The following is a 144,179-nucleotide window of genomic DNA, read 5'->3' on the forward strand; positions in this document are numbered from 1 at the left end:
TAGTATCTAAGATTAAATTAAAAAAAAAACCATTTTCAATTTGTCAACTTGTTGTCAACAGACTTCAACCATAATTAAAAGAGTATAATTCGTATGCTTCGTTCGTATGTAAAGGCTTGTCACTCAAAAATCTGTCATTTTTCCTAGTCGTAGTGTCGTAGTGTGTGTAACGTTTTTTTTTTTTTTTTTTTTTTTAAGAGCCTATGCTGTCCCACTGCTGGGCAAAGGCCTCCCCCAAGTCCTTCCATTCATCCCGATCCATCGCCACCGTCGTAACGTTTTATTTGTTAAAAATATATATGATAAAAGCATAAGTTTAAAATAATATTAGCTCGTTGCACTCCTTCACCATATAAATTATAAACTATAACTGTGCGAAATTTCATGCACTTACCGTTTCTCCATTTTTCGTAAAAAGGGTTACAAGGTTTTTGTCTCACGTATTAATATATAGAGATAGATATTTTACGATTTTTCTTGGTAACCAAAGACAAAATGCCAATAAAAGTTTTCATGGAAAATACAAATATATAATCTAATACGCAAATATTCCTTTGCAAAGCGATCTCGCTTAAAGGCTTTTGGGTAGAGTCTAAAGGAAATTGTGTCAGTATAGTGTACAATGATCTACATAAACCACAATATCCAATTTTGTGTCTACCAAGGCTGAGTAGTACCTACACAGTATAAATTATACACAGTAGACCATCTTGATACGAGATCACTCGAATACACACACACATAAGAGTGATAATATTTTCGGTAGGGTGCTGGTGTCTAAGTGTGCGCGCATTATACAGGAGTACTCTCAATTCTTTCACTCTCACAACCTAGTGAGACGAATGACTGACACGACTGGCGATATCAGACGCAAGACCGACTTTTTATGCCCATTCGACACATGCATTATTTTTTTTGTCAGGCCATCAAGTGGACAGCCTTTATTGCCCTAACTAAAATTAAAAACAATATTTTGGCAACGCAGGAATCGTACCTACTACCCACGTCTTCCGAGTCAAGAACAATGCTCTATTTATGATTTTATTTTGGAATTATGCGAGAAACATGTCTCTGCGTTTTAAATTCGATTGCCAGGAGAAGATTATGCTACTGTATTTTTAATTGTGTTACACCTTTACACCGATATATAGCCACAATAGACATAACTACCAGTAGTTCGACTGCAAAGAGACGGACAGGTTTCAATATCTGTCAAATTCGTCGGGTTTCACTAGGACTTTGAACGGAATGTGCCTCGCGCTGGCTGATATTTTTAAATATTAAAAATAAAGATTTCAAAATTGGATTCTGACAATTTTAATCGCATGTGCCAAAACACAAACAACAATACGACCAAAGAGGAACACGTCCAGCGAATATGTCATAGTGTTAAATTCGTAGGTAACAAGTCAACAACTCTAGCGACGATTTTCGTCATAATACGTCAAATTTAAAAATTTCAACATCAGTTCTAAGACGGCATACTCTATAATTCTGTCTACTCTGATATAGCATTGTCATTTCGCATTACCCGCAAATGAGTTTTTTGGTTTATGTGGAAGTTATGTAATTGAACTCGGTTTAAGTGTGATTAAATGTAATGTACGTGTACGGTTTTATGGTGTGCACCAAATTGGAATCATGTCATTATTTTTTAATATATAGGATATTTTACATATTTTCTAGTGACCCCCAAGAATTATAGCTAGGAGTAATAAATACTATATAACTGATTCAAATAGGTAACTGAGTCAAATAAGTAACTGATTCAATATTATTTTTTGTGTTTTCAGTTATTAAAAAAATTTTTTATTTGACACAATAGGCATTCTGTTGTAAAATTAAAGTCAATATAATACAATTTACGTTACTAAAGCTAAGTTTTGGTCAATGATATTCTATGTTACTAACGTAACTAGATTGGAAGTTTACGGTAGCAACGCGTTGCCACTTCGAAGATGCCTGCAGGCATATCTCACATATATAATGACATAACGAATATATGACTTGACATTGTCTTTTGAACAAAAAAGTGGTTACGCATTTCTGAGAATCTTTTGTAAGACATTGCTACTCTAGTATTTTAGAAACTCATTGGTTTTGGTGATACGTACTGGAGCCATATTTGAGGGGTCAAATTAATTACTAACTCTAACTTGTTCTTTATTGTATGTTTCGATGCATTATAGTAACTTATGGTAATATTATTCATAAAATATTTAAAGAACATTATTGAAACCGTTCATTGAATATTACAATACTCATTACTGAATACAACAACGAAATAAGCCGAATTTTATTTTACATTTTTATATTTGTCAAATAAATTTTGTATTCATTAATAATTATTATATCATAACATTTTTTCATATAACGTTATTTAAAACTAAGTTTTTTTTTTAAAGTTTAGGCTACAACGAAACAAAACGCGACTTGGCGATCAGTAGTCCTAGCACGGCCACCAGTAGAAATGCGAAAGTATGGACAAACTGTGGAGATAAACTTAAGGTAGCGTTCCGATCTTTTTTCGTTCCCAAAAATTCAATTAAAATGTCACTTTATGACAGACTATAGTCCTAAAAATTCAAACAATATCCTACTCTATGACATATACTATAGTCTGTCATAAAGTGGCATTTTAATTGAATTTTTGTCGGTCGCGATTGGCCGCGGTAAAGATCGGAACGGCACTTTTAGTTTATGTCCACAGTTTGTCTATACTTTCGCATTTCTACTGGTGGCCGTGCTGGGACTACAGGGTAATTGAAAACAATATGCAGCGCAGCTTTTAACGTTTGTATCGCTATACGTCGCGTGGTTTCAGGGAAGGCGTTCATGTAGCCTTTATTTGTTTTCATCCACCTTCTTTATAATATAAAGATACGCGTTATAAGCATATCTATAAGGTAGTGTAGTTCCCAGCAGTTAGATTGAAATGTGCTCAAATGTACAGTTTTCAAAGTCCAGTAGTTTCAAATTCTCTTAAGTGTTACGCTGTGACCACATATACTTTAAAATACGGACAAAACTTTCATTTTGCTTTTTATCTATCAATGCGAAACGCTAAAGAGAATAATTCCCATGTTTGCTTACTGTCACCTCATACTTTGATATTGAATAATAAATATTGAATAACCAAAAAAAAAACAGTTATTCATTGAAAATTTAAATTATTTAGTTATATTGTATCGAATGGTTAATTGAGTTTTTTACATAAAGTGTGGCCACCATTTTAATTTTGGCCAGACACGCATGTTTTAATTAAAAATTTAGTTAATAAAGCACGCGTGGTTACATCTCGTCCGGGAATGTCCAGGAAAGAAATGTGCGTGTGGCCACCACTTCGTCGATTGTATTGCCTTACAGGCTGTGTTAAAGAGGTCTAACTAGACGGATATGATAGTTTTTTAGAAATGTATTTGAATTAGGATATTTTAATAAGTTTTTTTTATGATTATTTAAATTCTGAACACATTTTTTTTGTACCTAATTGTAAAAGTATAAAGTATAAATCATAAAGTTAATATACCTAGCGGAATAGAGCAACAATCTCGAGCTGTCAAACGAAACCAAAATTGGTTTTCATCTGTGTGAAAAATGTGTGTACGTATATACTTACACAAGCATGATTGAACATGAATTCTATGAGATTAAATTGTCAACGTGCGGTATGTGCCGACTGGACATAAAAAAAAGAGTGCTGCTGTCATGTACATCACACGTATCTTTTTACCACGCAGTGTTACTGATAGTGACATCTCTCTTGCTCAGGCCGTTGTTTCTCTATTCCGCTAGGTATATTAACTTTATGGTATAAATTACTGTATTATGTCACGCGCTGATTAATTTATTAATTTAATTTACAAACACATTTGTTAATTTTGAAAAAGAATCAGAAAAAAAACTTAAGTAAATTGTTATTATGTTTTGTAAATATAAATCGATTTATGTATAAATTGAGTAGAGATGTATTTCGTTTATTGTTTTAATAATAATAATTATTAAAAATATTCCTTCATTGTCATTTTGATGTTAGTTTTAACTTATAATTTCGTTGCTACATTATAGTACTCTTTAGGTGTGTTTAATTTTAAGCTGGCCTTACACCAGCCGTCCATGTGGAACAGCTGCTCTCCACGCACTCCAAATAAAAGATGTTCCAATTATGAATGGACGGATTTTTAACCATTCACGAAGCGATTTTGGACTATGGACGAGAAATTTGGATCGATGAAAGGCTAGTGTAAGCGCAGCTTTATTTATCAAGATTCTTGTTACTAATTTTAACGTATGAACAAATTATATATTATTAAATAGGTTAATATATACTAAAAATGGGTTAGTAAATTAATAAATATTACCAACATAATATTATTAGTATTACTTAAAACGAAAAATGTTTGGTAAATTTTATTATGTGTTCATATTGGGTGGATTAGGAATATAACTGCCAAACGAAGGTCTTATGTAATTAACAGCTGTTTATTTTCATACATTATGTACCTTCAGTAAAATTTATTCATAGATATACATACATTATTTGGTCCAGATTTTTTTTATCTAGAAAAAATGACCTTATCGTAGAACGATAATGCCGCCATTTTGGTCCAGTTCTGTCAAGTCAGTGTTGGTCTTAGGGCTGGAAGTAAACCGACCAAATTACTTAGATCCACCATCTGTCTAAGAATCAATTTCTCTGACAGTACATTTACCTTGAAACGCTTCATAATAATCTATAGGTTCTAAAATTTTATCAGTTAATAATTTTATTGATTTATCATTAGTATACTTACCAACATATTATTCTAATGTTCATGAATATAAATAATTCTATTTATTTTTTACAAATTTGGAAACCTTTTTAAATTTTGAAGTTTGTATTCATATAACGGACCAGTTTTTGTTTTTAACTCAGTTGAGGTATTTTACGGTTTACAATCAATACTTTTATAAACTGTACCAATTTGTGTGATTTACTTTTTACGACGTAACTTTTGATGAAAATATACCGAATGTTATCAGAATAATATACCGAAAATTACCAATCAAGTAACAGAAACATTAGAATATTTATATATTACGCATATCAGAACAGAAAAACAGTTGTGGAGTAAAAAATAAAAAAAATATTGATGATAAAATATGTGCTATGTAGTGCTATATGCTATTATTTTTATCACATATTGCTTTTGGTAGTGTTGCTAATCAAATTATCAAACGTATTTTACATACGTACAACGTGCTACGCGCCGTCGTAGAGGAGCTACGCCGTAGCAGCTAGTCAATCTAAAGGCAAAAAAACACACAAAGAAACTGATCTATCCGGTCAGACTACTCGCAGGCCGACTTCACCGGACTTTTTTTGTACATTTCCATGTGTGCACGAGACCGATCGGCTTGCGATCAGTCCGACCGGTCAATCGCTCTCCCCGTATATAGGGGCCTTGACGAAACGCCGTTTCGTTAAATAAAATCAAACATGCTCTCTATTGTTTAACAACAATATACCTACAATAATAATATTAATTTTTAAATGTATGGTACACATAAACTAGTCGATACAATTAGTTGAAAGTCATTTTACTTTTTTCCTTTTTTTTACTTTAAAATTCCTAAAATATTGCTATCGAATAAAAATAAATTCCATGTTTATTAAAAATCCGTAGATTCTAGTGTACTATGTCATTACTACGTGTGTTTATTTTTATGTGTTATGAGATAATAAAAATTAAATAAAGATAAAACTTACTTAAAATATAGCAATGTTCAGGTAGCCTCAATTAATATATGTAGTACAATAATTAACAAAGTAATAAAAAGCTATAAATTGTGTTGAGAAATATATTTTAAAATGAATTATTTACATATAGAAGCTATATCAAAATATATTTTATGTTACGTATAGTATAGTTTTTGTTACTGTAAAATATTATAAACAAATAATAAGTGTTCAATGTTTAAATAGACTTATAGAGGTATTGTATACGGGAAAGCCGATTGATTTGGTGGGCCTGCCATCAGTCCGATCGGGATGATCGATCGGCCTTCCCGTGTATAAGGGCCTTAATACTCATGCTCTAAATGTTCTCCATTTCGTTGTTCGTGAGTGTACCGTGTATATAGTTTTATCAAGATTCGTAGGAACTTAAGTTAACTAAATAATCCTAGTCCTAGAAATTATTTATTAGTACTAGAACCTTTGAGCTATAAGTGTTCGATCACATGGGTACGTGACACTGCGTTTTAAAGACAGCGATTCAAAATTAACTTTAATCACAAGATGATACGTTAGCTCTTGATGCAGCTCGAAATTCAAACTCTGGTAAAGAAAAACGTGTTCTAATAATGTAGTAAATAAAGTTCAATTTTAATTCGCTTTTTCAAAAAATTACGCGGCATATCACGTATCGGTGTGAACTGACTCTTAGTATAAATTTTTCCTATTAATCCTATAATACTTCTAGTCTTTCGAATATTCTAATCTAAAATTTCAAAATTGGTATTATAATTTGAATCCTCCGCTTGCTTTGTTTAGTAGCGAATATTCAAAACCACGAGATAGAATAAATTATGTTACAATACTATTTATTTTTCCAAAGTTGAAAAAATTAAGTTGAAAATTCAATTTCAACATTCGTGTCATTTGAAAGTAATAACTAATTAGTAACTTCGTTTTAAGACATGTATTCACTTTGATTAGTGCGTGTGCGGGTGATTAGTGCAGATTATTAGTGATTAGGAGAAAATAAAGAACTTGCACTAATCAGTCGCTGTCCACACATGCTCTCTCCTAATTCCTAATCACCTGTACCTATCACTAATCAAAGTGAATACAGGTCCATAGGGATGATCTACATAGATTCGGTAGGTATTGTTTGCTGAAGCAGGCTGCAGGACCGACTTTTACTTGCCTATGCGTGGATCTTTCTATTCTCACAATCAGATGTCATCAGCTTGTATTGTCCTAATCTAACTTGGAAACCAAATTCCAACGCGGGAATCAAAGAGACACGTTCTAAACCACTGGATCACGAGGATTCATCTGTCGAAGGTCAATCATTAAAACAACTATATCAATGTGAATTGTTCTAGCACTATTTTTAGTCTTTAAGTAAGTGATAACTTGATAATAATAATTTTTTAAAGATTAATAAGTCCTAAATGTCCGTTTACATGTTTTATTCTGTCTCGTGAGCTGACTATAGTCTTGTGGTTATGTAATAGATAAAGACAGCACGCCAATCGATCGTTGTGGTTATTTTGATAATTATTATTGTTATATAAATTAAAGTGTTTGTTAAGTACTTATATTGGTATTTTATTTTAGACCTAAGTCTTAGGTTTTTAACTTAACTGACTACAGCAAAGTTAATAGAAGAATTTACTGACAAACTATGGCCAGAATTATTAAGCAGCTCTTTCATTCTCATACTCAATACCAATCTTGGCTGTATACTTGAAGCGTCTTACAACTCTTTCATAATAAAGTTTGATAAAATTATGAATGTACTAGATGACACCCGCGACTCGTCTATCGCGCGGGAACCGTACATTTTTCCGGGATGCAAACTATCCTATGTCCTTTCCCGGGACTCAAAGTATCTCCATACCCAGTAAAATCGGTTCAGCGGTTTGAGCGTTTGAGCGCCAGCGTGTTACAACAGACAGAAAGACATACTTTCGCATTTATAATATTAGTATGGAAGTATGGATTGAAAGAAAGAAAGCAATTGTGCCTACATATTATACTTGTCTCTGTCTTGTAGTAACAAAAGACAAAGACAACTAACTGTATTAGCCGCATGCTCTCTTCTACACTTGGCCGTATTTCCTATTAATAAGGACTGCTCTATCCATTTCTATGTCTATGAGACAAACAAACATTTCTTGTTTATAATATAGAAGTGTAGACGAGATGTAATAAGTTTTATTTACACAATTAAGTTTTGAATTTAGTTTTATTTGTGTTAGAGGCAATTAGAGTGAGGAGTTGTGTTCAAATGTGAGAATAAACAAACACAACTTGGAAATGTCGCAGATGAATTTTGTAAGATAATGTAGAGTAGTGCCTAGGTCCCGGATGAGTTTAGTAAGAAAATTCTAGAGTAGGTGAGAATATCAGGGTATTTGGTCAAAATGTATTCGATAGTTTCGACAGTGGAAATATAAATCAGAAATGTATGGGATTTGACATGGGGGATCGCAAGCCCAACATGTTACTTAGCGATGTATAGACTTAAGGATAGGTTACACAGTGCGAGCATTTCCAAGAAATTTCTGTACCGTAAGTTTAATTGAACTTTATTTTCTAACACCTCTAGCGGCAAGTTTCTTCAATGAAAAAAAAATGTTTTTCCAGCGCTGCTACTTTTACAGTAAAGTAGCAGCGCTGTGTAAGAGTTCATTCACACCCTAAAGTGTTACCACTTAGTTTTCTTACACCTTTACTTGTTTACATATTGAATTGAAAAACTTGCTGGAGGTGTTAGGATGACAGTTCCAATTTTGAATGGCTTCTACAATCTAAAAAATTTAAAAGTACATCGTATAGTATGAAAGTCACGTACAGTAACTCGAGCTAGCCTAAGTCATAGAGATGTAGACATAACAATACACTCTACACCAGCTATACTCAAGATGCAGCCAGCCGGGACTTTAGTCCTTACCAGCTGCTGTGGCCCGCATGAAGTCAAGCCCAAGTTAAGCCAATTTGAAATTCACGACCACCGGCAAAGTAGTGATTTCACTACTTTGCCCGTTTGCCGGTGGTCGTTTCTTTCACGACTTTCAAGTCGTGAATTTTTTTCCACTTTTAAATCACAAATTTTAAAGAACGTTATTTTTTAAACCCTAAAGAAATTTTGGTTGTCAAGAGGAAAACATGTCCCAATAGAAAATAAGGTTGAGTACCTCTGCTCTACACTATCGCATTTATATGGATTACAATAATTATTAAAGGAAAAAGTTATATGTAGCCTTCAGTGTACCAATAGAAAATAAGGTTGAGTACCTCTGCTCTACACTATCGCATATATATGGATTACAATAATTATTAAAGGAAAAAGTTATATGTAGCCTTCAGTGTACCAACATCAGTAGTTTTAAACAATACATTGCGCAATGAAACTAATAGCGAGAGTATAAAAGTTGAACAGTACATTATGTTCTGTTGAGGCCATTTATTTAACTACAATACATTTCGCTGCAGACGCCGACCGCATCTCGCTGTGCGCTCATCAAACGCGCATTGTAAGGTAGAGATTACAAAAAAGACGGAAGCGTTTACCGATGCTCATTATTATAATTGATTCTAAAAGTGGTTCGCTAAGAATTTTCTTTTTTTAAATACTGCCTGATTTGGTATTTTTCCGTTAACATTCTGCAGAGCTCCAAAGGAAAATCTTTCGATGAGTACTCATCACTCATGTCATTTTTTTACGTTGTATATGTTACGCCTATCTCCGAAATTTCAATTTGGTGTTTGTGCATAGACCAACACAACAAGCTTATAAAATTTCAACAAAAACGATTCAATGGCTTCAGAGGAATTAAACAACAAACACCGCGATACGAGGACTTTAAATACATTTTTGGAAATAAATCTTTCCTCACAAATTCCATCAAATTATAGAGGCTTATTAGGAATTTTTAAAAATCGCTTATCGCTTAATCTAACAGCATGTCCTTAGAACATCGCGATGAGTATTTGCAGTACACATGGCGCAGTGCTGTGAGGATCTCATGACTTGAATGCTGATATTTTGTTTCATTTCAAATTCCCAACTATTTTCGATCGCATTTACTATATAAATTACAATCAGGTCAGGTTACGTTTATAGTATTTTGTAGCCAAAGTTAGCAAAATTGAATTAGATGACATCACAGTGCCGTAAACTTGTTTATGCTTTGTTCACTTTTTGGGATGACAATTTTAACCAACATCACTTCACGTGGCGGCCTGCCAGCCTGCAAGACTTTTCCGTTATCGCTTCGTTCTAGAATCGCCGATCAAAATGTATGGAATTGACATAAGCGTTCGTTAATATGACGTTGACGCTCGACTCGTCTTTAATGTCAATTCCAAACATTTTGATCGGCGATTCTATAGTGGGGGTGGTAGCTATAATTTCTTATGATCTTATCATCGTACTGCGCGTCGTTCGTTTTTACTTGCTGTTTTTTTCCCTATGTTCAAGGCAATATACAATAAAGTTGTTAAACTTCTTAACAACTTTATTGTATATTGTGTAATTTTAATAAAACGTGTATATTCAATCTGAGGGGATAAATAATTTACTGAGAATCCCAAACGAACTTTAAATTCTACGAAAATAAACGTAGCTTAGGCATTAGGTAGTTTAATTCAGCATGCTGTCCTGATCTTTTGCCAGTCGTGTCGGTCGTCCGTCCCACTGGGTTATGACTTATGAGAATAAAGGAAAAGAAAGTGCTCTTGTGTACTGTGCACACAACACAGCACACAGTGCTCAAGTAGCACTATAAAATTACTCCTGCGTAACTGGCCTGGGGGGTGAGCCAAAATCTTTTCGTTTTCGCTTCGTTATAGAATCGCCGATGAAAATGTATGGAATTGACATAAGCATTCGTTAAAATGACGTTGACGTTCAACTCGTCTAATCAATTTCATAAATTTTGATTGGCGATTCTATAACTAAGCGAAAACGAAAAAGTTTCGGCTAAATGGCCCGGTTTCAAAGAAACCGGCCACTGTCACCGAAACCGATGCGAGAGTTATTATGCTGATCAGTTCAGAATGTAATAACGTAAGCTATCCAAGCTTTTTATTATGTTTTTTTTTTACCTATTCTTGACAAATAATATATTATAAACGAAAAAATATCCAATATTTCGACGGGTGCAAAGTAAAAAGAGTCATCTACAAAACAGCAACTTTTCAGGAGAGCGCATAATAGGAAAAAATGCTCCCATTTTGTCAATTTCCGATCAAATTTATTGAAATTTTTATCATTGTTTCATTATTTATTAATGAATCCACATGTATATTTAATTTCTTCTAATTATGTTTAATTTACGAGATATTGTAGTTGTCTGCATCTACATTGCGCTTGAAAATATGACAACTGAGTTAACTACCACTTGGTCGTTTCTACGTGGGAATTAAAAATTATATTTATTAAAGTATTTTAACCGATTACCAGTACGATTATCAGTAACTACGTAAAGTGTAACACTTTATATTATTAAAATTATTATTAAAAGTAAGTTATATTATTAAAATATGTAGTTAAACGTTTTACATCTTAAACACCCCAAGTTCAGAACATAATTGCGTAGATATCTTTTTCTACGTTGTCGATTCGGTGCAAGGTACACGATTTAGAAGGGAGTTAAAATATGAAATACTAGCTTTTGCTCGCGGCTTCGCTCGCGTGGAATTTGAAAATCGCGTAAATTGCAAATGTTCCCGTAAGCTCCCTTAGAAACAAGATGTTTTTCCAAGACCAAAAGTAGCCTATGTTACTTTTCATCCTTTCAATTAAGTTTATGCCAAAAAACAATACGATTTGTTTCTTCGTTAGAGCGTGAAGGAAGGACAAACAAACAAATAAATAAATAAACATACTTTCCCATTTATAATATTAGTATGGATATACTTAGGAATCATTCATTTACTTTCGTAAAAATCGTATTTTCTCACAACAAAAATGAAATTCTGTGTCAATACTTTAATTATTTTAAACTAATTTAAAAATTATTCAGTATCATTATCAGTACAGGAACTATGTTGTAAATTATTATAATTTAGGTAGAGGCTTATTAAGTCTTTGTACTTGGCACTTGTAAGCATGATGGATTCATTATAACATCATAAGCATCGCCGGACGTTTTACACCATCGGAGGGGTGCATACGATTCTTCAGAACACAAAATGAAATTTTATTTCAACGATTTCTCAATTGCTTCTCGTGATCACAGAGATCCCAAAACCGGTCAAAGATAAGTTAATAGAAAAACTTCGCGAGAACTTGCAAATGCCGGGATATGATGTTACGCAGGTTGCAATTTACCATTTCTGGACTGATGTAATTGTTTACCTAAATTTGGTCGTAATTTACGTCTCGTATCAATACACGTGTCTTTATTTCTCAATCGTCTTTTCTTTAGATCAATATTTACCTGACGTCTTTTTCTACCGTTTAACGAGGAAGGCGTAGAACATTCACTTGATGAATGGTGTTGTCTATAGAAGATTTAAAGTTTGAGAGGGACAATATACTCGATGGCCTGTTTGAGTTAATAAACTCAAGCAGGTTATAGATTATATGAGATCAAAGTGTCTGTTTAATAAAAAAGAATATATAATATTTTGATCTAATACTGATAATGGACGCGGCGGACTTGAAGTGATGAATGAACTGTATTCTGAGGGTGTTGGCGTATTTGTTAATTTGCTGAGATCGACAAATTTTCAAAATCATTTTATATTTCAGACTGAGAGTGAACTGGTGTGACTGGCCTAGAGTATTTAGATCATGGGGACTTATCTTACAAAGTTAACTTATATTCATTTGTCTTCATCGGTGACACATCAAGGTTTTCTATAAGATGTTCAATAATTTCATCGGGCAACACAGTATTTTGCTCGATAAATCTATCACTTATGTTCTGGAAACTTCTTTAAAAAGTCGTTTTGGACTTTCTGAACATGAAAAAACAGTAAAAAATAACAGTAACAAATTAGAAGTCAATTAATATAGCTAACAATAAGAATTAACATAAATAGGTACTCATAAACATAATAAACAATACTAATTTGCAAAAGTAAATTGAGACATCTAAATCACAATCGCAACGTAGAAAAAGCTATATGGCAGATAGCCGCTTATGCCGCATAACATGACCCCCGCGCGTCCCGCGTATAGACGACCAGCGGTAGTTATCCGCATCTACATCGTGCAATTTCACAAAACAAGAGTAGATGTCTTCTTTTACGTGACAAAAGTACCAAAAATAAGGTGATATTTGAATTTTTGTTTTTGGTATGTTGTAGAACATGATATTTTAAGCTAGTTTCTACAAAAAAACGAAAAACTCAAAATTGCAGATGACTTTTTTTACTTTGCACCCGTCGATTTGATGGCAGTTTCCACTTTTCCGTATCTATTGGGCTCTGGCTCTGACAGGGCGATATATTATTTTTCCAAAGCATTCGTCGAAATTGTCATACCCTTGTTTTTCTGCTAAACGTTAATCGATGGCGGGATTTTTCTGCAGTGTGGTAGAAATTTAGTGACGCATTTAACTTTGTCTAGCTCAGTGGGCCGAACAAATTCAGTGATATAAAGCGTCCTTCGGTCACCAGGCTTATCTTCTAAGCTTTAGTTGGATAACATGGTTTTTAAAGTCAAGGTATATAATAACAAAGAAGCGATTTTGTGCGTTTCGCAAATAAATAAACTGCACCTAATCGTATCTTATTTTTTCATGGTCGCAGCATGGTGACCACTGAGCACCTTATGTGCGATTTCATTGTAGACATAAAAGATTTAAACTGATAAACTAACTGACACTCTTTTGCGTTTGTAATATATCTTACTGCTAACCTTTGAATGAAATAAAAATGAAAAAAATATATATTTCTAAATCGGTTACAAATTAACACTTTGAACGTTTACATGAGGCCAACTACTGGTTCGGGAACTAACCCGGTGAGAAGAACCGGCGTAAGAAACTCGCACGGTGTCCACGGTACCCATCTTTTACCAAAAAGATGGGTAAATTATTCTTTTTTTTAAATCTATAGTGCGTTCTCGGTTTTATCTAGGAGTGCCTTCAGCTACGTATTTCTCTAATAAGTTTGGAAGTAAAATAACTCTGAACGGGAGCAATAAAACACTTGACCCGGACTGCAATATCACAAAGACCAAATAAAGGAAATTTATTTACAGGAGACCAGCAGTCTGCTGTCTCGATGATGGATGGGGTCTGTTTGTTGTTTCACGCCTGTGATGGATGGGGAGTGGGAATGTTTTGTTTCTATATTTTTATGATATAGCCAATATTACCTGTTGATTGAGGCACCTAATTAATCTTTCGCCAAGCATTTGATAGATTTGACAACAATAAGTGCCTAAAAATGTCTTTCTTAGGCCATTTTTCCAAAGCAACGGCGAAATTACGTAACTAGCGAAGAGTGAAACTATCTTACAATTATATTCTAAGGGTAAACTAAGTATGTCTTGATAAGTATTCTATTTCATACCTTTTCTTTTTTTGGACCTAGCATAGTATCAAATTATAAGTAGATAGTATAATATACAGGATATACATCTACGTTATAAAGTGCCGTCGCCGTTCTATCTCCGTAAATCTCAGCCATTACAAGGTTTCATGTAGCCACATTGTATGTTACTGCCAGTCTACCGACAGCGCCGTATTATTATATTTATTTGAACCCCGCTGATGCTTGACAGATTATTAGGAACACCTTATGTCTTATAATAATAATAATAATAATAATATCTATGGACGCTTCACACCACGTCAGCCTGGCCCCGCGCTAAGTACCTGAAGGACTTGTGTTACGGGTACCAGACAACGGAAATATATTTAATACTTTTATACTATACATATATTTAAGATTTTTACTATAATCATACACATATTTAATACACATTCATGACCCAGGAACAGTATTCAAGGTTTGTTGTTATTCTATTTTATTTGTTCCCTCGGCGGGATTCGAACCCGCGACCCCCGGCTTGAGCTACCAACTGAGCCACAGAGGTCGTCAAATGTCTTAAGATGTCTTAGGAGAATATGTTATATAGGGATAATAATAATACCCCCCACACCGGTTTCGGTGACGGTGGCTGGTTTCATTGAAACCTGCAGGCCAGGTATACGCAGATTTTTAGAGCTTAAATAATTGTAATTGCCCATGGGCGACGGTAGTTGCTTACCATCAGGTGACCCGTTTGATCGTTTGCCCCCTTATTTAATAAAAAAAATTGTACATCCTGTTCATTGAGATTGAAAAAATGAAATTATTACAAAATTAAAATAATATTAGACAACCTCCTATTGCAGCGCAGCTCTCGAAGTTCGATAGTGGACCGGAAATGAGTCGCAGACGTCCACTCTCCCTGAGATTGTGCTCTACAGACATTAAACGGGGTTTATGTACGACTAGCGACCCGCCCCGGCTTCGCACGGGTAAAAATATATAGCCTATGTCACTCACTGAAAAAATGATTAAAATCGATTCAGTAGTTTTGATTTATATTCATTACTATCCGTGGCCGTGGCCTGCATTAATGGCCGGTACCGCCGCAAAAGCTACGTCCCGCAATTTTTTAATCTGTAATATCTTCGAAAATAACTCGTAACTTTATTGGTTAGAGTCTAACCAATATGTAAAGTCTAACGGCCATTCCCAATATTTGATCTATCTCTGGTTTTGCCCTACTAGAGATAGGAATAGCTCACAATTATATGACATAAAATATATGTCTCTAATGTCTAATGTGAGCTATTCCTATCTCTAGTAGGGCAAAACCAGAGATAGATCAAATATTGGGAATGGCCGTAAGCGTTAGACTCATTAGAGGCTTTATAATTCGTCGCCTGTTTTTGTACATACGTCGATAATATTAAATTATACTTACCAAACTTCCTGCTATAAATTGGGAATATTTCAGGCGTAGCTCTCTATAAGAAGGAACATGAGCGAGAAGTAATAAATATCGTGTATTGTACGCTAGGGTTGTCAGACACGGGAAATTATATTAGAATTAAAGGGCCTGTTTCACCACTTCCTGATAAGTGCTGGATAGGCTATCCACCACTTAACGTGACTGATTATATGGAGAATCTGTAAAAAAGTAGTGGATAGCCTATCCGGTATTCTATCAGGAAGTGGTGAAACAGGCCTTAAAGTATAAGTATATTATACTATTGACTTGAAATCTAGAGGGCTTTTCTTATCACCCCAAGATAGCCCTTTAGGTTTTCTATAAACCTACTAGTTACTACAGGAAATATATTTTTTATTTTTTCAAGCACTGGATATTCTAATACTAGAAAAGTAGGTATATTTTGTAAGCTATATTATTCGCATTTAATTCGAGAGTCCTGGTTTTTTATTTCACTAGGTGTGTCACCTATAAGTAAAGATTTTTTATTTTGAAAAATCTAGTTATTATTTATCCAATTTTCTATGTAATTTATGTATGAATTATAACATTATAATAAATCAAGTACACATAATATTTTAAATACCTTTAAAAATTAAAACAAACTTACAACTTACCTGATTCCTGCACTGCGATGATAATATACTATACAAGTAGTATATCCCGTTGTACCATAAGTCATTAGTCATTACCATATTATATTATTACTGTTTATGTATCGCGTAAGTATGTATATCGCTCATTGCTACGGTGGTGTATAGCGGTGGCCGATATTCCTGCGCGCGCGGCGTTCCTACCTCATGGGACAGCCGTTTGCGTTATGGTGAGAGCACGGGTTTTACGAAGGGCGCGGGCGCCGCACTATGGAAAATGGTAGAACTAGAGCATATCATAAATGGTTTTTAAAAATATCACAATTTGAATGAAATATTTATTGAATTCGATACTCTAATAATCCTAATCAGACATTTTTTTCTACTAAAACTGCATAAATATTTTTTTATCATAGGTTTAAGTAAGTTGAAGTAGCGGATGGCTCATTCAAATGTTTGCATACACATCATACACGTTTTATACATTTTTAAAAAGGATATTTTATGTTCTTAATAATGAGCTATTAACTTTTTTTAATAATCTTTTTATTTTGAGTAAGTACTTAAAAATTGACATGCCCTATTTTTCACTTCTTTTTTTTTCGTCGAAGGTTTTCACATTTACCCACGTCTCCCCACGCGCAACTTTATGTGTTATTTGATAGCCTAACTATTCATAAATGAAAAATTAAAAAAATCAACTGCGGAAGTTTGCGGTCCTGGAAGTTATGGGTAAAAATGTGATAGAGGTCGGAGTAGATATTTCGGTATCTTTTGCGGTTACTGCTGACATATGTAGTATACAAAAACAATATTAACCACAATATTTTGATAGCAATAGCTTATCACCTTTTTTGCACTCGTCCTGCGTGAGTAAATATACCATAACATTGATATTAGTACGTATTTCATATCTAAAAAACCAGTATATAAGGGGAAGCAAACATCTTGAAATTGCACACTTCAGCGTGTATTTCATATTAAGTGACACTTATTTAAATTGGTTATTTCCATTAAAATGTCAACTTTCAACTGTACTAAGGGCGATTTCATCATTCCCTATATCGAGCGTGGCAGAACCTTGGAATCGTTGTCCATAGTTCTACAGCAAACATTAAATGTTTCTGAAAACAACTTATTTTTTTTTAATTGGTGACATTCAAAGACATATTCTGCCTTCTTTAAATAGCACTGGGCTCAAGCATCACGGAAAAAGGACAAACAAGCTGGCTGGAGTCAGGATTGAATGACCTATTAAAAGTGACCTGAAAATGAAAGTGCTTACCAATATGGATTATCCACATTGCATGCTTGGATTTGTAACATGGAAATGGTATTAAACATTTGCTAAAATCTTGACTTTAAGACTTGGTCTGCTACAACAGAAGAAAAAAAGAAATTGAAGAAAGAAAAGAAGGAATTTGTTCAAAAACGTTTCAGGAAAGAGCTAGGATTAATTATCGACAAACCTCGTCAAGTAAGTGGAAACTCAAGTGATGGAAATACAGCACGAAGGTTCTTTTACAATTACACTTGAACTTGAATTGAAGACGTATTTAAAACGCTTCTATATACTTCAGATCCATACATTTCAAGTTTAAGAAAACCTTATGTGAGAAATGTGAAGGATCTTGATGAAGAGGCACTAAGTCTTTTGAAGGTGGTACCTGAAGGTGATCCTACATTTACATCGGAAGTAATTTTAGTTAGGAATAGCGAGGGTAGTAACAATTAGATATAACAATAAGTAACTAAAACCTAGTTATATAAAACCAATAATATTATAAGATTTGTCTAATCTTAGATCAATAAGTTTGGTGTGAGGTATAGATAGGTACTATACGATTTTATAATTTTATGTATTTTATTGTGCTTGTGTGATAATTAGTAATTGTTTAAGTTTTCTTAATTTTACTCATATTAGTACTTATTTATAAAAAATAAACATATACTCGTAAATACTACTCGTATTACTTTTTTCTCTTTTCTTTTTTTTTAACCTAAAATAAATATGTATACATTGAAAAAAAAATACAAAATTGATTATTTTTAAAATCTTTGTATATCACTGTATACATGTGCCAAATCTCAATACAATACGATGAAAAACCTTGAAGTTACAGATTTTTGATCCGATACGGACCCAAATTTTCCACTGTGCGCCGGGTGGACGGGTCCGCCGCATAACCATTAACCATGCCATAGCACTGAGTCACACGCACAACTCATAATATTATAGTACTTATTTTATATTATATTTTGATATAGTAATTATCGTTCTAATGTTGTAAAATGTTTGTAACGTGGTTCACCTATAAATCTGCACTCATGTCTTTAATAATAATTGTGCCAGCCCTACAGCGGGGCGTGCATAATTTCCTACGTACGCCATTTATCAATTGTTCCTTTGTATTATAACAATTTACCTGCTTTTGGGATTCAATACAATGATTCATATTCCCTTTACTGCCATTTTATATATAATGAAAATAAAGTATTTTATAATTCATAATATTATGCAAAACTCAATGCTTATCGCATGTTGAGTTCTTAAGTTGAGTTGAGTTCTGGACGCGACTGAAGATAAAATTTATTTACATAATTTAAGACATCAATATTATTATTAGTAGGTACTAGACACTAGTAGATGAGGGAACACTTTTCCGTAAGCAGTAATCTACGTCCTTTCTCGGGCTTCAAAGTAGGTACCATACCAAAATATTTCACCGGTTCAGCGTTTAAGCGTGAAGAGGTAACAAACATACTGATAGACAGACACACTTTCGCATGTCTAATATTAGTATGGATAATACGTAAATATGGATTTAAGGCAAGCATAATATGATAAATATCTCTGTGGTGTTTGACTTCTAATGACCTCTTAATTCGTGGTAGTACTAATGACAGTAATAATAATTAAGTCAGTCTTAATGATGGTTTAACCATTAATCAATAATTAACCTAGTATTATTATAGCCTATTATTATCGGCTATACACATATTATTTAACTAGCTGACCCGGCAAACGTTGTTTTGTAAATAAATTATTTCTAGTATCAATATAAAAAGTAGATAGAAAACTATTCTCAGGCCTAACGAATATACCATCGAGGAAATTGATTCCTATCCTAGGCAGTTGACGCACCAACATAATTTGGTCGGATCATGTCAATTCAATATAAAATTTCATTAAAATCGGTTGAGCCCTTTTGGAGGAGTTCGCGCACTTAAACACTGACACGAGAATTTTATAATAATATTAAATAGAGAATTTTATAATTTTATAAATTACTTATATAGAATTTTATAATATTATTATTAATAGGTTGTATGGCAGAAACTGCTGTTAGCAGTAAGACCGCCTATTTGTATATATTTTTCCTTTATTGTGTTTTTTAAGTTTAAGTTTAGTTTTAAGTTGTACAAATAATGTATTTTCTATTCTATTCTAATATATTAGAGTAGACGACGCTCGCAACTCCGTTGCGCCAAAATCCGTTTATCGCGTGGGAACCGTACATTTTTCTGGGATAACAATATTCTATGTCCTTTCCTGGGACTCAAAGTATCTCCATACCACATTTCAGCAAAATTGGTTCAGCGGTTTGGTCGTGAAGATGTAACAGACAGACAGACAGCGTACAGACGGACAGACGGACAGACAGACAGACAGACACACTTTCGCATTTATAATATTAGTATGGAAGTATGGATATGGATATCATTGATTATACATCACGAAATCGAATTAACACTCAATTGTCCATAGTTGGAAGACTAACACAGTTTAATCTGTGAAATGGACAACGCAGATCGCTCGACTGGCAAATCGATCCAAAGACTGACTTTGATGGATTAGGAGGGTTGGTTGTTTGATGATTGTAATGATTTTAAGCTGTATCTATATTCTATAGTCTCAAAAATAACATAATATGTTTAAATAAATTGCCTGTAATTTTTACTTGTCTCGAACAAAATATTCAAAATTATAGGTAATTTACACGTCACTTGTATTATAAGATATTTTTATCTGGATGACATATCCTAAGATCCGACCGTAAAATTCTGCATGAATCGTTTTTTTCGATCAAATATATTTTAAAATAATCTTTAGAACGTATAGAATGGATTAATGTAGGGTTGCCTTGTTAAAAGTAGCCGCAAGTACCTCTAATTGAGCAAAATGAAAGCCCGTAATACAAACTTGCGTGTATTCAATAGATAAGTAAGAGAATTAAGAAGGAATGACATTGAGGAATGACAGGACAATACACATAAAAATAAAAACGCCTGTTACATAAAAATAGCAATCTTGCGAGTTCTCGACTTCCTCAAATAAAGCCAGGCATAATAATTGTAGGCCTGAACATTTGTCATATACAAAAGTGATGGCAACCCCAGTTTGCGGCTATCGTGCAACTGGCAACCTGACGCCATGAATTACAAGATGCATGAAAGTTTTATGCATCTTGTAATTCATGTACTTACAAGATGCATAAAACTTTAATTTGATATCAAAATTATTAAAAAAATCGATGCTTCAATTTTGATGAAGAACTATGTCTGTTTACGGGCTGGCAACCCTAGGTTGCGGCCGACTTAGAGCTGGCAACCATTTATACCTTATTTTCTCACGTCATTTTCTTTCAAATGATGTAAAATTTACTGAAAAAAAATATACATGCAAATTATACATTTATCTCATGAACATTCAACTTAATTAGAGGTACTTGCGGCTACTTTTGACAAGGCAACCCAACATTAATCCATTCTATACATTCTAAAGATTATTTTAAAATATATTTGATCGAAAAAAACGATTCCTGCAGGATTTTTACGGTCGGATCCAATACTAACATTGTTTTAATTGCGTACCTACTTGATTGAACTTGATTTTTTAAAGTAAAATATAATAATAATAAGAAGAATAAAAATACTTTTTTGATGTGTAAGTTTTATGTGTGGACTGTGGAGCGACGCTAGGCGACCGCCCAGGGCGCCGGATTAAAAAGGGGCGCCACAGGGTCCCCTTCTTCTAGCACTACCAGCATCCTGGAAGCCGAAGAAAACTAGACGTCCAGAAATGAAAGCTTTGTATTCGGGGCTATTTTAAGCTGGGTAGGTACTATGAGTAGTATATAAAACCTTATAATGAATTGTAATGAATCGTAATGTGTAAGACTCTGGAGTCTAGGCAGTACTTACTCTTTAATCTGACTAATTCGCTAATCCGACACGGCCCTGCAAATCGTTTGTCAGATTAAGAGGAGTCCACACCGCCCTTTTTTCCATACAAACGTCGTCCCCAGTTTCCTCCCTGGATAATGCTAGTAGAGTTATAATTTTTTTCCTGAATATCTACGGCCACTAATACGATGTCCCTATGTTTTCTTTTTTTTTATAATTTAATTATTAAATAAGATATGAACGTTCTAAAACCCAAAAAAATGGCCAGATTTTCCGCTGTGTTCAAACGTCCAGAAAACAGATTTGGCTAGATTATACAAAAAAAGCAAAACATAGGAACACAGCTCAAGCCTTTTTTTAATCTTTAATGAAAAAAGTACTTAAATCGGTTAAGTTTTGGAGAAGGAATCAGGGGACAACGAATCGTTGATTTTCTGGATTTTCTGCAGTTGTCTCTATCGCGTTCTGCGGTATAGGCTTGAGGTAAGGGAGACAGCTATAGATATTACACGTGCTTTTTTTTCATTTCTCTAGCCCCTGGTATATCCTCTTAAGAGGATATTGGAATCCAATCGGAAACATTAATTCACCAATTGGGAGCAGGTAGGAGATTGAATACATTCGTTAGAAGTAAACATATTTCCCTAATTTGGATAATACCTACTTTAGAGGGTAACGTGGATACGGGAGGACCTACCCCATACGACTGATGTTTTTTTTTAACAGGCTTAAATTTAAATTAGCTTACCTACACACATTTACATCACAGCTTCTCCTGTAAGTCCCGGATCTAAACACTCGAAAATGCATAGAAAGTGTTCGATCCAGCGCTACACTTTATTGGCTTATATAATATAGTTTACTTAGGGCCTGTTTCACCACTTCCTGATAAGGCTATTCACCAATTAACTTGACAGATCAAGTATGGGGAATCTGTCAAAAAAGTTGTGAATAGCCTATTAGGCACCTCATCAGAAAGTGGTGAAACAGGCCCTTAGTATAATATTATGTGCTACTTTACTTTTTATTGTTGTTATGTGTTTAATTGGTGTTTGTTTTCCACTATATAAACATATAAAATTTCAATAAAATCGTTTAGCCGTTCTTGAGGAGTATAGGTAGGTAAGGGTTAACAAACACAGCCACATGATAATAATATTATGTACATAAATAATAATATAAGATTATTATCTACATAAAATTTTGTGAGGGGAGGGATCTGTAGGACAACGCAAAAGGCGTCAAGGAGTATAATATTATGTCGTAAAAAGATATTAAGTACATTATTATCTCATATGTCATCGCTTCCGATAATTCGAATTTTAAGACGACAATCATAAAATAGAGCCATAAAAGCATCATAAAACGTTGTAATATGATTTATTCGATACTAAAAAGACGAAAGTTTGAAGCTGGCGTGTTCTCGGGGGAGTCGCAGTTTAATAAAACAGAGTTGACCAAAAGTATGAGATTGGATATAGGTAGGTTTGTGTAAAGGCTTTTGTATACGGAAAATCTGTTGGATTTGGTCGCAGTGATAACATGCTGGCCTGCGTTCATAATAAAAAAGTTGCTTGTATCTATGTTGAACTCAAAGCAAATCGGCAACGCGACGCGTAGATTCATTTCTAATTTTGTACTGAATGCATCTACGCGCCGCGTTGCGGTCTGAATTGACCATTATGTCAGCTCCATACATTTTGATCGACGATTCCATAACGAAGCGAGCAAAAATACACAGAAAAAGCGTACAGATTAATTGTAAATGATCCCTGCGAATATTGTTTACCACCGGGTTAGAAGCCCACTCCGTGCAAAGTATTCATTACAAACAACATTTGTTCCTGATACACGAAGGGGCTTTCTTTTATATAAGAATTTTAAAATAAATAAAATAAATAAATAAAATAAAAATTGTTTTATTTCTGAGTAGATTTTAAGAAAATACTTTCAGAACGTTGATATAAGCTACTATGTATGAAACTAAGGAAAATTTGTATGAAAATCTATACAGGGTGTAACATAACTAATTGATAATACTTCAGGGTATGTACATAGGTCCCCTGTACCTATAGAGTTGGCTGTTATAGTAGCAGCACTAAAAGAGTAACGTTTTTTAAACTATTGCAAAAATTCATGACGCTTGCCCATACAAATCACAAAAAACTTGCTCTTTCAGCGCTGCTACTTTCACATCGAACTTTATGCAGGGGACTTATACACACCCTAAATTATTATCACTTTGTTTTCTGTAAATAGTCTTGTGGCTTGGACTATAGCCTCTGCAACTGATAGTGTTTACTCGTCGCTGTATCGTCGCCACGGTCACTCGCGTGGGTTATCAGAGGTGGACTATTTATAAATAATTATTTGTTAAATATAATTAAGTACATTGTGGCGCGATGGACCCAGAGAAGCAGCCGCTATTAAGTCCACTCTCCCCCACGGTGACCGATGAAAGGTGTTACAGGAGTTTTAGGTATGTAGAGTTTTTTGATTGTTTTTTCAAATTAGTTTTGGATAAATAATGGTTCAAGCTTTTTTAGGGCTTAGGTAGATATTTATTATTTATTCTTTTGGTAACGAGTGCTGATTTTGTGGTTCAAAATGTGATAAAAGTTTCTTCTTAATGTCAATCTTAGTGTATTGTATTCAAGGTGTAATAAATACATTATATTCAGGATGTAATAAAACTAAGTGATAATTGTGTACTTATGTGTTCCTTGTAGAGTGTTCACTGTGAAAGTAGCAGCACTGACAGAGCAAATTTATTTTTCACTTTTGTATGGGAAAACTCGCGACGCCTGCCCATACAAAAGTCAAATCACAAAAAAAAATTGGCCTTTCAGCGCTGCTACTTTCACTATTGCTAAAGGCACCTACTGATACCGTGTGAAATTCATGTAATTAGCTAGTATACCTATACAGTGTGTTAGTGTAAAAACCGTTATCCTTGAAACTATCAAATGAGCCCGTCAAAATGAACAACTTTTTCTATGAGAACAATGCTGGGAACTCAAAAAAATGCCAACTTCATCAATATTCTATACGGATGCCCGGATCGGCAATTTGTATGAGTAATGGGTATGAAGATTGAAGACAGATTTTGTTGAGTTCCCACTTCCCAGCATTGTTCTCATAGAAAAAGTTGTTCATTTTGACGGGCTCATTTGATGGTTTCAAGGATAACGGTGTTTACACTAACATCTTGTATAATATTGTTTATCTCATTAGAAATCTTATGCTATTATAGACAAAGAAAAAATTTAAAAAAATATTGCTTCCGGACTTAATTAAAAAATAATACATACTATTTACTAATGTTAATAACTTGTGGACTGTATTTGACGTTAAGATGTAAAAATAGAAGATAATATAAAAAAGGTTATTACGTTGAAGAAAAGAAACTTGGCACCCCAGCCGGGGTGGTTTCATTGAAGGAAGTGTCAACTGTCAAGTTGAAGCACAGATTTCTAAGTTGACGGAAGTCCTGTGTTGCCAGCCCTTCTGTGTTACTAGATGACACGTCTTGACAGATGCTGGATTGCTTGTGTGTTTTGCCCGTTAAAAAAGGGAATAACCGTGTATGGTTATTCTAATAGCGGAATCGCGTACAACTAATTTAAAAATGCTAAACAGTCTGCCTGTGTGTTAACATTAAACCGATTTGTAAAATTTTGTATAAGGGCGTTTGTGCACTACACGGAATTTTATTGTCCGGCGTTCATAACTTTCATGTTTGCCATATCAAAACGTAAGAAATCGTTAAGCCGTACCGCGCCGGATGGTAAAATTACGTGTAGTGCACTAACGCCCTTAGTCGCGGAAGAAGGTAGGGTTCCCACGCAATATTCGAACTAAAGTCGCGGTCAACATCTAGTTGGTTACTGTACGGTGTACCTAAGTGCTCACTCCTTTTCCCAACAAATAGACCGAATAGTGCGTCTTCTGTTGCTATTACTGAGCGATTGTAGTTGTACGGGACCTTTACTTTATTAATTTTGACTTGATGCGTTGTCGCTTATGTTATCTAGATATTACATTCGTCTATTAACTACTTACTATACAAAGTGTAATAATAATAATTAGTGATAACACTTTAGGTTGTGTATGGCGGAAGCCATATTATAGAATATAGGGGAGATGGAGTCTGCTGTAAAAGTAGCAGCGCTGAAATAGTAACGTTTTTATTACTTTTTTTACTCACAAACACTAGATTATTATAATTTGTTTTATAACACCTTGTATTTAGATATTTATCAATATATTCTATATCTATTTCCAGACCACTAACAAACGACGAGGTGCTAGTAGCTCACCACGCGGCACCATGGCGTCGCGCGCGGCTCGGTCTGCTGATGGTGCTGTGGCTGGCGGTGGCAGCGCTGCTGTCGCTGGCGGTGTCCATCCTGATGCGGTCCACGTGCCCCAGCGGCCAGCCTATTGTTCCACCCGTGCATATGTCCTTCGCGACCCTTGTGTCTAGCGTGCAGGCCGTATAGTGTCTAGCGTAAAGACTAGTGTCCAGCGTGCAGGCTATATAATGATTAGCGTGCAGGCTGTATAATGACACTGTATGTGTACAGCTCTCACGCAGCGCTGCACGCCGTCTGTCTGCAACTGGTGGTGGGGCTGGCGGTGGCGGCGCAGCCTTCGATGGCGGTGCTCCAGCGGCCAGCCTATTGTTCCACCAGTACTTATTATGTCCTTCGCGAACCTCGTGCCTAGCGTGCAGGCCGTATAGTGTCTAGAGTGCGGACTATAGTCATAGCGTGCAGGCTATATAATAACTAGCGTGCAGGCTGTATAATGTCACTGTAGGTATGTGTACAGCTCTCAAGCAGCGCTGCGCGCCGTCTGTCTGCTACTGGTGGTGTGGCTGGCGGTGGCGGCGCTGCTGTCGATGGCGGTGCTTCAGCTGTCAGCCTATTGTTCCACCAGTACTTATTATGTCCGTCGTGAACCTCGTGTCTAGCGTGCAGGCCGTATAGTGTCTAGCGTGAAGACTAGTGTCCAGCGTGCAGGCTATATAATGACTAGCGTGCCGGCTGTATAATGACACTGTATGTACAGCTCTCACGCAGCGCTGCGGGCCGTCTGCCTGCTACTGGAGGTGGCGACGCTGCTGTCGATGGCGGTGCTTCAGCGGTCAGCCTATTGTTCCACCCGTGCATATGTCCTTCGCGAACCTCGTATCTAGCGTATACACAATATTACATATCTATGCTGATTGCACATTTGTCAGCACCGTACGCGTCGAACCGCGAACGCACCGCATAATTGATAATACACAAAATGCAGCGCTAACGGTACGGACGACGTGAATGTGCGATCATACCTAATATGTCGAATTTCTACGCAATGCAGCAGCATTTGCCGGGACAGCTAGTTATATTATATATTTTTTGCCTAGGCTCATATCTTTTAGTATAGAATAATAATTTTAATTATTAAGTATGTAAAACTTTCGTAAAACGAAACAAAGTCTGTAAGGATAAATACTAGGAATACTTACATTAAAATCGCATTTGATTGTTTTATAAGCGGTTTCTAAATTAGTTAAGTTTATATTATGTATTTTAAATTTTACTTATTTTTAACCGACTTAAAAAAGAAGGTTTTGTATTTGGCTGTGGTTATTTTACCTAGTAACTAAGTTGTCTCATGTTAAATATATTATTATGTAATTGATTGTACTGTCGGTTCTTGGTGGTAATTCATTTTAAACACAAATAAAACACAATATTATGTGCATTTTTTCCACTATAGGTGTTCATTTATTATTATTCTCACTAATTCATTAATTATTTAAAATAATAATTAATGAATATAGTGGAAAAAGTGCACACAATATTGTGTTTTATTTGTGTTCATGTTATGCTGGCACTTCACATGGCTATTTGTTGTATTTGGCAACATTATTGACGAATACGCAAACAAGCAATATGATAAAGGCAAATACGACCTTTTCATTTTCATCTGTGTGAAAAATATGTGTACGTATACAAGTTTACACAAGCATGATTGAACATGAATTCTATGAGATTAAATTGTCAACGTGCGGCACGTGCCGACTGGACGTCAAAAAAGAGTGCTGCTGTCATGTATCACACGCCTCTTTTTACCACACAGTGTTGCTGATAGTGACATCTCGCTTGCTCAGGCCTTTGTTTCTCTATTCCGCTAGGTATATTAACTTTATGGTACGGATACGTGTATTTGGTATTGGTCATATTTGAATCAATGATTTCTAAAACAACATAAGTAACTAAAAGTAAAATTTTCAGGAGACACAAAAACCTGGATAATTTTTGATAATGCAAGTAATATATAATTATGTATATTATATTTTATATTTCTGTATATATAGCTCCTAATAATGTTTTTTTATACGTTTTTATTTTATTTTAGTACTTATAAATAAATGGATAATAAAGTTTTTCACTTATGTGCTTTTGACATTAAATCTGTTACTTGTGTTGTTTTGATACCCAAGAAACTACTGTAACATAAAATAATAGCTCAAATACTCATATTTATTCAACTTTATTAATCTTAAAATCATAACATAATGTTATGATTTTATAGTTATGCATCATCTCCCACTTCATCTACAGTTTCTACTGTTGTGGTTGGCCACTCCAAAATTTCAGGTATAAAAAAGGTATCAGGTCATAGGAAATTAACTTTTTGATATCTTAATTTTTTTTTATATTTATCGGTAAGTATCAAAAGTTCGAAACGTAATGTTGGTCGAATTTATTGCTAATTTACGCCATTGAAGGTCAAACAAAGGTTAAACGTATTTGTTCAAAAATATAAGTAACTAATGGGTATTTTTTTCGTTTAAATACAGAAAAACGATCACTGACCTTATTCCTCGAAATGTTTTTGTAATGAGCAAAATTAAAAAAAAATGGACAATCCCCATTGTATGCACTTGTGTTGTTCTAACAATCACCGAAGAGAAATGTCAGTCAGTTATGTTGTTCTAACACTAAGCGGTATTTTCAGTAGTTCAATTTACATAGAAAACGCAAAGCAATTATGTTGTTTTAATGCACAATTTATTAATGGCCATAGACTAAATCCAAAATCGCTATAAACTCGATTTCGGCAAAAATGTTAGTTATGTTGTTTTAGAAATCATCGATTCATTTGTCAAACTGGCAAATAAGGCCAATACTTTGTCAAACATACCGTCAATACATGGTGATTGTTTAGCGAATACATCAAATATGCAAATACAAATAGCCACGTGAAGTGAGGCATTAGGTATATTTTGTAAATAAAACAGTTTATAAAACATCACAATAAAGTTTTATTACAAATGCATTTTAAAAACGGTATTTTAAATATTTATGTACAAAGTATAAAACATTGAATTATACTTAATTAAGTAGATTAATTAGTGATCTAAAAACAATACTTCATGTTTAGCTGACCCGAAGAGAATTTCTTAAAAAGTAATCGCATATGTTTCGAGATGGAGAGAAGAGAAAGAAAGAGAAAGCAAAGGAGGTAACAGAGAGAAAAAACAATGGCAATTGGGGTCAGATGTAATCACTCACTTAAGATATTTTTTATATTATTTTCTCAAAACATCACATTTAAACAATACAAAATTATGCTTAAATAAAAATATAATAGGACAATGGGCAAGATGTAGTAAAGGCCGCAAATGACTTTAAGATTGCTTGGCAAAACTAGAGAAGGCAGTTGGCGCGAAGGAACTATCGGAAGGTTACATAATTTGGTCGGATTATGTCAAACCCAGCATACGAATCGCGACTGAAATTGTTTTGACAGAAGCCGACCAAATAATATGGGTCCGCTAACAACCTTTGAACCAGTTTTTCTGTTGGTACAATATTTACCAGTATCTAGGATACAATATTTACCCGCGCACGCGCACTCGTCCCGCTCTTGCCTTGCTCCACCAAAAATATCCAAAAATTTAAAACTACACCTTTCCATCAATATTTTTTAAAGAGCGATCTTAAATTTGTGCGGAGCCCTATGCATAAATCTTGCCCACTGTCGTATACATATTGCAGGTTGTAAATTAACAAGGCTGCTAAAGGTTGGTATTATGGACGTCTAGTTCGTTCTATAAGAAAAAATTTAGATCCTATTGAAAGGTGCTCACTATATCTTATTATTACCTAAGAGCCAGTCCACACGCGCGTTGCGACGACGCAGCGCTGCCGTTGCGTTGTTTTACATACAAAATAACCATGGTGTTCACACGGCGCGCTGCGTCGTCACAACGCACACATGAAGCGGGAGGTGGTGTTGACGTTAAGACTGCTTCATAATAACGCTGCAATGACGCAGCGTCCGTGTGGCCTGCTATGCGTCAAACGGCAGTGCTGCGTCGACACAACGCGCTGTGTGGACTGGCTTTAACTCTCGTTTGCAAGTCGCTGCATGACGCTATAACCTATATAATGACGATTATGCTATCGTAGAAAACCAGGATACTAAGTAAATTGTAGTTGATATTTTTGAATGCAACTTGACTAACCTGATCTTGTTAGTTGAGGTTATAAAAATAGTTTTTCTAAACTTATTTAACCATTCTTAAAATAATTATTATGGCACTTTATAATACAGATTTATTTTTAGTTTTTGTAGAACAATTTTGTAAAACAATTCTGTATGTTGTTAATAAAGAAATGCAAAGTAGTAATTATTGTTCCTATAGTAAATATGTTATATTTTATTGATACAGATCTATTGAAGGCATTATTGGTTTACTTTTTGTTTTCATTTTAAATACTTATAGGCTATAGCTAACTCAATACTATGGTAATTCTATAGCTACTATAGTATATTTTGTTTTATTTCGAATCATTTTTATAATTTGTTTCGAATTATTTTAACGCGGTACTCTATCGCACTGCCCACTGGTTACAAAATTTTACCGTCTTATCTAAAAAGATAATACTATATTCTACATTATTAAAAATAATTAACTGGCTTATAAATAATAGTTTAAAATTGAATATAACAAAACTCAACTTATCCAATTTCAAAATTACAATAGTAAAAAAACAAATTTGAATATACAATCTGATAATAAAAACATTTTAGAAGTCAACTCTGTAAAATTTCTGGGTTTCATGCTCGACAAGAACTGTAACTGGAAGGTCCACATCGAACATGTGTGTAATAGACTTGATCGATTTGTTTATGCCTTGCGTAGATTGCGACAAACAGCAGGTATTGAGGCAGCCCTAACCGCTTACCATGGCTACGTATCCTCGGTCCTTTCGTATAGCTTGTTATTGTGGGAAAATTCAGTGGATATCGAAAAAGCATTCCGTGTTCAAAAAAAATGTGTCCGAGCTATTTGTGGCTCCTGGTATTTAGAAAGTTGCAGACCACTTTTTAAGAAGCTGCGCTTATTACCGCTAGCCTGTATGTATATTCGAGAGCTTTGTATGTTCGTTAGGTTGCATCCAGAATACTTTAAACTCAGTTCAGATGAAGGTCGGAAAAATGAGAGATATAAGTTCAAACTTTATCGTCCTCGGTGTAATTTGAATGTATACAGAGATAACGCATACATACAGGCTATACACATATTTAATAATATACCCAAACAATTTAAGGAACTACCCTCGAACAATAAATTTAAAAAGGAATTGACATCTTGGCTTATGGAAAATTGTTTTTATGACTTAAAAGAATTCATGCTACATAGTAAAAAATGGTACTAAACTTGTTTATATATAATTTATTACCATACAATAATTATATTAGGCTTATTTTTTTTTTGACACAATAATATGTTTTGACGTAATTTTAATTTTAAACTATTGACTATTTATTATGTTTGACATTAGTTATTATTTATGATGTGCATTTTGACTTGAGACATTTTATATAGGTAATTAGTAATTACCTATAAATTATTATTATGATGTGTTAAAATGATTTACTTTAAATTATATATACCATTATTGTCTCGCTATTTAAAGAATGTATTGATTGTTAATTTCATTTTGATAGATATTATTAATTAGAGGACTTAATTTTGCATTGCACACCATTTTAATATGGTAGAATGAAAGATTCAATTGTATAATATATAGAATTAAGACCAACCTGCTTCATTCTGGCAATAAATGAATTATGAATTATGATAATATATTAACAGCGGGAAACTTATCATTTCACGGAAAGTTCTCACGAATCCTCGGAGCTAGCGTACGGACTACGGAGTTACGGACGCAATAATAATAAAATAATTAACACAGCAAAATATAAGTATACTTGTCTGGCATTTTAAAAACGTCACAGCAAAGTCCCCGCGACTTTGCTGTGACGTTTATAATATGCCATATTGAATTGTTATTTTCTGCGTAAATAATTCCATTAGAGAGCTTAATAGAAGGTATCAAATGAAACTTAGGCCAGCATTGCCTAAAATAACATTGATTACCTATATAATATTATGTATCATACAATAATCTTACAAACAGAATCGGGTATGGAGTATAGTGCGTATAACTGGACTTCTTCAGATCTGTTCTGGTTGCTTTGTTTCACTAAATTCATCAGTTCGTGTAACGCCTCGTCTAGAATATTATGCAGTTTCGGGAACCTGAAAAATGATGATTTGTTTTACATACAATGCGTAGTTTTTTAAGAACCTATACTATCCCACTGCTGGGCAAAGGCCTACCCGAAGGTCTTCCATCTGTCTCGCTCCAACGCCACCGCAGGCCAGCCTGGTTTGTAGGCATCCAGTACAGTACAATGCGTATAATTATTTTTCAATTTTAACGACATCGAGACTTGAACGAAAAAGAGATAACCCTATTCATACAACCAAAAGTATTGTTTGAGATGTGAGACAGTAAATATGTAAGCCAATTTTTTATTACAAAAGTTCTTACGCATCGCTTGCCGGCCTGAAAGCTGACGCCAGCTGGTCAGCTATAAGCGGCAAACCGAGATGCGACGCCAGCAACCGCACGCACGCACCCTCGCACGCCAGCGCTAGCACACTCACGCGTATACGGCCGCACGCCACGCCCATGCCCAGTTGAGAGATTAGCGACGCAATTTGATTGTTTATCTGGAAAATGTTGAATAAATAATTTAGAAACCAGAATGAAACATGTAATATTTCGAAAGGTGGTATACAAGATACACAACGACTACGGAGTTTTGCTGGCTGTAAGTCATCGTCTAACTTAAAGCGCTGCCATAATTTTTCCCATAGAATAATAATACGTAAACAGAGTTATTTTTTTATCCGAACAGTGTACTCTTTAGTTAACTTTTAAAAGGAATATAACGTTAACTCACCTGAACTTCACAATGCCTCTTCGAGTTCTTAGTGATTCTTTCTCTGGCAGTGATGAATGTGATAGACATGGTCGGACTGTTCGATTTATCACTTTCATTCCAGCTTATAGAACGGTTACCTGTAAATATTATTATTTATTCTTTTATTTTACTGCACATTATGTTATGATTATATGGAACGGTTACCTGTAAATATTATTATTTAAACTTTTATTTTACTGCACATTTTGAAAATTAGTCATACAAAATTATATGGTAGATACTATAAAAAATAGATGATGTAAAATGAAAAACGGTGAATTAACGTACCATATTCTGGACTCCTGACGGTTTCCGACCTGAGCTTTTGCTTTACAAAGTCTAATATTTCTGAAAACAGCACTTTGTGTTCTCGCACTCTGTAAAATGATAAGGTAAAAGAAGATTTAGAATAGAGCAATACCGGTTGTATGAAGGCAAATTACTTCAAAACCTGCGCCACTTAAAGCTTGGTGCAGTACTGTTTTAGGACAAACGTAATTTCAAATTTGTTATTTAATCTAGTGACAAATTACTTTTTTATAGATCTACAATTACTTACGATTTTTTTTTAATGAAATAAGAGGGCAAACGAGCAAACGGGTCACCTGATGGAAAGCAACATCTGTCGCCCATGGACACTCGCAGCATCAGAAGAGCTGCAAGTGCGTTGCCGGCCTTTTATGAGGGAAATGGGGTAATAGGGGAGGGAAGGGAAGGGAATAGGGGAAGGTAGGGAGGGGAAGGGAATAGGTTAGGGGATTGGGCCTCCGGTAAACTCACTCACTCGGCGAAACACAGCGCAAGCGCTGTTTCACGCCGGTTTTCTGTGAGAACGTGGTATTTCTCCGGTCGAGCCGGCCCATTCGTGCCGAAGCATGGTTCTTCCACGTATGGATACTCAATGGTTACGGATCTACAATCTATACTTAGTTTCAATACATTTCGATCTAATTTTTATCGACCTAATTATTAGACGACAATCTTAAAAACTAGTAGCATTACGAGTAAAGCCGATTATAATTTTGTTTAAATCAGAAGTCAGAACTATACACATCAGCTTACCTCGTGCCTTCCCAACACGACACCAGCACGTACGCCCCCTCGTGCTCAAGCACTAGCGACGCGCGCGTGACGTCACGTGCGTCGCGCGCCGGCCCCGCCCACAGCTGCGCGCGCACGCCACCGCCCCACAGTAGACGCGGCAGTCGGGACTGTTCCTCCGCCGCCGTGGTCACTGCGCTTACGACTACGCACGATACGTTGCTCTGTAGATGTAATAAATTGGTCAAAACAAAGAACAAGAACAACGTCACTAAAGACACATAAGACTCAAGCTTGGGCCAAACCTACGCGAGCAAAGCGCGCGTAGGTTTGGCCCAAGCTTCGCGTCGGCAGAGCCGGTATAATCTACGGTGCGAACCGTAGATTATACCGGCTAACTGCAGTTTCGCGTTGCAGACGCTCCCGTCCCGCGTCCCGCCCGCGTCCCACGTTACTGACGCGCAGGGTGGCCGAAGCCTTAAGCCTTCATAATTTAATCGATCTTGTAGAAGTCATGAAACTTTTGATTTCTTGTTACCGATATCTCCACGTTTAGTATGACTGCTGGGAAAGGGTACCATTTTGTGATAGAAATGAGAATAAAGATTGGCAACATCTAATACACTTTTTTGTTTTGTTTTACTAGATAAATATAGTAAAATCACCTATCGGCGTATATTTAATAAACATATTTTCAACATACGACTATATTACCTGTGAATCCTGTTCAGCGCTCGGCACCTCAACTTCCATACTCTTGATGATGGCGGCCATCCGCTCCAGAGACAGGGAGAACCCCACGGACGTACACCGCAACTCGGTGTTGTCGTTCTCAGCGCGAGCTACCCTCCAGAACTCTTGGACTAGATTATCGTATCTGTAAAATTAAGTAATATTTTACATATAAGAACGTGTTTTAAATCTACTTTAAGAGGATACACCAGGGGCTAGAGAAATGAAAAAAAAAGTGCGTGTAATATCTATAGCTGTCTCCCTTACCTCAAGCCTATACCGCAGAATGCGATAGAGACAACTGCAGAAAATCAACGATTTGTTGTCCCCTTATTCCTTCTCCAAAACTTAACCGATTTAAGTACTTTTTTCATTAAAGATTAAAGAAAGGCTTGAGCTGTGTTCCTGTGTTTTTTTTGTATAATCTAGCCAAATCTCTTTTCTGGATGTTTGAACACAGTGGAAAATATGGAATTTTTTTTGGGTTTTTGAACGTTCATATATTCTTATTTAATAATAAATTATAAAAAAAAAGAAAACATAGGGACACTAGATGTCCCGCGCGGCTTCGCCGGCTTGAATTCGAAATTTTACAGAAACCGTACATTTTTTTCCATAAAAAATAGCTATGTATACTCCCTTCACGTGGTCTACTCTATATCTGTGCCAAATATTGCTATAAATATTGCGCCAGTCGTTCGTGAGATAAACCCTTTCTAATATTTCCCCCCATTTTCCCACATTTTCCTGAGTTTCTTCGGACGTTTTAGTCTAAGCGTGATAATATATTATAGCCTATAAGCCTTAATCGTCTCGATAAATGAGCTATCTAACACTGAAATAAGTTTTTAAATCGGACCTTTAGTTCCTGAGATTAGCGCGTTCAAGCAAACATACTCTTCAGGTTTATAAAATTAAAACTCGAGTCTCGATCTAAAATACTATGAAAAGTACCAATAACAGGTTCATAAAAGGCTCATAATCATGGGACGATGCATATTGCATGGTATAATATGGTAATGATGATGATGATGAATGTAATTTGCATAGTAGCATATCCTTTCCGTTCTTAAAACAACGCCGAAACTCCCAAACTTGTATTTATAAAGAACCAGCGGGGCTAAAATGATCGCTTTGGAGAATCATATAAACTTTGCGTGCAATTCATATAGTGATTCGCTAACATCAATGATTGGTCTCTCGCGCGGCGCTCGAGTGCGGCGACCAATCATTAATCGAAGCGAATCACTATATGAATTGCACGCAAAGTGGAGTTTAAAAATAAATCATATTATGATTCAATATATGATTCTCCAAAGCAACCATTTTAGCCCCGCAGGAGTTCTCTCAGCACCTATACCAGGTATACATCGGTGCAAAATCTTACTTATTGGTAGCATATGCTTAGAATACTTCTCACGAAACTGAAGTCACCACATGTTTCCCTATAAATTTTGAGGAGTTCCATCGATTACTTATGGATCATTCATCAGATCACCACTTTTGTGAATATAATACCAAATTGGGATGATACCCTATATACCAAAAGAAAAATTTTGGAAATCGGTTAACAAACGGCGGAGTAATAAAAACTCATTAAAAACGAACATAACACCTCCCTCATTTTGAAAGTCGGTTAAAATTGTAGCCTATGTGTTATTCTGATGTATAAGCTATACTATCATAAAGTTTCATTAAATTCAGTTCAGTAGTTTTTGCGTGAAAGAGTAACAAACATCCATACATCTATACATCCCTATATCCATACATCCAAACAAACTTTCGCTTTTATAATATTAGTAGGAAGTAGGATAGGATATTGGTAGGAAGTAGGATTGTATTAGTGGCCGTAGATATTCAGGAAAAAAAATATAACTCTACTAGCATTATCCAGGGAGGAAACAGGGGACAACGTTTGTATAGAAAAAAGGGCGGTGTGGACTCCTCTTAAGGGCCAACCCACACGTACCACAACCACATCACGTGGTCGGGCGTATATTTCGTATTGTTTTTTTTTTTTATGAAATAAGGGGGCAAACGAGCAAACGGGTCACCTGATGGAAAGCAACTTCCGTCGCCCATGGACACTCGCAGCATCAGAAGAGCTGCAGGTGCGTTGCCGGCCTTTTAAGAGGGAATAGGGTAATAGGGGAAGGTAGGGATGGAAAGGGAACGGAATAAGGGAGGGTAGGGAAGGGAATAGGGTAGGGGATTGGGCCTCCGGTAAACTCACTCACTCGGCGAAACACAGCGCAAGCGCTGTTTCACGCCGGTTTTCTGTGAGGACGTGGTATTTCTCCGGCCAAGCCGGCCCATTCGTTCCGAAGCATGGCTCTCCCACGTCTAAATAAATGAACTGGACCGCTCACTGCACGTACCACACATTTCGCAGTCGTTGTCGACCGCTTGTGTGATACCGGCCACATCGCAACCACATCATTGCGTCGATGCAATGACACTGCGCGTTTCATTGACTTTCGTACGTAACCACATCGCAACTACTGGCGACCACGCAACCACGTCGACATTTTGTCGTTATTTATTAATTCAGTCCATGAAGATCCAGAAGCATGGTACAATCTAAATTAAATTGACCAAAATAGTATATATTTTTTTGTTTCAATCAGAAAAATAAATGCGTGATATATCTCCTCTCACTCCAACGTAAAATTAGATGAGATTTGACTCGACCCCCTCCCCCCTTAAACATCTCTGGTAATTTATTGCCCCCTTACCTTCCACCAACAGCGATGAGATCCTTCGACCTGTGTTTGGGTGTGGGCCGCGTGTCGTTCCGCACCACCAACATCTGCCAGAACACGCCGCTGTGCTGCGTCGCGTTGTACGCCAGCAGCGGCGCTATCGTTATTGGACACTGGGACATTCAACAGACAAACTTTAGTGTTAGTATGTCACTTAAAATTGTTCCGCTTTCAATCAGGTCATTTTAAAAGAGCGTACATACGATTTGGGTCATAAACGCACAATTTGCGTACACTTACATCTGGGGGCACGGTAGTGCCGAGACGAACCAAGCGAAATAAAATACACCGATTTCGTCACAGACACACTGCCCCACTGATGATCATCAAAATGTTTGGCTACTTCCTGAAGTGCTAGAAAGCTGAAGTTTAGTATGTAATCTAACTTTAGAATACAACCAACAAAAAATTTATAAACTTATAACATTCGCCCCCTTTCCCTAAAATGGAGGAGGAGGTTTATGTGTGACTTTCACCAATTTTATTAATTAGGACATAAGAGTTTATGCCTCCTCTACATATCGGCGGATGCGTTGGGAGATGCATCCGCAACCATATCTGCGGATAAATTGCGATCCGTCCACACATCTGTGAGTTAATCAGTCTGTGCTCAATCGTGAAAGACGTAACTCGTGCCGCAAAAAATGGATATAGAGACAATAGCGGCTGCTTCTATATACTTAATTAGCACCTATAATTATTACCTAAGAGTGCACTGCAGTAGAGTAATAAAAAAAATTAGCAAAAGAAGGTGGTGGATGCTGTCTATACACAAAAACAGAACAATCAACAAAGTAATCTATACTAATATTATAATTGTGCAGAGTTTGTTTGTTTGTTTGTTTGAACGCGCTAATCTCAGGAAGTACTGGTTCGATTTGAAAAATTCTTTAACTGTTGGATAGCCCATTTATCGAGGAAGGCTTTAGGCTATATTTTATCACGCTAAGAGTAATAGAAGCGAAGAAATAGAGGAAAATGTGGAAAAAACGGGGGAAATTATATGAAAGGGCTTATTTGAACGCGCTAATCTCAGGAACTACTGATCCGATTTAAAAAAATCTTTCAGTGTTAGATAGCCCATTTATCGAGGAAGGCTATAGGTTAAATTTTATCATGCTAAAACTAATAAGAGGGAAGAAATAGAGGAGTATGTGTAAAAAACGGGGGAAATTATATGAAAGGGCTTATTTGAACGCACTAATCTCAAGAACTACTCGTCCGATTTGAAAAATTATTTCAGTGTTAGATAGCCCATTTATTGAGGAAGACTATAGGGTATATTTTATCACGCTAAGACTAAAAGAAGCGAAGAAATAGAGGAAAATGTGGAAAATATGGGGGAAATTATATGAAATTGCTTATTATCTTTAGAACTACTGGAGAATTTTTTATCATATTTGGCAAACATGAAGAATAGACCACGTGAAGGGACGAAAGCTATTTTTGGCGGAAAAATGTACGGTTGCGTGAAATTCCTAAATTACGCAAGCGAAGCCGCGCGGAACATCTTTATTCTTTATATAATAAAATCGTATATAGGAAAGTCAATTCTGTTAAGTACAGAATTGACTTTCCTATATACGATTTTAATTTTTTTGTACAATAAAATAATAATAATTGGGATGTGGTCTACTATGCTAACGCGGACGAAGTCGCGGGCAACAGCTAGTTAAAAATATATTTGAAATAAATATTTTGGCAATATTAACTTATATACATAATAATAATATTTATTTAATTTTGATTAGGGCGAACTGAAATGTTTCCTCATTGGTCATGTTAGCCATTTCGACGACAAACACACACGTCCACTCCCACTAAATTTCCGTCGAATACTGATACATCGGCAGACGTGTGGACAGGCGCCTTGCATTCGCGCTCGATCCCTTTGATCCGTGTCGAAAAAACGACACCAAACGGATGTGTGGCAGATGCATCGGCCGACGTCAAATACCTTCCACAGACAAGCAAAAACCGCCGTCTACACATCGGCGGACGCATCCGCAGATACAATCTGCCGACGCGTCCGCCGATATGTAGAGGAGACTTTACACGGGACTGTAAACAGTAACTAAAAATCTATTCTTAAGTACTTACTAAAAGTACTGAGATCCCATCAAAAACATTTCATGTAAAATTTTGCCGAGACTACAACATAAGATTTACTCTGTGAAAAAGGTACGACAGCGTACGAACGTCGCACAACGGTAGCGAAACGGCAAAGCCATACAATATAATTATTAGTTAGGCCGTGTAGATTCAGAAGCTAGGCTCTACAATCTACCTGGTAGTCTCGGCATCATTTTACATGAAATGTTTTTGATGGGATAGCATGTATTTTAGTAACTACTAACCGTACACCCTAGCGCTCTAGCCGCAGTCGCGACATTTTGCAGCTGTCTCAAAGCCCGCTCCTGTGCGGCGGCGCGGCGCGTACGCAGCGGGTGTAGTAACGCACGCGCCGCCTCGGGCGCGACGTCCGCTTCCATTAGTCGTAACAGGTTAGCGGCATCGCGGTCGGGCAGGCAGAGAGTCGCTAAATGCGTTTGCAGTTGCAGCTGGGTTATGCGTCCTGAATAAACAGTCATAGCTCAGTAAGACGAAGATAATGACAGGCGGAACGAGTATGAAAGAAAACCATTAAAATAGATTGACTTGACAACATATTATAAGTAGGTATACTATTTGCGTAGTCAAGTAATATATTGACACCTCATTCAGAAACAATTCAGTCAATAGGTTATAGGCACAACGTTGATCAAGTAATAGTTGGCCCCTAGACGATCAATTGTATATTATGTAAAAATTACGCTTCAATCTTATTGAACAGTTTATTTGACAATTAGATTGAGGCGCGCGATGTTCAATATCAACCATAGACTATCAATAATATTACGCAATTATTGCGCTATAAAATTGCTCGTCAAGGGGCCCGCACACATATTGTAAGATTACGTCATTATGGTAATTGGCAATGCCAAATGAGTATAATTTATCAATACGACCGTCTTATTGATAATATTCTCTTACCCAAGCTCACGTCGACTAATACAGGATATAACCCAGCGTGCTTATCCTGAGGCACACCACACGCGATCAACAAAGTCTTGAGGAGATCCGTGTGGTTCATTTGTATGGTCACTTTCAGCGAATTCGCCATAGCCACTCGACTCGCTACTACTAGTAACTCTGCGTCCGACCAGAAGGAATCTATAAATAAGAATATCTTGGGTTTGGAGAACCACCCATTTCTTTGCAGATTTACCTACTCAATATAATTATGTTCAAAAGCTGAATATGTCATACATTAATATGCCGGTTAAAAGTGACGTCAACAGAGAAAATATATGTATGTAGAATACGCTATACGGTAGATCGCCTAAAAAACGTAAGCCAATGCTTACGTTTGCATTGGTGGTGACTAACCACTCTAAGGAAGCGAATAGACTACTAATGTCGTAGCTCTTTATGGCTGGGGTTACCGCTTACAGTCAGCGCGAGCGCCTTGATTTACGTTCTACTTGGATTTGAAAACTTAGAGCGCGCTCATTAGCTTTGTCCACACTGTGCCTTTTTCTGTTCGTCAAGGGCATGCGTTATAGCGCAGTCAACAGCGAACGTGAAGCATGCCCGCAACGCATGTCCTCTGACCGTATCCAAAAAACAAAAATGACAATGTTGGCGTTGAGTTCGTTGACGCATTCAATTATTAAATGCCCCAAAACGAAAGTTGAATGAAAGAAGATGACGAAAATTGAAGACGAAAGCGCATAGTGTGGACATAGCTATTGATCTACGCTAGAGGCGTCACGCATTTGGTGGTTGCTCGTGTCAAACTACGCACTGTGATTTGTGAATCAAGCCCTCAATCCGTCTATTCATTAGCTGCTGACTTACCAGTTCTCGGCGCGACGATATCGAAGGCGCACTCGATGATCTCTCGCGGGTGGAAGCCGCTCGCCGACCGCTCTGTCTCGCGGTACACGCGCTCCACTACGTAGCGACGCATGTATTTTGTCGCTGTATACGCTATATACCTGAAATAAGTATTTAAGCTTGAAGTCAAACGGAACTAGTTACATTAAAATTACAGGCTTTAATTTATTATAATAGCCTACGAATAATAAAAACAAAGGAAACATAACTTCCATACTTCAACCGTTTTAAATTTGGCTCCTTTTCGAACACTAAAATATGACAATTTAGATTTTCGCCAAGGTCGTATCCCAGGTAGCGTATCATAATATTGCGCGCCGGACAGCCTGCGCGGTTATTGTCATTGTCACAGTTATGAAACAAATAATTGTCAAAAGCGGATAGTATTATGCAGTATACACCAAGCACATCTACTATCACGAAGAAACGAGCACATAATTATTATTTTAAAATCAAACATTTTCTTCTGATCCTTAAGACATCGATAATAATTATAATATACATCTACACTACTATTATAAAGAGGAAAGATTTGATTTTTTGTTTGTTTGTTTGTTTGAGTCGAATAGGCTCCGAAACTACTGGACCGATTTGAAAAATTCTTTTACCATTGGAATCCTGCATTATTTCTGCTGAACATAGGCTAATTTTTATTTTGGAAAAATATAAGGTTCCGTAAGATATTTGGGATTTTCGGACGCAAGGTTTAAAAAATCAACCATAAAAGTTACTTATTTTGCGTACGCTGCCTAAACTATAAAAGATAGAGGCATAAAATGTTCAAAGTAATTATAGATCTTTTAAATATCTACAAAAAAGTCCGCGACACACTATACCTATCTATGTTGAGTGAGGCACAATAACCATTTTTTTATTAAAAAATCTAGATTTTTTTTTGGACTATATTTAAATGCGTTTATTTAAATCATGCTATTGACCCTTATCAAAATAAATTATTTCATCACTAAGTACAGTTAATGTAGATAATATTTGGTCTTTGAATGATTAAAATTGGACGTTTGGTTTTAATGTTATGGCGAAATTAAAATATTACGATTTCTGCTGCACGTTGCGAATTGGGCGTCAAGGCGCGATGCGCGGGTGTGCGTGCGGTAGGGGAGAGATTTAATTATCAGTGCCACAGACTCGCCCGGAGAGTCCACGTAAATATTACCTCGATCGTGGGAATCGCAGACACAATAGATTTTCAATAGTTATGCGACAGCCGGGTGCTGCTTTATTGATTTGATATAGACTATCGTGCTTCATTATTATAATCCTAATTTCAAAAAAGCTTTAAAAGTTATGACTACGAAAGTAATATTTTTAGAACTTTTTAAAATAAGTTTTGAATGACTATTATTTTTGATTGCTATTATAATTAATTAATTTCTTTAACTATAAATCTCCAATAGCGGCAGCCGGCTGCCAGCATAACAATTGAAGATCTATTGTGTCTGCGATACCCACGATGCCGATGCACGATGGAAGTATTAATGCATATTTTTTAATCCACACTATTTCTGCTGAATATAGGCTATATTTAATGAGAGAAAAAAGGGAACCGTATTAAGTGTTAATAATTGTGTGAAAAATCTACCAAAATATTCCTTCTTGCTTATGCTTTATAAATTATAGACTATACTTACTTATCGCAAAGTGATGTACTATAGTCTTATAGAGGACATTAATATCAACGTAAAAGTCCGCGATATCGTATGTCTGACTACTACAATTATTATTATCTTACAATAACTACTTTTTAATCTAAAAATATGCAATAGTAACGTTGCGCTGGTACAAACCATGCCAAACTACTTATCAGCAGGTATTAGTACTTACCAGATTTAATAATCCATACTAATATTATAAATGCGAAAGTATCTCTGTCTGTCTGTCTGTCTGTCTGTCTGTCTCGCTTTCACGCCAAAACTACCGAACCGATTGTAATGAAATTTTGTATACAGATAGTCTAAAGCCTGAGAAAGGACATAGGCTACTTTTTTACTGGAAAAAAAGGTTGTAAGGGGGTGAAAATACGAAAATTTGTTCAAATTAAGTTAGTTCCAAAAATTCATACTAGATGGCGCCGTGCGTCTTTTACATCGCGCTAACGCTTGACTAACATCTTTCTATAAGAGGTGGTATCATCATACCTTGGAGTCCCGATTTTTTTTCGATTGTTATTTCTTTTCTACGTTATTTAATAAGTCAGTACTTAATATTATAATATACATTATACAGTGACGTAACCTTAAACCTATCAATGATAAATAGTTTATGGGTAAAGTTAAGGGGGCTAAATAAGCTTTAAAATTTGGCATAATATATAAAGTTTAATTTAAAAAAAATGAAATATTATGTGCACACTGCACAGCTGTTTTGATTTAAGGGGTACCAGGGTTTTTTTTTATAAAAGCTTTTGACACAAATTTTGTTGACATCGCGCGCTATAAACTGAAGTCCACGCGGACGAAGTCGCGGGCAACAGCTAGTAATATAATAATCATGAACAAACCTTGTACGACTCGGGCGAATCTAATACTGTCCGAGCACCTAGAGAAGACGTTTCCAGATTACAAAAATCTATGTGCTAAATTATTACAGAATTGAAATTAAAAACTTACGTAAATTTTTTACAGTTTATAACTCACAATTAACATAATATTTTAATAACAGTTAGCAGTTTTTTATTTTTGTTCATTTACAATATTAAAGGAAATACTTATTGTTTTTGTCGATCGAACGTAACTTTTCGATTTAAGATTTTGATACGTGGGAGAGCCATGCTTCGGCACGAATGGGCCGGCTCGACCGGAGAAATACCACGTTCGCACAGAAAACCGGCGTGAAACAGCGCTTGCGCTGTGTTTCGCCGAGTGAGTGAGTTTACAGGAGGACCAATCCCCAACCCTAATCCCTTCCCTACCCTCCCCTATTCCCTTCCCTTCCCATCCCTACCTTCCCCTATTACCCTATTCCCTCTTAAAAGGCCGGCAACGTATCTGCAGCTCTTCTGATGCTGCGAGTGTCCATGGACGACGGAAGTTGCTTTCCATCAGGTGACCCGTTTGCTCGTTTGCCCCTTATTTCATAAAAAAATTTATATTACATTAAGTATGTTTTTTTTTTGTTTTGTTGTAAAAAAAATCCGTAGCAAGAAATATGAGAATAGGTACCCATATCATCTTATAGCGCATTTAGTTTAATGTCAGCCAGACCCTAAAATTTCATTTATGATTAAATTGTTACATCTTGCATAACACTGTCCATAGCGACTTTGTAAAAAAATTGTAATTATATTATTATTTTTTGATTATTGCACTTTTAGAATAACATGTAAATTTAATAAGACAAACACAAAGAGACCAGCTTAATTTTATGCAAATACCCTAGCATCCAACATAAATAAACCATCTTTTTTGGGTATAAAACAACAACAAAAATACAAGAAATTTAAACATAATTTTAAACAATTCACTTACAGTTGAAAGGTTATTCCTGTATTAAAAGTCGTATCTGTATGACTTCTACACCATTTCACAGGGCATTTAGGCATTTTAACAACAAAAATATTGTAAAAAGCTACGTAAAAAGTAAGTAAACAAACCTATGTAAACAAATTGTAAAGTGAGTTTGACAAAATTGTCATGTCAACCTGGTTGAATGTCACTCGAGTATATATACACGAAAAATGTGTACCGAACACATGCATAAATATATGCATGTATTCAGGTCACATTTTGTAGCCTTTTGGTGCACTTTTTTTGACGGAGTTACTCTTCCTTAGTGTTTATTATTCGTAGATAATAGCCCATAAAAAACTTTCAAGGTGCTTTTTCAAAACCTACCGTTGCTTAAAGTAAGCACACGCACTGCGAATACGCATTACGTACACAAGTGCGTATATAACTGCGTAACTTTGAATTTTGAATAAAACTTTAGCTTTGCTAATGCTGCTAAATAAAATGAATTAATTATGGTATACCTTGCGAAAGGCAATCTCAAGTCGTGCGGCAGATGACAGACGTAGCCCGAAAACGTCATGAGTCGCACCGCATTCGGGTACTGGTCCCAGCGTTCCGCGCGGGGCATTAGTAGCGGCGGAGAAAACTCCTTGGCACCGTGACTTTTGAACACCTGAATGTAAAAAAAAACATAATCTCATTGTAAATAGTAGTATAATAACTATACAGTATAATAATATAGTACAGTGTTGTCATGTACTACATGTAGGTACGAGAGATTTGAAGATTCGGTAAAAAAATAAGTAATTTTTCAAAGTAGGGCATCGCTCAACTTTTAACCATATATTCTATTCTTGATTGTTTACATTGAATTGACATTTTAATTAAATTCTCACCTCAATAACAGCATCTTTGATAGCACCAATAGCATCCATAGGCTTCGATCTTGCTGCGCTGTGATACAAAAAGTCCTCAGCCGCAGACGGTTTTTGGTCTAAGCATGCAGCCACTAGCCTCTGATATGGCCTCGAACCCCGTTGACTCAGTGTATGCTGGAGTAGACCAGCCAACGCCCCCTCGGGTACCGCTCTAGGTACGTGCGAACTGCTCAGAAGTTCTGCACTTGTTGGCCGAGCGGATGGGTCGTGGTCTAGGAGCCATCTGAGAGAGATAGAGTTATGTTTGTATGTGGGAAAGGGATGGAATTGAAAAGAAAGTATGAAAGAGAAAGATAATTCTCAATAATCGAAAAATAACCAAATTTTTCCCTCGTAAGAATTTCCCTTACAATATTTCATTTGCCGCTGAGTACGAGCTACGTAGCAATAGGGTATTTCGTGTCAAACAGCTGTTAGGTGTCCTTAAGTTACGAACATAAAATATGTAATCCCGTTTAGAAGTTCTTCAACTTTGTTATATTGAGTACTATAAAATATACTTTATTTGAGAGTCTTATAATATTTATTACCTTAGCACATGTATCTGTTTCGAATTCTCATCTTTGACGAAGTCTTCGGGCATTATGATCTTTTTCTTTCGCAAATTCATGAGCACCGTGCATCTTTCCGTGCCCGTATCGAACGGCTGATGGAACATCTCGAACAGTATGATGCCGAGTGAGTAGATGTCGACTTTCTGGTTGTACATCACTTTTGTCGTGGATTGTTGTAGTTCCGGTGCCACGTATAGTGTTGTGCCGACCTGAAAATATATCTCTAGTTAATAATGCCATTAATTTTTTTAATTAAGAATAGTTGACAACCGTTAATATTATATTAAAGTAAACTATCCATTTATCACGTAGGTTGAAAATAATTGAAAGATGAATCTACCCCACACTTATTAGACCGTTCTGAATAAAATTAAGTAGAATTTATAACGGATTAAAAAAATTAAAAAAGATATGTGGCAATTTTATTTTATGTTTTCAATTATTGATGTTCTCATAATAATTTGTTAAAAATTAAAATATTTCCCCAAAGCCTGGCTGGGCCGAACGCAATGCGAACTTTCGCCTACCTTACCCGTGAGAAGACCGTCCACTTCGTCTTGAGATGGGTTCGAATCTGCAACACAAAACATAAACATGTATTTTCGTAAATTGACCCCTTACGAATAAAATGATGTGAATACGGACGCTATTTAAATGTTTTGTTCTTGTCTGATAGAGGACAGAACTTTATTCTTAATAGATATTTGTATACTAGAAAATAATGTATACTATACAGATAAAATTCTGTCTTTTTGTAAAGTGTTGGTTTTTTAATATAAAGGGGCAAAATGATACATACTTTGTACGGGCAGGCCAGTGAAGCATTTAGTAGCGAGGCCAAAGTCCCCAATCTTGACGTGGTCGTTGGAGTCCAGGAAAATGTTGACCGGCTTCAGGTCTCTGTGTATCATACCCTTCTGGTGGACGTGGGATAGACCTGAAAATAATAAGCGTATGTCACTCCTGAAATGCCAATGAATATAGCGCTCAGGCCAGATGCGAAACAAAATCCAACAATTTCCTACATTATGCCCGGTTTTTGTCATTTGGGCTTCTTTTGGACCCCCAATATGGCGGTGTCTATTCCACCGCTCATAAAAATATTGCTTTAAATTGATATCAAGTTTTATATGTACAGACTATAGACTGTACACTGTACAGTGTATATAGTCCGCGCAATACGAAGACGCGCCCCACTACTCCTCCTAATTGTTTATAGTATATGTGTGCAAGATTTCGCCAATGTTTGAGTGTTATCGGTACACACTATAGTTTGTGCGTTCTAAGATGATATGGGTAACAGTTTTCATGTTCCTTGCTACGGGTTTTTTTTACAAGAAAACAAAAAAAAAAAACAAAATGTAATAAATTATATTCCATCTACAAAAACAAATGTTTCCTATAATAATTGTAAATTAATAAAAATGAAAAGATGCTAAATGCTAACTTATTAATAAAAATTATAAATATTAACTGTGAAATAGGAGTATAAAATTATTGTTACGAAAACATTTGAAAAATGGCATATGCATGAAACAGAACTTATGTCAATAGAGCTTGACTCTGTTGAATCGAAATCAAATCGATAAAAAAGGGAGGCCATCTTAAATCGCCGGCACCACTGAAATTTCAGTACGAAATCGATAATTTCGATTGCAATTCCTTTACGAAGTGATTCGATATTTTTAAACTATCGATTAATTTTTGTTAGGTAACTTCCCTACTATTGTCAATTTGTCAATTATAATGTGTCACGCATATCATCATAAAACGCACAAACTATAATTACCTATGAGTGCACGCTCACACTACATTTTTTTTTATTAAATAAGGGGGCTAACGAGCAAACGGGTCACCTGATGGTAAGCAACTACCGTCGCCCATGGACACTCGCAACATCAGAAGAGCTGCAGGTGCGTTGCCGGCCTTTTAAGAGGGAATACGCTCTTTTCTTGATAAATATACCAATTAAGAAAAAGCGTCACGGTCAAAGGGAAGAATGCTCACCCAAAAAGTGGTGAGGCGCGTCTTCGTGGATTGCACGGACTATACTAAAGAACTTCCTTTTCATTGGTAATATTTACAATACTTTTTGTTATACCAGTAGTATTCTTTTTTTTCACCAGTAGTATTCTATTCAGTATCCATACACACCTTCCAATATCTCCCTAAACAGTCTCCAAGCTCGGAAATGCTCCTGATACAGCCCGTTATCTATCGCCTGCCGCAGAGTATTCTTCTCACAAAACTCCATCTGTATGTACAGCACCTGTTTCAACGCTGGTGAGGGAGATATCGTGTCTTCCGTGGTAATAGTCATGGACTTGTTGTCGGAGTCCTGTTCAAACTCTATGCCGGTACTGCTTTCGTCTTCGGGCCTAGAATAAGGAACATTATTGTAAGTACTGTATCGTATGTTTTTACTAAAGCCACCGAGCACTAAGAATTACGAAATCGTAAGCTTCTTGTCACTTATACGCGTACAAATATCGAGCTATGCCTTATTATAAAGAAAAAATTAACCTATATTCTTGTGCAAGTAAGAGAAACAAGTACCGATGAATTAAAGTAAGGATCATTACGTGATCCACGAACATTAGCGCGTTGGCGTTTTTCCTTTACATAAAGACTGTTTAAATATTTTATTAATTTATTTTGAATACATTTCATCGCGCTATAAAACAATATTAAAAAAAAAGTACCTCATAATGTTAAAGAAGAGGTCTGGCTCGTCGTCGGAGCTGTCGTCGCTGTCGGAGGACTCGTCGCGCACCTGCACCGGACCGTCGGACATCGACCAGTTCACCTGCACGACAAACACACTGTGATTAATATTATGAGTTTTTAACTTATAAAATAAATACATTTGATGAGTGAGAGTTCTTGTCAATGTAATTGTTACTATTAGTCGTAAATAAGTTTGCGACATTGCATCGTCACGTCACTTTCGAATACTTAGTCAATGATTTTCATAGCTAAAGGTGGGACCGCACTACGCTATAACACAAGATATACGCTAGATCCATCCTCGCTGCTGCATTTTGCGTTTTAATTCATACGACTTTATACAAAGAATATTCTGTCGTTAAGTGTCGTGTCGCTTCGCTGCAGTGTAGTAACGTCTAGTATAACGGTCTCTTTCTTCTCTAATTTTTGAAACGAAGTTGCTTATCGCGCGTTACGAAAGGGGGCTAGACGGAACGACACTTTTTGACCGACATTTAGTACCTGCAAAGTAGGGGCAGAGGGCGTTGATGTGGCGATGACGTCAACTGGCGGGAAATTTAAAACTTAGTTTTATTTTATTCGTAACATATCTTTACAATTGAAACCCACCTTTACGTCCTGCCCCAGCTTGGCAACGACCTCCAGCAAGCTGTCCTCCTTCTTGATGGGAGTTTTGACCACGTTACTTTCCTCGACGTCACTAGCAGTGCTCGTCTCAATCCACGCGTTGTAGTATCTGTAAGGAAATTATATCTTTTTATATTCAAAAATATGGTGTAGCATATAAAAAATTGTATTTACAGTGACTCCAGTAGGCCTAGTAGGCCTACTGGAGTCACTGTAAATACAATTTTTTTTGAGACTCAAACAATCGGACGAGAATGCCGCGTCCTGCTCTAACAACGTCATTTCTCGTTTGTTAGAGTAGGACGCAACATTCTCGTACGATTGTTTGAGTCTCAAAACCGTTTCGTGGTACGGGCCCTGGCTACTTATTTATTTATTCAGACACGATTATTACCAATGGCTTATTGCCTTTTAATTGTTACGCGAAGTGCGCTTTTATTTTTTTATTTGGAAAACAAAAAGTGATACAATACTAAGTTACATATTGAGTAGGTTTTAGTACACCATAATAATATTAATAATAATAATATCTATGGACGCTTCACACCACGTCAGTCTGGCTCCGTGCTAAGTACTTGAAGGACTTGTGTTACAGGTGCGAATTAGAATGATAATAATTATTAAGATGGTACTGGAGAAAAAGAAAGCGACCTATTATGCGAAGCGTAATAAGCATAATTTAAGCAGGTGAAATATTTTAGTAATGATGGGTCAGTGTACGAATTTTTACATGCTCTGCGACCAGACTATGGTAAATACTAATTACTATAACATGAATAATGAATTATTCATGATATCTGTAATCTATATATTTATATAAAACTCAAAGGTGACTGACTGACATGGTCATGACCTGGTGATCTATCAACGCACAGCCCAAACCACTGGACCGATCGGGCTGAAAGGCATGCAGGTAGATATTATGACGTAGGCATCCGCTAAGAAAGGATTTTGATCAATTCCACCTCCAAGGGGTTAAAATAGGGGATGAATGTTTGTATATATACTTCTTAACGCGTGCGAAGCCGCGGGCAAAAGGTCGTTGGTGTATAAACTCATAAGTGTTGCATTACAGTCTTGCATGGATTTAAAAATTATAGCATAATTATAACAGCTAGACTGATTTTAATTTTACAACTCCGATAAAATATAATCTTGTCAATAACAATCCTAGTAGTAGTTTACTTGTCTTATTTTATTTCGAAAGAATTGAATTTACCTGACAACGTTTTCGTGGTTCAGTCGAGAGAGCAGCTTCACTTCGCGCGTGATTTTTTTGTTCAGCTCCACGCTTTTCGGGTTCAGTTTGACGTGCTTTATCGCGTAGAAACCGCCGTCTAGTTTGTTCTTTACCTGAATCAATAAAAAAATGTCGACAATGCAAATGTATATCTGAACAGGAGATAGTTAAATATTTTATTATAGATAATTTAAATCAACTAAAGCATGATATGTAGTATTTACAATCAACTATAATTTAATGTAGGTAGGTAGGTTAATATTGCGATCGGATCCCGATCGCGTACGTGTAAAACCCGAACGAAAGAAACTTGCTATATTACACTACTTAGCATTGTACCACATAATACATATTAGTAAAAGATTATACAAATAATAATACAATGTGTCGCGACACCAGTAAGCCTTTAATGTTATCATGTATGGGCATATTTTATTGACAAATTGGCTCTCAAATTTTTTCTCTCTCACGGTTGTCTCACCTTTAACACATCACCAAAAGCGCCTTTCCCCAGCCACATGAGCACCTCGAACTCCGCGTTGAGTCGCGAGTGACCGTTGAGAAGAGAGTTGATACCCTGAATATTATGCGGTGCGCTCTCGTCCTGAAATATTATTATTTATTAAGAATACTTGAAACTTTCTGAAGACAACAGTAAGATGACTTATTGAACAGTGATAATATGCTAATAACAAGTTTTCACTAGTGTATAATATGTTGATGTTTAAGTTTAGTCTGGCACAATAGAAAATTATGTGTGACTCAGATGTGTGTGTGCGGAGTTAAAATAATATACTTGTGTTTCAATGTCAGTCGGACCAATATTATATATATAATATATCTTTTCATTTTTATACAATCTTTATGCAATTAAAATTTAGAGAAAACACTAGATTTCGCAAACAATTTTAAAATGATAACGTGCTTTTAATACTACATACCATTATTAAATTAGAGTAAGGGACCGTTTCACCACTTACTTATCTGTCAGATAATCTACAAATTATCTGACAGATACTTCATACTCCATCTGTCAGATAAGTTGTGGATATCTTATCCGGCACTTATCAGTAAGTGGTGAAACAGTAAGCTTGTTTGATATCACTTGATTTTTGTCATAACGCAAATACACTATAGTAAATACCTCAGATTCCCCATCAGCGACGTTATTCTCCTTAGTGCTGGGCGCGTTCTGCGGCGCGTCTATGAGGAACGCGTGTTTGGCGAGCTGCTCCGCCGACCACTGCGCATGCTCGTCCTCCGTGAGACACCTGTAATCTTATATCTTTAAACGAGCAATTCTTGACGTTTTGTGCGTTTCAGAAGAATGTAGACGTCGTGATGTCCTCTAACGTGCACGTTAAAAAGTTATCGTCGACGGAAATTTAAAAGCGCCTTAATAATATATTTCCATACATTTTACTTCCCTATGTTATCGTTTTACCGCGGACGTCCACGATATTACCGCCACGTCCAAAATTATATAAGCGCACATTAACTATAATTTAGGAATTAACGTAAACAAGTACCTCGAGAAGAAATCCTTGGCCGGAACAGGTAAATCTGAGGGTATTTCATGTACGGAGTCTTTGCTTATTATGGATAGCAGCATCTGAGCTGCCGCAAAAATGTCTTGAGCTTTGGTCTGTCTGGGAAATTGTATCAAGTTTATAGCATTAATTATGTTAAATATTATTTAGCTGATGGGTTACCGTTATTGAATATACAACTCTGCTCTCCACAGATTTTAGAAGTGTTCTGAGGTGCTCTCAGTGCAGGTTTTGTCAAACTCGGTGCGTGTTGACAAAAACTCATTTGTGAATTGTGTGGAACCAAACTAGTTATTGATTTCCGCCAGGGGCGTTGCATCGATACAATAATTCTAATTGTATTTAACTTTGTCACGGCGAGAAGCGTCAAATACTCGTATTCAGTACACAAATACCAAAAGAAAATCCATACTAATATTATAAATGCGAAAGTGTGTCTGTCTGTCTGTCTGTTACCTCTTCACGCCCAAACCACTGGAGCGATTTTGCTGAAATTTGGCATGGAGATACTTTGATTCCCGGGAAAGGACATAGGATACTTTTTGTCCCGGAAAAATGTACGGTTCCCGCGCGATAAACGAGTTTGAGCGCAACGGAGTTGCGGGCGTTATCTAGTATATTACTTTTGTTTTATATATAAATCAATATAAGATACTTTATTCAGTGAAGATTAATTTGAAATAATATGGCAATAATACATACATTAATTTCAAATAATTTGAATAACACTCACTTATCACAGACATTTTCCCCGTCTATCATCTCCACTAATCTGGCATCTAGGCTCGCACCCACCAACTTCACGGCACCACCATCCTCCAAAAACACGTTTTCATACCGCACGTCACGATGCAGTAGATTCAAATTGTGCAACTCCTTCAAAGCACTCATGACACCTAGACCAACATGCCTCAAAAGTCTTAACGCTTCAAACTTATCACCACAACTGGACTTATTCTGTAGGAACTTCAGAGATGTGCCGAGGACGAAATTCCGGAATATGTATATAAACTGTCTGGCTGTCCGTTTCGTCTCCATGGACATTTCCATCGCTATGTAGGGTACTAGTGAGTGATGTCGCACTCTACACATAGCTTTCAGTTCGTTCTGTAGTGTTGTTATTTGTCTATTTCTGGTCTGAAAGTCTGTGGCGGGTTGTAGAATCCATTTTTTCGCGATTATCCGTTCTCCGTCGTCATCGATTGCGAGGTAAGTTGTAGAGCCGTTTGACGAGTGACCTGTAAAACATTTTTTTTTCTATATAACATCTGAATAACAAGTGGTACATCTACTCGTTATTCTGATAATAACAGATAAGAAATTATATAGGTACGTAATTTACTATCACTGACTTATCTATCCCTATTAACTTTTTTCACAAATTTGAAGCTCATAGACACGATTTTAAAACTTTCTCCATTTTCCTTTCCTTTTACAACTTAAACCACTTGCTACCTCAGTAAAGTGCCTTTTCCAATGTATGAGGCAGGCCCTGCTTAACTTATCGCCTGCTGTGTAAATGTTTTGTTTCATTTCAGGTTCAGCCACAGATTTATAAATAGGCAGTTATAGGCCACCTATACGCAGCAGCGTCCATAGAGGCCCTACAGACTACGCGTACAGTCAGCGTTCAAAAGTCTAGTAGCACCGTAACGACCATATTCGTTTGCCGGTATAGTGCGTATTTATGTGTGCGTCGTGTTACCGTGCACACACTTAAATGTCGTACAGTATCAATACAACAAAGTTTAAGCGTGTAGTGGATGAGAGACAAAGATAACATATAATTTTGTCTTCTTCATTCATTCTTCTTCATTTATGCACTGCACTGTGTCAATAAATGCAAAAATGTCGTTAGACACGTAAGACAGTTCATAGCTCCATCAGTAAATAGTTGGCCTCGCAAGGTTAAAGTTTTCGTATTGTTTTTACAATCTCAGCATTCTTAAAATTTCAAATTAAGTATATTTTAATTAAACATAAATTAATTAAACATAATTGACGGACGACGGTAAAATCTTTGATCCGCAGATCTATAAATATAATAATACCTATTAAATTATCTATTGTGTTATCAATATTTCATGCTATTGAGGTTATAGTTTAATTATTCGTTTTCCGAGGAAAAGAGGATTAAAACTTAACCTCAACCTAAAAACCTACCAATTACTGGCCAGCACGTTCGTTTGTATAATGCCCAATTGAAACTTACAATATGTATATATATATATATATATATATATATATATATATATATATATATATATACATATTATAACAATTAACACTAATTATTGCGACATAGAAATACATTTTTAATTTAATAATATGTATTAATGATTATTAATATTTTGTGTAACCTCCATTATTTTCGATACAACTAAGAAGACGTCTGCGCGTGGAAGCCACAATATTCTTACAAATATCTGTTCCACGTAAGTCCTCCCACAACTGCATGCAATGGGATTTGAGCAGCTCCGGACATCTTTCATCGCGTGCTCGCCATCTTTGCACCATTAAATCCCATATATTTTCAATCGGGTTTAAATCTGGGGATCGTGCTGGCCACGGAATAATCTTAATATTAGAATGATCACTGAACCAATTGCGAACTACGGAGGCTCGGTGAATTGGACAATTATCATGCACAAAACTTATTTCGCTATCACCATACACATTTCGCACAGTAGGCAAAATAATGTCCTCTAACACTTCCACATAATTTGCACTGTTGGCTCGCGTAGGTATAAATTCAAGTTCACCCGGCCCTTGCGCACTAATCCATCCCCACATGTTCACACTTATTCTGCCAGATTCAGTGTTTGATACGACGTTATTTTCACACCAACGGGTGTTATCTTTACGCCATAAATGTAGTCTTCCTTTTTGAGAGGATTTAAAAGTCTTTTCATCGGAAAAAAATGTTGTTTCCTAATCAAAATCAAAATACTCTCGTGCAAAGCGTAACCGTTCGTCTTTATGCCTTTGAGTCAAAAACGGTTTTTTCGCCGGCTTTCGGTGGTGTAGTCCCTCGTCATGAAGTGCACGACGAACGGTGACCAATGGCGTGTTAAATTCATCGGCAAAACGTCTTGTCGGTATGAAACCACACGTTTCATACTCCGCTGCCATATAACGCCGCAGTCTGGTTAATAAGAAGTGGCCTCCCACTTCGTTTACGACTCTGCAAGCCACCTTCTTCCTCGAATCTTTTCACCCATCGACTCACTATATAGTATTTCTCTAAAAAAAAAGAACAAATTGTAAAAGACGATTTTTACTAATGAAAAAATACACATCAAAATAATATAATTAATTTCTACTTACTGAGAAGCCAGTTTCGTCAGAAATTGAGAAATATTCAGGCCATTTGAATATAGGGCCACAATATTAGCTCTTGCTTCGATAGTAATATTTGCTTGCATATTGGATAAATTGTAAATCGCAACAGTACGTACGTAGTAAGAACACAAACACTCATAGCTGAGTTCACCAACCAACAACATTATTTTCAATATTTTGTTGTCTCCAAGCCTTTTTTTTAATCTACCCTCACATTCTTTGCTGTGACTAGAATGTTACGTTTCTAACTAAAGTTACTGTGCTTTTAGTTAGAAACGTAATTTTTAGGGTTCCGTACCTCAAAAGGAAAAAACGGAACCCTTATAGGATCACTTTGTTGTCCGTCTGTCCGTCCGTCCGTCTGTCAAGACCCTTTTTCTCAGGAACGCGTGGAGGTATGAAGCTGAAATTTATATCAATTACTCAGGTCTACTGTCCCTTGAAGCTGTGAAAAAATCAAACTTCTAAGCCAACGCAATCAAAAGATACAGCCGTTTATGCCGCAAATTTTCGACACTTGCAAGGGAATCAAAATCTACAGGGTGCTTCCCGTGAACTCAGAATCTTGAAATTTGGTACGAAGCAACGTCTTATAGCATAGATAAAGGAAAAATTACGAAAACCATAAATTTTTAGTTACATCACATAATATATTTTTTTTTAATAATTTTAAACTTACTACCCATTTCCTCATAAACGCGTAGAGGTATTAAATTGAAATTCATACCAAATACTCAGGTCTATAATACCTTTAAGCTGTCGGAACCCTCGGTGCGCGAGTCCGACTCGCACTTGGCCGGTTTTTATATTCTACATATAGTTGTATCAATACTCATAGTTCATAATAATTTATAAATATTTCTCAAAAAGTGTTATACGCAACACTTGGGTCGGATTTGATCCTGCAATTTAGCTGGTGACTTAATAATTCTCAATTTAGCTGGTGACTTAATAATTCTCAATAGATGCACTTGCTAAACCACTGGGCCACGGCAGTGCTCGCGTGTTGACACGAAATTGACGATATGAATATACAGACAAACAAAGTGTATGTGTGTGTGAATTGTCTTTATGGAAAAAGGTCACAAGTAACGTTAAGTGTTGACGCTATCGTTGCGTTCGATTGCTACTGGACTTTTGAACGTAACTGTACATGGGGCAGCGGAAATAAAGTGACCTCATAAAAGAATATAAATTCGGCAGTGAAGAGGGTAAATACACAGATGATATGGTGTTAAATACACCATATCATCTGTGTATTTACCCTCTTCTAGTAGATATGGTGTATTTAACTACAATAGGGGTGTTTCCAACGTCAGTGATTAGCATATTTTTTAATATGCTAATAATTGACATCAATAAGTATTTTCAAAATTTCAGCTTGATTGGTAACTTTTGTATTTTTTTTGTGAGCCTTCAAAGTTATAATAGTTTAAAGGATAGGCAAGTCGAATTTTATTTTAATAATATTTCTAAATATTTGTTTACCATTCGATGCATTATGCAATTAAAAAAAAAATGAAACAACTTTATAGAGCGTTTTGGGAAGGTTTACTTTATGTGATTTTCGAATTGTCATATCTTGAAGAGTTTTTAAGATATCAGAGTATTTTTTTCACCGATTTTTCTATTTTTAGGGTCTGTTTCACCGCTTTCTGATAAGGCTATCCACCAATTAACTTGACAGATCAAGTATGGAGAATCTGTCAAAAAAGTTGTGAATGGCCTATTAGGCACTTTATCAGAAAGTGGTGAAACAGGCCCTTAGAGTTCTTTCAATTACCAATAAGAAACTAGCGTATTCTTACCAATGCAATTGCCCATATACAGCTTCTTGTTGTTCCTCTGTGAGTGTCGCAGCACCTGCGCGCCTTTAGCGTTGCACGTACACGGCACGGACGTGCGTGCGCGCGGGACGCTCTTAGCCGGCGACGCCTTGTTGTCCGCATAGCTGAAAAGTAATTGATATAATCATTTTATTATGATAAGTCAATCATTTTGTATTTTGATAACACTTGATGTTACTGGGTATTCAATATGGGGGGCCATTTTTAAACACTTGATGACGCTCGTAACATTGTTACTAAGCAATTCTATGCGGAAACCATACTTTTTTGGTACAAAAAGGATATAATTTTATCGAAGCTAACTTTAAAAAAGTTGTTGTGATATTTTTTTTTTATGAAATAAGGGGGCAAACGAGCAAACGGGTCACCTGATGGAAAGCAACTTCCGTCGCCCATGGACACTCGCAGCATCAGAAGAGCTGCAGGTGCGTTGCCGGCCTTTTAGAGGGAAAAGGGTAATAGGGGAGGGTGGGGATTGGAAGGGAAGGGAATAGGGGAGGATAGGGAAGGGAATCGGGGCTCCGGTAAACTCACTCACTCGGCGAAACACAGCGGAAGCGCAGTTTCACGCCGGTTTTCTGTGAGAACGTGGTATTTCTCCGGTCGAGCCGGCCCATTCGTGCCGAAGCATGGCTCTCCCACGTATAAGATTGAATACCTGGTAAATGTTTAAAGATTACTATAGCCATATGACTAGGCACAAGAATTGCCCAAAGCCACACAACATTAAGGCGAATGTTTATGACTATTATGAGATTAACCCTGAACAAGTATTCCCATGTGATACTGTAATAACCAGGCTTTACCAGCCCCAGTATAAGCTATAGAATAAAAATACCTACTACACTAGTTTCGGATCATCTCCATGTCCGTTTACATCCTCCTCTTGGTGCAAGCTAGAGAGACGAACTCTCTTGCCATCACGCAGCTCCTCTTGTCTCTTTTGAATCTCATCTTTCACTTTTTTCAGCTATAATAGAAAAATATTCATAATATACTATAGTGCGCGCGGAACTAGTTGGCCGCGCCATAGGTATTGTGAGCGATGGGACGGAGAGGCGGGGGCGCTTGATTTTGACAGTTCTAGCTAGTTTAGACAAAACGCACAGGAGATTGCAATAGCAAGATGAGTCCGCCGATAAAAAGATAATCTAAGGAAATAATATTCAAAGTGCGTACGTTTTTTAAAAAACGGATTGCCGATGTCAATAGTTTAGAATATAAAACTGATTAACTAGGTCTTTAATTTATTATTTTCAATACTTGAATAATTATTGTTCACGATATCTCGAGATTGGTGGTCACTGTCTAATCTCATGTGCATTGCGAGCAGCAAGCAACCCGCCCCCTCACCCCTGTCCCTACGTAAGGCGCGGCCAACTAGTTCTGCGCGAACTATAAGTAGATCCATTTAAGTAGTAGACATCTCTTCATGGTACAGTAAATAAAATTTCTTCCGCTGCTTAATAAATATTATGACTACTTATATAATACTGACTCAGCCTTGTCCTAAAAGCCAAACTCACTTAACAAAGACGCATGCGCACGCAATTACATTATTAGTATTTATTAGTACAGAATTTTTCTTAAAATTAACATCATCATGCCAATGGATGCAACCAGTTCTCAATATGGCCTTGCATACATACACAATAATTAACATAATTATAAATATGATTATGTTAACACAGCATTTTTAACTTTAACTATTTCGCGAATTGTGTCTATTATGTGATATTTCAATGTGCCAGACAGAGACAAGCAGACTTTCATACCTAAACGTTCAAGCCCAGTTTGCTCGCTCATATTTTGTTTTTAATTTTTACCTCACCTTCAATACTATTTTGGGATTTTCTGAATCTGCCCCCCCCCCCCCCCCCCCCCTATATAGAATCCTCGCTACGCCCATGGCAATATGTAAAGTGTGCTAGCAACAGCTGGCGAGGCATGCTAGCAATACCTAAGGGGACGTACACAGAACTGTGATGCGACATCACATCGCAAATGTCGATGGAAAAAACATTCCAATCTCATAAAAAACACTTTAAAAACTCGCAAATATTTTCAGTGCGACGCCGTATCGCAATTTTGTGTACGAGCCTTAAAAGGTGCAAGTCTAAATTAGTGTTTTTGTATTTTTAAGAAAATCTGTTATCAATATGGTAAACGCTTTTAAAAATAAAATACCTCTTCATTTTCTCTGACTAGTTCATTCTGTTGTTTTAATTTTTCCTTTTCATTTTTCTGCCTTATCATTTCTTCATAAAAGGATAATATTGGCTTGTTGTGTTCATGAAGAAATTGCTAAAAAGAAATAGACATATTTCATTTTGTATGTTATAAATTTGAAAAAAATCTGTAATATGAGCATTACAGTAACAACATCATTACCACGCAAAATATTAATATAATAAAGACATAACATTGAAATTATTTTATTAAAATATTAAATTTTGTACAACATTTAAATGATGTTATAATTATTATGATCACTACATTAACCTTGTCACAACCAAAACTGGATATTGTCCATTTTATAGAACAGAATAATATAGATAATACCTGTGTATACTGAGCCAGTTGGAATATCATCACCTCACCGCACAACTGCTCGGCTAACACATCTAACTCATTCAGCAACTTCTTTACATTTTCATCTGACAGCCCAACTGCTTTGACAATAGATATTTGAGGAGGCCTGTAAAATTAATAAAAAATTTATTAATATTTTGCACTGACATGAATATAAAATATGTACTAACTCGATTGTGGGAATCGCAGACACACAGGTTTTCAATTGTTATGCGACAGCCGGGTGCCGCTTGGGGATTGATGGGTTAAGTAATGTACAAACTATGTTCAGACAAAGTTAAAACATTCTTCCAAAAATAAAAAAAGTAAGAAAGATAAATTATCAACTTCACATTCTTTTATTAAGTTTTTCCAGAAAATACCTTTTCTTGTTACAATGGGTTGCCTCAATTTAAATATTAGCATAGAATGTAGATAATAAGAAAAAATACTCACTTTTCAGGATAACTTTTGCAGCATTTGAACTGTAAGACTGCCGTGGAATGAATTCCGTCAGAATTGTGTAGCGGTTGCAGGGATAATACAATATTGTTCGGACTCCATCCATTCCAAGCTACCTTTTTTCTGTCATCCACAACAGCATCACCAAAAATAGCCTAATAAAACATAAAATGTCGCAAGAAAACTTTTTATACAGACATAAGAAAGAAACTGATACTGAAATATAGAAGAAACTGCTGTTAGCAATAAGACCGCCTATTTGTAAATAGTTTTCCTGTATTGTGTTTTTTAACTTTTAGTTTAGTTTTAAGTTTTTTATTGTATAACAACTTCAGAATCTCGGCAATGATTGAATTAAGTAAATTAGAGTTAAATTAAAGAGATAAATGACAGACAGAAAAATTTAAACAGTCAGTTTAATTAGCAACATGTAGGATAAATACAAAAAAATGTTATTTAAATTGGAATCATAACAAAATAATAACCTCTAAGGCAACCAATTCGTTGTTTTGCCTTTCTTGATTAGTTTCCTCGCACATCTTAACAAACCATTAGTTAATAATAAATAAGAATTCTAAGCACAATTTACAACTATTGAAATTAATTAATTCATTTCAAAGTTTTATAGAAAATTATAAAATGTTTATGTATTCCATTTTTATCGGCATTTGACAATACTGAATACAATAGTAGATTTTGACAGTTGACACTTTTTTTTCATAATATGGCGCTCGGCTTTTTAACCATGGCCAGTGTCAAGTAAAATATGGCGGGAAATTTTTTTTTTTCGTGAAAAGTTTACAAAATTTAAAGTCGTTTTTCCAGATGATCCTCAAGTCGAAAGTCTAGTAAAAGTCTAAAAAAGTAGTCAGTAAAGTCAACGACTCAAGTCAGTTGTTTTAGTAAAGTGGTAGACGCTTTACTAAAACTTTCGATGGAATTTTGGAGGGAACACGAAGTGGCACGTTTCTTGAAGTTGTATCACTTGCCCACCCTTGTGCACGACATCGAATATTTAATGGTTAATATTCCACCAACATTACACATTAAAAACGGAAATAACACAATTATTGAAAAATCACAACGTCACTCTTTTATGCTCTTTCATATTCCCAGCAAAACTCCAGTTGTCACTTGATAAAAGACTCATGACAGATACATTTCTTAACTAGAATTCGAAATAATACAGTCAAAGGAAAATAATTGCAAATTACACACTTTATTTTATGATCGGTACTTGGTTTTGTCCAAGTTTTGTCCCTATTCGTCCTTGGATTCACCTTAAGTTACCGGTACCATATCAGAATAAAATAAAAATTGAAATTCACGTTTACATTTCAAATCTATTTATATATTTTATATTATGTGTTACGTAGTATATGACATTCTCTTTGATATTATGTTTAATCATCAGAGCTTTATGTAGTTGACCCGTGGAACCCGTGGAACAATGGTTGGTGGTACAATTATAGGGATGACAACAAGGTCAAAGATTAGCTGATTTTTTAAATAAAATAAAGACATAGAGATAAAATATAAGTAAGTCACGTAGGTACTTATTTCCAAAATTTCAGCTTCGTAACCTATGTATTTTTTTTGTTATGAGCCATCAAAGTTCGATAGTCAAGTCGAATTTATTTACTTATAAAATGCCTTAATTTTTGTACTTATACCATTCGATAAGTTATGCAATAAATATAATTTTTTTTCTAATGAAACCACTTTCATAAACGCAATATTTAACATAGCTATCGACAAAACTACCTAAGCGTGACGTCACAGTTAGGTAACATTTTGTATGGATATCTTGGAGAGTTTTTAAGCTATCAAAGTCATATTTTCACCGATATTCCTATTTTTGAATAAGGATCATTTCATTCGATACTTACCAACTTACCAACGACAAAAGTTGTAAGCAATGATATTCTACTTATATTTTCATATTATATCATTGGTTGTAACTTGTAAGTATTTAGATTCTAGTGACTGAATAATAATTATTCTTATTATTTTTAGTAGCTAATAGTCCTGATTCCTGAGTGTGTCTAATGTTTGGAATGCGAAAGTAGGGAAATCAATATTATACCTACTTAATAATATTATAATTTATGAGTAATATACATATTATAATATAATATGTATATAATAGTAATATACGTGGGAGAGCCATGCTTCGGCACGAATGGGCCGGCTTGACCGGAGAAATACCACGTTCTCACAGAAAACCGGCGTGAAGCAGCGCTTGCGCTGTGTTTCGCCGAGTGAGTGAGTTTAACGGAGGCCCAATCCCCTACCCAATCTCTTCCCTACCCTCCCCTATTACCCTATTCCCTCTTAAAAGGCCGGCAACGCACCTGCAGCTCTTCTGGTGCTGCGAGTGTCCATGGGCGACGGAAGTTGCTTTCCATCAGGTGACCCGTTTGCTCGTTTGCCCCCTTATTTCATTAAAATAAGTAATATAATATAATTAATGTACTTAATAATACTTATCTATCTTTATCACTAGCTCTTCAACTAATAACAATTACTTTAAAAAATTAACCATTAGGTAAGTAATACCATAGGTAAAGTTATAATAATTAATATACGGTACCTAGATTAATACCCTGCAGGCTGCAACGGCAACACCTGTAGCATCGTAGCACCAAAAAATGCCTAATTATAATGCCTATCTCATAAATCCCTCAATATCTCAAACAAGAAAATTAAACCCGAACATTATTCACCGTAATAAACACGATAAATTATAAAAATCTCTAGCAATAATTAACATTCTCCTGCTGTATCACATTTTTCTTGCGGATTGCAGCGGTACACCTGAGCCCAGACTCCAGCCGCGATGTTTTTGTTAGTATTTAGTGAAATGGGTCTGGCTGAATGTCGACTCCATGTTAAGATTGAGGAAGGTTACCCCATATGCCCATATTATAATAATAATATTATGGACAAAATATGTTATGGATTAATATTTTGCTAAAGAGACAGCATTAATAATTATTATTATTATTTGTGTGTGACAGACAAAGACAACCTACTAATACGGGTAAATAATAATTATTATTATCAAACTACTTAATCTATTAAGGCGACGCCTTGATAATTTGGCTGTAGCGATATCAATTTTTCTCAGCAATTATGACTAAAGCTAAGAAATTAAAGTTCATTGTCAGTATTCATCATGTCTTTGTCTTTGAATTACCCATAGCATAACACGATTGGTCAACTTTTATAACACAGAATAATCAATCAAAAAGACCTCTGTGAAAAAAGGGATTCTAATTTTGCCAACAGAGGAGAGTGATTTAAGCTTCCAAAATTTGTACGTAGGTTGTTTCAAGCATACACTTTAATTTTCCCATAGGTTATATGAAATATATTTTTGGTTTTTAAATTACGCGACAAAAACCATTTTGTCACTTATGCCCTTTCCATTTCTTGCTATTCCATAAACAAGCAATCTAAAACATATCCAACATCGTTTTTTACTTTAACGCGGCGTCACCAAGGCGGCCTCAGCGCCAGCTGGCTGCCAGCATAACAATTAAAAATCTATTGTGTCTGCGATACCCATGACGCGATGGACGGATTAATTAATACAGTGTCTGTCTGTCTGTTACTTCACGTCCAAACCACTGAACCGATTTTGCTTGGTATAACTTGACTTTGAGTCCTGGAAAAGGACATAGGACACTTTTTATCCCGGAAAATGTACCTACAGTTTCCACGCGATAAACGAATTTTGGCGCAACGGAGTTGCGGGAGTCATCTAGTTCTGCGGGGCTAAAATGGTCGCTTTGAAGAATCATGATATGAATCATAATATGATTCATTTTTCTAAAATCGCAAAATGCAACTCTGCTTGCAATTCATTTCTGTATTTTTGTACTGATTTGACATTTGACAGTTTTGACAATTCATTTGCTGAATTGATTGAGAGGAATTGCTAAATGTGACCATTTTAGCCCCGCTGTACTTAAAAGGTGAGCAAACTTAAAATTCAGTACTCTACTCAAGTATCTCAAAAAAAAAAGGTTCAGACACATTTTAAAAAACTTCTCGCCCTTCAAGATCATTGGCAAAAGTAAACACTGTTATCGCGATTTCGCAAAGAAAAGAGTGTTCTAATCTAGCAATTCACAAAGGATAACATTAAAACGAATGTCCGACAATAAAAACGGAACGACACAAAAGATGGGGTTTTTTTAACAACGGGATCAACCCTTTACGAGGGTTTAAACACCCTGCGAACGACACTTCGGCCGACGTTTTATAATTACTAGATTCTATTCTGTTTGCTTCACGTTTTTACTACATGTTTGTGACGTCATAATAATTCATTGTGTATAATATTTTTGAACCAAAAGCTAACTGCCGCATTCAGAGTCGAGTATTAATTACTTATCTGTAAGTAATTACTTAAATTAAGAGTTTGACTTTTTTTATGAAATAAGGGAGCAAACGTGCAAACGGGTCACCTGATGGAAAGCAACTTCCGTCGCCCATGGACACTCGCAACATCAAAAGAGCTGCAGGTGCGTTTTCGGCATTTTAAGAGGGAATAGGGGAGGATAAGGAAGGGAAGGGTAAGGAAGGGAATAGGGTAGGGGATTGGGCCTCTGGTAAACTCACGCACTCGGCGAAACACAGCGCAAGCGCTGTTCCACGTCTGTTTTCTGTGTGCCCGCGGCATTTCTCCGGTCCAGCCGGCCCATTCGTGCCGAAACATGGCTCTACCACGTTAAGATGATAATGACTTCGTAAATGATGTCAAAATCTTCATTAAATTATAGTTAATAATATTATAGGTATGTTATTCGTCTTTGAGTACGGCCATAGACTAATAAAATTATTATTATGCCTATGGTACTCGTACAGCAGTAGGTAAACCTATATTATTATTGTTACTTATAAGTAGGTATCTAGACGTAAAAGTGGCTAAGTATATCTAGCAATAAATGGCCTCAAATGAGTCAAAACAACTGTTCAATAGACATTGTTTAAATATTTTGTGGTAAGACCGATTATATTTTTATTACACTAAAGTCAAATGAAGTAAAATAAATCGGCGCAAGAATGCCTTGTCAAATACGCTTTTTTTAGGATTACTTACCAGTTACCTAAATCCTATGATTAATAGGTAAACTACTTGCGTCGCAATTCTGACTTTTTTCGAGTTTAATAATTACTAGTGACCCGACCGGTATAAAATATATAGCCACTGAAAAACCGGCGCAGGTATAAAATATATAGCCACTGAAAAAAATATTAAAATCGATAGCCTATGATCCTTCACGTGGTCTATTTCTTATCTGTGCCAAATATCATAAAAAATGCTCCAGTAGTTCGCGAGATAATATTAAGCTCTTTCAAATAATTTCCCCCGTTTTTTTCACATTCTCCTATTAGTCTTAGCGTGATAAAATATAGCCTATAGCCTTCCTCAATAAATGGGCTATTTAACACTGAAAGATTTTTTCAAATCGGACCGTAGTTCCTGAGATAAGTGCGTTCAAGTTAGCCCTTTCAAATAATTTTCCCCGTTTTTTCCACATTTTCATCTATTTCTTCGTTTCTATTAGTCTTAGCGTGATAAAATATAGCCTATAGCCTTCCTCAATAAAATATGGGCTATTTGACACTGAAAGAATCATTAAAATCCGTTGCGTAGTTTTAAAGATTAAAGGGAACAAAGGGACATGAGGGAAAAAAAGCGACTTTATTTTATAATATGTATAGACGTAACTATTTTGAAGTGGCACTACTAGAAGCCAGATTATCTCTCGAATTTCGTTATCTTATTCTTTTGTAACAACTCGAGTATGTTCGGTTGTCTTGACTATCGTTAGCTATCAGAAGTACGAGAATCGTGCCCCAGTCTTTAGCTCAACATTAATTCCGTTTGAAAATAAGCGAGCGTCTCAAGGAAATTTTTATTTACGATTTAATTTGTATTCAAGTGGTGGAAGTGCAATTTTGTACCCAATTGCACTCTGGTTCCGTCTAATTGGTTTTTAACGAGGTATGCCGAGTGCTTAGCTAGTCTAAATGATCCTTGAGATAGGTTAGAGGTGCACGTGAATTTATTCAGGCTTTTAATTCCCTAGTGGTTACACAAGGTACATTTTTATGACCGATTTTATGGGTAGGTAATATTATATTTTATTCATAACCTAGCTTATTAATATCTGTAAAAGGTACGTGTTCTACAAAATAGTTACTTTGTCAACTGATAATATTAGCACATGTTAGTTTCGGTGTACGATCTTCTATGTTCAACATAAAATACCGGTTGGGGCAACAAACTACAAAGTATTTTGTCCCAACTTTAAGTGGACCCCTACTAGACGATATATTTTATCGTAAATAATATTACACAATAAAATTGATCGTCTAGGGGCCTAGGTCAGAGAAGACAGAATGATATGTCTATTGTGCTTATTTGTGCCTAGGTTGTAAGCTGTTCGTGCTTACAACGCCGCGCTTCGGGTGACGTTCGCATGTGACGTTTTTAACCATATTGGACATTGCTTTAATTTCAGTCAATAAGAACACTACACATCACTTAGGTTGTTTTAAATTAGTCTGTGTAATTACTAAAAAAACCAAACCACATCAACGATTCTGAGTTTTCTATTACAACGATTAAATACGCATCAAGTATGAACGTTTCAGTTGCGGCCAAGAATTCAGTTTTCATATTAAACTGAATTTTATTACAGAATCTTCATGGCTAAGGCTAAGGCGGCTTTCACACGAAATCGCAAGAAACGCTCGATGATTTGATGATATTTTCAACAATCGCAAAAATATAGTTTTTTTTATGTTCGCACTGATTGCTCGCTGACTGTCGGCACCGACACCAAAATGTATGAAATATCTGCGCAGACTGCTACTAATTGTTATTCAATAACGCTCCCTTTTCTTCTTATCTTTCATATAATTAATTATATCAGTATAAAAATGTAACTTTTGTAAAAATTTAATGAGTCATCATGCGTCTTCCACATATTATATCCCACAAAATCATATATTTTTATAGGCTACAATGTTAATACAAATTACAATAACTTTTGTGACATATCCACCTACGTGTGAGGTTGGTCTGGAACTGTGCCCTTTGTTCTTATCTGTGACAACGACAAATTGCGTAACAGTCAAAGTGCATAAGCGCAGCGTGGTGTGAAAGCGCCTGATACATATTCATCCAGCCCAGTTACATTATGGAGCAGGTGCAATTTATGGCAAATCTTTCGGAACGTGGAACACATTATACAGACGTCAAGATATAGGACATGGAAATGTGCGTTGTTGTTAAGCAGTTATGTCCACATTATGCGCTTTCGTCTTCAATTTTCGTCATCTTCTTTCATTCAACTTTCGTTTTGGCGCATTCAATAATTGAATGCGTCAATGGACTCAACGCCAACTGTCATTTTTAATAACAAAGCGAAAGTTTTGGATACGGTCAGAGGCAATGATATTCTATGTTACTAACGTAACTAGATTGGAAGTTTACGGTAGCAACGCGTTGCCACTTCGAAGATGCCTGCAGGCATATCTCACATACATAATGACATAACGAATATATGACTTGACATTGTCTTTTGAACAAAAAAGTGGTTACGCATTTCTGAGAATCTTTTGTAAGACATTGCTACTCTAGTATTTTAGAAACTCATTGGTCAGAGGGCATGCGTCGCGGACATGCCACACGTTCGCTGTTGAGGTTGAGGAGGATTGGAGGTGCGTTGCTGGAAAATGGGCTGAGGCTTCTTCCGGTGTAGCCATCCATATTATGGTCACATGATCTACATACTCATGAGTCATATTGTGCAGACGTTTAAGCAGAAAAACACATAATTGTCGCACTCGAAAAAATAATATCCTTATAGCATGAGTTGAAAGAAGAGTCACTTAAAAGATGAAAATTTTACCATGGGTGCAATATATTTCTGTCAAAGCGGTTTTATGTAAGCAGATAGATCTTAAGCATACAAACACAATATCTGTGTGTATAACACTATTTTTTTTTACACTATTTCTCAATAAAACATTCTATCTCCTCATATACATTCTATAGCGCATCATTTTTCCATTATCCCTTTCCATTTATTTGTGAATTGTGAAGCTATTCAATATTTCCAGCAGACACAAAAGGACGAAGGTGTCGCCCTCTATTCAAAATTCCAAAAAGTCCGCCAACGGTATTCAAATGTATGCGTCAGAATAATCGGCGCGCCAATTATTGACGGAGCCGACGAGACGTGGACGGAATTCTGCGCCTATTATTAAAAAAATAAGCAAAACAAGTGAGAGTCGTGAAATCTGTTTCATTGTGTACTGACATGATTGAAATAGTAAACAGCTACTTGCTGATGCGCGATAAGGTGGTCATGAGTCATGAGTCATGACTGACAAGTCACAACTCACAACAAAATGTACTTAATTGATTATACATAATATTATTTAACTAATAATATTAACTCTTTTGATGATGATGATGATGATCTTAAATTCATTGAGTTACGCACAACCTTTTACTCTTCCAACAGATTTTTATTAGGTATTTGTTTTATTCCACGAAATACATTTTTGTAAGTACCGTAGATCGTAGACCATATAATACGATGTACGAGTAGTAGTTGAATTGTCAAACATTACCGCCTGCAGTGCTGGGCTGCCAGTTCCAATTTGGAATCGCTCATATAAAAATGTATCGCCTTGTTACATTGCAACAACCTAAAACCGTCTAGGATTAGTAAATAATAATTAAGAAATGAAGATACCCACGTTTTACTTGTAAGCAGTGACCCATACGGTAGCACACGGAGTTAGTGAAAACACATCTCGAAATTATTTACACGTAAGCACGAACGAGATAACCTCAAAACGTGGCGCATTCCACTACGACATTAAATTACACTTCTAGTTTACACGACGTATTAAATCTACAGACGTCGCAACTCGCAACGCTTCCGTGGTCAGAGGTTTAGAGCGTGGGTCTTGGTGCTATCAATAAAAATGGCAATAAAGGAAAAACCATAATAAAACGTAGTAGTGTCGTACTACTTGTATGCGTTTATGGGCAAATCATAGGCTTTTGAGTTTTGGCGAATATTCGTTATGGTGAGACAGCACAAAGCGTGAGTTCACTGCAGCGGAGTGACGCGACACCGCGCTTACGGCTTGCCGACTGCTGGCTGACATAATATTATGTTGGCCATATTATTTTGAATTATTATTCTTAATCGTAGTACCGAAGCGAGGCAATTACGTTACGTTTCCGATAAGTTTTTCTTAATGTTATAAAGAACTAGATGTCCCGCGCGGCTTCGCCCGCGTAAATTAGGAATTTTACGGAAACCGTACAATATTTTCCCATAAAAAATAGCTTATGTCCCTACTCCTTTCACTTGGTCTACTCTATATCTGTGCCAAATATTGCCATAAAAATTGCTCCAGTAGTTCGTAATTTCTAATATTTCCCCGTTTTTCCCACATTTTCCTGAGTTTCTTCGGTCGTATAAATTAGTCTTAGCGTGATAATATATAGTCTTACTCTATAAATGAGCTATCTAACACTGAAATAAGTTTTTAAATCGGACCTGTAGTTCCTGAGATTAACGCGTTCAAGCAAACATACTTACTCTTCAGGTTTATAATATTAGGTTTATACTCTTCAGGTTTATACTTATACTTTTTTTTTAATTATCGCTTGACAAACTCGAGTCTCGATCTAAAAGACTATGAAAAGTACCAATAACATGGTATAATATGGTAGTGATGATGATGATGATGTTGATGATGAATCTATTTTGCATAGTAGCAAATGCTTTTCGTTCTTAAAACAACGCCGAAACTCCCAAACTTGTATCTATAAAGAATCATGAGTTCTCTCAGCACCTTCCGAACCACGGTATACCAGGTATACCTCGGTGCAAAATCTTACTTAGTGGTAGCATATGCTTAGAATACTTCTCACGAAACTGAATTCACCGCATGTTTCCCTATAAATTTTGAGGAGTTCCCTCGATTACTTATGGATCCTTCATCAGATCACCACTTTTGTGAATATAATACCAAATTGGGATATTACCCTATATACCAAAAGAAAATTTTTGAAAATCGGTTAACAAACGGCGGAGTAATCGTTGAACATAAGAAAACAAACATAACACCTCCCCCATTTTGAAAGTCGGTTAAAATTGTAGCCTATGTGTTATTCTGATGTATAAGCTATAATATTGTAAAGTTTCATTAAAATCCGTTCAGCAGTTTTTGCGTGAAAGAGTAACAAACATCCATACATCCACACATCTATACATCCATACATCCAAACAAACTTTCGCCTTTATAATATTAGTAGGATACTGAACGGCTCGAGGCGATACGGGCTACGATCCGTTTCTAAGTTGATGACGTTACTCTTTGTATAGCTTTTGAAGCTTCATTACACAAGCAATACAAAATGTCACGTCCCTAACTATGTAACGTCAACGGTCAGGGTGTAATGTTTTGATGTTAACGGGAGTTTTCACCAGATGGCGCCCGTCTAGACGATGGCTGATAGCGAACTAATTCCGACGCCTGATAACGGATTTTAATTTCCAGGCAAAAACCTTCTCGAAACTTGCCAGCTGATATTAAATTGTAATAAGTCTCCGTAGTCAAGTTTTTTCTGAAGGTAGTGATTCATTTTAGCATAAAATGCGATTTTGTTTTGGTTGAGTAGGAAAATTATGTATTTAATTAATTTTTCATTTATTTATTTAAGTCGGGCATCTTGGCCCATATTATAAATACCTTATAGACTGACATACATATAATTATACTAACACTTACAACATTTAAATATTTGGGACAATCACATCTTCGATATTTAATGTGTAAGTAATTTATAGGGAAATAGATGTTGCTTACAATTTCGTTATGTCAAAATTCTTTTATTTTTCCCATAGACTTAATAGGTATATACTGTCGTCAGAATCGGTTAAGCGGTTACGTGAAGAGATAATAGACAGACAGATGTACACTTCATCTATATAATATTATAAGTATGAACATTGAAAACTAATGTCCATCATCAGCTATGCTGCTCGCATTCAGATATAAATTTTCTAGGAACTAATAAGTATATACTTACTACAAATACAAACGTGCGAGTTTCCTACGCCGGTTATTTCTTCGGTAGTTCCCGAAACGGTGCTAGGCACCATAGTTTTGGCGTTCAGAAAGAATTTTGTAAAAAAATAGTAGGTGACTTTGATTTTTAAACTGTGAAAGCAAAAGTTAATATGAGTGGAAGTAGAAAAAAAAGTTGAGTACGTAGAAAAGAATGACCATAAAGCCCAAGTTTTCATTAAGACGTGGCACTCATGACCAAGAGCTCATGAGTGCCACGTTTCTTTGATGGCCAGCGAAGGGTTAAATAAGGTCTGGAATATTCATATTCCTGTGAAAATTATTTACTTACTTTATTTTAATTTGTGTTAAAAACACTTAAGTATTTCTAACAGTAAGGGGTCTATCAGACAGAGAGCGGTTTCGCGGTCAAGCGTTCAAGCGGTCAGTTTTGCGTTCCTTGTGTTGTATAACGCTATATACCGGGTGTAACAAAAATATGTGATAATAGGTACTTATTATCACATATTTAGGGTGTGTACGTGTTCCTTGTAGAGAGTTCACTGTGAAAGTAGCAGTGCTGAAAGACCAGTTTTTTTCACTTTTTTATGGGGAAACTCGTGACGCTCGCGCCCTTGCCCATACAAAAGTGAAAAATAATTCGTCTTTCAGCGCTGCTACTTTCACAGTGAACTCTCTACAAGGAACACGTACACACCCTAAAGTATTATCACTTATTTTACATTTTTTACACAGGGGGCGTTCTGACGGCGTCAAAATTCCTACTTAGGATATTTAGGATAGTTATTAAGTATTTGTGAAAGTACATAGAAAATATTGTAATCTATATATTAATACGTGAGCCAAAAACTTTGTATCCCTTGTGACGAAAAGTGGGGAAACGTAGGTGAATGAAATTTTGCACAGTTATAGTTTACTAGCGTCCCGCGCGGCTTCGCCCGCGTAAATTAGGAATTTTACAGAAACCGTACATTTTCCCATACAAAATAGCTTATGTCCCTACTCCCTTCACTTGATATACTCTGTATCTGTGCTTAATATTGCCATAATTGCTCCAGTAGTTGGTAATTTCCTCCGTTTTTCCCACATTTTCCTGAGTTTCTTCGGTCGTATTAGTCTTAGCGTGATAATATTTAGCCTATAGTCTTACTCGATAAATGAGCTATCTAACACTGAAATAAGTTTTTAAATCGGACCTGTAGTTCCTGAGATTAACCCGTTCAGGCGAACATACTCTTCAGGCTTATAATATTAGGTAGGTATAGATTTTTTTTTAAATTATCGCTTGACAAACTCGAGTCTCGATCTAAAAGACTATGAAAAGTACCAATAACAGGGTCATTAAGTCTATAATAAAGTGTAATCATAAGTCATAACCATGGGACGATGCATGGTATAATATGGTAGTGATGATGATGATTAATGTAATTTGCATAGTAGCATATGCTTTCCGTTCTTAAAACAACGCCGATACTCCCAAACTTGTATCTATAAAGAATCAGGAGTTCTCTCACCTTCCGAACCACGGTATATCAGGTATACCTCGGTGCAAAATCTTACTTGTTGGTAGCATGTGCTTAGAATACTTTTCACGAAACCGAAGTCACCACATGTTTCCCTATAAATTTTGAGGAGTTCGCTCGATTACTTATGGATCCTTCATCAGATTACCATTTTTGTGAATATAATACCAAATTGGGATGATACCCTATATACCAAAAGAAAAATTTTGTAAATCGGTTAACAAACGGCGGAGTAATCGTTGAACATAAGAAAACGAACGTAACACCTCCCCCATTTTGAAAGTCGGTTAAAATTGTAGCCTATGTGTTATTCTGATGTATAAGCTATATTATTGTAAAGTTTCATTAAAATCCGTTCCGTAGTTTTTGCGTGAAAGAGTAACAAACATCCATACATACACACATCCACATATCCACACATCCATACATCTATACATCTATACATCCAAACAAACTTTCGCCTTTATAATATTAGTAGGATATGGTGAAGGAGTGCATCGAGCTAATATTATTTTCAAATTATTCTTTTATCATACATTTTTTTAACAAATAAAACATTACACACACTACAACACACACACTAGGAAAAAATACAGATTTTTGAGTGACAAGCCTATACATACGAATCATACTCTTTTATTTAAGGTTGAAGTCTGTTGACAACAAGGTGACAAATTGAAAATGGATTATAGTTTTTTTATTGAATCTTAGATACTATTAGACAATGCTTACACGGCCAGTCTGGGTCAGGAACTAAGGTCGAATTTCGACCATTGGGCGATCTCTAGTTGTAAATAAATAGATTTACATTGCAGTATGATTGCAGTTCGAATATTTTCGATTTTTTTCTTAAAAATAAATTAGACAAAATTATGTTATAGTGAGTGTGGCAAAGCGCGCCAAGTGCACCAACTATACATATAGTTGGTGCACTTGGCACTCCATATTGCTGATTACTGATTAGAAATTTCCAATCAGCGGTATGGAATTATAGTTATATGGCGCACTTGCCGGAGTGGTGCGCTTTGCCCATAAAGTTAACATACCTAGCGGAAGCTTTGCCACACTCACTATAATTATTATGCTTCTTATAAATGTAGCTTGACAGACATGGACAAAATATTACATTGTTTAACTATACTATAACGTGTGTACTGTGTATACAATTATACATATAAGTAGAATGTAATACGTGTTTATAAATAATCAAATGGGTACGTATAAGATAGGTATATGTATATCATTATTATTTAATTGTTTCTCAAACTCGTGTCTCCAAAACTTGATTATCTTTTAAATGAATAAAAATGAAATGGCGCCCACACGGAGATGTTAATTACATTAAGGAAGTTCTATCTTAGAATTAATTGTATCAAATTAAGGACGTACAAAATTAAATTTTAATGAGCACGGGCTGCTATCGTTACGTTATTACAAGATTAAAGGGGGGTAGGGGGGAGGCTGCCCCCTTTGAAGTCGTAAAAACAATCTGCCAGCTCTGTCCATTATAATGCGTTATGGATAATACAATAATCTTGATATAATATTCCTATGTGCCTCAGTAATGAAATATTTACACAACGGAAAAGATGATGATTATTACTTATCTATACATCTAGATGTATAGATGTATAGATGTATAGACATATAGATGTATATACATATATGTATAGATGTATATACATGTAAATATATATGTATATACATATATATGTATAGATGTATATACATATAAATAAAATTGGAGTGTCTGTTTGTAATATTAAAATAACCGTTTTTTACTAGATGGATATGAATGTATATAGGGTACATACAACAAAACAACATTTTTTACAATTTTTGTCTGTATGTCTGTCTGTCTGTTTGTTCCGGCTAATCTCTGAAATGGCTGGAGCGATTTTGACGGGACTTTTTAGGCACATAGCTGATGTAGTAAGGAATAACTTAGGTTACTTTTTAACTAACTTCCGAAAAGGAGGAGGATATATTTCACTTTTTCTATAAAGGAACCTTTAAAAGGGGATTCCTTTCTCTTTTTTATTATCTTTGTTATCACATTTTGCTGACGCGGACGAAGTCACGGGCAACCGCTAGTTAGGTACTATTTTTGTCTGTCCAGGGATTGGACAGTGCTAAAGACAGACTACAAATAGCATGTTAGGAAATATAATATTATGTATCACTGATATAAAATGTTTACCTAAAATTTATCAAAAAAAAAGGGAGTCTTAAGTATATTTGATAAGCCGGAAAACAATATTGAACATACAATCATAACATTTACACATCGAGGCGTTATGTATAAAGTGTTTACACAATAAATAAGGGGGAGCCGGGCGAATTAAAAATCTATTCAAACTTCTGTTTATTCAAGTGCTAATCTGTTTGCTTTAGCGTGAAATCTATTGAAAAAATTCCATTAAGGTACGCGCATATTATGCTGGGCTGGGTAGCATGACGTAGCTAGATGCTAACTTAACTTAGTTTCGGGAGCGCTGCGCATTGATAGATTTGGAGAACTGTGTTGCTATTAGTGCTTTACGTGTTCGTAGCCGAGCATGGTCGGATCGTTCAAACAAAAATATGCTATTATAAGACTACTGCCCGACAAAGTGTGCATCATAGCAGTTGTTGACAGGCCGCATCGTGCTGAAGTAAATAATCCTCTAGTACTAATACGAGCTGCTGTAGCCCAACTCAGTGTGAAATAATTTTCACAAATTATATTCAAGCCATTTGAGCGGTTTTTTTATTAAAGGTCCGACTAATATGCGTAAGCCCCAATACGCGGTTTGGCAACTACACGGCGACATCAAGAGAAAGTATATGTAAATGACAGCGCAATTTTTATGCTTGCTTGTAATCTCGGGGCTTAGCCTTCAAACCTCGCGTTCGGGCGGACGCATATGTAATGATTGATCCAGCCTTATCTCGACACTGCAGCCCGGCATAATGTGCGCGCACCAAGTCGCACCGCGGCTCCCCATTCTCCCCGGATGACTGGATAGATCGAACAGTTTAAACATAAATCAGTTCGGTTATTAAATCCCGAGCAGCAGGTTCGAGTATCGAGGGTGCAGCGAGGGTTGGCTTTGTTCGAGTTTCGGGAAAAGATTGCAAGTTTTTTCAGTTAGTAAAGAAGCGTCGGTTTTTTAATGGAAACGGTGCTTTTAATCGGTGCAAGAACGTGCAAAGTAGTAATGTTAGAAGATTTCATTGAAAAACTGCTTCTATTGTATTGAAAATGTTATCCCCAGTAAAAACAATAGCTATGTCCACACTGTGCACTTTCATTTTCAATTTTCGTCATCAACTTTCATATTGGCGCATTCAATAATTGAATGCGTCAAGGAACGCAACGCCAATGTCATTTTTGAAGTTATGGATACGGTCAGAGGGCCTGCGTCGCGGGCATGCCACACGTGCGCTGTTGACTGCGCTATAACGCATTCCCTTGACGAACAGAAAAAAGCACAGTGTGGACAAAGCTATTGATTCGTTAATAACGTCATCCTATCAAAAGTCAAAATAACCTCAAAAACTGTGCTCAGATTTTTGCTGATATATAAAAATAGATCGTGCAAAGTAAATAACATACTTTTTCACGTTAACCAAACATTTTTTTCCAGTTTTCCATTAGTACGTCACTCTCGTAAACGCCATTAAAAACCCAATTCCTTACAATGAAACACTCGTACGTCGTCTTGTCGATGCGACTGACAGTTTTAAATAGCACCCACGCCCTCAAACCCTTTGTGAACGCGGCTTTAATAACATCTTTTGTGGCTGAACCACTTGTATACATCGTATTAGCGACGACTAATTTGCTCATCCGCCAAATAATTGAGTATAATTGTTTTATTTTGTACAGCTGATAATATTCATTCATAATATTATCAGCTGTACAAAATAAAACAATTATACTCAATTATTTGGCGGATGTCCAAGTCGTCCTAGTAAAAATATGCAACAGAGTAATATAGCCGTATTATTGAAATGAGACTCACTCAACGAAGATACAAGTTATTTCCAAATTTTTTGGTTTGTATCTATAAGGTTACGTAAAGTTATTAACTCACTCAACAAAGACACAAGTTTTTTTTTTATTTGCTTCTATAAAGTTATCTAAAATCATTCTAAAGAGTTATTGTGCCTTCAGGTGCCGAAGTATGAAGGTAGTTTATGTTTTGTGTCATAGATTAATAATGTGCGGGTAACTGCCGCATTTAGAGACATCAGACAATAATCAATATGAACATTTTGACATTATCTGTGAAACTCTTCATTAAAATTAAATTTAATCATCATTATATGTCTCTGCAAGGGGCGGTTATTTACGAAAGTTTTTTAGACAAAAAAATATACACAATCTACGAACCGCGTAGCACCTTTACGCAGCTACGCCGTAGCGCTACGAGCTACGATAGTGCTACGTCGAATAGAATTTACCTGAGATCAAATTCTGGACGTTAATAATAGCCTCAGGCTATCGGCTCCTACTGGCCTGGCTGGCCTGGATTTCGTTTGACACAAAGCTGCCTACAGGCCTTTAATTTCAACTTTCGCACGAGTCTGAACAGTGCTTTTGTTGCACTAGAAACTTGAATAATTCGATATGAGCTTAGTATTATTTTAATTTAATTTTTAAACAAACTATTTAGTTTGTTTAAAAACATTTATAATAGCTAGGCTTAACGCAACTTAGGTTTGTTTTCTGAAAGCGTATTTTAATTATGTTTCTAACATTTCTTTTAGTGAGCGAGTGAACTGGGACCCCGCAACACTCTCCGCTCCACGTTTAGGCCCATGTTAAACATATCATCGTAAAACAATAAGTACAATAACATGTTTAACAAATACACGTTTTCCGAAATCCTTTTCAGTATTCGGAAATCCGAATGCATGGAATCAGTAGAAAATACCTGACGCACACTTTCGTTTTTTTTCCGAATGGAACGAATCCAACACGTACGTTTTTAGTGCGCGAACGCGTGGGCACGCGTTCGCGCTAGTCTTACGGAATCCCGATTCAATATTCCACATTAGGAAATCGAATACGGAAAACGTGTGTATGAGGCCAGCCAGGCAGCTAAATAATTCCTCAACCCATCGCATGTCGATAATGTTTGTCAACGTGCGAAATCAATTCGTGGTATTCAGGAGGCTGCGGCGGTCGACGGGCTGAATGTCTATGAGCTATGTCAACGCCGTCGTCAAGTTGCCGGCTCGGCTTGCTCAACGTCGCAGAAACGACGCAGGAATGCGTATACGGGGTGATTCGATACCGGTGGTTCGGTTTGGGATTCCTGGAGTAAAATATTGGACACAAAGCCATGTGCTGTTTCTGTATACTACGAATAAATCCAAATAATAATTTATAACAAACTAGTTGATACCCGCAACTCTGTTGCACCAAAAATCGTTTATCGCGCGGGAACTATGCATTTTTCCGGGATAAAAAGTATTCTATGTCCTTTCCCGGGACTCAAAGTATCTCCATGACAAATTTCAGCAAAATTGGTTCAGCGGTTTGAGCATGAAGAGGTAACAGACAGACAAACGGACGGACAGACAGACAGACACACTTTCACATTTATAATATTAAATATAGATTATCTATGCAGCCCATAATAATGAAAATATGAACAACATGCATGGACGTTGTACAATATCTTAAAGCCAAGTACTGTGTGAAAAATTAAAATAGAATCCTGACAAAAATTAATTAGAAGTTATCCATTAGCCTATAAAAATATTCACGCAGCGAATACAAGGTCTGCTCGTCTTTGTCTGGCATATTGGAAATACCATATGAGAGACAAAGACTTTGGACAAAATATAGCAAAAATATTTTTATTTGCAAAGGGGTTCATTATAAAAAACTAACAAAAAACATAAGCTATTATATTCAAATTCTGTCAAAACTCATAAGCACAAAGACAATATATTTCCCGAGACAAGCTAACAATTGAAACAGCCTGTACACAGAGTGATGCACAATACAGATGCCGCTGTCAGATGACGTGCCGTACATAGCCGGGTGAGGGATAGTTAATTAATACCTACTACACTTGATCAGAGTAGTATATTATAGCACTGGATCCCTTACTATAATGGGCACATAACAAGTAACAACCCACGCATCATCGATATCTGCGACAAAATCCTTACTAATATTATAAATGCGGAAGTATGTCTGTCTGTCTGTTACCTCTTCACGGCCAAACCACTGAACCGATTTTGCTGTTTGGTATGGAGATACTTTGAGTCTCGGAAAAGGACATAGCATACTTTTTATCCCGGAAAAATATACAGTTCCCGCGCAATGAACGAATTTTTGCGCAACTGAATTGCGGGCGTTATATAGTTCATAATAAAAATGACATTACGATGCGATGCAATGCAGGTTTGTCTGGGAGCCGGGAGCCTTATTATAGGCCTCATACAGTCGAAACTATCTGAATCAATTAAAATCTGAATTCCGGTAAATTGTCTCCGGTCTGCCCCTAATAACCGAAAACGCTAGTCAGTATCATTTTTATAGGTCTTAAAAAACTGAACTGATGCTGTAATAATGGTGGTAAGCATATAACATATTATTATTATGATATACCTTATTAGTCATAACTAGCTATTTGACCGAGTTTGCTCGGTATTCGATAAAACACGAATAAAATGACATTTTCTAAAAATGATTCCTAGCTAGATCGATTTATCGCTCCTGAAATTCCCTATATACTAAATTTCATGAAAATCGTTGGAGCCGATTCCGAGATTCCAATTATATATTTATATATATACAAGAATTGCTCGTTTAAAGATATAAGATTAACATTAATTATTCCCGTGGTGCTTTCCCTTTAGTTCTTTGACTTTCGGTTATTGCGACTTTGTGCTGTCTCCCGCTTTTTATGGGGAGGGAAAACTGTATACTTCCTACTCCTATCTTCTTCTGATTCGTTGCGGGTCCCAAGACAGCTTTAGCATGTGTCTCGGGCTCTCTGAGATCATATTAAAGGGTTTTTGTGGTTGGATACCGCTGTCGATCCTGGTGACACGGGAGATACAGTGGTGGGAATGTGTGTTGGGCCAAAGCCCGATTAAAAAAAAGGATATAACATCAATTAAATTAATAATATGAAATCAAATTAGTAGCAGTTAAACTTTGGTTTGGGGAGATGATATTGTATTAGTTTTGAAGTTTGTTTGAATAAACATCTTAAAAAAGGTAAACAAACAATATCCTACGCAAACTTTTTGGATCTCGAAAATATGGGGAATATCGAAACTTCAAGAACAAAAGAGGATCACCTGACTTCGACACTTATAAATCGACGTAACACTCCCAAGACCTGTTCGCAGAGATAGCGAAATACAAAATCATTCGCCATTCAAACGCACAAAATTAGGCTGGCCGTCCATCATTAATAGAACTTTCAAACACCTTTAATTCTATCACCATAAGGTTGAAAATACAATATGTCAATATTAAGCGGAAAGATCAAATTTTAAAGAGGGTGCATCACCCCTCTCTGAAAGGGGAAACACTTCGGTTTCCTGAGGCCTTTGATCCTTTTTATTTATGAAGTGGAATTTTGAAGTTAATGAGAGTTATATGAAATAATAAAATCGAAAACTCTTTTCGTATAGCAGTAAATTATGTACGCCAGTCTGTGATTAACAAAATTCGTGTTTTGTTAGTCCTGTTATGTAAGGCAGTTATTAGAGGTACATATTAGAAAAACTGTGTCTTTAGAAAATAATTATGTAGCGAGCTGTAAATTGCATGTTATTATCAGTCAATATTAAATCGTCTTAATTGTTAGTAAGTAACTTCTAATACCAGGTTTTTGGGGTTATTTGACCAAAGTTTATTATATTATATTTGATTGATGTCAAAATGTTAACCAATTTACAACGCTGTTGTTGAATAGATAGACTGTGGAAAAAACGGTAAGAAACGGGGAAAAGGACAATCATTAATATTTAGTCTATTCTGAGCTGTAGTCGTGAACATAAGTCAAAGTAACCGTAACAGTGGTTGTGACTAAATACTACAAATCTCAGTCTCATATTACAAAAAAAAGCAAGATTTTTATACATTTGCCTTTCTTTTTACATGAGAAGTTAAGTAAGTTATTTGAAAATCTTATAAAAACGATGAAGATTATAAATGTTCTTCTTGCTGGGTTGGTAACAGCTGTGTTGGCAACTTTAGATATAAAAAATAATATGATAGCCGATATTGTAACTTCTTACAAAAACCCTACCAGTATCTTATTGTATGAATGCATCAAAGAAGGTAAGAGTTTTGATATTATAACAATGATAATCTACTTATACAGATCTGTAATTACGTTCATACTATTTTCCGGCTTAAAACTCTTCTGAATAACATTGACAAATTTAACAGATAAGTGAAACAAAAGATACGAAATGCCATTTACATAAAAGAGACAGACTAAAATATAAAAGACGACCCAATTGGGTCGTATTTGAAGCTTCACAACGCGCGCGGTAGTAACATATCTGCTTTGAGTTTTTTATTATTATATCATTGTATTAAAATGTTTATAATCCACCTTTTTTTTAAATAGTGACTAATAAAATTACTTACTTAACTTAATTTATGCGTTAAATTACGATGAATTTAAAGACTTTAGGTTAAGCTTGGTGAAACTACTAAACAAGAAGAACAACTTACAAATTACAAAAGATACAAACTTTGTGCAGCACAGATTTAAGATGGATGCCAAAAATATAATGTTCATAGTTGATCTAAAATGCACTGAGGCTAAAAAATTCTTACAGCACGTAAGTGATTAAAAATACTTACCTAATTTAAATGTAGTTAATGCGGCAAGTATATAATAACACATACTTTGTAATAACACACACATTGTGTTATTATATAACTATTTATATAATAACACAACAAGAAATTCGCAGGCACTGTACATTTTCTTACGATAAAAATAGCCCGTGGTCTGGTGGTGGTAGTGGTATATTAAAACAATATTTTCAGTGCATCAAATTAAACTTATTCCAAGCACCATACAGATGGCTTCTATTCCACGATGATGATCATGATATACTAGAGTTAGTAGATGATTTACACTTTCCAGCAGATTCTGAGGTGGCAATCGTGAACGAAAAGGGACACCGTCATGAAATTAAGTTTAGTAAGTATTTCGTTACTTATTGAAAAAAATCGGCCAAGTGCGAGTCGGACTCGCGCACGAAGGGTTTCGTACCGTTATAGAGCAAGAAACACAAATTGTGTTTTTTGTATGGGAGCCCCCCTCATTTTTTTATTTTATTTTAATATTATTATTAATTATTAAAGTATTAAAGTCTAGCTATAGCGGTTTTTGAGATACATCCTGCTGACCGACAGATGGACAGAGTACAGACAGACAACGAAGTCTTAACTCTTAGTAATAGGGTCCCGTTTGTACCCTTTGGGTACGGAACCCTAAAAAGAATAATTTGAAATTTATTTTAAAACAGTCCATAGTTTAGTACTTTAATTGTGATTTAAAAAGTTCTATATATATTGGCTAATTATTGTTACCTCTTTTTTTTTATGATAGAAGAGGCAAACGAGCAAACGGGTCACCTGATGGAAAGCAACTTCCGTCGCCCATGGACACTCGCAGCATCAGAAGAGCTGCAGGTGCGTTGCCGGCCTTTTAAGAGGGAATAGGGTAATAGGGGAGGGTAGGGATGGGAAGGGAAGGGAATAGGGGAGGATAGGGAAGGGTATTGGGCCTCCGGTAAACTCACTCACTCGGCGAAACACAGCGCAAGCGCTGTTTCACGCCGGTTTTCTGTGAGAACGTGGTATTTCTCCGGTCGAGCCGGCCCATTCGTGCCGAAGCATGGCTCTCCCACTTGTTCGCAGCTTCATTGCTTCCCATTTTGTTGGTCCTATATGGACCGTACGTTTTCCGTAATAAAACTATCCTACACCCTTTCCTAGGACTCAAAGATCTAAGGGTCAATTCAGACCGCAACGCGACGAGGCGAGGCGAGGTGCGGCGCGGCAAACATTTGTATGGATTTGACAGATTTCAATTGCGAGAGAAGTCTTGCGAATCTGTCAAATCCATATAAATTTAGAAATGCATCTACTCGTTGCGTTGCGCTCTGATACAACCCGGTTCATAGTTTTCAGTTTTTAATATTTACCTAAGCAAGTATCCTAAAATTATGTTTTTATTTACAGTCTACAAAGTAAACGCCAATCAAAACTGGGTAATAGAACATTACGGCCACTGGAACCGTACACACGGGTTGCAAGTGAAACATTTACCAGTCAAAGCAATAAGGAGACTCAATCTTAACGGCCAAGAGATTCGAATCGGCTGGGTCATGGAAGACAACAGTACCCTCTACAAATACTTAACTAGAGAGTGAGAACCACTTAATTGAAATCAGTTGAAGTCAGAATTTATATTTTTTATGCGTGTAGGCCGCATGTACGAAATCTACCGGCCCACTATGGACGCTGCCGCCCCTAGGCCGCGGCCTAAATGGACTATTTTTAAATCCGGGGCTGAGTCATGATGTGATCAAGCCCTTAGAAACTTTAGCGATACTTTTAATTTTTTATAAAATTAATACAACACTACAAAATAATATTTTAGTCTAAAATCAGATAAAAACTTTTGCTTTCTATGTGGGAAAATTCTTTTTAAAGACCTCAATTTGAATTTTTGAAGCCGCAATCGCATTTTTAAGATTCTAGCAACGGCTTAGAATAAGAAAATTTGTTTTTATTTTTTTGTAATTTTTAAATATACTTATTGTATAATATATTGTACATATTTTATATATATTGTAGATATTTTTATCATTACGAGATAAAAAATATCTACAGCCAAACATATTATTTCTTCCTTTTTTGGAAGTCGACAGTTAATGCATAACCAATGTTCCAGAGAACCCCACATTGATGGAATTACAAAGGCTTGTATGGAGACAGCGGGGTTCTTGTTCCATTTCCTCAACGCCAGTCAGAAAAACGTCATTTTCAAGTCCTGGGGTACCCTGAAGAATAATACTTGGGACGGAATGACAGGACATCTGGCTAAAAGTGAAATCGATCTAGGAGGTCAGTTATAAATTTTTTTTAATAATTATAAGCTGGGAAAAATATTTAAAGACTGTTTAAAGACTTTATAATATTTTGTGTAGTATTCTACGTTAGTGATTATATTATTTTATTTTCGCTTAGCGTCTAAACACATAAGACCGAAGTTACGCGGCGTAAATTCCGCATGATTACGCCCGCAATGTATTTTAAATTACCGATGACACACTATTCCGTCGCGTTCCGTCCGTATTTTGTATGCGTTTAGCTATGTCCACACTGTGCACTTTCATCTTCAAATTTTGTCATCTTCTTTCATTGAACTTTCGTTTTGGCACATTCAATAATTGAAAGCGTCAGCGACCGCAACGTCATTTTTTGTCAAAAAAAGAACAAAGCGAAAGTTTTGGATACGGTCAGAGCGCATACGTCGCGGGCATGCCTCACGTGCGATGTTGACTACGCTATAACGCATGCCCTTGATGAACAAAAAAAGGCACAGTATGGATATAGCTTTTGACATTGCGGACATATTCATGCGAAATTTACGCCGCGTAACTTCGGCCTAGTGTGTTTAGACACTTAAGTCAAACACTAAGTCAAACAAAACTTTAAATGAGTATAATCACCTACCCAAACTTACGTAAAACCAGCTTTTACTATATAAAAAAAAAAAAAAAAACATATTAATATCAGTACATTTCCTATAATATTATAATTATCAATATTACTTACCAGGTTTTTTAAAATTGGTCTCCACTTCTAATGCAGCAGGTAGAATATAAGCAAAGTCAGTTTTCCTGACCCACCTAACTTCTTATATCTGCTACCTTTTCCACAAACGTTACTTGTTCCAGGTACCCCAATGTTTATAGTACCGGAGCGCTTCTCCTTTGTCCAATATACCCTCTCCCCCGCCTACCTCCGCCCCGCGTTTGTGTTCAAACAACCTCCTTTGTCGTACACCACTAATATTTTCCTACTTTCCTTCCAAAAGTCCCTCTGGTATGGTATAGGTGTGTTGCTTGGAGTAATATTTGTGTTGCTATGTATTACAACTGTTTGGGAATGGAAAAAAGGTGGTCCTGATACGGTAAGATGATTAAATAAGCTTTATATAGTCGAAGTAAGATTGCAATAAAGAGTTAGCACAAAAGGAAAAATTATTCCATAACGCTATGTTACAGACAAGAATAAAGTAAGTAAATCTAAAGTTACCAATAAATAACGCAAACAGTAGCTGGTAACTTTAAATAACACTCACTGCAATCTTCGTTTTTGTATTATTTATTTTAAAACGTTTTCTGTTGAAGTTGGAACTAAGTTGTGTGCTTTTGGTTTCACATTTTAGCGCAAAGATAATGACATGTTACGGCCGAAAGCATCAGACGTTGGGATGTTGGTGGTCGGTGCTACTTGTCAGCAAGGAAGCCCTGTACAACTTAAAGGTACGAGTATCACAATTTTAATATCAGTAAAAACTTAAACATTAAAGGAGTGAGCACACTGAGACGGGCCGTGCCGTGGCTCAGCGTGCTGGGGCTCATCGCCAAAATCCGCCTCCATACAATTTGTATGGAAGCGGAAATCCGCTGCGCCCCGACACAGTGTGCGATACGCGCATCCGCTGCCATACAAATTGTATGGAGGCGGATTTTTGCGATGAGCTCCGGCACGGCCCGTCTCAGTGTGCTCACTCCTTAACGGTTCATATCATGGTTTTAAAAGACTGTTAAGTGCCTTTTCTTTAATTTTCAAGAGGATCTCAGAAGTTTGGTTAGTTTTGTTATTTATTCTTTAGTCGTAGTTCAGTAATCTTCTAAAGACTAAGTACTTTAGAAGATTACTGAACAAAATGTTGTTGAAATTGTTTTATTTCATAAAAACATACAATTAAAATATGTGAGTCCTAGGGACTCATAGAAGGTATTTACGTTAGTAAATTTCACCTAGTGAATTGAGAGTTAAGGTGTGTGTGAGTCTCCTGTGTAGATTTCACTGTGAAAGAAGCAGCGCTAAAACACATCACAATCACAAAAAAAAAATGTCACTGTAAAAGTAGCAACTTTTACTCAGATTTGTTACACCTGTAGATTTTATTCAAATCTCTAACATCTCACAAAATTTTCCATAGAAAATTTTGATGGTTTACTTATGTTTTATTCATTTTTGTAGGCATTTCGGGACGCATAGTCCTAATACTCCTTTTCCTGGTGCTTACGTTTCTGTACACGTCGTTCTGTGCCAACATCGTGGCGCTGCTACAGTCGAGTTCCGTACAAATAAAGACGCTACAAGATTTGCTCGACTCCAAACTGAAGTTCGGCGTCGAAAAAGCCGTTTGGGTTAAGCGGTATTTTATGGTATGTGTTTTTTATCTTTATTTAAATAAAAGGCTTTTTATTCTATACTTGTATATTATAAGCAAAGCTCAATATGTTTTCAGAAACATACTGAGCTTTCTTACATTGATCTACTGTATGAAAAAGCTACTTCCTCCGTTACAAAAGAATAAAATGTTAGTTAATCACACTTTTAATACTCACCGAGAAGGTTTTTATGAACAGTTGGTGTTATATTTAGTTAAACTTGAGATCGCCCAATGGTCGAAATTCGACCTTAGTTTCAACGACATTAGTACTACTACCTATATTTTGTAAAAAAATATTTACTTTATCATACATATTTATTTCAACTCTTGTCTCTGGGACTCAGCTGATCTCAGACTGGCCGTGTAACGGCCGTTCCCAATATTTGATATATCTCTGGTTTTGCCCTACTAGAGATAGGAATAGCTCACATTAGACATTAGAGACATATATTTTATGTCAATTCAATGTTAGCTGCAATCGGTTGTATGTCAAACCAGAGATAGATTAAATATTGGGAACGGCCGAAAGTATTGTCTAATAGTATCTCAGATTCAATAAAGAAAACCTTAAACTTATAATATACTGTCGAAGAAAACTATAATCCATGTTCAATTTGTCATCTTGTTGTCAACAGACTTCAACCATAGATAAAAGAGTATAACTCGTATGTACAGGCTTATCACTCAAAAATCTGTCATTTTTCCTAGTGTGTGTAATGTTTTATTTGTTAAAAAAATGTATGATAAAAACATAATTTCAAAATAATATTAGCTCGATGCACTTCTTCACCATATAAACTATAACTGTGCAAAATTTCATTCACCTACGTTTCCCCATTTTTCGTCAAAAGGGATACAAAGTTTTTGGCTCACGTATTAATATATACTTTGTAATAAATAACAACAAAATTATTTGATTTCTAAGTTGCCTATACTTATACCTCTAATGTAAGAAAATAGAAAGAAGAGGTTAAACAAATTATCTCGTAGACTAATATGACTTGCTACAAACTCATTTCTGATCTATTTTGTGTGGAATAACTTTAGAATGATGTATATTTTTGTAGATGGAAACTGAGCCAGTCAGGAAAGCGTTGTATGAGAAGAAAATTGCACCTCGTGGTAATATACAGAACTTTGTAAGCTTGGAGCAAGGCGTAATGGAATTAAAAAAGGTTACAACTTTTATATTAAACTACATGTTGCTAGCAACTTCGAAGCACAGTGATTCGTTTATCGTATGCCATGATATTATGGACTATAATGTAAAATAATTCAATCCATATTTACTAGTATTAAAATGTGAAAACGTGTCTGTCTGTCTTTCCGTCTGTCTGTCTGTTACCTCTTCACGCCCAAACCGCTGAACCGATTTTGCTGAAATTTACAAACATGCTTTGAGTTCTGGGAAAGGACCTAGGATACTTTTTATACCGGAAAAATCTACGGTTCAGGCGCCATTAACGAATTTTGCGGGCGACATCTAGTTCTCAATATAGGTTATGTATAGTTTTTATTATTCGTAGGTTATGTACAATGTCACACAGAGTAGCTTATACCAATATGACAGAGGTCATCTGCATATGTTAGCTATGTACTCACTCGATCGACAAACATCTTGGACGGTTTGCCTAACGTTCTACTTGGTTCCGTAGCTAGGCAGCCAGAAGATGGTGAGGACATGATCTGCTTACCTAAACAGATTTTGTCCTCACCATTTGCTTGTAAATTATACGGGTCTAAACTCATTTAGATACCCATATTAGTCTTGTTAACCTTTTGAATAATACGTAAAATAATATTTTCGATCATTTTACTTTCGTGTATTTTTTTTATTTTGACCGCTACACACTAGTTACTATCCAATTCATTCATATGTTTTATTAGTCGCGCATAACATAATAGTACCTGGATGACCGAGCTTTGCTCGGTATAGCAAACACTCATTGCTTCGTGTTACTTAACAACGCCATCTGCTGGAATAGCTTTAGCTGTTGTTGTGTCGTTAAAGCAATTAGTTGCTCACAAAATAGTATTATTATTCGCCAATAGATGCCAGGAAGAGTCATATTTTTCAGTTTATCGTTTATCGATAAAACACGAATAAAAAGACATTTTCTAAAAATGATTCCTAGCTAGATCGATTTATCGCCTCCGTAACCCCCTATAATATACTAAATTTCATAAAGATCGTTGGAGCCGATTCCGAGGTTCCAATTATATATATACAAGAATTGCTCATTTAGAGATATAAGATAAGATAATACCATCACATAAAGTATTGCTGCCACACTCAGAGAAGGATTAGTTAACTCTATTTAAATAAGGAGTTTGGCAGATAATATTTGGGGCTTATATCAAAATCTTCTTTTAATTACAGTAATTAATATTCGTGTCTAACGGCCGCACTAAGAGACATTTAATGACGATTAAAATTCAATTTAATGAAGACTTTCACAGAAATTTGTATGGGGCTTATGTCAAAATCTTCACTAAATTACAGTTAAGTAATTAATGTTTGTCTCTGAGTGCGGTGAGTTAAGTAATTAATGTTTGTCTCTGAGTGAGTCTGAGTGATTTAAATATATAATATATTATGATTAACCTTCAATCTGATGAAGAGTTTGACAGATAAAATGTATGAGGCTTATGTCAAATTTATAAATTAATTACCATTTAAGCAATTAATGTTCCACCACGTTCCACTCTGATTGCGGCAGTGAGAACGGCAGTTAAAGTTCATATTATTTTATTCCAGGGTCAATTCGTTTTCCACATGATCCTAGGCACCGGTTACAGAGCTATCGGGAAGTATCTGGAGGAGCACGAGAAGTGTAACCTCTACGAGATCCCGTACTTGCGTCTAGTGGACCCTTACGTGGCCGTCAGGAAGGGCTCGCCCTACTTCGAAATGTATAAGATTGGGTAAGTTCTGGCTTATGGGATCCCACAAAAAACTGCGAAATTTACTTCGCATCGCAAGTATCTGCGACAAAAATCATAACAAAAATGACATTGCGGTGTGAATTCGCACGAATTCGCAGTTTTGTGTGGGAGCCCTAAATAATTGTACTTACTTGAAATAAGGACGGAAGAAATTCATATATCATTTATATTATCAGGTAATCTGAAAATTGGTATTTTAATATTATGTACTAAGTTTTTTCAGATATTATAATTTAGTGTGTAAGTATTTAAATTATTGTACCATCGAGGAAATTGACACCTAGACAGTTGACCGACCAACGTCATTAGCTTTGTCGACACTGTGCCTTTTTCTGTTCGTCAAGGGCATGCGTTATAGCGCAGTCAACAGCGAACGTGAGGCATGCCCGCGACGCATGTACAAAACTTCAAAAATGACAATATTGACGTTGCGTTCCTTGACGCATTCAATTATTGAATGAGCCAATATGAAAGTTGATGACGATTGAAGATGAAAGTGCACAGTGTGGACATAGCTATTCGGTCAGATCATGTCAATATGTCGGCTGGGTTTGACGTAACGTGACCAAATCACGTAGGTCTGGACCTTTGTTTTAGCTCCGTGGTCCGGACCGCCATCTGCCTATGAATCAACTTCCTGATAGTACAAGCAATCCGCATAATGATAATATTCTGATATTTATAGTTACTTTTTTCAACACAATATCATAACACTAAAATATGATGCTAATGCATACGTATAACGCAGATATAACTATCAGGAGATAGTTATCTATATTGGCACACATTTTTGAAATCCTTTTTGGTAGTACTATCTAATGTAATTTGCCTAAACCAGTACTGTATACAAGAACCCCTATTTTGCGGTACGATGTTAAAGCAAAATAAAAACAACTCTCCACTTAAACCAAAGTAATCACTTTACTGGTTCACTTTACTTAACCCTAAACACGCTGCATTGTTCGCTTAACCGATGTTCATCAAGTAATACAATTTGCATAACCTTAATATATTAAGCCAAAGTTGCTTTTGGACGAGCGGATAATATAGTTGGGAAATTTTATAAACTTCGGTGAACATTGGCTTTTGAAAGTGTTTTTATAAGAAAAGTTATCTTTGGGAAATTTTGCACACACACACATCTTATGTTTTGTTAAATGAATAACTATATCTAATATTATGTTAAAGAAACTCTGGTTAGTTACGAGTACACTATTTAAAATTCAATGATATCTGGACTGAATTGGCTGAAAATTGATGGGGGTAGCTTAGATTAGAACCAGACGATTATGCGATATTTTTATTTTGTTTCCGAGGGGTGTAAAATACATGGAACGCGTGCAAAGCCGAGCGCATAAACTAGTAATTATTAAGAGGGATGCGTCTTACACAATGTTATTATATCTGTTGACGTGCTGAAACTACAATTACAGTACTCCAAAATAATATTGCGCATGAATAACCGTGAATAATGACCGTGTTACAAAAGCTACACGAATATCACGACGAACTTTGCCTAATACATGTATCTTAAACGCAATGGAATTGTGTAGGTGAATATCAAAACCCGGCAAGTCACACGGACACCCATACTCGAAACTGAACTCTTGTCGATTTTATTAAACTTTGTGAGAAAAATGGAACAACGCAGTATATACAAATTAGTGTGGTGAATCCTGAAAGAGCAAAGAAGATGTCTGTGTCAAAAGTTAAAAAAAAAAAAATGCCGAGAATAAAGTAAAATAAAACGTATTTCTCTCATTTGCCAAGTTTCGCTTATGGTGGACATACCGGATTTGATATTTGCCTACACAATTATAAAATGCAATATTGTTTACCTTCGCTCGGGAAATATGACCATTGCCGAAAAATTTCGAAAACTTCTATGTGCGCATTATCACTTTGGGAGCACTGTATTAGCATGAATTACATTATGTAATGTAAGAAAATAATTCATTTATTACCTTATTATAACTATTTAGTAATCTGTCATCTGTGATATTACTTCCAGTTACGAGCGCATTCAAGAACACGGGTTGCAGAACAAGTTGAATAGGATCATGTTCACAAAGAAGCCCAAGTGCTCCGGACGCCATGTTTCTTTCTTAAGTGTCAGTCTGGTGGACTGCGAGCCAGCGTTTCTGGTGCTGGCCTACGGGGCCCTCATAGCCGTGCTTGTTGCTATCTTTGAGAATATATATTTTAGGGTTAGAAAGTGTAATCACAAATGTAATCACTTCTAGATTTAGTTTTCAAAAGTGTGTGTGCATCAATTGTTAAAGCATAGTAAATATGAAACATTTTGATAATGTAATACTTTAAATTACAGATTACAAATATACCTCTAAAATAAGAACTATAAAGGAACAGTTTTTAGTCTTTAATTAATAAACATTCTTACGAATCGTCGAGTTCTCATCAATAAGTAAATTATATTTAATTAATCAATCAAAAGGGTTCAAGAATTTTCCATGATTAAATAAAATTTAATAAAGATTCTTTATTTCTTGTTCTTTTTGGGTGGCGCTGTAGGGTTCCAATAAAACTTTTCGTAGATTCTGTCCCAGAATTTGTATCCGTCTTCGTTGAGGTCCGTCTTTAGAAGCAATTTCCTGTTAATCTCCAAATAGTAGGGTATTATATTTGAATATGGGCGCCATTTTAAAGTAATTAGGGAACTTTCGTAGGCCGTCGGGTCCCTGCAAATAACAATTAGAGCTTTTATTGGGGTTCTGATGCGTGTTTCATTAATATTACACCGAAGTCTGCGGTTTGAAAAGAGTCAATACATTTCTCAATTATTTACATAGTAACAGTTTGTGAATATGTTTTTGAATTCAGATGAACTAAAAGAAGTATCCGCTATTATAGGTAAATACTATGTGAGATAATAATTAACACTTAAACAGTATACTAGTGACCGACCGAACTTTCGGTTTCCGTTTCGGTTTAGGCCAGTTTCGGCCAAAAAATCTAGTTTCGGCCTTAGTTTCGGTTTCGGCCAAAATATAGCCGAAACCGAAACCGAAACTCATGCATCGTTCGGTAAACTTCGCAGTTAACTCGAGCTTGCTTGCCAGCGAGGTCCAGTTCGCCACCATCTATTTAATCATGTTTTGAGATTATGTATTCCAGATGAGTCCCAAATCAAAAATTAGCACTTCGTTTTATTTCCATTAAATTGTCTTATCTTGTTTTTATCGAAATTATATTATTGAATTTTATTTCTACGATAAAAGCAGGCTTATTTAATATAATATATAACTGTTGGCAAATTACGTGCTTTTTTAACAACGACTGTATTGTGTGTGAACTTTATTTACTTAAGAATTTTGTTTGACTTTGAGATTATAAGATATCTTAGGATATATCTTGTGAGATTTATTTAGTAAATCATCTCGCCTCACTCTTTTTTTTTTTGGATACGCAATCTCTTAGGACTTAGACCGTTCCTACCCTGCTAGAATCTTATCTAGCCCACTTCCCCGTAAGCTTCACTCTTGCGGCCTTCAGTATATTTTTCAGGTTTAGTAGCAAAATGCCTTCTGGAGAAAAAAAATGTGACGTCAACTGCAAGTTTGCTTAGTCATTTCGTTTTGAACTTCGACCGCGGTCGTGTCCATGTCTCCCATAAAAATAATATACTGCAATTATTGATTTTGTTTTCAGTAGTACGTCGTTCAGTAGTATGTCTAAGGGAGGATTTCACCAATCGCACAACTTCGTTTTATAAATTTAGTTCTCATTAAACACGTTCCTACGGGGATCAATAAAAAGCAAGAAACGATATATAAACTACCCAAACGCATCATTTTATTCGTCTATGATTTTCGATTCGCCATGACACTACACTGGCAGGACTTAAACGGCTTTAATGAAGTTTAACCGTGCAACATTGGACGTTCTGAAGATAGAACTCGGATTTGTTGTGAACTTTATGTTATTGAAATGCAATTTGGTGCTATAAACGGGTTTATACGTGTAGAACCAATTTAGTGTACACTAAGCGCGTCCTATTTCTTAGGTGAATCGCACCTAAATAAAATGACTTCAAATAACTTCTGCTCTTGTTTCTTCGTTATAATACATTAAGGGGAATTTCACCAATCACACTTAAACGTTTTATTAAACTAAGTTCTCATTGAACATTTTTTTGGACACGCAATCTCTTAGGACTTAGACCGTTCCTACCCTGCTAGAATCTTATCTAGCCCACTTCCCCGTAAGCTTCACTCTTGCGGCCTTCAGTATATTTTTCAGGTTTAGTAGCAAAATGCCTTCTGGAGAAAAAAAATGTGACGTCAACTGCAAGTTTGCTTAGTCATTTCGTTTTGAACTTCGACCGCGGTCGTGTCCATGTCTCCCATAAAAATAATATACTGCAATTATTGATTTTGTTTTCAGTAGTACGTCGTTCAGTAGTATGTCTAAGGGAGGATTTCACCAATCGCACAACTTCGTTTTATAAATTTAGTTCTCATTAAACACGTTCCTACGGGGATCAATAAAAAGCAAGAAACGATATATAAACTACCCAAACGCATCATTTTATTCGTCTATGATTTTCGATTCGCCATGACACTACACTGGCAGGACTTAAACGGCTTTAATGAAGTTTAACCGTGCAACATTGGACGTTCTGAAGATAGAACTCGGATTTGTTGTGAAATTTATGTTAGTGAAATGCAATTTGGTGCTATAAACGGGTTTATACGTGTAGAACCAATTTAGTGTACACTAAGCGCGTTCTATTTCTTAGGTGAATCGCACCTAAATAAAATGACTTCAAATAACTTCTGCTCTTGTTTCTTCGTTATAATACATTAAGGGAATTTCACCAATCACACTTAAACGTTTTATTAAACTAAGTTCTCATTGAACAATGAACGCATTTATATGGCGACGTGAATCTCGTTTTGTTTCAAATAGATTTTACATTCTTCATTTAATCGTGATTAATGAATCTAAGTTTGAGTTATACGTTTGATTGATGATTTTTATACATTTTTATCATCTTTGAGCCTTGTCACGTTGTTTTAGTAACAAATAGCAAGAAACGATAAATAAGCTAACCAAACGTATATCTGTGAAAACTGTCAACTTAACAGCCTATGTTTTTCGATCTGTCATACACTACACCGACAGGACATGTGTTTTATGAAGTTAAAACTCCAATATTGGGCGTTCAGGAGATAAAAATCGGATTAGCTGTGAATGAGACGAAACGCATCTACTTGGAATCGTATAAAAAAACGAAAGTTCGGTTTCGGTTTCGGCTGAAAAATCAGTTTCGGTCGGACACTACAGTATACTAATCGTAGTTATAGGTAAGTATAATTACTAATGGTACTTTATATTATAGCACATTATTGTTTAGAATGCCAGTGATTAATTACGCTATTTGAATGTTGAGTAAGTATGTCTATACATATTGAAGCCTTTTAACGCTTTGGAACTATCCTGTCGAGAAAAACCAGCGTAAGTAACGTGGTTACGTTTTGGGTCTCTAAAAACATGTAAAATCTGTGTTTGAAAGTAGCTTAAAAACTTACCCGTATTTGATGAAATCAGACCACATTGTCGTCATACGATCCCGTGTGTCCAAGTCCTTATAATTAATGGTGTAGCCGAAGAAGTCTAGGATATAAGCGGTTTGGTCTCTGTGACTCGCTCCTTTAATCCTGTCCATGTAATTATGCTCAATATTCAGTTTTCCAACGTAAGAGAATTCGTACAGAAACACAGGCTTCTTAGCCACATCTGCATGCAATTTAGCCGATCTCAGTATTCCGTATTTGAACATGGAATCGGAGAAGTAGTTGATATAATTCTGTAACGTCTCAGCACTCACTGGCTTGTTATCAAAGTAATACTTTTTTACAGATTTTATGAAATCTTCTTTAGATTTTTCACTATCAAAGGCGAGGTCTGCTGGGAGGAAGTCAGCAAAATTGTCATTCATCTCGTCCCTCCATGTGCCGAATTTGATAGTTCTACTTATGCCTTCCATGTTTGAAAAGCCGGTCATGATAGTGACATCATTGCTTTTGCCGTTTTTAATTGTGTCTACTGGCGATTCAGTGATGATAGATTCTATTCCTTCGATAGCATTTTCAATACACGGTGCAAAACCGAAGGTGCTGTTGGGCAGGAAATAATTAAGACTTTTTAAAGCAAGATCCTTGATGTCAGCATTAATGTAAAATTCAGATAAATCTTCCACAGAGCCAGTGCCATTATATCCGAGCGATACTGCAATATTCCTTGCAGTCGCAACAGGGTCCCGATTGATTGCAAATGGTGACAACGCTGAACCACTTTCAAGAATCAATTTATCAAACAGTCCCTCGGCTGCTTTCGACAATGTAAGTAATTCAGCCATAGCTCCGCCAACACTGAAACCGGCTAGGGTTACTTTTTTCGGATCTCCACCAAAGTTTTCAATATTCTTCTGAATCCATCTTAAAGCTGCTACTTGGTCTTTTAAACCAGCATTTCCAGGGACTTCTTTGGTACCAAGACAAGCGAACCCAATAGCACCTAATCTGTAATTGAAGCTGATTACTAACACGTCGTGTCTTGCTAGGTAATGTGCTCTGGCCATATTTCCACTGCCTCCAGAAAAGGCTCCACTGTGAATGTATGCTACAACGGGTACTAAATTGTCCTTATCGGCTACTTCTGGTACGAGGAGGTTCATTGTAAGACATTCATCATCACCAGATAAAACTACTTCGTCGTCGTCACCAGCGCTGTAGTAGCATTGGTGACATAATGTGTTCTTCTTAGTCGCTTCAAAGACGCCTTCCCATGGCGTTGGAGGTAGGGGTGCCTGAAAATTAGAAAAAAAACTTTTATTAAACTTTACTGTTCTTTTAGTTTATTGAGTTACAGTAATAGTAAGTTATACTATAACCAAAATGACGAGGTACATACTTTGTATTGTTTTGTAAATAATAATATAGAAGTTAGTATTTACACATAAATTTCATAACAAAGAATCTACAAAAATAACCATCAAAAGGTCTGATCTATCTGTATATTCGAAGTCTCAAATCGGATGCATTTAAATGAGTTTGAAAGATACTTCCTATCTAACTCAGGCAGGATTTGAGGCGTCGTGTGCCAGGTGAGCTGTCGATGGAAAATCAAAATATATTCAAAGTTGTATGGACTGTCTAGATAGTTTATATTTCCCCTCGCGTGATCTCATTTTAATATTTTCTATATTTGTATTCAATGAAACCGCTTTCAAATCTCGGCCCACGTATACACAGGTGTGCGTTTCATATTATGATGCCTTTGATTTTGATCATTAATAAGTTGACTATAGAGGTATTTCGGGTACCTCATTGATGGAGAAATAAGTTTACTGAAAGTAAATTAACAAGTTACACCCATAAAATTAACAATTTGTTTTTATTGTAACCAATTCCTGAAACGCGCAATAAAATTAAGGGTTGTTAGTATGTCTGGCACATCATGGAATTCAAGAATTTCCTTAGTTAGGAGACCTTCGACTTTATTGTCTCATTTCTACAAGCAAATTTTTTTCTAAATCCTCTTACGCACAAAACTTCCTCGTTTAGCCACGATAAAAATAGCCTTGCCTACGTATTATGTAAAATTTTATTTTATTGATCTCGTAGTTTCAGAGTGTCCGCTACCTCAGGCTGATGTTGATTTCAACCTATCCCAATGCCCATAGACCATAGGGTTTTTGTGCATCAACCATACAATCAAAAAATTTTTTTTAGTTAATTACAGAACATAGAGTTTTAGCCCGTTGCAAACAACCATACAATCGAAATTCTGTTATATTTAGTTTACTTAATAGTCTGTAATGTACACAAAAAGTCTAGTAATCATGCGAAATTCACTGAAATTCGCATAGCTTCTTTCTTTCTTCTTTTTAATTTGTCCTTAACAAAAGTGTATTTCTTCTTAAACCTACCTGATATCTTTCTCGCCCCGTCGGCACGCTAGCGTACGGTATTCCGTAGAACTCGTAGAAGTCTCCATCCCAGTACTTTTCTCCTCTCACCACACCCTCATCTAGACTCACGAACTTATAGTCCTCGGCGAAAACGCCGAGAATCAGAGCACACAACACAACGCTCCTCATGTTACCACGTACATAACTGATAAATATAATAATTATATTTTCGAATATTATTATCAATTGATTAATTGATAAATCGAAGTAAATCTAGTGGTACACGTAGTTAATCCTTATCTTGGGTTTAATTAGTTCAGTAGGTTTTCTTTTTTGGTGTGATAAAAGAGATAACATTTTTGAATCGGTTTTTAGCGTCTCGGGATGCACTTTTTTCGGATATTAAATCGGCGTCAGGACCCGATTATTAGGAGGTAGAGTGGGCCAACGTCGCGCCCTAGGAGAGAAATTAGTTTACAGAAGTAAAATAACTGTCTATCTTTTGCTGTTTCGTTTAACTTTCACTACAGCTGGTACTGCCGGAGTGCATAATATTGTGTTTTATTTTTAACTTAATGATGCCCTCAACTCCGTTGTGTACAAGTTAGTTAATTGCGCGGGAACCGTACATTTAAGGTTCGCGCTCACTTTGTCGGCGCGTGCCGGGGCTTGCCGGGGCGGATCGGCGCTCAGCGCAGCGCAAAATGCGCTATAGCACACTATTGCCGGGCCGGGCCGCATCGCATTGACAAATTTTGATTACTTTGGATAGCTCCAGTGTGACCACTCTTAAACCACTCGTAACTCGATTTATCAAAAACGTTGCTATATTCTACTAAAATCTACGAGTACTAGAGCGTGTTTTAGATTTTACCGAAAATCTACCTTTATTAATCAATGTATTCTTATGTATTAATATAATCGTGGTTGAAACTAAAATAAAACTAAAATATTAATGTGGACTGTCTTCATTATGCATTTTAATTTTTTATATTATTTGATAAATAATATCGATCTTCTACTAAAATTACAAAAAAATTTGGACTGCTAAATCATCATTCATTTGACCTCAAATCTACCAAAAAGTGGAAATCTATGTGAAGTGTGGTCACACTGTTGCCGGGGCGCAGCGGGTTTGTCGGGCCTTGCCGGGCCTTGTCGCATTGACTTAAATCCGCTGCGCCCCGACACAGTGTGCGGTACGCGCATCCGCTTCCATACAAATTGTATGGAGGTGGATTTTTGCGATGAGCCCCGGACGCTAAGCCCCGGCACGGCCCGTCTCAATGGACTCACTCCTTAAACAGGATAAAAAGTATTTTATGTCATTTCCCGGGACTCAAAGTACCCAGCAAAATCGGTTCAACGGTTAGGGCGTGAAGAGGTAACAGACAAACACAGTTTCGTATATTTTATAATAATACTAGTAAGAATATTAATTTCTTTAATAATTTTAAACACTATAATATATTTTAAACCGCTTAACAAATACCAGTATAAATCTACATATAAGCCGGTAAACTAGGGTAGAAGTGGGAAGCTGTGTTCGCGTACATCACACGCAAACGTTTTAGGGGAGTTACATAAAAATGACATTACGCCGGGAGCATAAATAGGGTAATATCCGTGAATCGCGAAATGTGAACTTATCGAGATGTTTCGCCGCTGGGCACTTACATCGACGACTTTTTTTTATAATATAAGGGGGCAACCGAGCAACCGGGTCACCTGATGGGTCAACTACCGTCGCCCATGGACACTCGCAACATTAGAAGAGCTGCAGGCGCGTTGTCTTTTTAAAAGGAAACACGCTCTCTTTTTGAAGGTTCAGGTTGTATGGGTCCGGAAATACTGCTGATTACAGTTCGTTCCAGAGTTACAGTGCGCGGCAGGAAGTTATGCGAAAAAGGCACGGAAGATTTTAGGTTTCTGTAGAATCCCCACGATTTGAGGGATTCTACATATAGAATTGGCTCGCTCAGCACCCACGCCATTATGAACGGTTCTGACGCCAATGTCATCCAAGATATGAGTGTACGAGACAATGATTCAGTACAGGTTACAGTTACCTCGAAGGTACCTTCGAGTACACTTATATCAATTTGTTGTCCGTCTGTCTGTCTGTCAAGATAGTTTTTCTCAAGAAGTACAAAAGTATCAAGCTGGATTTCACATTTATATTAGAGTCAGTCAGTTTGTATATTATTTAAGAATTAGTGTGCAATTAAAGTTTTTTAAGCGTATAGTTAACCAGAGCATGTATAGATAAAAAAATAAAAATGACGATTGCAAGGCACAAAATTACAAAGAGTTTTTATAGTAGGATATCGCCGATCCTGGCGACATAGGAGATCATACAGATGTTGTGAAAAGGCATAAAATCCTACTTATCCTACTAATATTATAAAGGCGAAAGTTTGTTTGGATGTATGGATGTTTGTTACTCTTTCACGCAAAAACTACTGAACGGATTTTAAATAATATATTATTGTAGTGTTATCCTGATGAATAAGCTTATTCATCAGAATAACACGAGGCTACAATTTTAACCGACTTTCGAAATAGGGGAGGTGTTATGTTAGTTTTTTTATCATCAACGATTACTCCGCCGTTTGAGAACCGATTTTCAAATTTTTTATTTTGGTGTATAGATATCATTCCAATTTGGTACCATATTCATAAAAGTGGTGACTTGATGAAGAGATCCATAAGCAATCGTGGGAACTCCTCAAAATTTATATGGAAATATGTGGTGACTTTGGTTTTGTGAGCAGTATTCTAAGCATATGCTACCAACAAGTAAGATTTTGCACTGAGGTATACCATGGTTCGGAAGGTACTGAGAGAACTCCTGATTCTTTATAGATAATAGTTTGGGAGTTTCGGCGTTATTTTAAGAGCGGAAAGCATATGCTACTATGCAAATTACCTTCATCTTAATCATTATCACTACCATAAACCGTTATAGAATCATGTGTCGTCCCGTTTTGACCCTATTATTGGTACTTTTCATAGTCTTTTATGATATTGCACTTAAACCGCGGGTAATACCGCGGGGCACAGCTAGTTTTATATAAATTTTGACTAGCCTGGATTAGCCGTACTAAACGTTAGTGGAGTCCAAACAGGCCGGCAACGCACCTGCAACTCTTCAGTTGTTCGAGTGGACACTCGCAACAGCCATCGCCCATGGACATGGGCGACGGTTGTTGTTTTTCATCAGGTGACCAAACAGGTCACCTGATGGCTCGTTTGTCCCGCAATTTTATAAAAAAAATTAGGCTTACATTTTAAATAGAAAATTAATTGATGACTTAGCAGACAAATTAAAAGCAAAAATACCTACTGCAGCTGGACACAACTAACTAGATAAACTTTGTTGTCAGTGGTCAGACCCAATTTGTAGACACAATGTAAGTAGTCGAGTTTATGAGGAGCACAAATTAACGATGACAGAAAACTATTTAGTTTAGCTTAGATTACATATTATTATGTAGTTGGGTCAATCAATTTTTAAAGGTCCCGATCATAATTTTCTGCAATTTTTTTTTTGCTTCTTTTTCAGCATTTTATTATTTCATTTAGAAGAGGATTCTTCGTAGATTAAGATTATATAAGCAGCAGTTATGTTGATTAAACACATTTGTGGATTTAACTTCACTATAATAATAATAATAATAATTTTATTTATTTCTCACCACATAATATTAAAAGACAGAAAGTAGGTACATAATTATAGACACAAAGTAGTATGACTAACCGATCTTTTCACGGGAAATAATGTCCTTTGGACAACTTACACAGTAGTACTTTTTTAAATGTTAAATGCCCTTAAGAATTAAAACAAATTCTTCTAATATTAAATAATAAATAATATTTTGATATTTGTTCTATGTACACCCAAAATACGAAATATTTTTATTAAAATTGAAACGAATGATGTCTTTTGGACAACCAAATTATGTTTCTAATATAAAAAAAATAAGTAAAGCGGAAATAGTGATATTTTTTTACAAAAAACAATTAAGGCGAGGTTGTTACGTATTGTATTATAGATTTTACTAAATTGAAATGAACTGATTCTCGATAAAACTGAATGAATGAAGTATAATGTGATTTTCATATGGGGACATGTTAGTTGTCCAGAAGACATTATTTTTTTCCATGGGACATTTGGTTGTCCATGGGACATTATTTGTTTGTCCAAACGATTTCCAAATTATTCTGCAGTTATTTTTTTCCTCCGGCTCCATATTCGCAACTAACTTTTTATTTTTGTGATAACTTTCCCTTTTTTTTTCTTTTCCGTTCAGCCAATTTATCTGGGTCTGCTTTAAGCCTTTCTCTGTAGCGTCTTGACTTTTCTTTCTCCGACAATCCCATTGTCTTATCTAAAAAAATTAAAAATTACAATTAAACTAGACATAAAATCGCGTAATAAAAATGTATTCCCGAAACAGCTGAGTAATAAACAAAACATGCACTATTTAACTGTTAAAGTAAGTTTTAAATAATTATTGTCCTAGGTACAACCAAATTGTCCATGGGACAACCACTTTAGTTGTCCAAGTGACTGGTTGTCCGCGGGACATTTTTTTAATTTTGAGCCGCCAAGCAAATACTATTGTTATTTTATATATTAATCTCAGCTCATACTAAAATATAGACAAAAGCGCATCTCGTGTAGTATAATTGACAACAATGCATCAAGTACTTACGTTTTAATCACAGTTGTCCGACGGACTGACAAAAAAGCCACCCACACTCACCAACGTCGCTCGGACGACTGTCGCCGTGATTTTATACAAATCAAAATGGCGTTTGAGCCCGACAGTTAACTATTGTGTTTGGCTTGTTGTTTAGGAGTCTACCGCGCCACCTGTGTTTTGGTTCCATAACTAAATTACGGTTGTCCGTGAGACCTGTGCCATGTAGGTGATTTATGGGGACAAAAGTAAAATGCCTGAAAATTTTATTATATCCAATAAAAAAAAATTGTTTGTATGTTTTGATGTCAACAATTATGAACTGAAACAAGAAATGTATTTGGTATTTATGGTCGTGATAGTATGTTTTTCGTGATGCGAAGTTTGTTAATGCATTGTGGCTTGGGGACAAATGTGATAGTACTGGAAAATTGCATATAGTCTGTCGGACAACCATTAAACTACGCACAAATTAATAAAACAAGTAAAATATTGTTCACAATAATGCTAGAAAATATTAAAAGGAATATAATTAAAACCAATTTAACTCTTTATGATTTAATATTTATTAATTATCGTTCAGGGACATGATGCGTGTACCGTCGGACCAATAAAAGTTGATCGACCCAGTTAATTGAATGTAAATGTTTGTTGCGCCTAAATTTGTTCATCGCTTGGGAGCTGTCCATCTTTCCATGATAAAAAATGAAATCTTTTAAACAGTAATAATAAGATACTTGTTTTCCAAAATTTTTCTTATTTTAAAAGGTTGCTTCAAGAGTAGAGTATGAAAAATATTATTTTTCTATCTCTTTATTTATGCCGCGTTTTTAAGTGGGAGAGCCATGCTTCGGCACAAATGGGCCTGCTTGAGTGGAGATATACCACGGGCTCATATAAAACCGGCGTGAAACAGCGCTTGCGCTGTGTTTCGCCGAGTGAGTTTACCGGGTGCCCAATCCCCTACCCTTTTCCCTTCCCTACCCTCCCCTATTTCCTTCCCTACCTCCACTGCCCTATTACCCCATTCCCTCTTAAAAGGCCGGCAACGCACCTGCAGATTTTCTAATGCTGCGAGTGTCCATGGGCGGCGGAAGTTGCTTTCCATCAGCTGACCCATTTGCTCGTTTGCCCCTTTATTTCATAAAAACACAAAATATCCGCATTTGATTTTACCATACCTTGGATAGTCGACAATGTAAGAAAATAACGACCTCGAATTTACTTATAGGCGTATAGCGATGGCGGCAAATTGGATAAATCTCTACCAAGGGAAGAATCGGATCGTTTAGTGGGAATGGGACGAATAGGGAGGGTTATCGAAAGTTCGGTGACGACAAAAGATGCGATTTGTCAAATCAAACATCACTCAAACGGAAACACACGGGTGGAGAATTCGCGAAATTACGCTATATAGTATATTATTCTCATTTACAAAGATCCATTGTATAATTGGTTGTATAAATTATGCCCTTACTAATAAGAATATTCAAGGTCCGCTATAATGTCTATCATGTGACGTTTCTATTAAGTATGTAAGACAAATAAACATAATATACCCTGTATACTTCTTATATAGCTATTCACAGTTTGAATTAAGGCCAGGTAGTCCCTAAAATTAGCAGGTCGATATCTGTCAGTACGAATATCGACGTAAAATACATTAAAATAACATTCATATATGCGCGCCTTGTTACAGTGGTAGTTACGACGCTCGCCGCGTCCTTGATAATTGGGCGAAATAGGAGAAAATTATACTTTTCACTTAGATAAAGGCCAAAATGCAAAATGTAACCACATAATATTATTCTTCTTTGTGTTATGACTTAATTATGAGCTTTTTCGTAGATATGATTTTTGAAAGTAAAACTATCTATCATAAGCTTCATGAAAAATAAGAAAATAAACAAAATATTCGAATTTGGCCTTCTCTTCGGAGTTATTTTTGATCGAGTGAAGTTTTCAATGTTATGTTTCGAACCACGAATTGTCAAGGTACATAAAATACACACCAATGTGAATTTTTTTTTTTGGCTTTTATGAGTCACTATTTATTTATTTATTATTGATTCAAAGTCATGTAAATTAAGGACTACCTGGCCTTAATACGGGGGTCAGAACTCAGACCACAGCAAAGCACGCGCTTTCTGAACGTGGGCAGCATTTTCAAGTCAAACAGATACATATTTAATGATTATTGCATATCCTCAATTTAATGAAAAGTTTGTCAGAATTCATAGAAATTAATTAGAAATCATTCGATTTTTTAATTTCAATCTATAACATTAAAATAATTCAAGCAAAAATTTCTGGCTGTTAGCTACGCAAAGAAACGTAGCGGGTTCGCACTCGTGTATTGTAAAAGAAAATCGTTTCTTTGTATCAACACTAGTCTCTAGAACAGTGTTTCTTAACCTTTTAGTCATGATTTTTAGCATTTTACCATTAGTCATTTTACCAAATGTTTGTCTTGCCGGGGACCACCCAATTGGTTTACCTAAATTAAGGGTTGTTTGATAAATAAAACAAGGACAACTTTATAATTATTAACACTAATTTATTTTTTATTTAGCAAAAATCTAAATGAAACAGATTTTAATTGAATGTTATTTTTGTGTCTGCGTACTCTTTACTAACTTCTGAATTCTCACATATTATGTATTATAGAATGGCTTCGCGGACCAATTGGAATGCCTTCAGGGACCACCAGTGGTCCGCGGACCACACGTTAAGAACCACTGCTCTAGACCCTGGCGGAGTGTTTGTCCGAGACGGTAAACTTAAATCGTTAATCGTTCTCACTGAAATGTCTATTTCGGCTTCACTTTGACTTTGAGATATAGAATTTTATGTACTTTTAGGGCACATTCAGACGTGAGCGTCTGTGTGCGCGGATATAGTAAAGTCAAGTGCGAGTCGGACTCGCGCAAGAAGGGTTCCATACCGTTATAGAGCGAAAATAGGCAAAAAATTGTGATTTTTGTATGGGAATATTTATCTTGTATGGGAGCTCTTAAATATTACCTTTATTTTGTTTTTAGTAAGTATTTGTTGTTATAGCAGCAACACATATACACAATCTGTGAAAATTTCAGAAGTCTAGCTATAGCGGTTCTTTAGTTACAGCCTGGAGACAGACAGACAGACGGACAGACATCAACGTCTCAGTAATAGGGTCCCGTTTTTACCCTTTGGGTACGGAACCCTAAAAATGAGCTATAAGAAGCTTGATGAGCTTTATGCATAGAACCTCAAAATGCTACAGCGTTACCGCGCTGAATCTGAGCGCTTCGCGTATTGTCCTAAACGCTACAGCAGTTTGAGGTTCTATGCAAATTAAACAAAGCTTATTTTTATATGGGAAATAATAAAACGAGCGAATAAAAAATTACTTTGCGACTGATGATGAACATACTGTTTTAATAACATGAGCGGTATTAATTTGACTAAGCGAAAAATAAACTAAACTAACGACTAATATTGATTTATAATAAAATCCAGAACGAGCTTACAAAATGTGGATTGCGATTAATCTATTTCAGATATTAAAATTCTATAGACAATAGATTTCTATTGTTATCGCGGTCGCCGGTGTCCTTATGGGGGTTGACAGGATTTTAACGCAGAGCTACGACAAAGCAGAAATTTACGCTTTTTGCAGTCTCATGTTTGCGCCTACAACTCCGAATCCGAGAAATGTCGTAGCACCTCCATCGTGGGTATCGCAGACACAATAGATTTTCAATTGTTATGCGACAGCCGGCTGCCGCTTGGGGATTGACGGGTTAACACACGAGTAACTTGAACAAAAGCTTTCCTTTATTTTTGCTACTAAAAGGCACTTAATTCTTAAACTTAATTAACCTGAAGCAATTCTTGAATACCAATAAAACTCCAATTCCTAATTTAGTTTCCCGGATAAAGAAATATGTATCCATTTGTTAAATAGTTGAACGTTGAATTTAATTAGTATTCCCGTTAATTTGCCGTTATCCCGCTGGGAAGGAGGGAGAGGGGGAAAGAGGGAAAGGAGGGATAAGTTGGATGCGGCATAAATCTTCGGTGAAATTAAATAACTAAGTTTAAGTCACGGTAACTTTGCGAATTTAACGGCTGGTCCTGCTTAAATTTGTAGATCAAGGTGCTACTCGGAATTGTTTTCTTGTTATGCATCATTCTGATAGTTAAATTATGTGGATATTAAGGTGAGTGGAGACTACCGTGTCGTAACAACCGGTATAATAATATTATAACCGAGCTCACTCGAGAGATGTACCGCTCAGAAAATAAATGTCTAATGTTACATCCATTCCTAATATATAATATAACTAATAAGTAAATGTTTATAATATATAATATACAATAAACATTTACTTATTGTGGAATGTGGATTGTTTTGTATTCTATATCTGCAATCTTGAACTGTACGTCCAATTATTTTTTTTGTCTTTTAATTGACTTTGTATGCTTCTGATATAATATTATTCTTGTGGTGTAATGGTAAAAAAGGGGCATAAACGTTTATTTATTTATTAAAGTATTTAAAATAATAAATGCAAAAGTGTGTCGGTCTGTCTGTCACCTCTTCACGGGCAAACCACTGATCCAGTTTTGCTGTTTGATATGGAGATAATAATTTTGAGTACTGGAAAAGGACATAGGATTTCTTTCCGTTTCCGAGCGAATGGAGTTGCGGATGTCATCTATAGTAGGTACTTAATAAATGCTGTAGATGAGTACACACTTCTGACATAGTAAAAGGAGGGGAAGTAAGTTATCTTCATACAAAGGCACCGCGTGCGGCTTGTATGTGTGCGCCATAGTATCAATGCGTCGCCACGTACCTACGGCACACAATAAAATCTCGGCCAGTTTTACTAGGCTGGTACCGCCGAGATTTTGTTGTGTGCCGTACGTGGCGACGCGTTAATACTATGGCGCACACATACAAGCCGCGCGCGGTGCCTTTGTATGAAGATAACTTACTTCCCCTCCTTTTACTATGCTTCTGATATATTAGTGATCGAAGTTTTTATCACAAAAAATATGATCTTCCCACGAACAAAGCTTCAGGCAACTTATTTGAACTAGATGTTGCATCCATACCAATAACCTACTAATATTATAAAGGCGAAAGTCTGTCCGTCTGTTTGTATGTCTTTCTGCCTGTTACCTCTTCAGGCCCAAGCTGCTGGAAAATTTTGCTAAAATTTGGTATGGAGACTTTCGAGTGCCAGGAAAGGACCTAGGAAGTTTCATATCCTGGAAAAATGTACGATTCCCGCGTGATAAACGAATTATCTAGTATCATATAATAATAATAGCTCCCACACCGGTTTCGGTGACGGTGGCCGGTTTCATTGAAACCAGGCCAGCTACGCAGGAGTAATTTTATAGTGCCCAAGTATGTGCGCAGTACACAAGAGCACCCTCTATTCCTTTACTCTCATAACCCAGTGGGACGGCAGACCGACACGACCGGCGAGAGATCAGGCGCAGGACCGACTTTTTTTACATGCCCATCCGACGCATGGATCATCTTACTTGTCAGACAATCAGGTGATCAGCCTGCATTGTCCTAACCAAACTTGGAAATAACATGTTTCCAACGCGGGAATCGAACCCACGACCTCCGAGTCAAGAGCCGCGCTCTGTACCACTAGACCACGGAGGCGTTAATTAAGTAGGTATCATATAATATTTGGTACGACTCCATTCATTTCCTCGTTCCGTGTAAAGAACTAATGGAGTTGAAACACAGTGTGGAATAAAAGATTTACATATTGTGACTTGAAAGCTTTAAGGATTTGAGGTATCTTTCAATATCATGAAGGCTACCGCACTTACGCAGAACACAGAAAACTATGGAGACTTTGTTGTATTAGTTATTCAAAGCTCATAATAGGTATAATAATTATAAAATGTTAGCTTTACGTGCCCTAAAATACTTTTACTTATACCATCGAGGAAGTTGATTCCTATGCAATTGACAGACCAACGTTATTGTCGAATATGTCAATTCAATGTTAATTGTGATCTGTCGGCTGGGTTTGACGTAACGCAACCAAACTACTTAGGTCCCCGATTTGCATAGGAATCAACTTCTCTGATAGTACCTACAATAGTTTTTAGTCTGTCTGTGAGGAGATACTATGTCGAGTCCTGGGAAAAGACATGGAATTATTTTTATCCTGAAACCACGCCATAAACGAATTCTGGGGCAACGGAATCGCGGTATCCATCATCTAGTATTTAATAATTTATGTAAATGCTTGGATACATCTACTATCTAGGATATTATGGCCAGGATATAAACACAAAATCCATGGGCGACGGTAGTTGCCTTCCATCAGCGTTTACTCGTTTGCCCCCGAATTTTATATTAAAAAAAATATATACGTAGTGGGAAGAGTCTCCATGTATTCTTTATTCTGGCGTATCTTCGAGTTCACTTACTTTACGCAGTTTACACTCAATTTGAGTAATTCGGGGGCGCGAAGATGTAAGCGTTATGTAAAACTCTAGCGATGTTACTGAAGCTTACTCAAGTATATAAAGTAAATTCCATTTGCTAAATATTTACTAATATACTTACATACTGATATTATAAAATCGAAAGTGTGTTTGACTGTCTTTCTGTCTGTCTCTTACCTCCTCATATCCAAACTGCTGAGCCTATTTTGCTGTATACTTTGAGTCCCAGGAAAGGACATACGATATAACTTTTAATCCCCGAAAAATGTACGGTTACGCGATACGGAGAGGCTGGCGTCATCTACACGTTATAATTTTTAAAGTTTCATAGCTAAAGGGCGAAAAACGGAATCCTGTGTCTAAACACACTAGGCCGGAAAAACGCGACCGAACTTTGGATAAATTACGCCTGTAATGTATTTTAAATTGCTGATGACACACCATACCGAAGTTACGTCGCGTTATGTTGTATGCGTAGCGCATTTCAAGCGTAATCATACCGATTTTGGCCGCGTATTTTCGGCCTAGTGTGCTTAGAAACTTAGGGTGAGGACAAATAATTTTGTGAATCGTGAGTTGCAGAATTTCGGTCACAAATTTTTTTTTAAACAAATCATGACTCACAAAATTACGCTCGTGTGAATGAAGTAGGAATTTTCTATGAATCTGAATGCAGCAGAATTTCGGTTGGCAGAAATTCTGCTGCATTTTTCCCAACCGAAATTCTGCGACTTACAACTCACAAAATTACGATCGTTTGGTTTCACCCTTATGGAATATGGAATCGTCATTTCTGGTATTATAAACGAGTAAGTATAGCATGTTTGCTGTCAAATATACGTGTCTTATCTTTGCTTACGGTACATATTAAACAGAATTAATTAAGGCGAACCAGATTATACTAATTAAAATATTATTATAATATATCTATTGAAGATTAGTGATTTAAATAAAAATTGGAGTTTCCAATAAAATAACTGACACTTCCACCCTGGAAGTGTCAGCAAGAATAAAAAGTACCCTGCGTCACTTAAAGAAAACAGTAGGAGTAGGCTATGTTTTACCCACGCGGTAGATAGATGGAATATTACCTCCTCTCTTACGCCGCGCTGGCGGTCTGCTCTCCGTCCGTCTCATGTCTCTCCTATCCACCTGTAACGGATAGACAGACAGACATAGTAGATTTTAAAAATTTGTTATTGTAGCGTTGTAGTCATTCGGGCACGATTTCATTTCACTTATAATAATTAAGCATTTGTAAACAGATGTTTAATATATCCCATCACTTGTAATCGAATCCCATCAATAAATGCATGCAGATTTTACCCTTACGTCCGAAGATTTGCATAATTTCATTGTCGATTTTCGCTTACATTACTTGCGAATTTTGCATATTAATCGGCACAGCCGGCGCCCATTATGCAAACCGTATGCAATTGTATGCGAGCGTAAAGTATTCAATTCGGACATTCATTATTGACGTTTTTGTGACGGACTTTCTTTCTATTCGATTATTATTCACTGATTCACAAAAGCTTCCGAGGGTTTTTTGTGTACGGTGAAAAATATGTCTGGATTTAAAGTTTTAATTTCAGCTCTGTAGCGTATGAAATTTTATAGAGCACCTTAGCAACAACCATATACCTAGCGGAATAGAGAAACAAAGGCCTGAGCAAGAGAGATGTCACTATCAGTAAAAAGAGACGTGTGATACATGACAGCAGCACTCTTTTTTTGACGGACAGTCGGCACGTGCCGCACGTGTACAATTTAATCTCATAGAATTCATGTTCAATCATGCTTGTGTAAGTGTATTCGTAGGTACACATATTTTTACACACAGATGAAACCAATTTCGGTTTCGTTTGACAGCTCGAGATTGTTGCTCTATTCCGCTAGGTATATTAAGGACGCTATCACATTTTTTCACAAATATCAGCGATTTTCAGGTACCATTTTGAAGAATTAGGAGTCACACTGCGAGAATATTTTGGTTTCAAATGAAAGATAACATTATATTCATCTCCACTTCTACAATATAATTTTTTTATAGCCGCATACTTTTCACATAAATACGTTTTAACCATCACAATAATCGCAAAAGATTAAAAAAATGGGGTTTGATTAGGTACCATTATAGCTAAATACACTGAACCACAATAGACATAACTACCAGTAGTTCGACTGTAAAGAAACGGACAGGTTTCAATATCTGTCAAATTCGTCGGGTTTCACTAGGATTATGAACGGAATGTGCCTTGCGCTGGCTGATAATAATTTATTTTTAAATATTTAAAATAGAGATTTCAAAATTGGATTCTGACAATTTTAATCGCATGTGCCAAAACACAAACAACAATACGACCAAAGAGGAACACGTCCAGCGAATATGTCATAGTTTTAAATTCGTAGGTAACAATTTAGCAACCCTAGCGACGATTTTCGTCATAATACGTCAAATTTAAAAATTTCAACATCAGTTCTAACTTCTAAGTCGGCATACTCTATAATTCTGTCTACTCTGACTGAACTAAGGAAAATATAAGTTTGACGTTTCTGTCTTTGCCTGTCTTTGTGTGAGTCTGTCCGTGGCATTGTAATTCGTAGCGTCTACACGGATGGGCCAATTTTGATCTACATTCTTTTTAGAAGTTGATATGATCGAGCTCTTAGTCATAATTAATTAGTTAGCTCACTACTGAAAGATTTGAGGTGTTTTATATTTTCATAATCTTATATAATATAACAATAAGTCGGGTTTTCCTTCCTGACGCTATAACTCCGAAACGATTTCCACGGTTTTACATTGGGCTCCGTGAGGTCTATAGAAAAAAAATTCAGAACAAAACTTCAAGAGCAGGTAAACAGGGAACATCATTTTATGGCAAAACAACGTTTGCTGGGACAGCTAGTTTATAATAATTATTCTCTCACCATTAAAACGTTTCTGGAGCCACTACAATTAATTTTGAGATTAGAATTTGCCCAATCAATCCTTATTTTTAACCGACTTCCAAAAAGGAGGAGGTTATATATTCGGCTGTGGAGATTTTTTTTTTGAATTTTATCATCAAACTGCTATCCATTTTAAGTATCAATTATTATAGTATACATTATCTTTCTAAGATTAAAATCTGAGTAAATTCATTAAAAACATCCCCTATTCAATGTTTTCTTTAACTAATATCCAGCGTATCTCATTCTCAGCATGTGGAGCGACCTCACACTTATGAAGGCCCCGGGGGAAATAAGACACGTTATTTGTTCCCGGCGTCACCTGCGGAATAAACGTGCATAAATTGCGACTGATGTATACATTTGAGATTTTATAAAGTAGGTATAGTTATTCTGAAGTTTGGTTGATAATATGAAAACAGTAGAGATATCTAACTATCGAGTCAAAATAAGTGAATCGTGTATTCCGTTAGCCAAATATCAGATAAATATACAATGATTAAATAAATCTCAATTTCATTTGAGTCAATCGTCTTCCGGGATCGTAATACTTATTAGAAAACACAGCAAATTTGGCAGCCCGCTCTTAATTTAACTTAATTATTCCTGTGCTATGTCATTTTCTCGCCGTTTCGAAATCATCTAGATATTAGATACACATTAAATAAACCAAAATAAAATATATCAAGGAACAGTTTACAAGTCGATGCTGACAGCCCAATCTCGTCTCCAAACCACCAAACGCAATCGTTGCAGGTGACATATTAAATTGCCACATATTGTTTTTGGACAACGAAATAGCTTTCTATTTTCAATCAAAACTTGCGCAAACTAATTTCCCTTATAAATAAAACCTGTGGGTGAACGTTTTAGGGTAGAATGGATCGGAGATAAAATCTATTTTAGACTATAGTCAAAAATAGAAAAGATAGGTAGGTACTTATTAAATGTAAGCATTCTAAAACTCATACTCAATAAACTCATACCCGAATCATTAGTTGTTTCCTCGAGGTTCTCAATCTTTAAAATTTATGACGTTTTGTTAAACATAATATATTTTGGACGTATTGTGTTTGAACTTTGAGTAGAGTGGAGGAAATGTCGACGAAACAAAGAACGCGCGTTAAAGTTAATATGTAATTTAAACTTCATATTTGACTAAAAATTAAAACGTCAATGTCAAAATGGCCCAAACAACACCAAAGTGTCACAACCATAAAGTTAATATACCTAGCGGAATAGAGAAAGAAAGGCCTGAGCAAGCGAGATGTCACTATCAGTAACACTGAGTGGTAATTATTATTTTTAACAAAAAAATTAAAACCGACTTCCAAGGTAAAAACAATAATAACATCCAGGTTATAATATGAACTAAAAACTGGTTTATTAGTTACCTAATAAACCATCGCGTATATTTTATATTCTGCGTATCTTAATTCTTATTACAATTATTTGATAAGAGTCACACGTGCTCACAAATATCAAGTGAAGTGAACAGTAAACACGTGCTAGCCGCTAGGTAATTTAACAATTATTATTGTATAAACTTGCATAGGAATTCGATCTATATTTGTATCAAAATCGTGTAAATAAATAAAAATACATTAAAGTACGAAGTATTTTTTATACTAATTGCGATTGTGTTTCTTATTCCTATTACGATGTAGATTAGCTATGTCCACACTGTGCACTTTCATCTTCAATTTTCGTCATTTTCTTTCATTCAACTTTCGATTATATTATCTTATATTAAAATCGCTATGAAAAGTACTTACCAAATAAATAAGGACATAACGTGATGACTGATGATATAATTATGGTGTGTGTATATTGTATCCATAATATACAACCATTGTATATTGTATCCATAATATACAACCATGTGAAAATCGGTTAACAAACGGCGGAGTAGTGGTCGAACATACAAAAAAAAATATCCACAGCCGAACATATAACCCCGTCGTTTTTTGGAAGTCGGTTAAAAAGAGACGTGCCAGCATACATGGCAGCAGAACCATTTTTTTTCATCTATTTGTCATCCAGTCGGCACTTATCGGCACGTTGACAATTTAAATCTCTTAGAAAGATGCTTGTGTAAGTGTAGATATAAGTACGTAAACAAATTTTTACACACTTCAAAATCAATTTCGGTTTCGTTTGACAGCTCGAGATTGTTGCTCTATCCTGCTAGGCATATTAACTTTATGGTCACAACCTACGTCACAACTCACATTTGACCACGTTTTCTGCACAATAGACATATTTTCTGTCCCGACGCACTGTCTAGCTTTTCTTAGATGTCTACTACACTAATAAATTGTTATAGCTCAATTGAAATAGGCATTTTGTAATAAACTTAAAAGGATATTACAACTTACAGGCTTTAAATGAAAACCTAAACGCTCGAGTATTTTTATTTTCCATTGCGGCTATTCCTGGAATACAGACTAGTCTAGCCACCATGTTATGAATCCAGAGGCACTTAAGATTATTACTATCGTAAATAATGTATGCCGGTGTGCTCTATGCACTAAAATGTGCTAGGTGTTTTAGATGGCCTATATTTTGCGTTTATAGTTTGTAATATCTCGTGACTCGTGTTACAATATGAATTACATTCTGGTGACAAATAGTTTCTAGAATTTGGGGTTTCTCGCGACTCCTTATGTAAAATCAAATAGCACAAGAACCATACATTTTGTCGGGATGTAAAGAAGCCTATGATCATTTCCATGGTCTTCTCTAAGGTGTGTATTTTATAAAAATCTGCTCAGTGCTTTTGTGGACACTTCAGACAAATTTACCTTTCCGTTGAGCAACCAACAATCCAAAAGCAGGCAAATCCTAATACCTTTGGGCTTCGACTTTTCTTTTTCTGCAGCGTTTGTTAAAAAAGAAAAAAAAACAGTATTTTTTAAATCCTGATACTTGGACAGACGGTATTTCAAAAGTTGCACTACACGCACGTTTTCCGTTTCTTATCTGTCTTTGTTTGTCTGTCCGTATGTCTCATTGTTGCCGTAATATCCAATCACCCAAATAAAATTAAATAGAAACCACAAAGGAAATCCCCAAGCCCGGTGCTGTAAATTTCTGAGAGCATCGCGAAGGCGTCGCTCGCAATTTTCCATTTCATCGCTTTGCCGTAAGAACCGAAACTTGATGGCCGTGTCCACTGTCACCGTAACCGGGACGTCACCAACAAAAATTCAAGTAAAATGCCAATTTATGAGCTAGGCTATAGGTATCATTATCTACCGACATTGGTCAAGTGACCTATGTCATTGCAACTTTGTGCTGTCTCCCGCTTTTATGGAGAGGGGAACTGGAATCTTCTTACTCCTCCTATTTTCTTCTGATTAATTTCGTTGCGGGTCCCAAGACAGTTTAGCATGTCTCTCGTGCTCTCTGAGATCATATCAAAGGGTTTTCGTGGTTGGATACCGCTGTCGATTCTGGCGACACAGGAGATACAGTGGTGGGAATGTGTGGTGGGCCAAAAAGTGACCTATGGCCACTGCATTGTTGTGGCGGATAGCAAAATGAAACCTATAGCCTAGGTCATAAAGTGACATTTTATTTGCATTTTTGTCGGTGACGTCCAGGTGATGGGCGATGGACAAAAGAACGAAGGCGTTGCGGCTTACGTCCTGTGGCTGGGTGTTTCGATACAAACGAGTCCTTTAGAGCGTTTTGTCTTTGGATCAATCCTTTGAATGATGCAAGACGACAGGTTGGAGATGAGCTGATTGTAAATTTATTGTTATTAAAATGAAATAACATAACAGGAGAGAGAGAGAGAGAGAGAGATTCTCTGCGCGGTATGAAGCGTAGGGGAAATTACTCATGCAGCGCAGTCTACTCTCTATGGCGGTAGACTCTTCGCAACGCAATAAAATTTCTTACCTGTCCAAAAAAAAAGTCCACAAGTCACAACGTCGTTAAATAAGTTTTAACTTCACATAAGATCCACCCAACTCCGCCTATCAAAATAATTATAAATTCACATTTGTATAAAAATATTCTGAATTCTGAACACAATTTTCCAATGAATTTAACAAGGACGGATTATCCGACTATTCGATCGCTGAGGAAAAAATATAAACAGCATTAAGACCCCGACCGCTTACTACGAAAATAGTTGCCATTACAAAAAAGAGACCTTTTCGCTTGTATGCGCAATATCATTTTATTGTACAGCGTCTATTAAAAATAATATTACAGTCATCATTTTACTAGATAATGCTAAGGGATTTCGGTCGCGTGTCGTCCGCCATTTTGAACGTTATTATTATGAACCCATTTCTAGGATTCGCATACATGAAGCGTGTTATAGAACTATATAATTTCTGCATCCCAAACACGTCGTAAGTTCCTCCGAAATTCTGGTTTGCTTATCTTAAAATATAAGACCCAGATTACATATTGAAAGCTACGCCCCTTTTTGCTAAGTTTTCTGGAAGTATTAGTGACTAGATGATGCCCGCAACTCCGTTGCGCCAAAATTCGTTTATCGCGTGGGAACCGTACATTTCTTACATACATTACGGGATAAAAATATCCTATGTCCTTTCCCGAGACTCAAAGTATCTCCATGGCAAATTTCAGCCAAATCGGTTCAGTGGTTTAGGCGTGAAGAGGTAACAGACAGACAGACAGACACACTTTCGCATTTATAATATTAGTATGGAAGTATGGATTTAACTTTGCAATATCATTTCGATGTACGCAGTATCATGATGATCTTATCACAAAGACGAATCGCCCAAATGTAATGTGGAGAAATTAATTCATTAAGCATGTGGGGTAACCTTCGTTATTTTGTCGAATTACGATACTTGTCAAAATAGTAGACCGTACAGTACTCTCAAATTAATAATGCACATGGAAATCTTCGCTAATTATCGTAATCACGAAAACACCCGAATCTAGTCGTATAAAACGTAAGAGCTCCAAACAATGCACTTGCATTTTGCACCTTGTTCAAAGGAAATAGAAGTAAATATCATATCCGACAATAAGTGCTATAAGTAGGCTATAAGTTGTAACTTATAACTCACCGGGAAGCCATCGGGGCGTTACGATGGTAACGTCCAAGCAACGTTAGGCGCCTCCACGTCGCTGCAAAGATGTTTTTTTCTTAAAGTTAAGTTTAAAACTTGCTGCGTGGAACATCTAGTTAAATATATTTCCGTTGTCTGATACCCGTAAATCAAGTCCTTCAGGTACTTAGCATGGGGCCAGACCATCCAGACTGACATGGTGTGAAGCGTCAATAGATATTATTATTACTATACCCAGCAAAATCGGTTCAACGGTTTGCGCGTGACGAGGTGACAGACAGACACACCTTCGCATTTGTAATATTAGTATGGATTCCCATCAGACCGACCTATTATTTGAACATCCATATAAAAGTGTACGGTAAGAGGCGATGATATGTCAGACCCGAAGACATTCCAGTCCCAGAATCAATCGCGGCTAGATTTATTACTCTATCCACATTCCTTTCTGTCCCTGATAGTTTTTGTCGCCGGGATCTTCTTGAAATATATCCCGTCCCTTCCGCCCAAAATAGTTTCAGAGCCCTATTTTGCATAGTTTTTATGGTTTTAATTTCAGATAGGACGTTATATTACATGGATAATGTATCGGGATATTAAAACACTTAAAACAATTAAAACACTAAGGTTGAGTTGCACCAACTTACTTTAACTATAACTTTATCCATTACAAAATGTCAAATTAACTGTCAAATCCCTAGTAAAAGTCCATAATGGACGCCATATTTGACAATAACATTAACCTTAACAGCTATAACTTTGCCTCTGGTGCAACCCACCTTTAGTAATTAATTGAATTTAAGGCGGTTCCTCTTACTAAACGCTCTTATGTTAAAATCTTGGTGTTCTTGTCTGGCAAATAACTTTTTTAACTTGTCATATTACAATGACAGCAACTGCGCGCATGGTCGACAGCTGAAATTAGGGGTCGCAATACCGGATCATTTAAGCAAAACCGGTATTTGCGGTATTGACTCCAGATCAATACCATTATACCGGTATTTTCGATATTTCCGGGATTTGAGCTAAAATTGTTAAAATCTCACATATTTTAAATAACATGAACTGTTATTATAGGTATCCAATAGGTAAAGCAAAGAACTAGAGTTTAATACTTGTTTATAATGTTATTTTATTTCTACAAATACATAATATTTCGATTTTGTATAGAACTTGGCACTAATTTAAGTCTCAAATTTTTGTATTGAACTTGACTCTCCTTTTTATTTATTTTTTATATAAATTAAGGGGGCAAACGAGCAAACGGGTTACCTAGTAAAGCAACTACCGTCGCCCATGGACACTTGCAACATCAGAAGAGCTGCAGGTGCGTTGCCGACCTTTTAAGAGAGAATACGCTCTCTGCTTGAAGGTTTTCAAATCGTCTTGGCCCGAAAATACTGCTGGTGACAGTTCGTTCCACAGTTTTACTGAGCGGGGCAGAAATTTACGCGAAAAACGCACGGTGGAAGACTGCCACTCATCAAAGTGATGAGGAGGTATATTTTTGCGTGGAGCGATGGCGAAAAGTTGCAGGAGGTATGATTCCGAAAAATTCCTCAGAGTACTTTCTGAGATACAACCGATAGGGTATGCAGAGTGAGGCTACATCTCCGCGTAATTCCAAGGGGTCCAGCCTGTTTGAAACACTATGGATGTCAACAATTCGAGCGGCACTTCGTGGGATACGAAGCAGAGGGAGCAGTTGGTACTTTGGCGCCCCTGCCCAAGGATACGCTGTCGCAATACCGCCGTAAGTGGCACAGAACTCCTAATAAGGCAATGATCAGATGAACCAAGTGGTGCGGTCATGGATACTTAGTAGCCATCAGGATTTGAAGTCAGCAGAAGGTCCAACAGGGAAGGATTCTGACCGTCTACATGTGGGATTCGCGTAAGCGTAGCAACCAGTTGTGTTAAGTCGTTCGCAAGGGCAAAGTCACAGACAGATCTCCCAGCATGATCATTTTTCAGGAACTGGATCATTTATGTTTTTGGTCGAATATCATTGCTTTTTCGATAGGTGTTTTGAAAAGTTGAATCTTTTAAGATAAGCGTTATAAAAATTTTAGCACTCCCTTATAATTATTATGTATAATAATTGCAAGCATTTGAATTTTATGAGTTCAAGAGTTGTTAATGAATCAGAAGTTATGAACATAACAAGACACGATAAAATTTCGGCATTTGAGACGTAAAATATTTTGTTTGAAGTAGTATAAAGCTGTGGCTGATAAAAGATCCACTTAATATATATATTTTTGAAACGTACTTAAGTATTAAGTGGGTACTTATTTAATAATTATTATGGTTACCTATCACTAAATCACTTGTTTTTCATTTACTTTACTAAAACCGAAAATACCGGATATCCCGGTTTTCGTAAAATGAATACCGGTATTAAGACCTAAATTTGGCCCGGTATCCCGGTATTTTTGAAATCCGGGATCCCGGTTTGCGACCCCTAGCTGAAATAACTCACCACCGCATTATCCAGCTAGACTCTTCTAAAAGCGATTATTTTGCTACACAGTAAAGTTTTTTGGAAAGGTAGACTTATTATTTTTACGTGCTCGAGAGTTCTATACCCAAAATGCAAAGTGTAGATAGCGACAAATTTGTCTATCTGCGACCATGTGCCTACCCGGCCTACCTTTAGGGCTCGTACTCACTTGAGAAAGTCTTAAGATAGATTATAATAATAATACCCCCCACACCGGTTTCGGTGACGGTGGCCGGTTTCATTGAAAACAGGCCAAGTACGCAGGAGTAATTTTATAGTGCCCAAGTGTGTGCGCAGCACACAAGAGCACTCTCTATTCCTTTACTCTCATAACCCAGTGGGACGGAAGACCGACACGACTGGCAAGAGATCATGCGCAGGACCGACTTTTTACATGCCCATCCGAGGCATGGATCATCTTACTTGTCAGACAATCAGGTGATCAGCCTGCATTGTTCTAACTAAACTTGGAAATAACATGTTTCCAAAGCGGTAATCGAACCCACGACCTCCGAGTCAAGAGCCACGCTCTATTCCATTAGAGCACGGAAACGTCACTTATGATAGATTATTACTACTACAAAACGCATGAAGATGGACATTGGACACACAAACAAATATTCTGAATCGTTATAGCCTTAAGACTATCTGTGCTCACTATATCAAAAACTTCGTCCGATACAGACATCAGAGAAGCTTGCAAACTTTATGTCATCCAATAACAAAGCATTCGACGTACAATCCGCTCCCGCAGGAGGCGCTGTCGCGAGAACAGCGCCATGCTAATTTGTTCAACTTAGATTGTAACGCTGAGAATAGGGAGTTAACTGACAATGTTTATGAGAATTGGGACTCGACTGACAAAGTTTATTAAGTTTTGTTGCGGGGATTGCTCCGAAAGTGGCACACCTCTGCACAATATAAATATTAAACAGTACGGTCTTGATATTATGTCAAACCAAGATTGCCCGGCCGCAAATTATCCGAATTTTTGATCAGAAAAATTCGGACGCCCCGCCGCGCTTAAGCATTTTGAGACGTCAGAATTATTTGATATAGTGCGACAATGATAGAGTGCGTTCCGGCGGGCGTCCGAATTTTTCTGATCAGAAACGTCATAATGTGCGGCCGGGCTAAACACTGGAGTTGCAGAGTTGCAGTGCTGGAAATGTATAGTAGGCCAGTCCATTCGGAAAACGGGCTTATTAAAGAAAGTACCATCTTGATTAGATGCACCTGAATGTGCGCGCAAAATAACTACATTAGTTGATAATATTATAAGCTTATGTACGATGCGAAGGTGATACGTGCACGTGTATAAAACTTGTCGTTGTTGACTGAGTTTGGACACAGTTGAGTTACTATACAGTATATTAAACTGTGGTAGCTGCTTGTTGCAATTTTGAAATACGTAACAAAGTTGAATATTTTACGCGCTTGATATGAAAGACTATTAAATATTACACTTCATCGTACATGTCTTTGACCAGTATGTTGGAAAGTCAGTATTTCAAATTGTAACTTGTAATAATATCTAAATTCTTCCATTTAATGTCCCAGCGATACGGTACAAGTATTATATAGATTGTCACCATTACTCAATGTAAATAAGAAACCCCTCAAGATGGAGTTCCAATTTTAATATTAACACGTGCCCCCGAGCGCGCGAACTTTAGATGGAAACTTCGAGTTTTTCGAGTTTCGAGCTAAATTTTTAATTTTGGAGAAGAATATTTTTTTTCGTTGAAACATTTTATTTTATACTTTTGGATTTAAATTTCTTTAAAAAATATTAACGAAAGCGGCATAATGTGAAGCTATTTAGGTAGGTTTAAAAAAAATGGCATTTAAAGTTAAACTTTTAAAGAAGTAGAGTCAAAATATGATTTTAAGAAAAATCTTACGGAAAAAATACGTCATTTACACCAATTTCATCCGTCACATGTTAAAATGTTCCCAAACTACTCCAACGTGGGTGTTATCGATTAGCTAGGCTTGTTGTCTAGATAAATCATAATATTCTGTTTACGTCTATAGACAGACAGACGGGCACGAGAAACTTATAACACCCCTCAGTTTTCTGCTTAAAAATATAGGTATACCTTTTCCTTTACATATTCAAATCATATTTAAAACTCTTGCTAGTGATTACTGCTTGTGTGAAACAAACGCGGTCATTAGCGGTACTAGAGATTTAAAGAGGGGTACTGTTAGACCCCATCCCTGGGGAACTTAGGGCTTCCGTACCCCACACAGGTTCCATGACGTAATAAATTTTAGGGACAAAGGGAACAAAACTAGTGTTGTATGTAGGTATAATATTTGTTGTAAAGAGGACTGAATTGCGCGTCAAACTTTTTGGCGGTAGTTGAAACTTTAAATATATAATATCTGTAGTAATAAATAAATATGAAATTTCAATTTTGTTAGTCTCGATAAAACTCGAAAACGGATGAACCGATTTAGCTAATTTTAGTCTTGAAATAGTCTTGGAAGTACAGGAAAGGTCAGGAGGGAAGTATAATGAAGTTCACCAAGTCATCTAGTATTTTAGTAAACATTAATAATTTCATGGTTAAATATATTGTATGTTCTCTAGAAAATTACTTTTAGTATACCTACTCATCTATACATATAATAAAACTGTAGAAATGACAATGGGGATTGTCCATTTTTTTTTTAATTTTGCTCATTACAAAAACATTTCGAGGAATAAGGTCAGTGATCGTTTTTCTGTATATAAACGAAAAAAATACCCATTAGTTACTTATATTTTTAAACAAATATGTTTAACCTTTGTTTGACCTTCAATGGCGTTAAATTAGCAATAAATTTGACCAACATTACGTTTCGAACTTTTGGTAAGCTTCTCGTATCAGCTTTCACATAATGAGAACTCGCATTTGACGAACCAGCCATTATAAATATGATTGAAAGGAAAAAACGTACTGCAGAGGTCAATTATTGGCCGCTGATGATGACGTCAGAGCGAAACTTTAAAAAATTATTGAGAAAAAACTAGCCAAAGAATTTCAAAATTATTTAATTTATATTCTTAAAATACCCTATTTTAACGAAAAAAAATATAAAAAGTACATGTGATTTTTTTTGGACAGTGCCCATTCTGTACATTAAAGATATCCAAAAAATAATAAGCGGGGGCTGTTACTACATCGCTATAGAAGCCAAAACTGTAATTAATTTTTTGTCTGTCTGTCTGTCTGTCTGTCTGTCTGTCTGTCTGTATGTTTGTTCCAGCATCACACGAAAACTACTGATCCGATTTGAATGCGGTTTTCGCAGATATATTTGTCTTCTCCCAACTTAACATCTGGTGTACAAAAAATTTTCTCCCCACCTCTCCAAGGGGTCAAAAGAGGGGGTAAGATTTTGTACCAAACTTTTTTCTTTAACACGAAAACTACTGATCCGATTTGAATACGGTTTTTGAAGATATATTTATCTTCTTCCAACTTAACATCTGGTGTATAAATTTTTCCCCCCTCACCCCTCTAAGGGGACCAAAGAGGGGATCAAATTTTGTATCAAACTTTTTTCTTCAATGGACTAACTTCATATTAAGTATTTACTGTATTTTCTAATTTAACATCTGGTGTATAAAATTTTTCCCCCACTTAAGGAGGCCAAAGAGGGGGTCAGATATTGTATCCAACTTTTTTTTTAACATGAAAACTACTGATCCGATTTGGTTTTCGCAGATATATCTGTCTTCTTCCAACTTCATATCTGGTGTATAGAATTTTTCCTCCCCACCCCTCAAACGGACCAAAGAAGGGGCAGATTTTGTATCAAACTTTTTTCTTGAATAAACTTACATCATATTATAAACTGTATTTTCCAATTTAATATCTGGTGTATAAATTTTTTCCCCTCATCCCTTTAAGGGGACAAAAGAGGGGGCAAGATTTTGTATAAAACTTTTTTCTTTAACACGAAAACTACTGATCCGATTTGAATACGGTTTTTGCAGATATATATGCCTTATTCAAACTTAGCATCTGCACCGCCCCAATCCCCCCCCCCAACTGGTAATGTTGCTAAGCAAAATGGTGTTGCGTCGTTAGTGTTGAGTTTTACTCCTTCCTTAGAATCAAAGTAAGTTATTTATTAAAAGTGAAATTAATCAAAACTAAACATGCAGATTTTGCGTGTCGTTTCATTAATATGTGGGAGGCTTTGCCCCCCCCCCCCCACCTGGTAGTGTTGCCAAGCAAAAACGTGTTGCGTCGTTAGTGTTGAGTTTTAATTCTCCTTTAGGATCAAACAAAGTTATTTATTAAAAGTGAAATTAATCTAACCAAAACTAAACATGCAGATTTTGCGTGTCGTTTCATTAATATGTGGGAAACCCCCCCCCAAACCCCCCCCGCAAACCCCTTTGTTTGTCCTTTCTTCGTAGCCAAACGAAGCAACCAATTGACTTGATTTTTGGCATCGACTTAGTTGAAAGGATAGAGAGTAATATAGGCTACTTTTGGTCTTGGAAAAACATCATGTTTCTAAAGGAGATTTGCAAGAATATTCGTATTGTACACGATTTTCGAATTTCACGCGAGCGAAGCCGCGGGCAAAAGCTAGTTTTTTAAATAAAAACCACAGCAGGTTATTTTATCGACTTAAATAAATATCATTGAAGTTTTCATAAGGAATAACCAATTATTATTATTATCTAGAGATCCCTTAAAACCAAGAATACAAGGATCACTTCTTGCATAGTGTCTTGTAGAGGTAATTTACCTCTGAATGAATATAGTCAGGAGATAAAAAGATTTGAATATTCAGACATATTGCCAAGCTTCCGATTACGGATGCGGACTTCTCTAATTTCCTAAACCATTATGTCAAGCCCAGCTACCAGCTGAACAGAACGATCACGATTTATGATAATGCCCTGCGATATCTGCTAATAAAGGAAACTTGGATTCACTGGAAAAAACGGAACAGAATTCTTACGTTTTGTTTGATTGTTTTCGACGTAATATTTTATGGTGGAGTGATTTTGAGTCTTTAATTATTGCGGATGAATATCTAAATGACGATAAATTATTGTATAATAAGAGGAATTACTAAAAACAGACCTATACAATTTTATTTTGTTGGCCTATGTCAAGCCTGGTCCAACGGATCACCGCTAACAATTAACATATTTTACAGTCTACTAACCTACCAGATAAAGTGGGTCTGACATAAAGGACCGTTATATCAATTTATTTTTTCAAATCGAATTATCAGGCTATTCTGGCACCCAATTGTTGCACCTCTGTTCAACATAATCATCAATCCATCTGATATTTGAGATGAAAAAATTGAGCCTAGGAAAATCTATTATTTCAAAACAAAATCGTGTAGAAGCAAAATAATTTATTGCGCTTATAGCTAGCGCATACCGAGTCATAGTTGATGTTTTAAGACTAATTAGAGAAAATACTGCTATGGATACGGACACGTAGTGCCATCAGCGCAACTTATTGAAGAAACGCAGACAGCGTAAATCCGCTATTCGATACCAGATGGCGTTAGGCTTCTAGAAATATACCACACTTGTTTACGCAAATCGGGTTTATTCTAGAAAGGAATGTTCCGGAACATTCTGTGATTCGCCTCGGCCCATATAAATAGTCGCAGGCAGACGGGCTGGTAATTCAGTTTAGTCTGAGCAATCTTCAAGGCGACTTCGGAGTGAAAACAAGTGATCAATTATAGTGAGTGAATCAGTGAAACCTACGACTTAGCTATAACCTAGGACAATGATAGTGCTTAGTGTTTGGACCTAGTGCTTAGTGTAATTGGACTTAGTGCTTGTGAATAAAGTCTTCAAGAAAGTCAGCTGATCTTTCTCTCCAAACAATACTATGACTTGGAATCTGGATATTAGGACTGGACACTTAGGTTACTTAGATTTTGATTGGCCTCGGAACCTAAAAGCTCACTTATCTTCCCATTCAAGGGCGCAAGGGATAAGATATCCGCCATAAAAAGGGGTAAGGAAGCGATATTCGATAAAAATGAATCTAAAATACACATTTATAAACAAAGAGGAACATAAAACCCGATGGCATTATCGAAACAAAAAACTTTTCATATCCTCGATGAAATTTATGTGAATTTAGATGAGATTGGAACGCTGTATCGGTGATATTATTCAATTTACAATATCAATTGATATAAAATTAAAGCGAGCAAAAAGTTGTTTCTCTCGCGGATATTGCCTTATGGAATATTGAACGCGACGCTAATAGATATAAACACTAGAATCGTTTATGAGACGGGGAAGAATTTGCATATTTATTGCCACCCTCGTTTGTATTAGCTCTTGTAGTCTAAGAGCCCGCGACACAAAATCACGTTTGTGAATGATGCGCTAAGTGCACCTTAGCGCAACATTCACAAACGTAATTTTGTCTGTCTGTTTTGATGATAGATGATGTTAGATTATTTACTGAAAAGCACACTGTATGTGTGAATTAAATAATATAAACTTTCCTTCTTTTGCCTTCCTGCCCGAATCTTAAAAAACTTTTCTTCTTTTCCCTAACTCCCTGAAACTTGAAAAACTTTCCTTCTTATCACTTCCTTTCCGAAACATGAAAAACTTTCATTTTCACTACCTCCCTGAAACTTGAAAAACTTTCCATTCTTTTCACTTCCCTCTAAAACTTGAAAAACATTCCTTAATTTCTTGATAAACTCGACCATCCACGTTCTCTTGGTCTATTCAGGTGACATTCGAGTTTTATGCTCGAGTGTAATGCAATTCTCGTAAAATAGACGATTAACAGGCCAATTTAAGATCATTCTGTATCACTATTATCTGGAGTTTTATGTAAATTTTAATATTGAAAAGTTTTCCTTTGTACCGTGAGTTGTGACTCTTGAGTTTGATTTAATACTTGAATAAATCTTTGAGATTGTTCTGTAATGTTAAATAATGGTTCAATACGTTTTGTTTTTCAGGTTTATTGACAATGATTAATGAGTTATCGTTTTACTTTATGTGATATATTTTAATTTATTCAATTTTTATTTCACCGACAGTTATTCAGACGAAATGAATAATATTATTGCTCCTTATATATCTATCTATATATATAAAACTCAAAGGTGACTGACTGACATGGTGATCTATCAACTCACAGCCCAAACCACTGGACGGATCGGGCTGAAATTCGGCATGCAGATTACAGGTAGATGATATGACGTAGGCATCCGCTAAGAAAGGATTTTGATTAATTCTACCTCCAAGGGGTTAAAATAGGGGATGAAAGTTTGTATACATATAATAATACTTCTTAACGCGAACGAAGCCGCGGGCAAAAGCTCGTATATTATAATATTAGACTAGGACAAAATCTTTGTATTAGCTACGTGGACAAAATACTATGTGAAACTTATGGATCTTTTTGTTTGGATGTTATAATTGTTTAAGAATTTAAAAGATGAACATAAAATATTGCAATAAAACAAAACAATGTATTTTTTTTCTGTAGTAACCATCTGTTAATATTCTGAAGATTTACACATTTTACCCAGCTAGTAAATTAGCGAACCAACAAAGCGGAATATTATCAAAATTGTCACACGATCGTAAATATGAAGTTGGGGTTCCTCTGTACATTGTCTGTAATATCATAAACGGAGTCCTCCGTGTTGTTTACGTTCCGCTTCCGTTCAAACTTTGTATTGTTCACCTTAATTTACATGACATTACTTGAACTATGAACGTTTTGCATACCTCCAAGGCTGATTTGACGCTTAGTGTTGATTCAGACAGCAACGCGACGCGTAGATATGCATTTCTAAATTTGTATGGATTTGACAGATTTCAATTGCGTCGTGCAAATCTGTCAAATCCATACTTTAGAAATTCATCTACGCGTCGCGTCACGGTCTGAATCAAGCCTTATGGCCTGTTTCACCACTTTCTGATAAAGTGCCAAATACAACTTTTTTGACAGATTCTCCATACTTCATATTCTGTCAAGTTAAGTGGTGGATAGCCTATCAGGAAGTGGTGAAACAGGCCCTTAGTCATAATTACCACCGCAATATTGAAAAGAGTTGAATTAACGACCTCTGTGGATCAATGGTTTAGCGTGTTGTCAGCGCTTAAGCCGGGGATTGCGGGTTCGAATCCCGCCGACGGAACAAAAAGTTTCGTATGTTTCTGGGGATGTGTATTAAATATATTGTGTATCATAATAATAAAAATCTTAAATTTAATGTATAGTATAAAAGTATTAAATCTAATATTAAATAATATATTTCCGTTGTCTGGTACCCGTACCACAAGTCCTTCAGGTATTTAGCACGGGGCCAGACTGACGCGGTCTGAAGCGTCCATAGAAAATATATTTTACTCTTATATTTTAATACATTTTTTCATGAGCATTTCACATTGCATATTTTGTTTCTTTAAAAAATTAGTACCTATAGCTTTTTTATAAAGAAAAAAAATATTTTGCCCTAATTCCGGAGTTTTACCAAAAAAACCTTCAGGCTATACTTTTTTTTCTTACGCACTATTTTGAGATTATTTAAACTGTAAGTATGCGAATTTCCCCCTATTCTCCTTGTGTGAAAAAATAACACAAGGAGTAACGAGCAGTAATTTGAAGGATTTGCCTTCCTTCTTGTGAATCAATTGGGGGACTCTTTTGTGGATTCCGCTTGAGCCCGAGTATCGGTTAGACAACGTAGTGTGTGGACATGAGACAACTTTTATTTAAAATCAAATTTTTTATAGATCAGAATAGTTATGTTTGAAATACATAATTTAATTAAATGTTTGTCTTTATTACCCAAAACTTTATTATGGTTCATGCCATAGTTATTTAATTTTATTGATACTAGGTAGTTATATTACAGTCTGTCAAGAAAGTGAAGAAATTTAAAAGTGGCAACATCGTAGTGTTATCCCTTTCAAATCAATCTAAGAAAAAGGGGATGACACTACGATGTTGCCACTTTTTAATTTCTTCACTTTCTTGACGGACTATACGTCTTTATTACTTAAGTCAATCTGGTAACTAATACGTTACGATCTGCATACATTACGTGAAATTCTAGTTTCGGGTGATATTTATGATTTAAAAAAAAAAATAAGTATATGGCTGCCATTTTACAACCGTGAGAGAGAGAAAAAAACGAGCCAATGTGCCGATAAAATATGCCATACATCATAACATTAAAGGTATGGACAGTGGACACTGGTGTCGGGACACATTGTATAACGAAAAAGATACGAAAATCTGTAATGAAAGTTGAAACTAGAAATGAAAAGTTCAAGGTTCGAATACACGGTGCTCAAACTATACATTGAAAATCGTTGTCGTCGAGTTCCTACTTCCTAACGATCCACTTTCAGAGAACTCTCATGCTTCTAATGTATTAGCTGTTAGTGGATAGCGTGATAAAAACGGATAGATGTCTTTCAAGGTTTAATGCTAAAATATCTTTCATATTACCAGCTTTATAAAGACGGAGTGGGGCAGTTCATACTTCATGATAGTGCAAAATTGAAGATGATTAAGATTTTTTAAGGGTGGTGATAACGACGGGAGAGATGGACTGTATGATACGAAGATGAGGAAAACTGTAACTACCAAATGATAACACCAAGTGAAGCGACAACTGTAATGTTCCAAGATAGACTAAATCACAAAAACAGTAAAAACGTCAAAAGGAAAAAATGTGACATAGAAAAGTAAAAAATACAATATTTAAAAACAGAATGGTCTGTCCAGCCAGTCGCCGCCAACATACCCCAAGTGGGACACTAAAAGTCGGTGGCGACTGGCTGGGCCTCCAGTACAATTAATTTTCTAGCCGGTCGGCGCAGCGTACCTCCCTTTGTGAGGAGGTCCGCTACGCGGACTCGACCGTCCTGACCGGGGTACGTCCTCAAGACCCTGGCTAGCGGCCACAAGCCGCGCGGAAGGGTAGGGTCCACGATCAGCACCACGTCCCCCTCCTTTATGTCTTGATATGGTTGGGACTCCTTCAGTTTCTCTCTCAGCGTCGGCAGGTACTCCCGCAGCCATCGAGCCCAGAAGTGGTCCGCCAGCCGAAGTGCCTTCCGCCACTCCTGGCGTTGTGAAAACTCCCCATCTGTCAGGTCGTTAGTCCAAGGAACCACCGATGACGTGCCTATTAGAAAGTGGAATGGTGTTATCGCTTCTGGAGCGTCGGTCGCCGTGGGGACGTACGTCAGTGGCCGGGAGTTGACGATTGCCTCAGCCTCTAAGAGCAATGTTCTGAATGTGTCCTCTTTGGGGAGGGACCTGTTTTTGAGAGTTGTCTTGAGCGCGTTCTTCACGGTGCGCACTAACCGTTCCCAGGCCCCCCCCCATAAAAGGCGCGGCCGGGGGGATGAAGCGCCATCGTATTCTTCCATTCGTAGCGAAGTCAATAACGGGGCCACCGTGGAGTTTTCTCATTTCTTTGCTTGCACCGACAAAATTCGTTCCGTTGTCAGAGAGGATTTGCTTGGGCGATCCTCTTCGAGCGATGAACCGCCTTAGGCTCGTTATTGCGGCGTCGGCAGATAACGTTGTAACCACTTCCAGGTGTATAGCCCTCGTGACTAGGCATGTGAAAAGGGCGACGTACCTTTTTTCTTGACGACGGCCCACAGCTACGGCGAACGGACCAAAATAGTCTAGGCCAGTGAACGTGAATGGTCTTGTGTGGTGGTTCAGCCTCTCCAGGGGCAGGTCTCCAGTTGGTGGTAGGACCGGGCGACCCTTAAATCTTCGACACCCAGCGCAAGAGCTCGAGACGCTTTTAATGGTTTTTCTAGCGTTAATAATTCGGTATCTTTGTCGAAGCTCGTTGAGAACAGTTTCGTCAAACCCGTGTCCCATCTTTACGTGGAGTTCCATTATTAATAATCGCACGATGTGGCTCCGACCGTCCAATATTATTGGGGCTTTTACGTCTTCGGTAGCCGTTAATGCCAATTTGATGCGGGTGTCCGCCCGCAGGAGGTTATCTTTGTCCAGGAACGCACAGAGAGACGCCATTCGGCTGGCTTTGGGGAGGGGCTGCGAGGCCCGCAGGTGTGTGATTTCTTCGGCGAAGCAATCCCACTGCGAGTGTCTCAATAATGTTTTCTCCGCCCAGGCGAGGTCGGACTCTAGAAGTTGAAGAAGGGACGTGGTGCTCCCTGGACCTATGGACATGAAAATTGAAGAATTAAGATCAGCCGAACGAGTTATTTTGGACATAAACAATCTAGCAAATTGATAAACGCGTGCAGTGGATCGCAGAAGGCGCAGCCAACTACTAAAACGTCTCGGATCGGGCACTGGGAATTTTGAAAAAGGTTCTTCGGTAAGAAGACCAACAATTTCTGGCTTTAATTCGGAATCTGAAGGGTTCGCGGTATTGGCTTGCGTTTCCTTTGGCCAAAAGTCCTCAGTCTGCAAAAGGAAAGGCGGGCCAGAAAACCATCTATGGTTAGCCTCGAGTTTCAAAACTTTAGGCTTCGTGGCATCGTCAGCCACGTTGAGAGAGGTAGGGAGCCATCTCCAATCAGACGGGTTGGAGAGTTCCGCTATCTCTCCCAACCTATGCGCTACGAAGGGCTTAAAATTACGCGCGTCGCTCCTAATCCACTTCAAAACTGTAGTGGAATCCGTCCAAAATATTGTCCGCGACGGTTTTAGACGGTGGGCACTTTTAATTGTTTGCGAGAAACGTGATGCAATTAGCGCTGCTTGTAGCTCTAATCGGGGTATCGATAACGGCTTCAGTGGCGCCACTCGCGCTTTACTACCGATTAGGGCTACAGACACGGTGCCATCTGTGTACATCACGCGCCAGAAGGCGACACAGGCGTATGCTTGTTCTCCACCGTCCGAAATGACATGAAGTTGAATGTCACTCCGCTCCAGGTTGAGAAGGTAGCATCGTGGCACCTCTATAGAGGAGGCTTCCCTTAGGAGTTTACACCATGCTTTATATTCTTCTACGTACTTACTTGGCAGTAGCGTATCCCAACCGACGCCTTCGCGCCATAATTTTTGTATAAGAATGCGTCCCCAAATTGTGATGGGCATGAGAAGACCTAAAGGATCGTACAGCTTCATCACATTTGAGAGAACAATTCGTTTGGTAACGGCTTCGTCAGTCGTTTCAGTGGTCGCCCGAAAGGTGAGAGTGTCTCGGGCGGGATTCCATTTGACGCCAAGAACGCCTACTTCCTTGTTAGAGGGTAAGTAGACGTCATCACAATCGCTTCGGAGTTCTTTTGGAATTTTAGATAATGCGTCTGGTACGTTGGAGATCCAGGATCGCATTTCGAATTGGCAATTTTTGTGAACCATGACTATCTCCGAAGCTATTCGTGCTGCGTCAGCGATGTTAAAATGACTAGATAGGTAGTCGTCCATGTAGTGATCGTTTAAGATGGCGCTGCAGGCTTCTGGGTGAGTCGATTGAAATTCTTTAGCGTTTTTATCTTTAAGGTGGAGCGCTATAAAAGGGCTACAAACGGCGCCAAAGATCATCGACGACATACGATACTCGCGTACCACTCCGTTTGACCGCCAAAGAAAGCGCTGAGCGTCCCTATCTTTAGGACTTATTTTAATCTGGGGAAACATCTCCTTTATATCCGCATTTAAAGCTAAGGGCCCTCCTCTAAACCTGAATAGTATATCTATCAAAGATCGCAGGAGGTCCGGGCCCTGTAACAACATGCTGTTCAAACTGACACCTCGTGTCGTAGCGGCAGCATCGTGAACGGCTCTCAACTTCTTTTTCTGCGGATGGAAGACACCAAATATAGGTAGGTACCAGCGGACGCGACTACGATGCTGGTCGCTTCCGTGGTAGGTACTAGGTTCGCATTCCTCGGCATATCCTTTAGATAGAATATCCGTAATAAATTTTCTAAACGCTACTTCAAACTTTGGGTCCTTTGACATTTGCCTTTCAAGAGCCTTAAGGCGGGACAACGCTTGTGGGTAACTATCGGGTACAACGTTTGGTAAGTGCTCCTTCCAGGGTAAAGCGACTTCAAACCTGCCATCCGCCAGTCGTCGAGCCGACTCGTCAATGATACTGACGGCGCGTGCATCGTCGACGCTCTGGCGAGGTAGGCTTTTTGTAATGCCTAAAGAGTCAATATCGTATTGACTTTTAATCAAGGCGTCCAACTCGTCACAGTGCTGGTGAACGTTGAGCTGGTTCACGAATTGCATTGGCTTGGAAGAGTTAGACGAGGCACCGTGGAGTACCCACCCTAAGAGGGTTCTCGAGGCGACAGGTTCATTTTTCCGTCCACAACGCACCTCACGGCTGACTGTCAAATGCCAGTCAGGGGCACCGATAAGTATGGAAGGGGGGTCGCTGCTTGTCGTCAGGTCGGTGGACAAAGCCGCCAAGTGGTCGTAATTTACCACGTTCACTTTATCGTTACGCACCCGTAAATTAAGGGGTTTAATGGCCCTTGCGTTTTCGACAAGGTGTCGTTCGGTTTTATTGCGACCACGGATGTAGAAGTTGACATAACTTACGTCCACGACCTTCGACATATCGCCAACCCCCTCTAACCTGACCCGCTCCTGTCGGATGGGAACAGCACCGATACGAGTCGCTACTTCGCTGTCGATGAGCGTCGCGGTACTGCCCTCGTCCAGTAGTGCCGTCGTCTCATACTCGCCGTCGGGGCCCTCAATAGTGACCGCAATGATTTTAAGAAGGCCGCGCGGGAAGTTGACGGGCTGCGGAGTTTCTGGAAATTGTGGGAGGTCAGTATTAGATATCTGTAGCGGTGCTTCTGTTTCGCTACTGTTACGTATGGTGGCGCTTGTGACGGCACTTTGAACGTCGGTACTGGTATTGGTTACCTGCACGTCGGCCGGTGCGCGTAATGTAATGTCAGTTTGGCCATGAAGTTAGTGCGTGGTGTCGTCTGAGACATCCGTCGACCCCGCAGCGTTTGGTTCCGCGGCAGTTATTCCACGAGTGTGGGTAAGTTTTAAAACATCGATAACACGCTTTTGAGTCTTTTACCCACTGCCACCTGTCGCTTACCGATAGAGAAAGGAATGGTTGACACGCTCTTATGAGGTGTTGTGCTTTCTTGCAAAAACTACAAGTGGGTACGGAGTTGCCGGACGTTGTTGCGTGTACCGACTCAACTCGTTTGGGAAAGGTTTTGTGCATAGTATAAACAGGCGGCCTGGGCGTCACGTTAACAATATCGGATACAAAGTTATATTTAAGTTGTTTGTCCGCCTCCGCTAAAAGAAATTTTGACAACGTCTCTAATTTTGTCATATTTTGAGACGAAGGCATACAAGCGGCGGCAAAGTCGGTAAATCGAGACCTCGTATGCTCGTTTAGTTTTAATAGAATAGAGCGGAAAAGCTCGGGCGAGTACAAGTAGTCATTTTGATTTAAAATTTTAATTGTACTAATTAAGTTTCGCAGTTTGTTCGCAAGTGCATTTAAATGTTCAGGGGTACTTATCTTAGGACTGCCTCGTATGTCCGAGATTTCTCGGGCCACCAGAATTTCCGGCCGGGCGTATGTCTGCTGCAGGGCGTCGATAATCTCCTGAGGGTCAAGAGACGTCCACAGCAAGGACGCCACGGAGTGGTAGGCGGGTCCGCGAATCGCGTTTTGCAGCCGCGAAATGTTTTCCGCTGCGGAAAAATTTGCGTTACTTCTATCGTAACTGGATTTAAAGGCAAGCCATTGGCTTAATTCACCAGCAAAGGGGACCAGTTCGGGTCTTTTAGGGCGGTCGGCGAGAGCATTGATGGCTTGGGCGAGTCGAGCGATCGGTTCAGACGATGAATCAGCTCTCGGTAGTCCTCCGTTAGTACCCGTCATTTGTGTGGGTGGGCAAGGGTTGGCGGTAGCACGTGGTGACAAGGCCTCGAAGGTCAGATCCGCCAGCTGTACGGGTGGACCTTGGGTGTTTCCCAAAGTCACAGCTGGGGTTCTACCTGGCCTGTCACCTGCAATTGCCATGTTTTGCCCGCGTACCCATGACGCGGTACGTCGTAAACTAGAGTAAGAACTACAACGAGACTTATCTTTTAGCTCCGATGCGGCAAGCTTCGCACGAAGCTCCGCTTGCTCGACCTCGGCCTCCAGGCGCGCGAGTTCGCGCTCGCGTTCGGCCCCTAGGCGCGCGAGTTCGCGCTCGCGCTCGGCGTCGCGTTGTGAGAGCTCGCGCTGCCACTTCAGTTGCTGCTGCGTGCACTCCGCCTCCAGGGCCAACCTTTCTGCCCTTACGGCTGCTGAAGAGCGCGAAGACTGCGTGCGCTCGTTTCCGGTTCGACCACTGCAAGAACTCACGTTAGTGCTTTGAAAGAAAGCCTCCCCTGTTCGGCGCCGGCTGGGATGGTCGTCTGCCTCGGGCCCTGGCGACGCGCCGGAAGGCGCTGTGTCTGTGGGCTGTAAGACTCTCCCAGCCAACGATGCCGGGTCAATCTCGGAACCAGTGTTCGAAACCAGGCGAACGTCGTGAAGTGAACGATCACTGCACTGGGTTTGCTCGGCTTCGGCAGTTGCCGCTTCTGCGATGGATTTTCTAGAACTCTTAGAACGCGTCAACATGATGAAGTTCTAAAAAAAAAAATGCGCAAACGAAAGATTAAAGTGTAATGTGAAGTAAATGACGAAAATAAGCTACGGTGAAGAGAAGGATACTACAAATAAAGTGAAATAAGGTGATACTACAACGCATTAATGATAGTACTACGCTAAGGCGACAATGAACTAGAACTAAGACGATTTTAAAACTACGATGAAGACAAAATAATGGTTCTAAATTACAGCGAAGAAGGACCAAATGATAACGACGGGAGAGATGGACTGTATGATACGAAGATGAGGAAAACTGTAACTACCAAATGATAACACCAAGTGAAGCGACAACTGTAATGTTCCAAGATAGACTAAATCACAAAAACAGTAAAAACGTCAAAAGGAAAAAATGTGACATAGAAAAGTAAAAAATACAATATTTAAAAACAGAATGGTCTGTCCAGCCAGTCGCCAACAGGTGGGTTGCACCAACTTACTTTATCTTTAACTGTAACTTTAACTATAACTACAGTGCGAAATGTCAAATCTCTGGTTAAGGACGCCATATTTAACTTTAACCATAACCGCTCATACCTACTTAAATCGTCATTTTTCGTGAAAATTTACTGTGTTGTTATAAGAAATATTTTTCCTGTCGATTTTTACGGATTATGAAATTCTTTATACTCTCAATCCCGTTACCTGTAGGTTGAATAAAAAAATAAACGCAACAGACATCTGTCAATTTCTCCGGTCAAAGTTAAGGTTAAAGTTAAAGCTAAATAGCCTTAACTATAACCATAACTTTCGACTCGGGTGCAACCCACCCTTAGTAAATTTTAACTACAGAAATTACTAAGAGAAGAGATAAAAAATATCCAGGGAAACTTTAAGGGTTCCTTCTTGCAATTCTAAGGATCTCCTAGATATTCTAGATAAGATAAGGGTTGAGAATTCTAGGGGAACCTCAAGCTCTATATCTATTCTGTGCTCTAATTCAAGTTTCAACTATACTTAATAGTAATTCATTTTAGTAATTGGCATACCTTTTTAGGGTTCCGTACCCAAAGGGTAAAAACGGGACCCTATTACTGAGACTTCGATGTCTGTCCGTCTGTCTGTCTGTCTCCAGGCTGTAACGGTAATAGCTAGAGAGTTGAATTTTTCACAGATTATGTATATCTGTTGCCGCTATAACAACAAATACTAAAAACAAAATGAAATCATTATTTAAGGGGGGCTCCCATATAACAAACGTGATTTTTTTGGCCTTTTTTGTTCGTGATCCATAATGGCAACATGTAGACACTTGAAATTTGCACAAAATCCTTAGTGTGCTTTAATATTTAATGATAAAATTGAAATAAAATAAATAATTTAGGGGGGCCTCCCATACAAAAAAACTTCCCCTAATTTCGCTCTATAACGGTACGGAACCCTTCATGCGCGAGTCCAACTCGCACTTGGCCGATTATTTAATGTCAACTCAATCAAACATCCATAGGTACTTTATTTACTTTTACTAATATTATAAATGCGAAAGTGTGTCTGTCTGTTACCTCTTCACGCTCGAACCGCTGAACCGATTTTGCTGAAATTTGGTACGAAGATACTTTGAGCCCCGGTCCTCGAGCAAGGACATAGGATAATTTTTTATCCAGGAAAAATGTACGGTTCCCGCACGATAAACGAATTTTCGTGCAACGGTGATGCAGGCGTTATCTTACTTACTTACTGCGGCGCAGCGACCCAAATTGAGTCTTGGCCTCTGACACAAGCACACGCCATTTCTTTCGATCCTGTGCGACATCTTGCCATGATTCGGCTCGTAACGCCTTCAGGTCCTTTTCTACCTCATCCCTCCAGCGGTATCTGGGACGGCCTACCGGTCGTTTGCCAGTCATTTGCCCCACATACGCTTTTTTTGCCGCTCGGTCATCATTCATTCTTTCTACGTGACCGAGCCAGCGGATTCGGTGAGATTTGTATTCCCCGATAATATTGGGCGTTGCCACAAGTTCTTTAATCTCAAGGTTTTTCCGTGGCCTCCAACTGCCATCTTCATCCCTCGTCGGTCCGAGAATCTTGCGCAGTATTTTTCTCTCAGCTACTAACAGCATTGTTTCCTCCTTTTGAGTTAGGGTCCAAGTTTCACTGCGTATAAGAGTATAGGTCGAATTACAGTTTTATATACTTATTCGTATCTTCGTACCTCTACTTAGGATCTTGGACACTAAAATTCTATGGGGTGCCGCACTACACCGAAGAGCACTTTGGATTCGGATGTCGATCTCATCTACTCTAGCATTTGTGTCGGTTATAGTGCAACCTAGGTACTTAAACTTAGCTGTTCCTGTGTATGAGATGTTATCTACTACAAGATCTTCAGGTGGTCGTCGTTTATCTTTGTATCTCCGCATGTGCAAGTATTTAGTTTTGCCATGATTGATTTTAAGTCTGACTTTATTGGCTTCCTTCACAAGGGTCCTTACCATATCCACGACGTCAGACTTTTTCTGACTCATGAGAGCCAGTTTTCCATTAAGCTGGACGCCCCTGTCAAGGTCTGTTACTTTCCTTATTATGTATTCTAACGCAAGGTTAAATAACATTGGTGAGAGAGCATCCCCCTGTTTTAGTTGTATGTTAAATAAACTCGTATATGACCTGTCTACCCGTACCACCACATTACTCTTACTCGTAGCTGTCTTGATCAAGTTAATAAGTTTTTCAGGGATTTGGAAATTCCTTAATATCGTGTATAGGATGCAGGCGTTAATTATAAAGCGGAAGAGTTTGTTAGTTTGTTTGTTTGTTTGTTTGTTTGAACGCGCTAATCTCAGGAACTACTGGTCCGATTTGAAAAATTCTTTCAGTGTCAGATAGCCCATTTATCGAGGAAGGCTATAGGCTATATTTTATCACGCTAATACTAATAGGAGCGAAGAAATAGAGGAAAGTGTGGAAAAAACGTGGGGAAATTATTTGAAAGGGCTTATTTGAACGCTCTAATCTCAAGAACTACTGGTACGATTTGAAAAATTCTTTCAGTGTTAGATAGCTCATTTATCGAGGAAGGCTATAAGCTATATTTTATCACGTTAATACTAATAGGAGCGAAGAAATAGAGGAAAGTGTGGCAAAAACGGGGGGAAATTATTTGAAAGGGCTTATTTGAACGCTCTAATCTCAAGAACTACTGGTCCGATTTGAAAAATTCTTTCAGTGTTAGATAGTCCATTTATCGAGGAAGGCTATAGGCTATATTTCATCACGCTAAGACTAATAAGAGCGAAGAAATAGAGGAAATGTGGAAATAAACGGGGTAAATTATTTGCTTATCTCACGAACTACTGGAGCAATTTTTCTGTTATTTGGCACAGATAAGATGTAGACCACGTGAAGGATCATAGGCTATTTTTGTAGACTAATTTGTCTGTGAAATATCTTATTTACGCGGGCGAAGCTGCGCGGAATGTTATATTTCACGTGGTCACGACATCACGCGTAAACGGCTGGAGTCTGGACCCATTTTGCTGAAATTTGGTGTAAAGATTCTTTGAGTCCCGAAAAAGAACAAAGGATACATTTTGTCCCGGAAAAGTGTACGGTTACTGCACAATATACTTTTATGATTTGCGCGTAAGCTATTCAATCTATTTTAATGGAATTTGGTATGGAGATACCTACTTTGAGTCTCGGGAAGGGACAAGGAATACTAATTTTGTCCAGGAAAACGTACGGTTCCCGCACAATATACTTTTATGATTATCGCCTAAGCTATTCAATCTATTTTGATGAAATTTGATATGGCAATACTTCTCATATAGTCAATACAGTCTCGGGAAAGGACAAGGGCTACTTTTTATCCCGGAAAATATACGGTTCCCGCACAATAAACTTTTATGATTCTCGCCTAAACTATTTAATCCAAATTTCATCAAAATATGATGAAATTTGGCATGGAGATTGGAGATACTAATTTGAATCTGGGACAAGGAATGTTTTTTGTCCCGGAAAAATGTGCAGTTCCCACACAATATACTTTTCTGATTTGCGCGTAAACGACTCAATCGATGTACGGGAACAACTATAAACTAAAGTCCACGCGGACGAAGTCGCGGGCAACAGCTAGTCTAGTAATATTATATCAACGGTACGGTACCCTTCGTGCGCGAGTCCGACTCGCGCTTGGCCGATTTAATTTCAACAAGTTCATGAATTTGTGCGTTTAAATTTTTCCAGTCGGACCGCATCTTACAGAAATTCCCTCCCCCTACTTGCGTCAGTATGAACCTTATGAGTTAGGGGCTTTCGAATATTTTCCTCTTGGGTATATTTTACAAGAATCGTCTGAAGTGAGGTCAGCCTTAATTTTAATGAATTTCTTTAGTGTTCTGTAATCTGTTGCTTAGGCCTTAGTGTCACTTGTTATTCTCGGGCTTCAAGGTCAACGAGGGCTCTCGAGTACATCGCTCCAGATTGTACTTTAATCATCATCAACATTATTATCACCACTTTGTACAATGTACTTTCTATATCCCAATCCCCTACCCTATTCCCTTCCATACCCTCCCCTATTCCCTTCCCTTCCCTACCCTCCCCTATTCTCTTCCCTTCCTTACCCTCCCCTATTACCCTATTCCCTCTTAAAAGGCCGGCAACGCACTTGCAGCTCTTCTGATGCTGCAAGTGTCCATGGGCGACGGAAGTTGCTTTCCATCAGGTGACCCGTTTGCTCGTTTGCCCCCTTATTTCATAAAAAAAAATATGAGAAGCGACCTTAAATTAGGTTTTTTTCTTATATCATCATCATATCAGCCTATAATCGTCCACTGCTAGACATAGGCCGCTATCAATGAACGCCAAGATGACCGATCTCCTGCTACTCGCATCCAACAAGGGCCTGCAACTAAACGGAGATCGTCGTCCCACCTAGTTGAAGGTCGACCTACACCCCGATTTCCCAGCCTTGGTCTCCATATACTTACTCCATATTCTTATATACTTGCCTAAAATAAATCTTTATCCAATAGCATTATAACTGCAGAATTTTGACGCTAGAGTGCAGTACCAGCATAGATAGTAAAAGTTTTGTTCAACGTTTGACATTATTTCTGTCAATATTCTGGTATGACGTGTGCAACATGTTGGGTTTTGGTCAGATTATTTACTGTAGTATAACCACAGAATAGATAATAGGGGGCGCTATAGCGACCTCTGCTTGTTTGCGTATTAATGTTTTTAGATGTGAAAATTAAAATTTTAACAATAAATAGATCTTTAATAGTTAAGACACTCGACACTCTTTAAAACTTTTTAGTTTTTTTTTTACCTTCAATATACATACAAATTTTGTAATTACTTTTATTCGATCATGACCACCACGAGTAAAATTACTATGCAATAAAAGTAAGAAAATATTTTTTTCCAAGCAAGGGCCATAATAATATTATAATTCATAATTCATTTATTGCCAGAACAAAGTACAGGTTGGTCTTAATTCTATATATTATACAATTGAATCTTTCATTCTACCGTATTAAAATGGTGTGCAATGCAAAATTAAGTCCTCTAATTAATAATATCTATCAATATGAAATTAACAACCAATACATTATTTAAATAGCGAGACAATAATGGTATATATAATTTAAAGTAAATCATTTTAACACATCATAATAATAATTTATAGGTTATTACTAATTACCTATATAAAATTTCTCAAGTCAAAATGCACATCATAAATAATAACTAATGTCAAATATAATTCATAGTCAATAGTTTAAAATTAAAATTACGTCAGCGACCACATATGTGGTCGCTGAATTACGTCAAAACATATTATTGTGTCAAAAAAAAAAGAAAAATTTAAGCCTAGTATAATTATTCTATCATAATAAATTATATAAACAAGTTTAGTACCATTTTTTACTATGTACCATGAATTCTTTTAAGTCATAAAAACAATTTTCCTGCCAAGATGTCAATTCCTTTTTAAATTTATTGTTCGAGGGTAGTTCCTTAAGTTGTTTGGGTATATTATTAAATATGTGTATAGCCTGTATGTATGCGTTATCTCTGTATACATTCAAATTACACCGAGGACGATAAAGTGAACTTATATCTCTAATTTTTCCGACCTTCATCTGAACTGAGTTTAAAGTATTCTGGATGCAACCTAACGAACATACAAAGTTCTCGAATATACATACAGGCTAGCGGTAATAAGCGCAGCTTCTTAAAAAGTGGTCTGCAACTTTCCAAATACCAGGAGCCACAAATAGCTCGGACACATTTTTTTTGAACACGGAATGCTTTTTCGATATATACTGAATTACCCCACAACAACAAGCCATACAAAAGGACCGAGGATACGTAGCCATGGTAAGCGGTTAGGGCTGCCTCAATACCTGCTGTTTGTCGCAATCTACGCACGCAACACACATGTTCGACGTGGACCTTCCAGTTACAGTTCTTGTCGAGCATGAAACCCAGAAACTTTACAGAGTTGACTTCTAAAATGTTTTTATTATCATATTGTATATTCAAATTTGTTTTTTTACTATTGTAATTTTGAAATTGGATAAGTTGAGTTTTAGTTTTATTTAATTTTAAATTATTATTTTTAAGCCAGTTAATTATTTTTAATAATGTAGAATATAGTTCCGCTTCAAAAGAATTCTTGTCCTTGCATTTTACAATGATTGTGGTGTCATCTGCAAATAGTATTGTTAGATATTTTGTTATATTTGGTAAGTCGTTTATATATAGTAGAAATAGGAAAGACCCGATGAGACTCCCTTGAGGGACACCAAATGCATTTTTTCGCAACTTTGATCGAGTGGTAACTTTAATTTCATTAATTCTACTTATTTCAACACATTGGTATCTGTCAGACAAATAGGATTTTATCCATTTTTTAGCAATACCTCTTATGCCATATTTTTCTAATTTATGCAATAAGAGAGCATGATCGACAAGGTCAAACGCTTTGCTCATGTCGAGAAATATCGCAGCAACCTGTGTCCTATCATTTAGGGCTTCTGTGACTGCTTTTATAAGATTGAAACACGCTAAGGTAGTGTTACTATTTTTCCGAAAGCCATATTGATTTTTTGTTAGTATATTATCACGGTATACAAAACTCTCAAGACGGATTAACATAACCTTTTCAAATAATTTAGAAAGGATTGGAATTAATGTTATCGGACGGTAGTTATTAGGGTTTGTTCTGTCTCCATTTTTATAAAGTGGCTTAACAACCGATGTTTTAAGAGCTTCAGGAAAAGAGCCCTCTTGTAGGGACATATTAATAACGTAGCTTAAAGGTTTAGATAATAGTTTTGATGAGCTTTTCAATATTTTTGTGCTGATGTTATCTATTCCGACAGAGCTAGTGTTGTTCAAGCCATTTATAATTTTATGTATCTCTGAAGGATCAGTTGGCGTTAAAAATATTGATTCTGAAATATTATTATTTGAAGTCATAGTATCCGATATGTCATGTGTATTAAATTTAAAGTCATTTTTATTAGTCATATTTATAAAATAATTATTGAAGAGATTGCTAATGTCAGTAGGAGTTGTATATATTTTATTGTCATGTAATATTTTATCTATACCTAAGTCAGAGTTTGTCTCATTAATGTTATCATTTATAATTTGCCATACGGCTTTGCATTTGTTTTTATTTTTTTCGACGTGTTTTTTGTTTGTTAGCTGTTTTGATTTAAATATGCATTGTTTTAGTATTTTTGCGTAATGTTTGTAGTTTTTGTCATTCTTCTTTTTCTCAGTTCCCATTAGCCTATGTTTAAGATAAAGTACCCTTTTTTTAATGCAACATTTCTTGAGTCCCTTAGTCAACCATGATGTCTGATTTTTTTATTTATTATATTTTTTTTACTCTAACAATAGGAAAACACAAGTTAAAAAATAAACACAGTAAGCTATGAAACTCATGAAAAGACTCCTTTAAAGTAGTTTTTTCATATACCTCTGAAAATGTTAGTGCTGAAATACAGTTCAGAAACTTATTAATATTTGAAGTGCTATAATCCCTGACATAATCATACCAATAACTAGGTTTGCTGATTTTTTTACTTTTAATTGTAAGTGTTTGGCCGGTTTCGTGATCAGATAGGTTTAGGTAGTGAATCTTAGCTTGAGCTTGTTTGATATTACTCGCGAATTGATCAAGACATGAATCAATTCGAGTGGGTGCTTTAATATGCAGATTAAATGAAATTGATGAGAAATTGTGTTATTAAGAAGCTTAGTATTTAGGTAACGGTTGTACTTAACTCCCACTATGAATACATGTGAATTTGGTAGTTTGCTTAAGGTGTTGCAAATATCAGTGAACAGCTTATAGGGGTTCTTGTCATTACTACCAATACCGATTATACCAATACTATTTTTGCTTAACAAATTTGATTCACACAAGTTATTGCAATATTGTAAAATCTTATCTCCTGTAGCATATGGCTTAACAAATCCATATGCTACAGGACAAACTTTTACAATAATTATACTATAAGTATAATAATTATTGTAAAAGTTTTTTAAATTATGCAGCTTATTATGAATGGCTACTGTTAAGTTGGTCATTTGTTGGTCGCCTAATATGTATATCACTTCACTCCGTTTGAAATGCCCTTCAGTGTTGTCCCGTCCTTGAGACGCGATGTCGTTATTTGCAGTGATAGGCGAATCCATAGGTATTTTGCGTAGCAAGTAATTCATTTCAGTCGAATCTTGAGTGGTCTTGAGTGATGGTTTAATTTGGTGTGGCGTTAAGGATTGCGCAGATTTTTTATGTTTTTTTAATATTTTGGATGAGTTTGGTGTGCAAAGTGATTTTCTTGGCGTTAAGTCTTGATTTTCTGAGACGGATTTTAAAATAGAATACTTTTTATTGCATAGTTCCAATTGTTTTTTCAAGTCCAAAATCTCCAGGTTCAAGTTTCCAATTTCATCGTGGGCTGAGGTAAGTTCAATTCGTAAATTTTCTATTATAGATTTTAAGGATATTACTTCTAAGGTGTTATGTGTAACATTAGGCTGACTTTCATAATATAATATTAGCTTCTGCATAAAAAGTTTAGAATCTGTGCTACAGAGTTATAGTCACGTTATTAGTAACAGCAGCGACCACAGTAACAGTATCTATACATATAATAAAACTGTAGAAATGACAATTCTCTACCTTAAAGATATCCAAAAAATAATAAGCGGGGGCTGTTACTACATCGCTATAGAAGCCAAAACTGTGGTTAGTTTTTTGTCTGTCTGTC

The 144,179-nt window shown here is 36.7% G+C and overlaps 3 protein-coding genes across 3 annotated transcripts; 1 reads left to right on the plus strand and 2 right to left on the minus strand.

The window, feature by feature from the left end:
• Positions 1-31,814: 31,814 nt before the first annotated feature.
• LOC121726300 (eIF-2-alpha kinase GCN2) lies at positions 31,815-61,224 on the minus strand. Its single transcript, XM_042113596.1, has 29 exons — positions 61,085-61,224; positions 60,594-60,754; positions 60,129-60,264; positions 59,754-59,870; positions 58,409-58,536; positions 57,528-57,670; positions 53,111-53,615; positions 52,357-52,476; positions 51,972-52,098; positions 51,309-51,431; positions 50,807-50,940; positions 49,570-49,696; positions 48,936-49,039; positions 48,388-48,611; positions 47,033-47,170; positions 46,761-46,807; positions 46,210-46,442; positions 45,638-45,902; positions 45,263-45,414; positions 41,236-41,375; positions 40,369-40,548; positions 39,693-39,910; positions 37,309-37,448; positions 34,556-34,718; positions 33,863-34,065; positions 33,089-33,177; positions 32,780-32,898; positions 32,365-32,546; positions 31,815-32,069 (listed from the first exon to the last, which is right to left on the minus strand). Exons 1-29 carry the CDS (start codon positions 61,136-61,138, stop codon positions 31,925-31,927), a joined length of 4,617 nt encoding a protein of 1,538 aa, XP_041969530.1. The 5' UTR covers positions 61,139-61,224; the 3' UTR covers positions 31,815-31,924.
• Positions 61,225-83,198: 21,974 nt separating this feature from the next.
• LOC121726134 lies at positions 83,199-91,919 on the plus strand. Its single transcript, XM_042113368.1, has 10 exons — positions 83,199-83,205; positions 83,493-83,679; positions 84,208-84,380; positions 85,217-85,438; positions 85,559-85,572; positions 85,711-85,807; positions 86,535-86,722; positions 87,798-87,905; positions 89,489-89,655; positions 91,688-91,919. Exons 1-10 carry the CDS (start codon positions 83,199-83,201, stop codon positions 91,917-91,919), a joined length of 1,395 nt encoding a protein of 464 aa, XP_041969302.1.
• A 242-nt stretch (positions 91,920-92,161) lies between these two features.
• On the minus strand, positions 92,162-97,801 carry LOC121726135 (esterase FE4-like). Its single transcript, XM_042113369.1, has 3 exons — positions 97,631-97,801; positions 95,229-96,508; positions 92,162-92,375 (listed from the first exon to the last, which is right to left on the minus strand). Exons 1-3 carry the CDS (start codon positions 97,799-97,801, stop codon positions 92,177-92,179), a joined length of 1,650 nt encoding a protein of 549 aa, XP_041969303.1. The 3' UTR covers positions 92,162-92,176.
• Between the last annotated feature and the right edge of the window lie 46,378 nt (positions 97,802-144,179).

Source organism: Aricia agestis, chromosome 4 (genome assembly GCF_905147365.1).
Source record: "Aricia agestis chromosome 4, ilAriAges1.1, whole genome shotgun sequence".
Classification (NCBI taxonomy): Eukaryota; Metazoa; Arthropoda; class Insecta; order Lepidoptera; family Lycaenidae; genus Aricia; species Aricia agestis.

What these genes read in the sequence shown, in the direction of transcription:
- LOC121726300 (XM_042113596.1), bottom strand. Translation starts at nt 61,138, where the DNA reads ATGTGCGAGGAAACTAATCAAGAAAGGCAAAACAACGAATTGGTTGCC. An exon ending in ATTAGTCGACGTGAGCTTGG is followed by an intron (nt 39,911 to 40,368) that starts GTAAGAGAATAT and finishes CTGTTTATTCAG; the next exon opens with GACGCATAACCCAGCTGCAA. An exon ending in TTCAGGCCGGCAAGCGATGC is followed by an intron (nt 32,070 to 32,364) that starts GTAAGAACTTTT and finishes ATCATTTTTCAG; the next exon opens with GTTCCCGAAACTGCATAATA.
- LOC121726134 (XM_042113368.1), top strand. An exon ending in GGGTTAAGCGGTATTTTATG is followed by an intron (nt 86,723 to 87,797) that starts GTATGTGTTTTT and finishes ATATTTTTGTAG; the next exon opens with ATGGAAACTGAGCCAGTCAG. An exon ending in GCGTAATGGAATTAAAAAAG is followed by an intron (nt 87,906 to 89,488) that starts GTTACAACTTTT and finishes ATTTTATTCCAG; the next exon opens with GGTCAATTCGTTTTCCACAT.
- LOC121726135 (XM_042113369.1), bottom strand. Translation starts at nt 97,801, where the DNA reads ATGAGGAGCGTTGTGTTGTGTGCTCTGATTCTCGGCGTTTTCGCCGAG. An exon ending in CGGGGCGAGAAAGATATCAG is followed by an intron (nt 96,509 to 97,630) that starts GTAGGTTTAAGA and finishes TCTAATTTTCAG; the next exon opens with GCACCCCTACCTCCAACGCC. An exon ending in TCTGATTTCATCAAATACGG is followed by an intron (nt 92,376 to 95,228) that starts GTAAGTTTTTAA and finishes TGTTATTTGCAG; the next exon opens with GGACCCGACGGCCTACGAAA.